This window comes from Hyperoodon ampullatus (assembly GCF_949752795.1).
Source record: "Hyperoodon ampullatus genome assembly, chromosome: X".
NCBI classification, from domain to species: domain Eukaryota; kingdom Metazoa; phylum Chordata; class Mammalia; order Artiodactyla; family Ziphiidae; genus Hyperoodon; species Hyperoodon ampullatus.
Window position 1 is genome coordinate 51,909,963 of NC_136913.1, and position 144,179 is coordinate 52,054,141.

General features: G+C 38.9%; 1 protein-coding gene and 3 pseudogenes across 4 annotated transcripts; 2 read left to right on the plus strand and 2 right to left on the minus strand.

The window, feature by feature from the left end:
* Nucleotides 1-205: 205 nt before the first annotated feature.
* Nucleotides 206-1,259, minus strand: LOC307069655 (Y-box-binding protein 3-like; annotated as a pseudogene). The gene has a single exon. The product of its transcript is annotated as a Y-box-binding protein 3-like (transcript).
* A 57,331-nt stretch (nt 1,260-58,590) lies between these two features.
* LOC307069656 (germ cell-less protein-like 1) lies at nt 58,591-60,076 on the minus strand (annotated as a pseudogene). The gene has a single exon. The product of its transcript is annotated as a germ cell-less protein-like 1 (transcript).
* A 1,337-nt stretch (nt 60,077-61,413) lies between these two features.
* On the plus strand, nt 61,414-62,595 carry LOC307069657 (germ cell-less protein-like 1; the record flags this gene model as incomplete). Its single annotated transcript, XM_079728011.1, is given in 2 exon segments — nt 61,414-61,428; nt 61,432-62,595. Coding segments are annotated over 2 exon segments (1,179 nt in total).
* Nucleotides 62,596-73,774: 11,179 nt separating this feature from the next.
* On the plus strand, nt 73,775-108,400 carry LOC307069658 (Y-box-binding protein 3-like; annotated as a pseudogene). Its single transcript has 3 exons — nt 73,775-73,804; nt 74,345-74,530; nt 107,326-108,400. The product of its transcript is annotated as a Y-box-binding protein 3-like (transcript).
* The last annotated feature ends 35,779 nt before the right edge of the window (nt 108,401-144,179 follow it).

Here is a 144,179-nt window from a genome sequence, read left to right on the forward strand (position 1 = left end):
CAAACCCTGGGAAAGGGGCATGTATTTTTCTCAGGGCACAAACCTACCAGTCAGTGTGGATGTTTGGACTGCGTTGCAACAAAGGGCATTATCTCCTCAAGGGGACATCACCTGCAGCCCAGGCCAGGGAGTCCCGGGGGAGGGAGCTGAGCTATTACTCACCCCATGTGGCAGAGGGGGCATCCATGACCAGGGAGTTCTCCTCCTAAGGGGTGCTGCTCTTCTTGTACACAGCAACAAAGGCAGGTGTTTCAGTAGGGCTCTTCTTGATCTTGCCCTCTCTTCTCTCTAGATCCTGGCCCTGGACGCCAGGCACCTGCTGTGGGCGGCAGTGAGGGTTATTGGGGTGGCGGGATCCAGAGCTTGGAGGAGGCCTCTGTTGCAGATCGCCACCGGTGTTGCGCCTGCTCTCCCTGTGTTCTGCCTCCAGCTCTGCAGAGATGCCTGGTGAGGTTCTTGGACAAAGAGTGGTTCCTAGGCCCCTAGAGCGGCTGAGCAGATAGCTGGGGCCCCGACACCACCGTCGCACGCCCTCGGGCCTTGTGGTCTGCGTGGACCCTGGCAGGAGGTTGGGCCGTTGGTCACTGGTGGTAGCCAGAATCGATGGGCAGCGGGTCAAGGCTGGGGCCCTGCAGCAGGGCGGGAAGCGCCGAGGACTTTGGTCTTGGAGGTGGCCAGGCAGACGGCGCCTCAAGCCCTGGACCGCGGTGAAGCCTTCAACACTGCCCTCACCTTCATCAACGTCATGCTCAGCACCCTTGGGACCGCGTGGTGGCGGCACTCGGCCGTGGATAAAGAATCCACGGAGGAAGCGGAGGCTGTTGGCAGCATAGTGGCTTCCCTCCACTGAGGCGCCCACTCACGTTAGCAGCCTTGGTGCCCCGCTCGCCCTGCACCATGTGGAACTCGACAGTCTTGCTGTCACCCACATCGTGTTTGAACTTGCGAGGGTTCTTCTGGGGCATGGCCATCTGGTGAATGAACACACATTCCTGGGTATCATGCCTGCTGATGAAATCTTACCCATTCTTCACGTTCAACCACTTGACGGAGGCTCGCACCCTCTTAGCGATGACTTTCTTGGGCAACTTTCCCATGGCGCCCGCCACGATGGCCTTGGGGATCGCATCCATGCTGAGGCTGGTGGAACCTAGGGCTTGGGGCAGATCTCTGCCTCCCTAGGATCCCAGGTGTTGCTGCGAGGCTTGAGCGGAGACAGAAGCGGCCACCTCTGTGAGGGGGGCCTCTCCCTCACTCATGAGCCCCGCCTTGCTCTCCTTTCTCAGAAAATCTGAGGGAAATTTGGCCCTCTGACACTGGAAGGTGGGGAAGGGGGCTGGAGGCAGGAGCCTCTCCAAGAGGGTTGTGGGTCAGGGCCTAGGGCTCTCTGGCTTCACTCTGAGACTCTTGGAGAAGCCTGTGGTGTCTCCTGGGACAAGGGGACGCAGACCAAACAATGGCTACAGCAGTGATGTCTCACTGTTGAGGAGGCGGGGCATTCCTAGAGGGGGCTCGTGCTGGGGGCCGGGGCAAATGCACTCCTCCCCATGCTCCTGCCATCACGTCACAGTACCTTGTGGTTTCTGGTGGAGAGAAGGCACACTTGAAGCTCTAGGGAGTGGTCTTGAACACCCTCTTGCTTGAGTGAATGTGAGGAAAGGACCCACCTTCCATCCCTCTTCCTTGGTTGGGGAGATTCACAGCCTCCTCAGGACACTCTCTCAATATTCTGTCACAAAACCGTGGTCCTATTCCAACCCCTGGTGTGCCCTCTATATGGGTCAGGCATTTTGTGTAACTTGAGGCAAAATGACAACCGCATGATGTTAAGACACAGGCAAAGAAGACTGCTGTGGTGTTTGTTTGTTTGTTTTGGTTTTGTTTTCTGGCAAGGGAGCAAACGAAGGCTGCCAGGGCTAGAATGCTAGTACTGAGAGGACACTAAATTCGTGCAGGTTTATCCAGACTAGTGTTAAGATTGCGTTGACCTAAAACCAATATACTGTCAGGTATTGCCCCCACAAAAATGGGTTTATTCCGGATCAACAAAGAATTGCAATTCAGGGTCTGCAACCATGGTGAGCCACGTGAAAATCCCCCCAACAGGGAGAGAATAACTCTTTCAAAGAGAGGAAGAGGAAGGTAGGAAATCTATAGTAAACAAAGTGTCCATTGGAAGCTGAGAGTTGGAAGTGTGGTGGCTTTTCATTGGCTGAGTCCTGACAGTCTCTCATTGGCTGAGCTCTTGTCAGGCAAGAAGAGGAAGTCTTTCTTCTTCTTCTTGGGCTCTGTTGTCGTAAAACAGTGTGAGAGCTCACCCTTCTAGCCTCCCGACTGTATATTAATTGAAGTTTCTCTTTATTAATTTTTACACTCCTCCCCTTTGATCAAGATCTTTCTCTGAAAGTATCACTGATCAACAGTCCGATTTTCCTGTTTCAGCAGCTTTTTGTCCCTCAGTGCCAGGAAGTACCTTTCCTGGGTGTAGTATCCCATGTTAGAGTGAAAGTGCACAGTTTGGAAAACAATTGAAGTCACATTAGAGAAACAAGGAGGGGCAAGAGTGAGAATTGTCAGGCACTTTTTATCTAAAGTTCATGTTATCAAGATAATAGACATAGGAGATCATCTGAAGCATTATGCCACCATCAGGGTTTGGCAGACAAACTTCCAACTGGCCTAATCTGGATATCTTGGGAAAGCTGTCTTATCAGATATTGTCTGCTTCAATTTCAGAAAACCTCTACTTTCAGATCACCAGATGATGTGCAGGTCCAGTCAGGATTGGTGCTTTCTTTAGGTGTGTCACGTGAGTTCAAGTGTCTATCCCCTGTAACTTGGTGGCACAAGGGTTTGTTAGCAGTACCTGATAGGTGCCTTTCCTAGTATGGTTGAAGAGTGTCCTTCTTGAAGTGTCTTTTCCAGTAGATTAAATCTCCAGGTTGCAAGGTGTGATGCTTAGTATCTTCCTCTCCTGAAAGCACACTGTGAAAAGGTTGCTCTATCAAAACATGGTTATTTATAATACAAGCAATTAGGCCTCTGAAATATCAGAGTATCTCTCCTTTTATCAGTTGTGTGTCAAAAGAGGCAGGAGCCAAGTGACTATCCTGTGACTATCTCTGAGGGTGAGAGTTTGTGAGTTCCAAAAGGGATGGATCTGAGATTCAGAAGGACCAATGGCAATGCTTTTGGCCAAGGTAATTGGAGGGCCTCTACAAATTTTGCCACCTGAGTCTTAATAATGCCATTGGTGCGTTTGACTTAACCAGAGGACTGGTAAGTGCAGTGAAAGTGCTGTAAAACTGGTCAAACAGTGTAGACTGGTTGAAGTACCTGACCAGTAAAATGGGTGCCTCAATCATTATGAAGTTTGAGAGGAGTTCCCCAGATAGGGATAATCTTTTCCAAAAGGACTTTAGCCACAAAAGAGGCAGTAGCCTGTCTGCAAGGGAAGGCTTCAGTCCAGTGTGAAAACATACAGACCATGACTAAAACATATTTCTATCCACAAGGTGGAGGAAGTTGTATGGAATCCTTTTTCCAGGGCCTGAATGGTCCATTAGGCAGTTTAAAATGTCCGGGTGCAGTACAGGTGGTCTTCTCTGGGTTGTATTTTGGACAAGTGGGACAAGTGTACATTCAAAGAAGATATACAGATAATAAATAAGTTAACACAAACATGATACACTTCATATGCCATTAGGGAATTACAAATGAAACAATAAGACAGGACTACATACCTATTAGAACTGCTAACCTCCTCCCCAAATGAAAACATCAAATCCTGGAGGATGGGAAACAACAGCAACTTTAGCTCATTGCTGAAGGAACGCATTTACGGCCTCTTAAGAAATAGTTTGGCAGTATTTTCCAAGGCTAAAGAAGTCTCATGCCTTGAGATCCATTGAGGTAGTGACTTTTTGCCCCCTTGTTAATATTTCCCCACCAATATTGATTCATAAATGTTATCATTTTTTCGGTAGGCCAATAGTTTAATGCATGTGCTGTGGTTAGCACTGGGAAATTTACTCTCCTGTAAAACCATGCTCCTATTTCATCTGACTCATAGCTTTCTCTTTTATCAAACCAACAGTTGTTGTATTTCTAATCTTGTTTCCCTTTTCTGATGCCAAATGTTGGGCTTCTCTAACCAGTTTTTCTAAATTATAATTTGGGGAATTATCCCTGTGAACCATCACAGAGGTATGGCTCTTGTCGAGTACTTTAAGGGCAGCATTCCTTGCGGAAATGTCAGCAAGGTGATGTCCCTTAGCTTCCAGGGCATCAAGTTGAGAATGGCTCAGGATCTTGATAATAGCTAAAATGGCAGGTAAAAGTATTGCATCCAATAATCCTTGAACAGAGAGACCACATTAAATTTTGTTTCCGCTGGAAGTAAGGAAGCCATGTTGCTTCTACAACATTCCAAACTCATGCGCTACCCTGAATGCATATCTACTACCAGTGTAAATATTGGCAGTTCTGCCCTTGGCTAATGAACAAGCCTTTGTAAGAGTGTATAATACAGCCTGGTGGGCTGAAGTAGCCATAGGTAAAAGTGTTGCCTCAACAATATCTAAAGGAGTGGCAATAGTATACCCAACACAATATTTTTACCACTGTCACCTTTAAATAAGAACCATGAGAAGTCAGTGTTACCCAAAGGAATTTCCTGCAGATCATCATGATTAGTCAGCATTAAGTAGTTGTGAGGGACTTTTGTCAGTGATGGAGGGGTAAAGATTTGCAGTGTTAAGCTCATTAGATTATAAAAGAGTTATGTGAGGAGCAGTTAACTAAAGGCCTTCATAGGAGGTGAGGCAGCTGACTAAAGAATGTTGAGTGTGATGAGAATTCAGGAGGGCTTCTACTTCATGAGGTACAAAAATGGTTAAAGGGGCTCCCCCAATGACTTTTCTCCGTGGCCTTAACCAAAAAGGCAGTGGTGGTAATGGCTCTAAGTCAAAGGAGGTATCTCCATGCCATAGGGTCCAGTTGCTAGCTATAACACCCTATGGGTTGATGATGGCTCCGGTGTCTTGTGGTGAGTACCCCTAAGGATGTTTCTTTCCTTTACATACACAGAAAGGTAAAAGAGAATCTGATCATTGGGAAGCCTAAGAGCAGGTGTGTTTGTGAAACTCTCTTTTAAGGCTACTTCGTCTGATTCTTCCCATAAAAGTGTATTGGTGGGCTTCCCTGGTGGCGCAGTGGTTTAGAGTCTGCCTCCCGCTGCAGGGGACGTGGGTTCGTGCCCCAGTCCGGGAAGATCCCACATGCCATGGAGTGGCTGGGTCCGTGAGCCATGGCTGCTGAGCCTGTGTGTCTGGAGCCTGTGCTCCGCAATGGGAGAGGCCACAACAGTGAGAGGCCTGTGTACAGCAAAAAAAAAAAAAAAAGTGTATTGGTGTTGGTGTTCTTTAGGTGAACTTGCAGAAGTTCAGCCATAAGAGAGATTTTTGAATCTAATTTCAGCTGTAACGAACTAGGCTGAGAAAAACGTTGCAGTTGGCACTTAGTTTTGGGTTTGGGGAAACTTAGGACACCATGAAGCCTCTCTGGATTTAGGGGTAGCCCTTGTTCTGATATCAGATGTCCTAATTATTGAACCTGGGTTTGGGAAAACTGCATTTTTTCCTTGGCAATTTTGCGTCCTTTTGAGGCTACAACCTTTAACAAAGGGATGTTGTCTTCTTCTGAGGAGGCTTGGAAAGGAGGGCAAAGAAGCAAATCATCTGCATTTTGCAACAATGTAGAACCCCTAGAAAATTTTATATCAGCCAGATCAGCTTTCAAAATTTGTGAGAAATAAGAACTCTCATTAAAAACCTGAGGCTTTACTGTCCAGGTGAATTGCTTTTCTTCCCAGGTGAAGGCAATAAGGTGTTGGCTAGCTTCGTCAATTGGAATACTAAAGAATGCAATGCATAAATCAATTATGATAAGGAACTTTCTTCTGTTGGAAATGGATGTTAGTAGCTTATGTGGGTTAGGAACAACAGGGTGTTGAGGGATAACAATGTTGTTTATTGCTCATAGGATCTCTCACTGGCCAAATAGGAGTATTACCGGGACTAGTACAAGGGGCAATGAGACCTTGAGCCTTGTAGTCTTCTATTATGGGCTTTATACCTTGAAGGGCTTCTTTATTTATAGGGTATTGACTAATTCTGGGGAAATGTTTTCAGGGATCTATATGAATCTTAATGGAATTTTGCCAATATCAGTTTGAGATTTTGCCTATACAAAGGGTGGCAGTGGATGCAATAAGGACAAATGATCAATGTTTCCCAAATCAGCTCTAGTGCCATCAGAGACCCAGCAAATTAAAGATGTCAGAGTCACTTAATTGACCTGGTGGCCTGCTTTGATAACTACTTTCAAATTCTAAGGCATAATGCTTTCCTAAAAAGCCCCAGCCTAATAAATGGATAGGAGCTGGGGAACTAAGGAGAAAAGGGTGTGTATTTCTCAAAGGGCATAAACAAAATTATGAAGGTTCAGAGACAGAAAACTTTTGAGGTTCATTCACGATCCCACTATTTGATCTGTTTTAGTGCTCCAAGGCAGGGGCTGCTTATTAGTAGTTGGGGTTGAGCATTGAGAGTGTGGTTCCAGTGTCAATGAGTACTGGAAGACAGTCATCCCCAATCTGGAGCCATGTTTCCCCAAGCTGATTAAGAGGGAGAATTGGGAAGTGCCCCTGTAGTTCCTCAGAGCCCCTTCATTGAGAATTGCGAGGATGTTGGACAGGCTGGTTGGAAAAATGAAGGCGCCTGAAGCACTTGAATTTGTGACAATCTCTTCACCAATTCTCTGGCTCTTTACAATAATAGCAGAAAAGAGGAGGGTTTTGATTTTCTTTAGGGTCCTTTATTTGCTGGAGTTGAAGATTAAGAATTTTAGTTGTCTTCCTTTTAGGTGACCCCTCTAGAATGTGAGAGAGCTGGTTTGTCAGATTAACTAAATTCTTAGAAAAGTACCAACTTCCTAGACTGAACCAGGAAGAAATAGAAAATATGAACAGACCAATTGCAAGTAATGAGACTGAAACTGTGATTAAAAATCTTCCAACAAACAAAAGTCTGGGTCATGAGGAATTCAGCTTGAGACCTAGGGACACATACAGACTGAAAGTGAGGGGATAGAAAAAGGTATTCCATGCAAATGGAAATCAAAAGAAGGCTGGAGTAGAAATACTCATATCAGACAAGATACACCTTAAATAAAGACTATTACAAGAGACAAGAAAGGACACTACATAATGACCAAAGGATCAATGCAAGAAGAAGATATAACAATTGTATGTATCAATGAACCTAACATAGGAGCACCTCATTTCTATGAAAATTGAGGTTATCCTATCTAAAAATTTGATAGATAAACTCTATCAAAAATTTAGAGAAGTGCTAACATCTGTGTTTCTCAAACGCTTCCAAAAAATTGCTGAGGGTGGAAAACACCCAAACTCATTCTACGAGGCTGCCATCACCTTGATACCCAAACCAGACAAAGGTTTCAGAAAAAAAAGAAAATTACAGGCCAGTATCACTAATGCACATATACGGAAATATCCTCAACAAAATACTAGCAAACAGAATCTACCAACACATAAAAAGGATCATACACTATGACCACGTGAGATTTATTCCAGGGATGAAAGGATTCTTAAATATATGCAAATCAATCAATGCGATGCACCATATTAATAAATTAAATATTAAAAAACCTTATAATCCTCTCAATACATACACAAAAAGCTTTTGACAATATTCAACACCAATTTCTGATAAAAACTCTCCAGAAAGTCGGCATAGAGGGAACCTACCTCAACATAATAAAGGCCATATATGACCAAACCCACAGAAAACATTATTTTCAATGGTGAAAAAGTGAAAACATTTCCTCTAAGATGAAGAGCAAGGCAAGTATGTTCACTCTTGCCACTATTATTCAACACAGTTTTGGTAGCCCCAGCCATGACAATCAGAAAAAAAAAAAGACAGAAATAAAGGAATCCATTTTGGAAAATAAGAAGTGAAACTATCACAGTTTGAGGTTGGAGTCATACTATACATAGAATATCCTAAAGATGCCACCAGAACACTACTAGAGCTAATCAATTGATTTGCTTAAGTTGCAGGATACAAAATTAATTCTCAGAAATCTCTTGCATTCCTATACACTAACAATGAAAGGGCAGAAAGAGAAATTAAAGAAACAATCCCATTTACTATTACAACAAAAAGAATAAACTACCTAGAAATAAACCTCCCTAAGGAGGCAAAGGACATGTACTCAGAAAACTATAAAACACTGATGAAAGAAATGAAAGATGACCTAAAGAGATGGAGAGATATACCATGTTCTTGGATTGGAAGAATCAATATTGTGAAAATGACTTTACTCCCCAAAGCAATCTACAGATTCAGTGCAATCCCTAACAATTTACCAATGGCATTTTTCACAGACCTAGAACAAAAACTTTTACCATTTGTATGGAAACACAAAAGACCCCAAAGAGCCAAAGCAATATTAAGAAAAAGGGAGCTGGAGGAATCAGGCTCCCTGACTTCAGACTATACTACAAAGCTACAGTAATCAAGACAGTATGCTACTGGCACAAAACCAGAAATATACATCAGTGGAACAAGATAGAAAACCCAGAGATAAACCCACACACCTATAGTCACCTAATCTTTATTATGTTGAGGTAGGTTCCCTCTTTGCACACCTTCTGGAGAGTTTTTATCATAAATGTGTGTTGAATTTTATTGAAAGCTTTTTCTGCATCTATTGAGATGATCATATGGTTTTTATTCTTCAGTTTGTTAATGTGGTGTGTCACATTGATTGATTTGCGTATACGGAAGAATCCTTGCACCCCTGGGATAAGTCCTCCTTGATCATGCTGTACGATCCTTTTACTGTGCTTTTGGATTCTGTTTGGTAGTATTTTGTTGATGATTTTTGCATCTATGTTCATCAGTGACACTGGCCTGTAATTTTCTTTTTTTGCAGAATCTTTGTCTGGTTTTGGTATCAGGGTGATCGTGGCCTCATAGAATGGGCTTGGGAATGTTCCTCCCTCTGAAGATTTTTGGAAGAGTTTGATAAGGATGGATGTTATCTCTTCTCTAAATGTTTTATAGAATTCACCTGTGTATGCAGCAAAAGCAGTCCTAAGACGGAAGTTTATAGCAGTTCAATCCTACCTCAAGAAACAAGCAAAATCTCGAATTAACAACCTCTCTTTACACCTAAAGTGACCAAAGAAAGAAGAACAAACAAAACCCAAGCTTTGTGAAAGGAAAGAAATCAGAAATATCAGAGCAGAAATAAATGAAATAGAAACCAAGGAAACAATAGCAACAATCAATGAAACTAAAAGGTGTCTCTTGGAGAAGATAAACAAAATTGACACACCTTCAGGCAGACTCATCAAGAGAAAAAGGGAGAGGATTCAAATCCATAAAATTAGAAATGAAAGAGGAGAAATTACAACTGACACTGCAGAAATACAAAGGATCATAAGAAACTACTGCAAGCAGCTATATGCCAATAAAATGGACAACCTGGAAGAAATGGATAAATTCTTAGAAAAGTACAACCTTCCAAAACTGTACCAGGAAGAAATAGAAAATATGAACAGACCAATCACAAATAATGAAATTGAAACTGCAATTAAAAATCTTCCAAAAAACAGAAGACCAGGACCAGATGGCTTCAAAAGATGTGACTCTTGAACTCAGTTCTATTAAGCAGTCAAATGCTATTCTAATTCTTATTCTTTCATACATGACCTGATTTTTCTTTCACGGAGTCTTTTGTTTTATTTTCTGTTTTTTTAGTATATTATGAATGAACAATGATGGGCCCTTGCGTGCATGGGGACTGTTTTCTTAATTGGATTTTCAGAGAGTTCCTATAGAAACCAACTGATTTTTGTATGCTGATTTTGTATCCTGGTACTTTACTGAATTGTGTATTAGTTCTAACCGTGTTTTTCAATTCTTTAGCGTTTCCTATATAAAAGATCATACCACCTGCAAACAGATAGTTTTACTTTGGTCTTTCTGAATTAGATGCCTTTCCTTTCTGTTTTCTGGCCTAAATTCTGTTACTCATACTTTCTAGTACTATGTTGAACAGAAATGGTGAGAGTGGACATCCTGGTCTTGTTCCTCAACTTAAGCTAAAAAAAATTTTTTTAAACATTAAGTAAAATACGGGCTGTGGGCTTACCATGTATGGCCTTTATTATGTTTGAGGTACAGTGCTTCTGTATCTAATTTTTACCATGTTAGGGTTTTAAATTTTGAAAAATGCTTTTCCTGTATCTACTGACATAATCACGTGATTTTCATCCTTCATACTGCTAATGTGATGCATCCTTTCATTCCAGGAATAAATCTCGCTTAGTCATTATTTATGATCCTCTTAACGTGCTGTTGAATTTGATTGGCTGATATTTGGTTGAGGATTTTCGCATCTATATTCATCAGGGATAATGACCTGTAGTTTTCTTTTCTTGTAGTTTATTTTTCTGTCTTTTGTATCAGACTAATGTTGGACTCAAAAAATGTTTTTTGAAGTAGTCCCCTTATCTCTACTTTCTGGAAGAGGTTAAGAAAAATAGTTTCTTTTTTTTCTTTAGATGTTTGGTGGCATTCATTAGTAAGGCTACCTTGTTCTATGCTTTCTTTTTGGGGAGTGGCTGTTTCCCCACCATTTTTGGGGTTTAATTAGCAAGTAAAAATTGTATATATTTAAGGCGTAAAACGTGATGGGTTGCTATGTGTACACATTGTGAAGGGATTACCATCGTCAAGCTAATTAACATGTCCTTCACCTCACATAATTACCTTTTTTTTCAGTATGGTGAGAAAACATAGTCTAGTCTCTTAGTAAATTTCAAGCAAATTATGATAGAATGTTATTACCTCTGGTTCACTATGTTGTACATTATATTTCTAGAACTTATTCATCACATAAGTGAAATTTTGTACCCTTTGACCAACTTCTGCCTTTTTTCCCCACCATCTCCCTGCCCCGGGAAACTGTTTTACTACTCTCTGGTTTCAACTTTCAATGAGTACTGCTTTTGTGTGATTGCACATATAAATGAGATCATGTAGTATTTGTCTTTCTCTGGTTAATTTCATGTAGCATAATGTCCTCCAGGTTACAACTGTTGTAGCAAATTGATGGACTGACAACTTTATCAGTATATAGTGACCTTCTATGTCCCTTGTGACCGATTTTGAGTGAAAGAAAGTCTATTTTATCTATTGCAAGTACAGCCACTCCTGCTCTATTTTGGTTACCATTTGCATGGAATATCTTTTGCTGCTGCTCACTTTCATACTATTTGTGTCCTTAAAGCTAAAGTGAGCTCCTTTACATAGCATATTCTTTAAACATTTTTTTAATGCATTCATCCACACTAGACCTTTTTTTTTTTTTGTGGTATGTGGACCTCTCACTGTTGTGGCCTCTCGCATTGTGGAGCACAGGCTCCGGATGCACAGGCTCAACGGCCATGGCTCATGGGCCCAGCCACTCCACAGCATGTGGGATCATCCTGGACTGGGGCACGAACCCGTGTCCTCTGCATCGGCAGGCAGACTCTCAATCACTGCGCCACCGGGGAAGACCACACTAGAACTTTTGATTGGAGAATTTAATTGATTTGCTTTTATAGAAACTATTAAACGGTAAGGAGTTGCTATTGCCATTGTGTTCATTTTTATCTGTTTTGACATTCCTCTGTTCCTTTGTACCTCTCTTGCTGTCTTTCTTTTTGATTTTTCTAGTGGTACACTTTAATTCCATTCTCTTTACCTTTGTATATCTAACAGATATTTTTCCTTTGTGGTTAGCATGAGGCCTACATTAAATGTATTATAGATATAACAGTCTGTTTGGTATTAATTTTCATTGGAGTAGAGTTGCTTTACAATGCTGTGTTAGTTTCTTTCTGTTCAGTCATATGTATACATACATCCACTCTTTTTTAGATTCCCTTCCCATTTAGGTCACCACAGAGCACTGAGTAGAGTTCCCTGTGCTACACAGTAGGTTCTCATTAGTTATCTATTTTATACATAGTAGTGTATATCTGTCAGTCCTAATCTCCCAATTCATCCCATCTCCCCTTTCCCCCCTTGGTAACATGTTTGTTCTTTACATCTGTGACTCTATTTCTGCTTTGCAAATAAGTTCATCTCTAGTATTTTTCTAGATTCCATATATAAGTGATATATGATATTTCCTTTTATCTTTCTGACTTCACTCTGTATGACAATCTCTAGGTCCATCCACGTCTCTGCAAATGGCACTATTTTGTTCATTTTCATGACTAATATTCCTATATCTATCTATCTATCTATCTATCTATATATATATATATATATATATATATATACCACATCTTCTTTATCCATTCCTTTGTCGATGGACATTAAGTTGCTTCTATCTCCTGGCTATTGTAAATAGTGCTGCAATGAACACCTGGGTGCATGTATCCTTTCAAATTTTGGTTTTCTCCAGATATATGCCTAGGAGGGGAATTCTGGGTCATATGGTAGCTCTAGTTTTACACTTTTAAGGAACCTCCATACTGTTCTCCATAGTGGCTGTACCAATTTATATTCCCACCAACAGTGTAGAAAGGTTCCGTTTTCTCCACACCTTCTCCAGTATTTATTGTTTGTAGATTTTTTGGTGATGGCCATTCTGACTGGTGTGAGGTGATACTGCATTGTAGTTTTGATTTGCATTTATCCCTATTCTCTCCCTCTCTCTCTCTGTCTCTGTCTCTCTCTCTCTCTCTCTCTCTCGCTCTCACTCTCACTCTTGATCTCACTCAGGAAATTTCCATGGAATATCTTTTTGTATCCTTACGTCTTCAGCCTATGTGTGTTCTTAAATCTAAACTGAGTCTCTTGTAGACAGTATATCCTTGGGTCTTGTGGAAATTTTCTCTGTTTTCTCTATTTGTTTTATTCATTCCCTAACTCTATGTGTTTTGTATGGGGAGTTTAATAATTTAGGTTTAAAGTAATTATTGATAGGTACGTACTTACTATTGCAACTTTGTTGCTTATCTTCTGTCAATCTTGTTATTTTGTCTTCTCCTCTCTTGCTGTAATCCTTTGTGATCTGTTGATCCTTTGCAGTGACTTACTTTGATTCATCTCTCTTTACCTTTCATGTACATTCTATACTTATTTTCTTTGAGATTACCATGAGGCTTAAATAATATATCTTATAGTTATAACAGTCTATTTTAAGTTGATAACAGCTTAACTTCAAATGCATAAAGACACTGTACACTTTTACCTCCCTAAACTTTATGTAACAGATGTCACAATTTACATATTTTTATTGTTTATCTTTTAATTAATTTTTGTAATTATTATTAATAATACTTCCATATTTTGCTTTTTTATTTAAATGACATGTAAATAACAAACCATTATTAAACTATTACATTTTTCTGAATATGTCTATATATTTACCTTTTCTGAATATGTCTATATATTTACCTTTACCAATGAGTTTTACATTTCAAATATTTTCATGTTGCTGTTTAATATCCTTTCAATTTAAACTTCATTGACATTTCTTGTAAGGCAGATGTAGTGGCAGCTAACTCCTTCTGCTTCTGTTTGTCTGGGAAAGTCTATATCTGTCCTTTACTTCAGAAGGAGAGTTCTGCCAAGTTCTTGGTCAACAGCTTACGTTTTTTATTTTTTCCCAGGTCTTTGAATATATCATACTACTCTTTCTGGCCTGCAAGGTTTCTGCCAAGAAATCCCCCAAATGTCTTATGGGGGCTTCTTTGTACATGACACATCACTTTTTCTCTTGATATTTTCAAAATCCGCTTTGTCTCTCACTTTGGACAATTGAATTACAATTGTGTAGCCTCCTTTAAGCTCATTCTATTTGAGGTCTTTTGGGTTTCATGAGTCTGAGTGTCCATTTTCCTCCTCTGATCTGGGAACTTTCTAGTTATTATTTCTTTGTAGACGTTTTCTCCCTCTCTCCTCTCCTTCTGAGACCTCTGTCAAGTGTATATTGATTCTCTGGATGGTATTCCATAAGTCCCATAGACTTTGTTCACTCCTTTAGATTCTTGCTTCTTTCAGCTCCTCTGACTGGATAATTTCAAATATTCTGTCTTCAGTTTGCTGATTTTTTCTTCTGATTCAATGCCAGCTATTGAAGCTTTCTCATAAATTTTTCGGTTCATTTTATTTTTATTCTTCACTTCCAAAATTTGTTTTGTTTTCTTAGTTGATATTCTTGTTTTTTTTATGTATCATTTACCTGATTTCATTTAATTGTCTCTCAGTGTTCTCTTATAACTTACTGAGCTTCTTTAACCAAATATGTTAAAAATTTTTGTGAGATGGACCTAAATTTATTTAAGGTCATTTACTGGGGGTTTATTTTTTTTCTTTTGATTGCATCATGTTTCACTGTTCTTTGTATTCATTGAAGCTTAACACTGAGGTCTGCAGATCTGAAGAAATGTCACAGTCTTTATGGACTTGATTTGACATGGAGAAACCTTCATTTATTAGTTCAGCTTGATATTTTGAAAGCCTCTTCAATATTTTCTATGGATGTTTCTGTTCACATTTGTGTGTGTGGATTCCTAATTATTGGGATGTACTGGTTTCTTTCTTTTTCTTCAGAAACCCATACTCTCTATACACTACCAAATGTAAAATAGATAGCTAGTGGGAGGCAGCCGCATAGCACAGGGAGATCAGCTCGGTGCTTTGTGTCCACCTAGAGGAGTGGGATAGGGAGAGTGAGAGGGTGACGCAAGAGGGAGGAGATATAGGTATGTATGTATATGTATAGCTGATTCACTTGGTTATACAGCAGAAACTACCACACCACTGTAAAGCAATTATACTCCAATACAGATGTTAAAGAAAAAAAAAAAAGAAAAGAAACCAATACTCTCTTGCTGTCTTCGGTGTCTGCCTGCTGTAGTGGGGCCTAGAATATTGGAGGCACACTCTACTCCTCTCCCACTTTCCCAGTGAAGAAGGCTTGGGTTCTGAGCCTTCTCCGATCTCATAGAGCTGTGTTAGGCATAGCACATAACCCCAGACTTTTGCTTTGTACTTAGCTGCCTCTGCCAATCTATGCCTGTTTTGTCAACTCTCCAAGTGAGGTATGATAGAAGCTGAACCCTCTGACTGCAACATGAAATTTCACGATGCTTGAGCCATGCTCCATTCCCCACCAAATTTCTTTGGGGACTAGCCACCGGTTCTGAGCCTTGTCAATCTCACAAAAAGCATGCCAACTGCAGCTAACTATCTGCTTATTTTCCTTAATTCTTCCTGGCCCACAGGTATAGGAACTGATCAAGTTCCATCAGCACTCCATTTGTGGTGAGATAGGAAACAGCCCCTCAGGCAGCACACTGAAAGTACACTTCACTCTTTCTCTCCTCATGAGGGGGAAGTCACAGGTCCAGACAATCACTTGGTGCTAAGCAGTGACTGTTTCAGTGTGGGACTGATGAAATTAAAGTGAAATTTCTCTTCTTACCCATTCCAGTGATATGTTTCTGTTTTGCACTCATCTGGAATACTGAAAATTCCTTGTTTCCCCATTTAAAAAACGTCCTGCAGTTTTAATGGGATACAATTTACATAGATCACTGTATAATCTTACGGTGTACAGCAAAACGGTTTCAACATACATATTTTGTGCAATGATTACCACAGTTCATTTAGTTAGCATGCATCTTCTCATACAGAGACAATAAAAATGAAAAGAAAGAAAAGGAAAATGTTTACATTTGATTAGAAATTTTAGGATTTACTCTCTTAACAACTTTCATATATAGTAACATCCAGCAGTGTTAAGTGAAGCCATCATGTGGTATATTTAATCTTTGGTATTTATTTATTTATTTATTTATTTATAACATCTTTATTGGAGTATAATTGCTTTACATTGTTGTGTTTGTGGCTGCTGTATAACGAAGTGAATCAGATATATGTAGACATATATCCCCATATCCCCTCCTTCTTGTGACTACCTCCCGCCCTCCATATCCGACCCCTCCAGGTAGTCACAAAGCACCGAGCTGACCTCCGTGAGCTATGTGGTGCTTCCCACTAGATATATATTTTACTTTTGATACTATATATATGTCAATGCCACTCTCTCACTTCATTGCAGCTTACCCTTCCCCCTCCCCATGTCCTCAAGTCCATTCTCTACGTTTTCATCTTTATTCCTGTCCTGGCCCTAGTTCCTTCTGAACTTTTTTTTGTTTTTTTCTTCTTAGATTCCATATATATGTGTTAACATATGGTATTTGTTTTCTCTTTCTCACAAACTTCACTGTGTATGACAGACTATAGTTCCATCCACCTCACTATACATAATTCAATTTCGTTTCTTTTTATGGCTGAGTAATATTCTATTGTATATATGTGTGATGTATCCTTTATCCATTCATCTGTCGATGGACACTTAGCTTGTTTTGATGTCCTGGCTATTGTAAATAGAGGTGCAATGAACACTGTGGTACATGACTCTTTTTGAATTATGGTTTTCTCATGGCATATGCCCAGCAGTGGGATTGCTGGGCCGTATTGTAGATCTATTTTTAGTTTTTTAAGGACCCTCCATACTGTTCTCCATAGTGGCTGTATCAGTTTACATTCCCACCAACAGTGCAAGAGGGTTCGCTTTCCTCCACACCCTCTCCAGCATTTATTTTTTGTAGATTTTTTAATGATGGCCATTCTGACTGGTGTGAGGTGATATGATATTGCAGTTTTCATTTGCATTTCTCTAATGATTAGTGATGTTGAGCATCCTTTCATGTGTTTGTTTGAAATCTCTATATCCTCTTTGGAGAAATGTCTATTTAGGTCTTCTGCCCATTTTGTGGTTGTTTGTTTGTTTGTTTGTTTTGATATTGAGTTGAATGTGCTGCTTGTATATTTTGGAGATTGAAGCTTTACCAGTTCCTTCATTTGCATATATTTTCTCCTATTCTGAGGTTTGTTTTTTTCACCTTGTTTATGGTTTCCTTTGCTGTGCAAAAACTTTGAAGTTTCATTAGGTCACATCATTTTATTTTGTTTTTATTTCCATTTCTCAAGGTGGTGGGTCACAAAGAATCTTGCTGTGATTTATGTTATAGAGTGTTCTGCCTATGTTGTCCTCTAAGATTTTTACAGTGTCTGGACTTACGTGTAGGTGTTTAATATATTTTATGTTTATTTTTGTGTATGGTGCTAGGGAGTGCTCTAATTTCATTTTGTTACATGTAGCTGTCCAGTTTTCCCAGCACCATTTATTGAAGAGACTGTGCTTTTTACATTGAATATTCTTGCCTCCTTTATCAAAGATAAGATGACATATGTGCATGGGTTTATCTCTGGGCTTTCTATCCTTTTCCATTGATCTTTATTTCTGCTTTTCTGCCAGTACCATACTTTCTTGATTACTGTAGCTTTGTAATATACTCTGAAGTCCAGAAGCCTGATTCCTCCAGCTCCGTTTTTCTTTCTCAAGATTGCTTTTGCTATTCGGGGTCATTGTGTTTCCATACACATTGTGAAATTTTTTCCTAGTTCTGTGAAAAATGTCATTGGTAGTTTGATAGGGATTGCATTGAATATGTAGATTGCTTTGGGTAGTATAGTCCTTTTCACAATGTTGATACTTCCAATCCACGAGCATGGTATATCTCTCCATCTGTTTGTATCATCTTTAATTTCTTTCATCAGTGTCTTATAGTTTTCTGCAAACAAGTCTTTTGTCTCCTTAGGGAGGTTTATTCCTAGGTATTTTATTCTTTCTGATGCAATGGTAAATGGGAGTGTTTTCTTAATTTCTCTTTAATATTTTTCATCATTACTGTGTTGGAATGCAAGAGATTTCTATGCATTTATTTTTTATGCTGTTATTTTACCAGATTCATTGAATAGCTGTAGTAGTTTTGTGTTGGCATCTTTAGGATTCTCTATGTATAGTATCACATCATCTGCAAACAGTGACAGTCTAACTTCTTTCGTGATTTTGATTATTTTTTAATTTATTTTTTGTTGGGTTGCTATGTCTAAAACTTCCAAAACTATGTTGAATAATTTTGGTGAGAGTAGGTAACTTTGTGTTGTTCCTGCTCTTAGTTTAAATTGTTTGTTTTTCACCATTGAGAATGATGTTGGCTGTCTGTTTGTTATATATGGCCTTTATTATATTGAGGTAAGTTCCCTCTATGCCTACTTTCTGGAGAGCTTTTATCATAAATGTGTGTTGATATTTGTCAAAAGATTTTTCTTCATCTCTTGAGATGACCATATTTTTTTCTTTTGATTTTTTAATATGGTGTATCACTTTAATTGATCTGCATATATTGAAGAATCCTTGCAATCCTGTGATAAACCCCACTTGATCATGTTGTATGATCCTTTTAATGTAATGCTGGATTCTGTTTGTTAGTATTTTGTTGAGGATTTTCCCATCTATGTTCATCTGCGATATTGGCCTGTAGTTGTCTTTTATTGTAGCATCTTTGTCTGGCTTTAGTATAAGGGTAATTGTGGCCTCGTACAATGAGTTTGGGAGTGCTCCTCACTCAGCTATGTTTTGGAAAATTTTGAGAAGGATAGGTTTTAGCTCTTCTCAAAATGCTTGATAGAATATGCCTGGGAAGATATCTGGTCCTGGCCTTTAGTTTTTTGGAAGATTTTAAATCACAATTTCAATTTCAGTGCTTGTGATTGGTCTGTTCATATTTTCTATTTCTTCCTGGTTCAGTCTCGGAAGGTTGTGCTTTTCTAAGAAATTGTCCATTTCTTCCAGGGTGTCCTTTGTATTGGCATATACTTGCTTGTAGTAATCTCTCATGATCCTTTGTATTTCTGCAGTGTCAGTCGTTACTTCTTTTTCATTTCGAATTCTGTTGATTTGAGTCTTCTCCCTTTGATTCTTGATGACTCTGGCCAATGGTTTATCAATTATGTTTATCTTCTCAACATACCTGCTTCTAGGTTTATAGATCTTTTCTCTCGTTTCCTTCATTTCTTTTTAATTTATTACTGATCTGATCTTTATGATTTCTTTCCTTGTGCTAACTTTGGGGTTTTATTGTTCTTCTTTCTCTAATTGCTTTTGGTGTAAGTTTAGTTTTTTTTATTTGAGATTTTTCTTGTTTCTTGAGGTAGAATGTACTGCTATAAACTTCCCTCTTTGAACAGCTTTTTCAGAATCCCATAGGTATTGGGACATCATGTTTTCATTTTCATTTGTTTCTTGGTATTTTTTGACTTCCTCTTTGATTTCTTCAGTGATCTCTTGGTTATTTTCTAGGATATTGATTAGCGTCCACGTATTTGTATTTTTTCCATATTTTTTCCTGAAATTGTTATATAGTCTCATAGTGTTGTAGTCATGAAAGATACTTGATACGGTTTTAATTTTCTTAAATTTACCAACTTAAGATTTGTGACCGAAGGTATGTTCTATCCTGGAGAATGTTCCATGAGCACTTGAGAAGAAAGTGTTTTCTGCTGTTTTGGGGTGGAATGTACTATAAATACCAATTAAGTCTCTCTTGTTTAATGTATCATCTAAAGCTTGTGTTACATTTTTTAAGTTCATTTTGGATGATCTGTCCCTTGGTGAAAGTGGGGTCTTACAGTCCCATACAATTGTGTTACTGTCCATTTCCCCTTTTATGGCTGTTAACATTTGCCTTATGTATTGAGGTGCTCCTATGTTGGGTGCATAAATACTCACAATTGTTATATCTTCTTGGATGGATCCCTTGATCATTATGTAGTGTCCATCTTTGTGTCCTGTAATAGTCTTTCTTATAAAGTCTATTTTGCCTGATATGAGAATTGCTACTCCAACTTTCTTTGGATTTCCATTTGCATGGAATGTCTTTTTCCATCCCCTCACTTTCAGTCTGTATGTGTCCCTAGGTCTGAAGTGGGTCTCTTGTAGACAGCATATATACGGGTCTTGTTTTTGTATCCATTCTGCCAGTGTTTGTCTTTTGGTTAGAGCATTTAGTCCTTTTACATTTAACGTAGTAATCAGTATGTACGTTCCTATTACCATTTTGTTAATTATTTGGGGTTTTTTATTGTAGCTCTTTTCCTTCTCTTGTGTTTCTGCCTGGAGAAGTTCCTTTAACATTTGTTGTACAGCTTGTTTGGTGGTGCTGCATTCTCTTAACTTTTGCTTGTCTGTAAAGCTTTTAATTTCTCATTGAATCTGAATAAGATCCTTGCTGTGTAGAGTAATCTCGGTTGTAGTTTCTTTTCCTTTCATCACGTTAAATATGTCCTGCCACTCCCTTCCAGCTTGCAGAGGTTCTGCTGACAGATCAGTTGTTAACCTTATGGGGATTCACTTGTATATTAGTTGCTGCTTTTAATATTTTGTATTTGTATTTTTTTTAATTAATCAATTTAATTATTTATTTATTTATTTTTGGCTACATTGTGTGTTCGTTGCTCCATGCAACGTTGCTCCATGCAGGCTTTTTCTAGTTGTGGCAAGCGTGAGCTACTCTTCATTGTGGAGCATGGGCTTCTCATTGTGGTGGCTTCTCTTGTTGTGGAGCATGGGCTTTAGGTGCATGGGCTTCAGTAGTTGTGTCTCATGGGCTCTAGAGCCAGGCTAGTTGTAGTGCAGTGTCTTAGCTGCTCTCTGGCATGTGGGGTCCTCCTGGACCAGGGCTCAAAGCCATGACCCCTGCATTGGTAGGTGGATTCTTAACCATTGTGCCTCCAGGGAAGCCCTGTATTTAATTTTTGAAAGTTTGATCAATATGTGTTTTGGCATATTTCCCCTTGGATTTATCCTGTATGGGACTCTGTGCTTTCTGGATTGATTGACAATTTCCTTTCCCATATTAGAGAATTTTTCTACTGTAATCTCTTCAAATATTTTCTCAGTCCCTTTCTTTTTCTTTTCTTCTTCTGGAACCCCTATAATTCGAATATTTTTGCATTTAATGTTTTCCCAGAAGTCTGAGACTGTCCTCAATTCTTTTTATTCTTTTTTCTTTATTCTGCTCTGCAGTAGTTATTTCCACTATTTTATCTTCCAGGTCACTTACCTGTCCTTCTGCCTCTGTTATTCTGCTATTGATTCCTTCTAGAGAATTTTTAATTTCACTTATTGTGTTGTTCATCATTGTTTGATTTCTCTTTAGTTCTTCTAGTTCTGTTTTTAAACGTTTCTTTTATTTTCTCCATTCTATTTCAAAGATTTTGTATCATATTTATTATCATTACACTGAATTCTTTTTCAGGTAGACTGTGGATTTCCTCTTCATTTGTTTGGTCTGGTGGGTTTTTACCTTGCTCCTTCATCTGTTGTATATTTTTCTGTCTTCTCATTTTGTTTAGCTTACTGCGTTTGGGGTCTCCTTTTAGCAGGCTGCAAGTTTGTGGTTCCCATTGTTTTTGATGTCTGCCCCCAGTGGTTAAACTTGGTTCAGTGTGTTGTGTAGACTTCTGTGTAGAGGCGATTGGTTCCTGTGTTCTGGTGGATGAGGCTGTATCTTGTCTCTCTGGTGGGTAGGACTGCATCTGGTTGTGTGTTTTGGGGTGTCTGTGAACGTAATATGATATTTGGAAGTCTCTCTGTTAATGGGTCGTTTGTGTTCCTGTCCTGCTAGTTGTTTGGCTTGTGGTGTGCAGCACTAGAACTTGCTGGTCATTGAGTGGAGCTGGGTCTTAGTGTTGAGATGGAGATCTCTGGGAGAGCCCCGCCTATTGATATTCTGTGGGTCCAGGAGGTCTCTTGTGGTCCAATGTCCTGACCTCGGCTCTCCCACCTCAGAGGTTCAGGCCTGATATCGGCTGGAGCACGAAGACACTGTCAGCCACATGGCAAATGCCCAGGGAGCTGGCTTAGATTGCAGTGCACTCTTGGGATGCTCACAAGAATGCAGTCACACACCTACTTACCACTCAGGGATCCTTTCCTTTGCTGTGTTCCTTTGGCAAGTGAAAAGACCTGTAATGGCAATTTCAAAGGTGGATTGTGACACTTTGCAGCTGGGACAGTCGTTGTTCTGACTGGTGGGAAAACGGACCTCAGCCAAGTGTTATCGCTGGTGCCGAAGACCACGGAGCCAGTACTTATTTATTTTATGGCTGAAAACTAGTAGATTTTGACCATCTTCCTCTAAATTCCCCACACTCCACCACCTGCCTCTGAAATCACAAATATGATCTCTATTTCTATGAGTATATAAATGTGATCATAGAGCGTTTGACATTTTCTGTGTTATTTATTTCATTTGGTATAGTGCCTTCAGTATCCATCCGTGTTATGTGTGTGTCTGTGTGTGTACATGTATATGTGTGTGTGTGTATATATATATATATATATATATATATATATAAACTTCATTTTTTAATATCTTTATTGGAGTATAATTGCTTTACATTGTTGTGTTAGTTTCTGCTGTATAACAAAGTGAATCAGCTATGCGTATACATATATCCCCATATCCCCTCCTTCTTGTATCTCCCTGCCAGCCTTCCTATCCCACCCCTCTAGGTGATAACAAAGCACCGAGCAGATCTCCCTGTGCTATGTGGCTGCTTTCCACTAGCTATCTATTTTACATTTGTTTGTGTATATATGTCAATGCCACTCTCTCATTTCTTCCCAGCATACCCTTCCCCCTCCATGTGTCCTCAAGTCCATTCTCTATGTCTGCATCTTTATTCCTGTCCTGTCACTAGGTTCTTCAGAACCTGTTTTTTGTTTCTAGATTATATATATATATATATATATATATATGTATAATCTAGAATATATATATATATATATATATATATGTACCATAAGTTCTTTATCCATTTATCCACTGATGGCAACTTAGTTTGTTACCATGTCTTTGCTTTTGTCAATAATGCTTCTCTGAAAGTTGTGGTGCAGATATCTTTTCCAGTTATTTTTTCCATTACTTTCAGATACATTTCCAGAAGTGAAACTCCTGAATCACATGGTAGTTCTATTTTTAATATTTTGGGGATCCTCTATACTGTTATTCATAGGGGCTGTACCAGTTAAGAATCATACCAACAGTGCAGAAGTCTTCCCTCCAAATCTTGTCCAGACTTTGTTATCACTTGTCTTTTGATGATGGCCATACTAACAGGTGTGAAGTGATACCTCATTGTGATTATGATTTCCACTTTCCTAATGACTAGTAATGTTGAACATCTTTTCATGTACCTGCTGGCTGTTCATATATCTACTTGAAAAAATATCTATTCAAGGTTTCTGCCAATTTTTAAATTAGATTATGGTTCCTTTTGCTATTGATTTGTGTGTGGTTTTTATATATTTTGGATACTAACCACTAGTCAGGTATATGGTTTGCAAAATATTTCTCCCATTCTCTAGGTTGTTTTTTCTCATTTTTGAGGTGTTACTTTTGCTGTGCAGAAGCATTTATGTTTGAGCTAGTTCTGCTTGCTTATTTTAATTTTGTTGTTTGTGCTTAAGCATCATACCCAGAAAAGTCATTGCCAAGACATATCAAGGAGATTTTTTTTGTTAACTATGTTTGATTCCAGGAGTTTTAATGTTTCAGGTCTTATACTTAAGTGTTTAATCCATTTCAAGTTAATTTTTCGGTATGCTGTAAGATGGGGATCTAGTTTCATTCTTTTACATGTGAATATCCAATTTTCCTAACATGTATTGAAGAGACTGTCTTTTCTTCATTGAGAATTGTTGTCTCCCTTGTAAGAGTATTAGACGACCACATATGCTTGTCTTCATTCCTGGGCTCTGGATTCTGTTCCACTGATTTATTTGTATTTTTTTCTATGCCAGGACCATACTGTTTTAATCACTATAGCTTTGTAGTATAGCTTAAAATCAGGAAGTGTTGTACATCCTGCTTTGTGCTTCATTTTCAGAACTTCTTTTGCCACTTGGGGTCTTTTCTGGCTCCATATAAATTTTAGGAGTGTTTTTTCTTCTTCTGTAATGAATGCCATTAGAGTTGTGAGAGGGGTTGCATTGGCTTTTGGTAGTATTGGAATGTTAGCAATGTTAATTCTTCCAATCCATGAACACAGGATATCTTTCCATTTTTTTGGTGTCTTCTTTCATATCTTTCATCAATGTCTTATAATTTTCAGTGTAGAGGTCTTTCATCTCCTTGGTGAAGTTTATTCCTAAGTATTTGTTGTTTTGATATTATTGTAAATAGATCATTTTCTTAATTTCTTTTTCAGATGACTTGTTGTTAGTATATAGGAATGTTGCTGATTTTTTTTGTATGTTAATTTTTTGTTCTGCAACTTTACGGAATTTGTTGATAAGATCTAACAGAGTTTTTGTGTAGTCCTTGGGATGTTCTGTATATAAAACCATGTCATCAGCAAACAGAGGCGATTTTACTTCTTCCTTTCCCTTCTGATGACTTTTATTTCTTTTTCTTGCCTTGTCCTCTCAAGGATTTCCAGTACTGTTGTCTATGAGTGGTGAGAGTGAGCACACTTGTCTTGATTCCTGACCTTACAGGAAAAGCTTTCAGTCTTTCACCATTGAGTTTAATGTTAGCTGTGGGTTATCATAAATGGCCTTTATTATGTAAGGTACATTCCTTTTTACCTAAATTGTTGAGTTTTTAGTCATGAACAAGTGATACATTTCGTCAAATGTTTTTTCAGTGTCTATTGAGATATCATATGATTTTTACTCTCATTCTCTTAGGGTGATATATCACATTGATTGATTTGCAAAAGTTGAATCATCCTGGCATCTCAGGTATAAATTCCACCTGATCATGGTGATTGATCCTTTGAATGTGCTGCTGAATTTAGTTTGCTACTGCTTCACTGATAATTTTTGCATCTATACTGATCAGGAATTTTGCTCTGCAGTTTTGTGATGGTGTCTTTTTCTGGCTTTGGTCACAGGGTAATGCTGTTCTTGTAAAATGAGTTTGGGCGAGTTCCCTCCTCTTCAATTTTTTTTTGGAATATTTTGAGAGGGGTTGCTTTAATTCTTCTTTAAGTGTTTAGTAAAATTCACTAGTGATGCCATATGGTCCTGGGCTTTACATCACTGGTAGATTTTTTTTTTAACTGAATCAATCTCCTTACCAGTAATTGGTCTATTCAGACATGTTGTTTCTTCCTGACCCAGTCTTGGTGGAGTTTATGTTTCCAAGAATTTTTTTTTCCCATTTCCTCTAGGTTGCCATGTTTTCTTGGTATGCAGATGTTCATGGTAGCCTCTTATCATCCTTGGTATTTCTGTGGTGTCAGTTTTACTGTCTACTTTTTCACCTGTAATTTTTTTTGATTCGGGTCTCCTCTCTTTTTTCTTGGTGAATCTGGCAAAAGGTTTGTCAATTTTCTGTATCTTTTCAAGGAACCAATTCTTAGTTTGGTAAATCTTTTCTATTGGTTTCCTTTGTTTCTATTTTTTTTTAATTTCTACTCTGATCTTAATTATTTTATTTCTTCTGTTAACATTAGACCCACTTTGTTCATTTTGTTTGTGTGCTTTTGTTTTAAGTTGTAGAGTTAAACTGTTTATTTGGGGTTTCTCTTGCTTCTTAACGTAGGCATTTATTGCTATAAACTTCCCCTCAGAACTGCTATTGCTGTATCCCATAACTTTTGTTATGTTCTGTTTCCATTTTTGTTTGTCTCAAGATACTATTTTATTTTCATTTTAATTTCTTCTTTGTTACATTGGTTGCTTGGGAGAGCGTAGTTTAAATTTCATGTGTGTGAATTTTCCAGTTCTCTTTTTTCTATTGATTTTAAGTTTATTGGCATCATGGGCAGAGGATATACTTGGTATGATAGTAAAATCTTGAATTTGGTAAAACTTGTTTTATGACCTAAGTTTTGGTCTATTCTAGACAATGTTCCATGTGCCCTTGAGAAGTATGTGCAGAGTGCTGTGTCAGAGAGAAGTTTTTGTATAGGTTTGTTAGGTCTATTTAGTCTATTTAGTTTTTCAAATCTGCTGTTTCCTAAATTGTTTTGTCTGGATGTTTTGTCCATTGTTGAGAGTGGGGTATTAAAGTCCCTAACTAATATTGTATTGTTGTTTATTTCTCCTTTTAGCTCTGTTAATTTTTGCTTGATGTATTTAGGTGCTCCAAAATAAGGGCATTAACAGTTAAAATTCTTATATCTTCCAGATGTACAGACGCCTTTATAATTATGTAATGACCTTCTTTGTCTGTATTTTCTTTTATTCATTTAAAATCCTTTTTTTTCTGATATAAGTATAGCTTCTCTCACTTTTACATTGTTGAACGTTTGATTGAATTATCTTTCTCCATCCCTTCACTCTCAATCTATGTGTGTCACTAAGACTAAAGTGAGTCTATTGTAGGTAGCATGTCATTGACTCTTGATTTCTTTAATCTATTAACCCATTCTATGTCTTTTCATTGTAGAATCCAATCCGATTTCATCAAACATAATTATTGATATGTACAGACTTACTATTGGCATTTCAGTCTTTCTTTCTTCTCTCTCTCTTTCTTTCTCTCTCTCTCTCTTTCTTTCTTTCTTTCCTTCTTTCTTCTTTCATTGTTTTGTGGGTCCATTTTCTCTTGATCCTTATCCTGCTATCTTTTTGTGTGCATTGATATCTTGTGGCATCTGTATGCTATTTTACCTGAAATTGGGTGTCCAGCTGCTTGCCACTCAAAGGCCATTAAGGAGGCACAGTTGGTAGAAAGGAAAGTTTGCTTTCTTTCAGATGCTGGCAACTGGGGCAGGGACAGGGTGGACTCTTGTCCAAAGGCAGATTCCACCCCTCCACAACTGGTGGGCAAGAGCTTTTATAGGCTGAGGGAGTGGGGTACATGTAAAAACAGAACATTCATCTATGACAGTCACCTTGAAATTGGTCATGTGGTGCTCTAATCTGCATCATCTTGATTGTTTTAAGTACAATCTTCAGTTCCAGGGTCGGTTTGATCCCATTTCCTTGTGGACAATTCTCAGAATGGTGGCAGCTTATGTCATCGCTATAGTCTGGTCATCATGTATTTAACTTCTTCTACCTGAAAGGGGTTTCTGTAAGATAGCTCACAGGATATGGCTCAGAATATTATCTATAGCCCTTGAAGAGGAACTAAAGCTCCTTGACTATGCCTAGTGACTAAACTATTATTATTTAGTCTTGTTGGACTCTTTTCCTTTGTTTCTGCATTTTCTCACTTCTCTGATTAAACTTATTCTTTGGCTAAAGTTTCTCCACAGACGAAAGGAAGGTGGAGGACATGGGAGGTGTGGTGGGGAAGGGCCATTGGCTCCTGCTCCATTTCACTATCTTGTCTGTCATGTTCTTTTGTGTAATTATTGCAGATTTTCTTTCCATGTGGTTACCATGAAGCTTACATCAAATGTCTTATAAGTATACAACACTATTTTAAACTAGTAACTATTTAACGTTAATAGAAATCCTATGTATTATCCTATTATTTCTACTCCTCATCACATTTGAGGTTATTAATGTAACAATTTACGTAATTGTTATAGTATGTAGCTAATAACCGATTACTGTAGTTATGGTTATTTTTTTAAATTTTTAAATTAGAGTTTTGTGTGAAATATGCACCTCCAATACAATATCACAGAATCTAACTTTGACTATGTATTTGCAATTGTCAGTAAATTTTTCACTGCCAACTTATGTTTTTATGATGTTATTTGGTGTACATTTATTTCCACTCAAAGAACTCCCTTTAGCACTTCTTGTAAGGGAAACCTGTCCATGATGAAATTTCACAGATTTTGCTTGTTTGTGGATATCTTTATCGTTCCTTTATTTCGGGAGGACAACTTCACTGGGTATAGTATTCTTGGCAGATGGTGTTTTTCTTTCAGTATTTTGAATGTCATCCCAATTCTCTTCTGGCATGAAAAGTTTCTTTTGAGGAATTTAATTAAGTTCTATGGGGTTTCTCTTTTATGTAACTCCTCTCTTTTCTCTTCCTGTTTTTAAAATTCATGCTTTGCCTTTGATGTTTGACAAATTAATTATAATGTGTCTTTGTGTAGCTCAGTTTGGGTTCAACCATTTTGGCATCCTTTGGTACTCTTGGATCTGGATGTCTATTTCTCACCCTAGGTTTGGGAAATTTTCAGCTATTATTGCTTTAAATATATTTAATTTCCCTTTCTTTTTCTCCTCTCCTGGAATTCCCATAATGCAAATATTTTTTTAAATTTTGCCTCATATATTTCATAGACTTTGTTTACTCTTTTACATTCTTTTTACTTTTTGCTCCTCTGACTGAATGACTTTAAATGTCTTATCTTCCATGTCATTGATTCTATCTCTACATGGTTTAGCCTGCCCTTGAAGACCTCTATTGAATTGTTCAGTTCATTTGTAGAAATTTTCTGCTCTAGAATTTTTCTTTTCTAAGCTGAGTTTTGTTTCTTTGTTGAACTCCCTGTTTTGTTCATGAATTGTTTTCCTTATTTTGTTTAGTTATCTGTGTGTTCTTGTCATTTACTAAACTTCTTTAAGAGAATTATTCTGATTCTTTGTCTGACAGTTCATAGATCTCCATTTCTTTAGGAACCATATTTAGGGCTTTATTTGTTTCCTTATGTGGTATCATGTTTACCTGTTTGTTTGTTTTCCTTTTTCTATCTTATGTTGATATCTGCACATTTGAGTGAATGGTCTCCTCTTCCAGACATTGCAGGTTTGCTTTGACTGAGATAGTTCTTTCCAGTCAGCTCAGTTCGGATTTCTGCATGTGTCTTTTGTTAATGTCCTTGGGCAGGTGGATCCTGCTATTAGGTTCTGTTTTGGGGTGAGCCAACTGTTTGAGTTCTAAGGATGGGGGAGAGGATATGGGCCACTGGCTGAAAAGAGCTGGATAAGACTGCTGGCCTGAAACCCTGTTGAAATGAGGCTCTAAGATGGGTGCTGCCTTTGCCTGACCTCTCTGGTCAGGACTGGGTACTATACTCAGGAGTAGGAGGGAATATGAATTAGCTTCCCTGCACTGGTGGGGCGCAGGACAGAACCCATGGTCTGCATGACTCATTGTTTGGATCCTAACTCAGGCAAAAGTGTGCACTGAATATCCTGGTCAGACGAGGCCACCAGTTTTTCTCTGCTGACAGGGAAAGCCATGAGCTTTGTTTGTTCAAATGCTACTGTAAGCAGGACTGTTGGATGGGCTATGCAACTTCCCATGTGTTCTGACAAGTTTCCCTGACTGGGATAGCTGAAGGCTGGAGCTACGAATTAGTTTCCCTGCCCAGGCATAGCAGAAGAACCTCCAAGGCAACTAAGGGCCTTTGTTTTTTTTTTTCTTGCCGCAAACCAACTTAAGACCCAAGTTTCATGGCTGAACACGTCTAATGGCTTTGCTCTGGGGGCAATAAGCTTTGCCTGCCTACCTCTCAGCTTGAGCATTGCTGGGTTATTCAGCTTCCAGGTGTTCTCTCTAGTCCTTCCTGTCAGATGGGGTTGAGGTCCACACTCTGCAGCAGTTGGAGCTATGACTCGTCTCTATTGCCTGGGTCAAAAGTCCACTTCAGGCAACACCCAAATTTTCCCCAAATAGGTTTTCTGGTCAGGAAGAGTCAGGAGCCACACTCTGAAGCAGGTATGGCTATGAATCAGCTCTTCCTCCAGGGCATGGGCAGATCAGGGCTCCAGGGCTGTTTAAACTCCTCGTTTGAGGACTCAAATCAGGCAGGACAGCACCCCACTGAGATCCCTGGTCAGACTGCACCACTGACTTGGTTCTGCAGAAGAGCAAAGCCACCGGTTAGGGCTACTAATTGGCTTCTGCTGGTAGGAACTTGGTCTGCCAAGATCTGAGTGCAGGTTTTTTGAAGCTCTGCCCCCTTTCTGTGTCACAATCAGATTCCCAGTGTTTGAGTCCTGTAGAGTCCCCTGCTATCTCTGTGGGGCAAAACCAATGTAGGGACTTCCACAAAGTGACCCACATTGCTGTATGTGAATAGATGTCACTCCTGGACTCTCTTTTCCCACTGGAGGAACTGTAGACTCAGGGGAGACCTCTCAGCTTGGTGCTGTTCCAGCCTGGAATGTGAGCAATGTGGTAAGCATGTAGCCCTTTCTGTTACCTTTCTAATGGAGTCAGTCTTGATCTCTATGTTCCAGGGAGCATGCTTCAGACTCATTCCCATTTTCTAGGATTCTCTCAGTGGTTTCTTGTTCATAAATAGGTAGTAGTTGTTTGTGTGAAGGGGAAAATATCCATAACAACCTATGTCACCATGTTGTTGATGTCACTCATGCAAATTCTTAATTGAATGGTAGATTTCTCTTGGGGGAACAAGGGCTCAGACTTCCTATTTCTCCATCTTTCAGGTGTCACATTTTGTTGTCCATCAATGGATATCTCAGTGGTTTCCACATTTTGTCTCTTGTGAATAATGCTGCTGTGCACATGGCTGTGTAAATATCTGTTTGGGTGCCTGCTTTCCATTTTTGGGTATATACCTAGAAGTGTAGTTGCCAGATCACATGGTAATTCTGTTTATTTTTTTGAGTAATCACCATATTGTTTCTCACAGCCGCTGTATTTGTTTACAGTTCCACCAGCAATGCACAAGGGTACCATTTTCTCCACATTCATACCAACAGGATTTTTTCAGCTTTAAAAATTTTGGCTTCCGAATTGTTGTGAAGTGGTATTTTACTATGCTTTTTATTTGCCGTTCCTTAACTTATAATACAGTTGATCACCTTTTCATTGGATTATTTGACCTTATATTTTATTGTTAAAAAATGGCTGCTCATGTCCTTTGATCACTTTAGAATTGAGATGTTTGTTTTTTGTAGTTGCTGAGTTTTAAAATTTCTTTAAAATAGCAGTAATGTCAAAAACACTAAGGAGGAAAAATGTGTTTTTCAAACTGACCACAGTATGTGATTGAATCATTAAGAAAAAACCCAAATCATTCATACATAGTATCAGAAAAGTATGCCCCATCCGCAAGATAAAAAACAATAAGTTGAAACTGTTTACTAAGAAGTCTAGATGCTGGATCTACTAGACAAAGATTTTATGTTATTGTAAAATTTCTCTTGTTTTGTTTTCCATGTTTTATTAAGATATAATTGGCATACAGCACTGCTTAAGTTGTACAGCACAATGACTGGACTTACATATGTTTTGAAATGATTGCCATGATAAGTTTAGCTAACATCCACTGTCTCATATAGATAACCTCCCTAAAAGAAAGGTTTTTTTTCCCATTGTGATGAGAACTTTTAAGATTTACTCACTTAGCCACTTTAAAATATACCATACAGCTCTGTTAACTTTAGTCATCATGTTGTACACAATATCCCCAGTACTTATTTATCTTATTACAAGAAGTGTCTACCTTTTGAGCAACTTCATCCATTTTCCCCATCCCTCACCTGTGGTAAGCACAAATCTGATTTCCTTTTCTATGAATTTTGTTTTTATTGTTCCTGTCGTTGTTGTTGTGTTTAGATTCCACATGTAAATGAGATTATACAGTATTTGTCTTTCTTTGTCTTACTTATTTCACTTAGCATATTGCCTTCAAAGCCTATCCATGTTGTCACAAATGGCCTGATTTCTTTCTTTTTAATGGCTGAATAATATATAATAAAATATATTATATATTACAATATATAATAATATATTATAAGATATACCTAATTATATATATATATATATTTATTTATAATAGTATCTAAATATATAGATATATATTTTCATTCATCCATCAAAAGCTACTTAGGTTGTTTCCATGTCTTGGTTGGTTATAGTAAATGCAGCTATGGGCATGGGAGTGCAGATATTTCTTCAACATCATGTTTTCATTTCTTTGACTATATACCCAGAAGTGGAATTGTTGAATCAGTATATAGTTCTTCTTTTACTTCTTTAAGGAAGCTCCATACAATTTTCCATAGTGGCTGTACCATTTTACAATCCCACCAACAGTGCACAAGTGTTTTCTTTTCTCCACCTTCTCTCCAGTGTTTGTTATTTCTTGGCTTTTTGGTGATGGCCATTCTAAGATGTGTAAGGTGATATCTCATTTTGTTTCTTTTTTTACTAAAATTTTATTGAAGTGTAATTGACATATAATATTATATCAGTTTTAGGAATACAACAATATGATTCAATATTTGTATATATTTCTAAATGATTACCACATTAAGTCTACTAAATATCCATCACCCTGTATAGTTACATTTTTTCTGTGTGACGAGTTTTTAAAAAATTATTATTGAACAAATTTTACATATAACATTGTGTAACTTTAATGTGTACAATGTGTTGCTTTGATATGTTTATATATTGTAATATAATTGCTGCTGTAGCAATATTTATCACATAACATAATTATAGTACAATATTGTTGTATTCATTATTCTGTGCATTAGATTGCTGTCACTTATTTACTACATGTTGGTAGCTTGTATCCATAAACAACATCAATCTCATCCCTCATCCTCCATTTTCTGGTAACCACCATTTGACCCTTATTTTAATGGTTTGACATTTTTAGAGTCCACATATAAGGGATATCAAACATTGTCTTGCTCTGTCTGACTTGTCTCACTTAGCATAATGCGCTCAGTGTTCATCCATGTTGTTGAAAATGGCATGACCATCTCTTCTTATGGATGAATAATATTTAATTTTGCCCATATACCACATATTTTTACCCATTAATCCATTAATTGGCATTTATGTTGTTTCCATATTGTGGCTATTGTGAATAATGTTGCAATACACATGGGAGGGCAGATGTCTTGTGAAGATATTATTTCCATCTCCTTTGGACATATATCCAGAAGTGGGGTGGCCAGATCCTATGGTAGACCTATTTTTAATTTTTTGAGGAGCTTCCATATTACTTTCCATAGTGGTTAGACAAATTTGCATTTCCACCTACAGTGTATAGGGCTCCCTTTTCATCACATCCTCACCAGCCCCTGTTGTCTCTTGTCTTCTTGATGATAGCCATTCTAACATGTGTGAGGTGATAGTTAATGTGGACTTGAATTGCATTTCCTTGATGATTAGTGATGATGAGCCTCCTTTCATGTGCCCGTTAGCCATTTTGATGTCCTCTTTGGCTAAATGTCTATTTAGTTTTTCTGCCCATCTTTTTCTTTTTTAAAAAAATTGATCTTTATTGGACTATAATTGCTTCACAATACTGTGTTAGTTTCTGTTGTACACCGAAGTGAATCAGCTACACATATTTTCAGATTGTTTCTTCTATTTCTATGAAAAATGCCTTTGGTGTTTGATGGGGATTGCATTGAACCTGTAGATGGCTTTGGTTAGTATGGAAGTTTTTACAATATTAATTTTTCTGATCCACTAGCCTACAATGTCTTTCATTTGTTTGTGTCTTCTTTGATTTCTTTCAGGAAAGTCTTGTAGATTTTGTTGTACAGATCTTCAACTTGCTTGGTTAAATTTACTCCTAAGTATTTTATTGCTTTTGATGCTATTGTTAATGGGACAGATGTTTTTCTTACTTTCTCAGATATTTCATCATTAGTGCAAAGGAATGCAATTTTTCTGTATGTTGATTTTGTATCCTGCAACTTTACTGAACTCGTTGATTAGTTCTGATCAAATAGTTTTTGATTGACTCTTTGGGATTTTCTGTACATAAGATTATACCATCATCAAATAGTGACAATTTTATTTATTTATTTATTCATTCATTCATTTATTCATTTATTTATTTAATCAAAACTTTAATACTTTATTTTTTTAACATCTTTATTGGAGTATAATTGCTTCACAATTGTGTGTTAGTTTCTACTTTATAACAAAGTCAATCAGCTATACATGCACATGTATCCCCATATTTCATCCCTCTTGCATCTCCTTCCCACTCTCCCTATCCCATCTCTCTAGGTGTTCACAAAGCACCAAGCTGATCTCCCTGTGCTATGTGGTTGCTTCTCACTAGCTATCTATTTTATATTTGGTAGTGTATATATGTCAGTGCCAATAGTTACAATTCTACTACTTCCTTTGAAATTTGGATGCCTTTCATTTCTCTATCTTGCCTCATCCTTCTAGCGAGGACTTCCAGCATCACAATGAACAGGAGTAGTGAGAGTGAGCCTCCTTGTCTTGTTCCTGACTTTAGAAAAAAAATACCTTTCATTTTCTCTCCATTGAGTATAATTTTGGCTCTGGGTTTGTCACATATGGCCTTTATTATCCTGAGGTTGTTCCTTCTATATCTAACCTGTTAAATATTTTTTGTCCTAAAAGGGTGTTGTATTTGTCAATTGCTTATTTTTGTATCTATAGAGATAATCGTGATTTTTATCTCTTATTTTGTTAATCTGATATATTACATTTATTGATTTTTGTGTGTTGAGTCATCCTTGCATCCCATGAATTAAACCCCACTTGGTCATGATATATAATCCTTTTAATGTGTTCTTGAATTTGCTTTGCTAAATGTTTTGCTGAGAATTTTTGGATTTATATTTATTGGGAACATTATTCTATATTTATCTTGTTTCATGAAATTCTTAGCAGGTTTTGATATGAAGGTAATTCTGACTTTGTAAAATGAGTTTGGAAGCGTTCCCTTCTCCTTTATTTTTTGGAAGAGTTTGAGGAGGCTTGGTGTTAATTCTCCTTAAGTGTTTGGTAGAATGCAGAAGTGAAACCAACTGGTTCTGGAGTTTTCTGTGTTGGAAGTTTTTTCATTACTGATTCAATCTCTTTACACGTTAGTTGTCTGTTCACGTTTTCTATTTCTTCCTGATTCAGTGTTGGTAGGTTGTGGGTTTCTATAAATGTATCTATTTCTTCTGTGGTATGTAATTTTTTTGTCATATAATTGTTCATAGCAGTCTCATATGACCCTGTGTATTCCTGTAGTATCAGTTTTAAATGTCTCCTCTTTCATTTCTATTTTTATTTGAGTCTTCTCTTTTTTCCCTCAGTTAGTCCAGCTATATAATTTCCTCATATTATTTATCATTTTGAAGATGATAGATTTTGAAGATGATAGTTTTGCTGATTCTTTCTACTGTATTCTGGGCCTCAATTTTATTAATTTCTGCTCTGGTCTTTATTATTTCCTTCCTTCCACTAACTTTGGGCTTTATTTGTTCTTATTATTACAGTTCTTTGAGGTGTAAGTTTAGATTGTTTGAGATCTTTATATATCTTAATATGTGTTCTTATTGCTATAAACCTTCCTGTCAGAACTGTTTTTATCACATCCCACAAGATTTAAAGTGTCATATTTCCATTTTCATTTCTTTCAAGATATATTCTCATTTCCCTTTTGATTTCTTCTTTGACCTATTCATTGTTTAGCAGTGTGTTGTTTAATTTCCACATATTTTTAGATCTCACTTTCTTCTTCTTGTTGATTTCTAACCCCATACCTCTATGGTCAAAAAAGATAGTTGGTATGGTTTCTATGTCCACAAATTTGCTAAGATTTGTTTTGTGTCCTATCACTTGATCTATTCTGAATCATGTTCCATGGGCATTTGAGAAGAATGTTTATTCTGCTGCTGTTGGTTGGAATATTCTGTGTATGTCTGTTAAGCCATTTGTTCAAAAGTATGGTTAAACTCCAATGTTTCTTTTTTGAGTTTCTGTCTGTACAATCTAACCATTGCTGATAGTGTTGTGTTGAATTTCCCTACTATTATTTTATTGTTGTCGATTTCTCCCTTAAGATCTGTTAGTATTTCCTTAACACACTTCAGTGCTCAAGGGTTGGGAGTGTATTTACAATTGTTATATCTTCTTGGTGTATTGATCCTTTTATCATTATATAATGAACTTCTTTGTCTCTTATTACTATTTTTGGCTTGAAGTCTACTTTGTCTTATGTATGTATGGTACACTTATGCTCATTTGGTTTCTCCTTGATTGGAATATCACCTTCCATGCATTTTCTATGAGCCCATGGGTGTCTTTAGAGCTGAAATGAGTCTTCTGTATGCAGCACATCAGTCATGTTTTTCTATCCATCTAGCAACTCTGCACCTTTTGATTGGTGAGATCAATCCATTTACATTTAGGGTAATTATTGATATGTAAGGACTTACTATTGCCATGTTTTCTTTACCCATCTAATTATTTTGTCTCTCTACTTTTCCTTTTTCCTTCTGTTTCTGTGTACCTCTTTAAGTTGCTGTTTTTTCCTGGTGAATTGCTCAGTCTCCCCCTTTTTTTCTGTTTTGTGACTCTACTGTAGATTTTTGCTTTCTGTACGGTTACAGTTTTCAATTCTGACTGCCTTTTTATCACCTTAATCAGAGTTGTGTGTACTTTTCACTTCAGCTTGAAGAGCTCCTTTTAATATTTCTTGTAAGGCAGGTGTAGTGGTCATGAATTACCTCAGATTTTGTTTGACTAGGAAGGACTTTATTTTTCATTCATATCTGAGGATAACTTTGCTGGGAAGAGTATTCCTGGTTGGCAATTTTTATCTTTCAATACTCTGAATACAGACATACCTTGGAGATGTTTCAGGCAGGTCAATTTTATGACCATTGTCATAAAAAGTATATTTCAATAAAGCAAGTCATCCATTTTTTTCCAGCAGACATAAAAGTTACATTAACACTATAGTCTACTGTGCACAATAACATTATGTCTAAAAACCACAATGTTCATTCCTTAATTTAAAAATACTTTAATGCTAAAAAATGTGAACCATTATCTGATCCTTCAGCAAGTCATAATCTTTTTGCTGTTGTAGAGTCTTGCCCTGATGTTGCTGGCTGATGACTAATCATGGAGGTGGTTACTGAAGGTTGGTGTGGATGTGGAAATTAAGTAAAAGTAAGGCTGCCCCTACAGACGCTTCCTTTCATGAATGATTTCTCTGTAGCATGTAATGCTGTTTGATAGCCTTTTACACACAGTAGAACTTACAAGTTGGATTTGTCGACTTAAAAAATGCACAACGTGAGAGTTTTGAGTCAAGTTTTATTTGGGGCAAAATGAGGACTACAGCCTGGGAGACAGCATTTCAGGTAATTCTGAGAAACTGCTCCAAAGAGGTAGGGGGAAAGGTCAGTATATATGTGATTTTGGTGAAGGGGGAATACATACAATCAAGCACATATTTTTTTACAGAAGGTTTCTGCTAGTCACGAGGAGCAGTCATCACCATGAAGGATTTTAGTGCTTTTCTAGATATGAGGACATACAAGAATTGGGCTCATAAAATTGACTCTTGAAAATATCAACTATCTGAAAACATGTTCTGCCAGTTTTCCCAGAGATCAGTGTGCCTTATATCATCTCTCCACCCTGAACTCCTTTCAGGGGGTGTTGAAAATCAGCAGCTGCAGCAACACATGATTTCATCTTTGTAGAGGTAATTGGCAAGTGCCAATGGCAAGTGCCAATTTGTTGTTGACACAGTCAATCCTCTCAAACCCTGCCACTGCTTTATCAACTAAGTTTTATGTAATATTATAAATCCTTCATCGACATTTCAAAAATATTCACAGCATCTTCACCAGGAGTAGATTCCACCTCCAGAAACCACTTTCTTTGCTTATCAAAAAGAAGCAACTTCTCATCCGTTAAAGTTTTCTCATGAGAGTGCAGCAATTCAGTCACAACTTCAAGCTCCACTTCTAATTCTAGTTCTCTTGTCATGTCAAGTCTTGAACCCTCCAATGTCATACATGAGGGTGGAAATCAACTACTTTCAAACTCTTGTTAATGTGGAGATTTTAATCTCTTACCATGAATTGCAAACATATTTAATGGCATCTGGAATCTTTTCCAGATGGTTTTCAATTTGCTTTGACCAGATCCTTCAGAGGAATCACTATCTACAGCAGTTATAGCCTTATGAAACATAATTCTTAAAGAATAAGACTTGAAAGTCAAACACACTCTTTGTTCGGTTGGCTGCAGAGTGAATGTTGTGTTAGTAGGCATGAAAACATCATTAATCTCATTGTATATCTCCATCAGAGCTCTGGGGCGACCAGATACGTTGTCAATGAGCTGTGATATTTTGAAAGGAATCTCTTCTTCTGAGCAGTGAGCTCCAATATGCAGCAAAGTTAGCTGTAATCAGATGTGCTGTTATGCAGATATTGTTGTTCCATTCATAAAGCACAAACTGTGGATTTAACATAATTCTTAAGTGTGCTAGGATTCTTGCTATGGTAAATGAACATTGGCTTCAACTAAAGTCAACAGCTGAATTAGCCCATAAAAAGAGAGTCAGCCTGTCCTTTGAAACTCTGAAGCTAATCACTGATTTCTCTTCTCTAGCTATGAAAGTCCTAGACAGCATCTACTTGCAATATAAGGCTGTTATGTCTACATTGAAATTCTGTTGTTTAGTGTAGCCACCTTTATTAATATCTTAGCTAGATCTTCTGGATATCTTGCTGCAGCTTCTACATCAGCACTTTCTTCTTCACCTTGCACTTTGATGTTATGGATGTGACTTCTTTCCCTAAACCTCATGAACCAACCTCTGCTAGTTTCAGACTTTTCTTTTGCAGCTTCTTCACCTCTCTCAGCCTTCATAGATTGGAAGAGAGTTAGGGCCTTTCTCTACATTAGGCTTTGGCTTAAGGAAATGTTGTGGCTGGTTTGATCATCTATTCAGACCATTCACACTTTCTCTATATCAGCAACAAATCTGTTTCACTCTATTATCATTTGTGTGTTTACTGTAGTAGTACTTTTAATGTCCTTCAAGAAATTTTCCTTTGCTTTCACAACTTGGCTAACTGTTTGGCCTAAGAGGCCTAGCTTTCAGCGCACCTACTAAGCTTGGTCATTTCTAGCTTTTGATTTAACGTAGGATATGGGTGACACTTTATTTTACTTGAACACTTAAAGGTAATTGTGAGGGTCTTCAAGTGACCTAATTTCAATAATGTTGTGCCTCAGGGAATAGGAAGACCTAAGAGTGGTGAGAAAGGCAGTGGAACAGCTGATCACTGGAACAGTCAGAACGCACATAACATTTACTGACTAAGTTTGCCATCTTATGTGCATGTGGTTTGTGGCACCCCACCAAAAAATATACAAGAGTAACATCAAAGACCACTGATCACAGCTCACCATAACAAATGTAATAATAATTGAAAAGTTTGAGATTTGTGAGAATTACCAAAATGCAACATAGAGACACAAAGTGAGCAAATGCTGTTTTGAAAAATTGTGCCAATAGACTTGATCAACACAAGGTCAACACAAATCTTCAATTTGTAAGAGACAAAATATCTGTGAAGTGCAATAAAGCAAAGTGAAATAAAATGAGGTATGCCTCTAAGTCATTCCGTTCTCTCCTGCCCTTGAGTTTCTGCTGAGAAATCTACAGATAGTCTAATAGTTTACTTTCATTTTTCCCTGACTGCCTTTAAAATTATTTCTTTGTCATCAACGTTTGACAGGTTCAGTGTGATATGTCTTGGTGGAAATATTTTTGCTTTGAAATAATAAAGTGTTCTATTAGATTCATGGACTTGTATGTCATCTTTCTTCCCCCAGTTTGTGCAGTTCTCAGCTACTATTTCTTTAAATAAACTCTCTGAACTTTTCTTCTCTTTAAAACCGAGCAGGGCACTGCAGAGCCTGCCCAAGGACAGACCTCCCCCCCCAACCTGATTTCCCCCTAACCCTGGCTTGTAGAAAAGCTTTAGCTCCTCGGGGCCTCCCAGAGTTCCAAAGAGCCTATTTAAACAGAGAAGTGAGAAAACATAGAAACAAAGGAAAGCCGTCCAGCAAGGCAATACAATAATAGTTTAGCATAAAACAAAGTCAAGGATTTTAGTTGCTCCTCAAGTGCTACATATAATATCCTGAGCCATATCCTCGTGTCATTTGGTGGATACTAACATCCCCACCAGGTGGAAGAAGTTAACTGCATGCTGACCACCGGCATGTAGACCCCAGACCAGTTGGAGCCGGAAGGTTGATAATTGAAATTCCTGAAATACCACCTTGTTACCTCACCATCAACCAGTCAGAAAATTATGCACAAGCTGATCATGCACCCCATGACCCTCTCCTTCACACTGTCTTAGAAAAACACTTCCCAGAAAGCCACTGGGGGGTTCGGGTCTTTTGAGCATGCTCTCAACAGGAGCCCACTCTCCTTGCTTGGTGCCTTGCAATAAATACTGTACATTCCTTCACCACAACCTAGGTGTCATTAGACTGGCTTTGCTACATGCTTAGCGAGTAGACCCAAGTTTCATTCGGTAAAATTTTGTTGACCCACATGGGACTTTCATCCCCAATGGGAATCTCACCCAAGGCACATTTTCCCCAGCCTGTGGTGGAGCTCAGATCCTGTCCAGCAGTTGCCTGAATGCCTTTGTCTTAGGGACGGCCTTGAGCAAACTTGCCACTGAGTGAGTAACGCAGGCCCATGGCAATTTCAGTTCCATGGTGAATGAAGCAAGGCTCTGGTCCTGGCTTGGTCTGTGAGATGTCTCTGGTAAGTGGCAGTACCTTATGTATGACAACACCAGGGCATACTTCCCTGCTGTGTTGCCTTTGTTGGAATTTTCCTTTTTCGGACAAAAGGCATAGGATTTGGTCATATGGTTTTGAGTGGAATGCTGATTTAATTGCATTTTCCCTTCTGGGTTGAGGAGTCCTGCATCCATGTCACACCACCTGAGTGGCAATTGGGAAACACCCCTAAAGTCTCGTCTACACCCCTGTCTGGAACAGCTGGTAGGAAACTTTCAATTCCTGTGCTAGGGAACTGTAACCCACAGAGGCTGCCAGATACTGATCTACCTGGTTCTGGTATATCTGTTTCAAGTAACACCAACCATGTAAAAGAAAATTTGGAGATCAGAACTCTATTCCCCTATCATGTATTTTTAAAAGTGGAATTTTTTTTTTTCTCTATGCGGGCCTCTGACTGTTGTGGCCTCTCCCATTGTGGAGCACAGGCTCCGGACGCGCAGGCTCAGTGGCCATGGCTCACGGGCCCAGCCGCTCCGCAGCATGTGGGATCTTCCCGGACTGGGGCAAGAACCCATGTTCCCTGCATCGGCAGGCGGACTCTCAACCACTGCGCCACCAGGGAAGCCCCAAAAAGTGGAAAATTTTAAGCCATGCTACTAATGCTTTTCTAACTGCACGTGGCCACAATATTTTTAAGACTGTAGAAAATAATATGGCCAAGATAAAACTCTTTTAATATTCCCAAACTGGTGATTTATTTTTGCATATGCAGTTAGAGAAAGCTGGTTTGATAATTTTACTTTTCAACATTCTGACTTTGAGAGAACAAAATTATTCCTAAGAGAAATCTTGAAGTTAATAACTCTTATCAGGTCCTTGAAATGCAAACACAGCCCACATTGACTGAGACTACAGTCTTGGCTTAATTACTGCAATCTGAAACTAAAGGAAAAGAGGGGAAAAGAGAGGCCTTTTTAAACTCAAGCAAGTAAGCTTAATTTATTTCAAAGGTTATTTATAAACCAATAACTTTTATATTATAATATCTAATTCATGACTACATTTTAAAATGAAGCTATGAAATCTGTTTCTGTGTGTCTTTATGTAAAAACTAATTTGTAAATGAGCTCTATTTAAATGGATTAGAGGAAATTAAGTGCTTATATAAATTCTCAGAAGTATAAAAGGAACTAACTTGAATGAATTGCAGCTTCATGTTGTCTGGGGAATATTCAGTATTTAATGAATGTATGGTATTAAAGTGAGTTTAAGGTTGTTGGTTTAATTAATACAGGCATGTCTTTAGAGTTATCAACATTAAGTACAGTATTTTTATTTTATCTAGGTTTACTGAAAGTCAAATAATTTCATAGTATATCTGTTGCAAAATTTGTCAACAAAAAAGATTAAGTTGGCACGATGATATTGTCATAAGTAATGAAATAGACATGAATGGAATAGAATCTTTTAAGTGAACTCTTTAAGAATAATTATGTTTTAGGTTTCCAGATTTTTGGTATCTTGAAACTTTGGTGTTTTGCTTAATTAATTTAAATGATAGGAATTCATTGAATATCCAGATCATTTCAAATAAGAGAAAATACTGGAACTTTACTTGCTAAATCAGTCTAAGTTTACCTACTTTTGTTCTACTACAGAAAAACTAAGGATGTTTGGGTTTATTAGTCACATATTAGGCCATTTGCCACATTGAAGAAATAAATTATGCTCTGAACAAAATGTATGTTTTGGAGAACATAATTAGGGAATACGTTAATAAGTTTTCCAATCAAAAAATGCTGGTATGAAAAACAATTCACAACTGCATGCTTCTTGGTTTTCACTAGATATTAAGGCTTTTAAGAGTTAAAAAATTGCAATATACATATAATTAAAGCTACTAGAAATAATAAGGGAGACATTTCAGTATATAAAGAAAGTAGGATATATGTTGTCTGTAAGAGATGTTATGAAGAATGGAGAAATATTTGTTAAGGGAAAAGAAAGTAATATTGTCCTGAAGCTGGCTACTTCTAAATGGTAAAGAAAATAAGGGACACACTAAGATGGATACAGCGTTGTGGAAGGTTTGTGGAAAATGAACCTTGAGAAAAGAGTTTTGTGCATGCTCAGGACTGGTTAAGATTACATACAATTTAATTAATAAATAAGTTTTATTATTAAAAGTAAGCTGGTGCAGGACTGGAGTTTAATTTTCTCTCTCTGCTAAGTGAACAAAGTTTTCTTGAAATATTGAGAACTTTCTCTATTGCTTTTGAAATCTTTTATTGTCACTTTGGTCAAGCAAATAAGTATGATTTCACAGTAACCTATGATCTTATTTGACCAGGTGTTTTAAAATTTTTTATGTTTTTAACAAACTTCCCCAGGATCAAATTATAATCAAAGTTCTATTGACATCTAGTTAAATTTGTGATGCTTCAGAGGACTCCTGAGGCATCCCAGATAGAAATATTAAGATTATTTGTTATGTTAAATTACATGGGAAACATTGTCATATGAGCGGTGGGTGATAAATAATCTAAGGTTATACTCTAAGGGTAAATGTCAGTGATAAAAATGTTCTAGAATTTATTTTAAAATTTCAAAAATTGGATGTGTCCTGGTATAATACTATGAGTCATAAATCTAGTTATTATCTTAAAATGTTGTATGTCACAGCAACTTGATTACGTTTCTTTGTGAATCACACTGCAATCAGATCTTTAACCATGCCTTTTGTCATTCATAGAGAGTTATGTGTTTCACTCTCAGACATTTGCAAAAATGGTTCAACTTCAAGAAGTTTCATAGAAAAGACCTTTTGACAAGTACAGGTTTCTGATAAATATTAGGTTATACTGCTGAACTGGGTAAAAAATTTTAAAATTCTAATGGAAACCCTGATGGTTTCATAAAACTGCTAACAAAAGATTAAGATCAAGGATCAGTTATATAGGACTGAGTGAACTGATGGATACGATTATAATTTTCAGGTTTATGTCTGAAATATTACTGGCTTTTATCTATTTTTCCAGATATAAGGAAACCTTTCCCCTTAAGCTAATTATGACTTACAGCAACTTGGTAAATTTCACCTTTGTAAAAATAATTGAAAGAGTTTTCTTTTATCTCTACCTGATGCCTCCAGAAATGGTAAATTCTTAGGTTCCCAGAAGGCTTTTCAGATGAATAATATCCTGACAAGTGCAAAAATATCAAGATGTTTTGGGGATCTCGAGAAAAAATTATTTTACTCAAAATCATAGATATCACAGGCAGAATCTGTGGCACGTCCTTGGCATAACATCCTTCGCCTTGAGAAGTTCTTGAAACGTTTCATCTGAGATTCTTTATAAAATCTTCCAGCATAGTAAATTTAAAAAACAAACAAACAAACCTATGTCATCAATTAGCCAGTCTTATTTTTCAAACAAATTAATCTTAATGTGGCTATATTAGGTATAACTGACAGTAAATACTGAGCAAAAAAGATAATGTTTCTGTGGATATTAAATTCTAGGTTTGTAAATTGAGGTCTGCATTACTGCCCAAGATTCACTTCCCGGATAGCACCATGATGCTATATTAAATTATTTTAAAATTTACTTCAATTATTAAAAGGACACTCTCAGCTTGTCTCTTAGGCTTATCACGGCAATCTGTCTTTGGATGAAGAACACTTGCTACAAGACCTGCAAACAGGGGATTATGCATATTGGAAAAATACATCATTTAAAGGACTGTATCCAATCTAGATAAATAATTTTTGTCAGGTACTCTTAAGTAGCTCATGCACAGTGAAATTTAAAGGTATTGACACTTGAACTCATCTTTCCTTCTAAAGAAGAACCACCAAACTGCAATTGTCTATAAAAGGACCGCTGAACACAAACAACACTAACAAAGGATGAAAAGATGACAAGAGGGTTAGACAGCTGACCCAAGAATCCAGGCCAAGACTATAACACCATTCCTACAAATTGATCTGAACTGTTTACCAAATGATTGTCTCCCTATCAAAATAGAAAGATTGTGTTACTTCTAAACCTACTCTTAACCACACTATCAGGATAAAAAGAGAACTGTCTGGTGAAGTTGGCAAAGAGCAGAATTACTCATTGTATGTATCAGTGCTTCATTTAATCCTATTGCTAAAAGCACATGTAAAATATTCATGTGACATTTCCAACAAATGATAAAATATATAGCCTATACAATATTTCCTCATAAACATACCTATGATATGGTTTGTTATGATGTATTAAGTTTTCACACAAAGTAGATAAAGAGGAAAGGATGTGGAACAAGGAATGAATACCTTGCTCTGAAGGACAAATAAAGGAAAATTATTTGAAGAAACTAGGCAAGGAGATGTTGACACACCTGGGCAAAGTGGGGGACATTTAATCACTAGGAAGACAACTTTCTGGAACACAAATTTCTTTCACACAATTGACATTGGAGCCTAGTGGCAGACGCAAAACATGTGTCATGTCAGAGCATTCAAAACTGAGCACTTTGAGAGAGTCTTTCTTTCGAAGTTCAACACAAGCAGAGTCATCAGGCCCAGTGGCAGCCAGTGCCTTCTCCACCTACATACTATGAAGACAGACCAAAGGAACAGGATGCCTTTGATCAGAGCTCTTGGCATTAAGTTTTCTGAGAGTGCTCCTTCAGTGACCAGAAGATATCCCTTCTGTGGGACACAGGGAGTGATTACTGTTGTACCTTGCAAATCCAGACACTCTAACACTTAGGTCTTTGGAGCTGGAGTGAAGCTAACAAAGTGGACTCAAGTCCCATGGGCGAAAAGAAGCTCATACCTCTCAACAGAGGGCATGTTGAAACGTGTTGCTCCTAGAAGGAGTGCAGAAGTCCGTTAAGAGCTATAGGAAAGAATCGTGATGCAGGGTGATACAAATCCCTGGATTGGTCTCCTATTGAAAGTGTCATGTGCATGGTGGTGTCTTCTACATACCCGAATCCCGCATATCGGTAACCAACCAGTGCCCCGGCGCCTGGCTGGGTATGTGAAGCCACGTGTTTGGCAAAACCTTACTGATGGCCTGGCAAATGTGTCCCCCTTAAGGAAAATGGGTATGGGCCCTTCAAGCTAGGTGAAAGGAATATTACCCATTTGGCCTTTTCTGGATTTGGAGCTTAGCTACAGAGATCCATGCAGGGAACCAATTATTTGGGAGACCTGGAAATAGCACTTTCACAGAGGTGCGTTCGTGCTGCCCCGAGCTCTGTGTTCCATATGCGAAATGGAGTAAAATAACCCTTGTGCAGAAAGCACAGCCAGGCTCGTTCCCCAGATGGGATGCACACGTGCAAGTGATGAGCTGGATGAAAGCAATGTGATATCCACGATTCTTTCAGGATTGGCTAGTTCTTATCCAGCTTTTTCAAAGCAGGTTCTGGAAGGTTTGCACCCCTTTTCCCAACACGCCAACCACCAGTTCGTTCAAACAGTGCTACGCTCCATGTTTCTCAAGGTGATATGGAATGACAGCCTTTCAGACCGCATAGGAAGGTAGCTTCTCACAGTGTAAATACGATGTGTACCTGACAGGCTCGATGAAGAAAATTTCATATTCAGATTTCATTCAGTGTATAGGGAACTGGAACCAAGTCAGGAGAGCATATGGTGTCATTTGTTACAGACATCCTCTGGCACTGTGTTGCACCGGCTCCCTTAAAATGCTTTGCTCATATAGAGGCATCTAAAGAGAACAGCAGGAAACAGCAGGTTGACGCACGTCACAAATAAGCCTGGCCGATTTCCAATATGAAGCCCTGTGGAGACAGATGGTTCTGCAACCGTTTCCCCCAGAAAGGGTTCCTTCAACAATAGAAGGTCACACCAAGTGCAGTGACACCGGCGGTGATGAGTGGTGTGAATTAAAAACCTATAGTTTGTACATGTTTCTTTGAGGTGGAGCTTAGCGAAAGGGGCTCCAGGGGACGGGACGAGAAACCCTTCCAAAAGCAAGTTTGAAGATGCTGCTTCTACAAGAAAGGCAGGGGTTGGTTCATTGCTGCGTGCGGGAAAGAAATCCTGGGTTCCTGTTTGTTCCCTGAGTGCGGGAAGTCCTTATTGGCTGAAGCTTGAGTTGACTTCTGTTCACACACAGTGGTTACAACCACAGGAGGGAATATAGAAAACTCTTCTTGGCACTGTGTCCTCAAGTCCATTGCAAAGGAGGCCTTTCCTATGGCATGAGAAAACAGTTTCTCCCTGTTCAAAAATGCATAAGACTGAGGTGGGCCGGATGGAAGCAATGGTATACCATGTTGCTTTCCGTGCAGGAAACACATAGGTTAAGGGTCTAGAATGTAGTGAAACCTATTGGAGAACTGTGCTACCCGGTTTCCACAAGGGCTCCCATAAGCCGCGCTGAGTGCTCGGTTCTGAAGCCCACAGGGAGCAAAAGTTCTTTTAAGGCACGTGGCCACATGCTGCTTGCCCACCTCGGCAAAGAATGTTACTTTCTCTGTGTCGGTGGACGTCCAGTGTGGAACACAATTTCGTTCACTCTTTGAGCCCTGAGCCTAGTGGCAGAGACAAAACCTGGGTCATTTCAAAGGATTCTCCACCGAGCTTTTGGAGAGGTGCCTGCTTTTGAATTGGAGCTCCACACAAGCAGGAACCTCAGGCCCATGGGCAGCTTGTGCTTTCTCCACCCGCATATCCTGAAGACTGTCATAAAGGAACGGGATCCATTTGATGTCAGCTCTTGGCACCAAGTTTTCCTGACAATGCTCCTTCAGTGATCCCAAACTATCCCTCGTGTAGGACGCATGGACTGATTGGTTTCCAAACTTGCAAACCCAGACATTGTAACTCTTAGGTCTTTGGAAGCTGAGCGAAGGTAACAATGTGGGCTCCAGTCCAATGGGCAAACAGAGGCTCATGCCGCTCAACAGAGGGCATGTTGAAATGTGTTGCTCCTAGAAGTATTGCAGAAGTCCATTAAGAGCCATAGGAGTGAAACGTGATGCAGGCTGATAGAAATCCCTGTAGTGGTCCCATATTGAAAGTGTCATGCACGGGGTGGGTTCATCTACATACCCGAAGCCCACGTATCCCTAACCGACATATGATCCTGCTCAGGGCTAGGCATGGTGAAGCCACGTGTTTGGGAAAACCTTACAGACAGCCTGGCAAATATGTCCCCAAAATGCGAATGCTTATGTGTCCTTCAAGTTTGCTGAAAGGAATCGATGGAAGATGAATTATCTGCAGTTGTGTGGCAGTGGCAGTTTTGAGGAAAAAAGAAGTTGAGTTGTCAGGCAAATAGAAGGTCATTTTGCTATGGTAACACGTCCCAAGGCCTCATAAGTTTACCTGTTCTATGTGAGAGGCCTCATGTGGCTATGGTCTGTGTATCTACCTCTGAATACCATGTGGAATATAGGGGGCCCCTGATGTTTACAGTCAAAGGGACCTAGATTCACACCTGAAATGAATGGCTATGTGATAAGGGAAGGGCTAACCTCTCTGATTCTCAATTTTCCCATTTCAAATAAGGATATAGAAATGCATACCTGGTGTGGTGTTTGTGAGTGTCAAATGAGAAAAATGCATATAAAGTGCTTGGAATATTAAAGCTGTTCAGTAAATATTAGCTCCCTGCTCTACTACAAACCTTCCACCCCCAAATCTAAAGAGCTGGGTTTAAATGTTTGTCATGATGTCCATTAGACTGTGTTAATGTCTTAAATTTTTCCCTAAGGAACACTGGGTTAGGGTAAAGCTGTCTATGAACAAGTATTTACTCACAGCAGCACACCTGACTCGGAGACACTGGAGAGCATGTTAAAATGTCACTGGTGAACTTGACAAGTAGAAATAGGTTATATTACTTCCAAACAACTAGAGGGAATAAAGTACTAACGAACATTCAGTCCATCCAACAGAGACTCAGTCAGTGCAATACAAAACAGAAAAAGAGAATAATAAATGAGAAGTGTAGGGGAAAAATCACAATAAATAGGAAGCAGAAATATGACAGAAACAACTGCAAATGAGAGATTACTAGGAAAAATTCAAAATGGAGCCATATGACCTTTAAAAGTGGACTATCTAAATCATAAGGGCATGCCAGCATCAAAATTAAACAGTTGTGAACATCTTTTAAATGATTATTTCAGTTCTTAAATGATTAAAAAGAGGAATTCAGGGATAATTAGTGTGATGATAATTCCGAAGGCTCAAAATATACATATGCCAAAAATTCACTGAAATAGACAAATTCACAGAGTGGGAACTTTTAGTGTCTCGCTCAGTAAATGATCGATTAAGAAAACAATAACTATTAGAAATGATAAGGAAGACTTGAGGAACTTATTAAAATCTGGATCTAATGGGCATGTACACAATACTAGGTCCAAAGATTAGAGAATATATATTCTTTGGAAGCACAATTGGAACATTTAGGAAAGCTGATCATACACTAGGCAAGAAATATATGTCAGCAATATTCAAAAAAGTGTTGTGAAGGTGGAAACCACGCTCTCTGAACACAATGAAATTAAATTAAAAAACAATAACCCAAGGAAAACAGAAACAAAACTCTTAGGGTGGGAACGTTTAAAAATACAACTTGAATCAAGTGATAAATATGACCAACAAGCGATAAATTGTAATTATTAATCATAATAGAAATTAGGAAATATTGCAAACAAACGGTAATGAAAATAGCCCCTATCAAATCTTGTGGAATACACCAAAATGGTAGTTTGAGGAACATTTACAACACCAAATGCTTATATTAGAAAAGCAGATATACCACATATTAGTGAGCTAAGCAACCAAAATATGAAATTAGAATGAGAATAACAGAATAAATGCAAGAAAGTGGAAAGAAGGAATATTTATCAAAATTCAAGATACAGAAAAGAAAAAAATCCATAAAGAAGTCCAAGCAAAGCAAATGCTTGTTCTTAGGAAATGCAGAAGAAATGGAGAAATGTACAGCAATGGTTATTGAGAGAGAGAGAGAGAGAGAGAGAGAGACAATTAAATGATACTAGGAATGAGAAAAGAACTAATCATTCGAATACAGTAGATATTTATGTAAGTAGCATACCACTTAATTTGAATTAATTTGAATTACTTAATTTTAAAACAGATGAAATAAATAATTTTCTCCACCTACCAAAATTAAATCAAATAGAAACAGATTGATCATTTCTATAATACAACTGTAATCCATCATAAATATGAAATGCTAAAACTAAAAGTGGTAAAGCCCCTCAGAACTTTTCCATGGCCTCAAATATTACCATTAACTTTCATGTCTGTAAGATCAACCCCATCTGGGACTCACAGTTTATCTACTTATTAATTCATACCAGACCCGTCCATACACTTGGGAACCTCATCTCCAATTTTGGATTCTACTGTTTCTACAAGCTAATAGGGTTAATTACTTGAAAGCCCTCATGTGATACTTCCAGCTTTATCTCACGGATATGAGCAAATCTCCAAAACACTCACCTAAAAAGCCTGTACATGATCTGCAACCTGGAGGCTTGGTCTTCTGAAATAAGCATCAGAAAAATCTGCCCTTGAGCCTAGGTTAAAAAAAAAAAAAAAAAAAGTCTTACCAGGTACTGTTAACAACTACCAGTAAAGCTCCAGAGTGTTGATCCTTGAGTTGTTTCTCATTACATCCCCCTATCTACTGGATATCCACTCCATCTGAAGACCTTAAACTGAGGATTCCTAGCAGTCTTCCAGGTGACACTGACTTCAGGAGTGGACAGATTCCTCCCAAGATGACAGAATAAGATTAATTTTCTGATTCTCTAAGACCTTTTTCTCCTCCTTTACTCTACTATTAATATTGCCTATCATTACATTGTGATGTCTTTCTGACACATTACTGTGACCTTCCCTTATCATTATTGTATTATTTTTTAACTCCTGTGGTCTCCTTCTACCACTGAAGGAAAAATATCTGACATTCCCAATCAGACCCTGCTGATAAAAGAAACAAATGCTGCTCCTTTAAACACACTTAAAGGAAGATTTCTTTTTGAAGGCACTTCTGATTTGTCAGTTTCCCTTTCAGCATTAATCCCAACCTCCAGACTCTGAAAATTGGACACTGACCTGCTGCTGAGGTCATTATAATCCTATCAGCAAGTCCTACTCAATCAGGAGTAGTCTCCAATATTGGGGCCATCCTGCCCCTGATAGTCAAATTTGCTCATGGTGTTCAGTTTGTTCATGATAGTCAGCCTGCTTTGTGAAACTGGTTAACTCTGCTAAATACATTGTTTACCTTGAGGAACACAAACTTGATTTCTCTTGTTGGGATAAGTGATACTTATAATCCGGATACAGTCTGTGCCACACTGGGGTACTATTTCTTACATAACATCTTACATAACACCCATATGGCATACGCTAACATATCTTGTGTGTTCAGGATAATTGTTAGAGACGTTCAGATATGTAAAACTGAACATTCCAGCAGATCTTGTTCCCCTGGGGTGGCTGGGTGGGGGTGTGGGATTATCCAGTAACAGTCAAACCAATTTCTTTTAAAAAACTCCCAGGAAGAGTAACTGACTCCCTATTCATATATGCTTTGTGACCTGCTATCCTCACATTAGGGAAAATAATAACTAGCAAGGATGGCTCCAAACTTGGCTTTGATTCTGATAAAAGTCATGAGGCTCTCAGAAGTGAACGCAGCTAGATTCATTGCCCTATTTTTTATAATCTAGGCCCTTGACTTCAAGACTTGTTTCAAGGACTAATAATCGTTGTGTTTTGTATGATTACTTTTTTTTGCAGTTGGCCAGTGCATCCTGTCCAGAGTCTTAAATGCTATTGCGCAGGCAATGTCACATCAGAGCATTCAATGATGCATTCTACAATGAAAGGAGTGAGAGAGATCAACCCATGTCCAGCTAAAGACTACATTCTCTAAATAAATTCCTCACCAGCAAAATCAGAGCAATGGCAGAAGACTACATAACATGGATTAAGATCTTGTGGCCAAAGGTGGGTAATAAAAATATCTCTTAACATCCAGGCTACGACATGTGATTCTCTCACTAGACATTAAAAAATCTCACAGAATGCCAACTTCAGATGAGATCATGAGACCTCTTCACTCTGAGATCATGATAAAGTGAGACACAACAAAGGCTGCTTCATCATTTATTTTCTAAGCACAGACAAAAGCAAGATCACTCTACAAATCATCATATGTCCCTCTCCTAGTTAATATGAGTGACAGTTAGTTGGGGGTTTTTGTTTTTGTTTTCATGTTTTGTTTGTTTGTTTGTTTTCACCAATTGCAGCTTTAACCTCACGCTAATCTATTCTCTCTATACAGGAGTTTTATGAAGATACTCAGTCATAGGAATACCCTGTTTTCCTGACAGTATCCAATTCAGATGAAAACTCTGCTTCCTTCAAACATCACCCAAATCACCTAAAATAAGTCCGAATGTTTTAATATCCCTTTTCTATCACCCTCTTACTTATATGGCCCACAGTTTCTCATTGTGTGTGTTCTCCTTTACTGCTAGGAAAAGTAAACCCAGCTTGTTCAACTACAAATGCATTCCTGGTGGTCGTTAGCTGGGAGGCATTTACATATTTTGTCATGTTAAACTTGATGACAAAGCAAAACGAAAAATCAGATGTGTTTACTACAATAACACCACATGTTAATATTTCTAACATAATTTTCAGTTCACAAAGGCATTTATTTTGCATCCTTTCAACTGGCCATTACAAGGCCTTGAGACTGAGAAGAAGGCTGGCATACTGGTAGATATATTAACAAGATGAACAGTAAAAAAAATCAAACATAAAATATATTGAAAATAGATTTTCATGGTATTGGAATGGGAGAAGGAAGGAAAAGGTTGAGTTTTGGACAATGAGTTTGAGATGATGGTCTGACTACCAGGTCACATGCTCTATGGGCCACAGTAGATAAGACCCAAATTCTTCAAATTCCAGAGCACAGGGCTTCAGAACAAACCATCCCTTTGGCTGGCTACCAACCTTCCTCAAGCCCAGGCCCCAGCCTCCATAACATCTCAACAAGCACAGTGAGACAGACAAGATCCTGATGAGACCCTGCAAATCCAAACGTGAGCACTTTGTATTTCCATTTTTCTAACCCCTCCCTACCCCCACAAATATCATCAAACCACTTCTAGGTTATCCAGGCCACCTATGTATTCAGAAGGAGAAAGAAATGTAAAATTTACTTGGGGCAACTGATTATAGAACAGCACTATCTAACAGAACTCTCTGCACTGATAGAAATGTTCCATATCTGTGCTGCACACAGTGCAGTAGCCACAGTTTACACGCAGCCATTGAGCACTTCAAATGTCGCTAGAGAGACTGAGAAACTGAGTTTTCAATTGTAGTTAATTGTAATCAATTTAAATTGTCACATATGACTAGGGGCTACCATTTTGGAGAATGTACCTCTTACAGGAAGTCTCCTCACCTGCTGGTGGACCATACTCAGCCACTTGCCTTCATTCAAAACATGTTCTTCGTGACTGCTTGGAAATTTTTAATTCACTTAGAGTCACCGTTCTTCACAAAATTCCATGTGCTTCAAACATGCTAATCAAAACAGTCAGTTGCTTGTAGATTCCTATTTTTACCATCACTTTGTATTATTTTTATTATTTTTAAAAATACTTAACAGGGGCTTCCCTGGTGGTGCAGTGGTTGAGAGTCCACCTGCCGATGCAGGGGACACGGGTTCATGCCCCAATCCAAGAAGATCCCACATGCCGTGGAGCGGCTAGGTCCGTGAGCCATGGCCGCTGAGCCTGCGCGTCCAGAGCCTGTGCTCCACAACGGGGGAGGACACAAGAGAGAGAGGCCCATGTACCGCAAAAAAAAAAAAAAAAAAAAAGTTCTTGACAGCCATCACCAATGCAATGCATTGTATTTATGTGATGAATACTTTGCAGAGACTTAAGAATCTTTTGGGTATTCAAATCTTAGCATGAATTTGCACACGTTTTCATATCACCCTGCTAGTCTTTAAACGAAATTTGATAGTTGAATTTTGCTACAATATGGAGTGAAATTATTCTTTGTTGTCTAATCTCAGAATCTAATCGTAATAATCGACGTTGAAAATGTGTTCACAGACTAAACCAAACTTTCCCCTGCACCATTAGAACAAATCTTCCCCAAAGACTGTTCATATATCAAATGGCTATTGGTTGTCTAAATAAATGAGGTAAATTTCAGTTCTCTGGCTTACTAGAGAAAACGCCACCTATCTTTAGAACATCATGAAGAGACAAATTTGATTCCTGAAACAGACACTTGAAGAAGGATAACTTTCAGTCAACGTCTTGGTTATTATTTTCTTACCACCATCAATGTCTTTTTATTAATTCAAATGAGGAAGGAAACTAAAGTTAGATTAAAATTGGTTGCCTGAACCATAAGTTCGATTTTGTTCCTTTGAAGATTGCAGCACCTTTGAGATTTCCACGTTGTGGGGCAGACCGTTGCCTATCGGTCTGGATTCAAAGAAGAGGTCTGTGCATGGGCTATGAATTTGAGAGTCCATGACATTTAGATGGTAACGGGAGTCAAGCAAGTAAACCTTGGAACATGAGGCAGGTGATATACCCCTTCAAGGGATTTATCCTGAATAAAGGGAAGGGCAACAAGGCCCAGGTAGCTGATTGGACAAGGAAAGGGTGGAACCTTATGTGGGCTCATAAAATATGAATGTCTTAGGAGTCATGTTACTAGCTAACAGGTGCTGACATTTGAAACTTGGATCTTCTTACAATCCACTTATTTCAATGTGTTTTTTACTGACCCCAATTCAAAATTTATGCTTAATCCCATGGTTTGTGTTGTGTACCTATATAAAATAGGTGCATTTTACTATTTTAACTCTCATCAGGCATCTTCATGCCCAAATTCTTTGGTTTAGACTTGGCAAGCACCTTCCTGTAGACCCTGTAGCTAGACACTCCCTCTTGTTTTTCTTTTCCTCTTAAAAGGATGGTTTTCTTTTTCTACAACATGATGGATCTTTCACTAAAATTCCAAAGTCATCTTTGTGCTGTTTCTATATAGACCCTTTCCACAGTAGCATACTTTACACTTGTGTGCTGTCTGTGTCCATCCCACCTACATCCCTGGGACACCGCTTTCTCCTTCATAGGCCATTGTTTATTTAGGTCTCTTATGTCTTTGAACATGAATGCTAACCTTCATCTTCCTACAGCATCTGTCTCTGGGACGCCACTGGAAGGGAACATAAGAGAAGAGGATTTGTGTACTGAATTGTAATGACGTTTCATCTCTGTCTCCTTAAGACAGGCAGAGACAGAGACAGACTATCAAAAGATGTAACAGAGCCAGAGGCAGAAACAGTCAGAGACAGGACAGCCTGACAGAAAAACAGACAGCTGGTTAGCAGGCTGAGAAAGTCCAACCAATGGACAGAGCCAGATATTACACCTCCTCCCAAAAAAGAGACAGATAGAAAGGGATACACAGAAAGAGGCAGACACAGACAGATAGAAATAGATACAGACAGAGACAGGGAGAGAGAGAAAGACAGACCCAGACAGGGAGAGAGAGACACATGTAAAAACTAAGACAGAGAGTGACAGTTACCGACAGAGACAGGGAGACAGGCAGAGGCTGATAGACACAGATGGGAAGCCAGAGACAGACAGACTGAGAGACGGATGCAGGGACAGAGAAAGACAAACAGAGAAAGAGAGAGACACATTAAAACAGAGATGTAGAGATAGTGATGGAGGAAGAAAAAACAGAGACAGAGAGAGAGGGAGGGAGGGAGGGAGCGAGGGAGAGAGAGATGAGAGGGACAGAGAGAGAGAGTCAGAGATAGAGGCAGAGACAGGTTGAGACAGAGAGAGACAGAGACAGAAAGGGAAAGACAGAAACAGACAGATGGAGAATGAGACACATAGACACAGAAAGATACAGACACAGACGGATATAGAAACACCAGAGAGATACAGAGACAGAGACAGAAAGATAGAGAAGCAGACAGACACAGTCAGACAGGCACATATTGTGAGAGACAGAGAAACAGAAAGATAGTGATGGTAAGACAGAGACAGAGAGTAACAAAGATAGACAGACTGAGACAGAGACAGAGGTAGACAAAGACAGATATAGATAGAGATAGACAGGTATGCAGACAGAGACAACAGAGATGGAGATAGGGAATGGCAGGGAGACAGAGACATACATACAGAGAGGGAAAGACAGAGACAGGGATAAATCCTCATCATTTTCAAGGTCTGCACTGTATCCCATAGGGGTACACCCCCTTTGGTGTGGTGTTTAGTTTGCTGTTATTTAGTGTGATTGTTTCCTGTAGCATTACCATGACTATACATCTGGTTCTGCCTCCCCATCTCTCAATGCCTTGATGAAGAGGCTACAAAACAAAGTGAGGGGCAAGTTGGGAGTAGCTTTCCTCCTCATCCTTAGCAGTCGAAAAGAAAAGAAAAAAAATTGAAGTCAAAAAATAGGGACTGATATAGGATAAACTGCTCAAACTGGCAAATGGCAACAGTCACTGATTGTGAGAGTTTAAATGTTTATTAAATGAGTGTATTTCAGCTGTCACTGTGTGTACATTATTGAACATCCTTCTGCTGTAAACAGCAAAAAGCAATTTAAGAATTTAAAATTAGTTGGGGAGGAAAACAAAAGCAGATCTCTCAGTCAATGTGCATTTCCAGATAAGCAGTCTCTGAATTTCCCAAGTGAGGATACCTCTCTTTAGATGAAATGGCATCCTGGCATTCAGCTCAAGAAAAAGTAATTGGAAATTGCTTAGAGATTTTATATAAAAGCAATGAAATCGTTACATAAAAAATAAATAACAATTTTTACCTTTCTACTGAATCAATGACTTACACTTTCCCCCAGTTTAGTTATTTAAAACAATGTAATGAAGTTTATTGTCTGTAATTGGTCAGATATACAGAGTATAAGGGAACACTGGGAAGGGGGGCAGAATGAGAAATTAAGGGCAAACATCAAAGGATGCAACAGCAGCTTCCTGATTGAACTATATCTTATAACTAACTGTTATGTAAATATTACTCTAATACTAGTATGTGGGTTTGGCATAATGAAGCCTTTAAAACCTCCTTAAAGGGTAAAAATGAATAAATGAATGAACGAATGAAGAAAGAAAAAAAAAAGAAAACAAAAGTAATTTGTTCACTGGATGTCAAAGGATAAAATCTCATTTGGAAAATAAATATAAGCAAACTGTAAAGAAAATTCTGGTTTCAAATAAGTAAAACATTAAATCTGGTGATTATTCTTTTTAATTTATTTGTTCATCTTGTATGAACATTTCACACTCCTTCCAAGTATGTGTTTATTATTTGTATGGATTCTTAAACAGAGCTTTCCATTCTTTGACCTTCTTCAACCACAAAAATCACTCAGTGAAATGCAAACAATTAGGACATTTAAAAGGGAATGGGATGGGGTCAGTTTGCAAGTTAGCAATAATCAGAAACCAACATATTCAAATCATAACCAAAGTGTTTCTCACTTTTTGACAAAAACACATCATTTTGATTACTGGCTTGGACTGCTTTATTTTGATCCCATTTCCAGATGCCAAGTATTTCCCACTATAATTCAAAGGCATTCCGTTCCAGAAATTACCAGTCCTGTTCTAAAGTGGTAAACAGACTTTCCTAATACAATTTGAAAATCAAAGGTGTCTGACGAGGAAAGGCCATCAACTTGCTTAAAGAGTACTTTCTCTGTTGCATAAATAATTCATGACTGTATGCCACAGAAAAACTATATTTAGTACAGGAATAATCTCACAGAATTCATCAGCTTCCTTCCACTCCACCCCCAATATAGAGTGTTATACGATTTGAAATGTTTATCTGGGGTGAAAATTCTAGGGAAGTTTAAGTCTAACTAAAATCAAGGTATGCTTACGTTCATAAAAAGAAATGAAATTGGGTTATTTGTAGTAAGGTCTATGGACCTAGAGTCTGTCATATAGAGTGAATTAAGTCAGAAAGAGAAAAACAAATGCCATATGCTAACACATATATATGGAATCTAAAAAAAAAAAAACAAACAAAAAAGGTTCTGATGAACCTAGGGGCAGCACAGGAATAAAGACTGATGTAGAGAATGGACTTGAGGACACGGGGAAGGGGAAGAGTAAGCTGGGATGAAGTGAGACAGTAGCACTGATATATATATATATATATATATACACTACCAAATGTAAAACAGAGAGCTAGTGGGAAGCAGCCACATAGCACAGGGAGATCAGCTTGGTGCTTTATGACCACCTAGAGGGGTGGGATAGGGAGGGTGGGAGGGAGACACAAGAGGGAGGGGATATGGGAATATAGGTATACATATAGCTGATTCACTTTGTTATACATCAGAAACCAACACAACATTGTAAAGCAATTATGCTCCAATAAATATGTTAAAAAAAAGTTATGATTAGATTGAAGAGCAACCAATAAAAAGAAGATCATCACTGTGGTCTGGGGGGTGTGCTCACATAGTGAGAGACCATGGAAACCAAGTAGCAGCTCTAAACACACCAACTGAAAGAGAAATGAAACTGTTACTTTAACATTCATTTAATCAAACTAAAGGAAACATATATTAAGAGAGTTTCACTAAGAGTAGTAGAGTAGGTAGGCTCACAGTTTCTCTCTAAAGTCAAGAGCTCTTTGTCTTCACAGAAATAATGGGCGGGGTGGGGGGTGGTGTCGATGGATCCTAAACCAGGAGGACAGGTTGCCACATTAACAGCCCAAATGAGTTCTCGAGGTGTTTGGGGGGCTTCAAAATTTGTTCTCTTCATATGCTCATGTAAACAATCTCAAGTATTATGAGCTACAGTTCAACAAAACCTCTGACAGAATTGGTTATGAGAGATGGGCAAGCCTGGTTTGTCCCACAGAAGGAGCTGGCATCCGGAGGAAGCTGGTCGTCCCTGACCCCAGGAAAGAGCTGCTCAGTTCTCTGAGCTTTTTTTCAGGGGTCCTCACTGTGGGCAACGCCTCTCTCAGTGGAGGTACAGGAAGTTACAGGCCACATATATGAGGAAAACCACATCTTGCTTTTCCAGGTTCATTACCTCTAGCTCTTGACTCTTTCTCAGGGAAAGCATCTGGTATTCTGTGCGCTTCCTGAAAACGGCTCTCCCATCCCTGTCCAAGGAGGACAGGCGCAGGCGGAACGCGACCTTTCTCTGCCAGAGTAAGGTGACCCCGAGGCTGCGGGACTTGTTCCGTGTGCTGCACCGGAAAATGATGTGCTGGTTGGCGTAGCACACCACCAGGTCCCACCTGAAGTCGAAGCCTTCCCACCGCCAGCTGCACTGCTTGTCCCTGTGGAGCTGGCCCCCGCAACGCATGCTGTTCCCCTGGGGGTCGGACACGTAGACGTCCACGGGCCAGAGCTTTCTGGTCTGCTCAGTCCGGAGGGGGCCAAGCCAATGCTCTTTGTACACTGGACACAACCAAGCAGCAGGGATCATCCCATCCTGATGGATGACGTGTGCTGACATCAGGTCCCAGATTATGTAGGCAAGCCGCAGCTGCTGGAACACTGGCAGGAAGGCTCTACCCTGCTCGGTCTCCAGGAAAGGGGTGCCCTCCGAATCCCTCCTGGACCTGGCAAACCATGAGTCGGTGTCAGGCAATAGGGCACTGCGCAGGCCCCTCCATGTCGGCTGCAGCTGCAAGAACATCCACTTTTTCAGCATGGTGTACACGTCCATCTCCACCCCCATCACCAAGAGCTCTGAAGAGGCAATGACCTCTTTCATGAGATCCAGGCTGACTTCTCACAATAGCCCCTCACTACACGGGGTCATCATGTTGTCCAGCAGCCACTGAAGACACATGGTCCTGATGTTCTGGAGTCCGTAGCTTTCAGCAGAGTAGTAGTAGCTGCACACGGTCTGGGCACTGACAGTCTCCTTCATGACCTCCACGCACTGCTGAATCAGCTCGTCCAGCTACAGCATGCTGGCTGTGGCCAACATGGCGATGACTCGACTGGGTGGGATGAGCATGGAGCCTCGGTACAGGGAACATGAAGCCTCGTGCAGTGCCTCGCGATCAATGTTCTCGTCAGGCATTTGCAACTCTATAGTATCCATGTTTGTCTCCTGCCAAGCACCACTGAACATGCTAGCAAAGTACCCTGACTGGCACAAGTAGACCCTATGCAAGTTCCACTCCTCCCCCAGTGTGCGGATCCGCACATCACTCTCTTCTCGCCTCAGGAAGAGTCCTTCATAAACGGACCCTGAACAATCTTTAGCATGTTTCCGGTGGTGCTCTTTTGTGAGCAGACCCCCTGGGCCTGTCTCCCACTTGTGGCTCCCCTGACTGGTGGCAGGTCTGCCCTCTTCACTCTCCTTCCCTTCCTCTCTCTCTGCCACTACTGCCTCCTCAGCCTCCTCCTCCTCCCCACTGGCACCTGGCTCGTCTGGGGCACGACCCCCCCCACTGCCATGGCATCCGACTGCTTCGTGCTCCCATGGCCGATACCTCAGTGGTGCAGTGGACAAGCTTCCCCTCCAGGCGCCATTGCCACGGGCACTAGCTCAGCCCAGAGTGCTGCTGGGTACAGATGACGTTTGCTCTAATGGCCTCTTGGACGGACGCCACTCTAAGCCACACCCACTAGGCCCCACCCCACCAGATAAGGGCACTCCATACCAGGGATTCCACTCTGTTTATCTTTCCCTCCTGGGATGATTGCTGTCAGGCTCCCTTCATAGGATGATGGTGAAACAGAGACCTTTGTGTGCGAATTTTCCCCATTAATTCCAAGAACACAATTCGCTCTTCCCCATCTAAAACAGTTAGTGATTATTCCTTTATGGAGAATTACATCTTGGTCCCAGCTCTGTCATCTAGGCACCTCAATTTCCATAATTAACTTCTTAGGCTATCTCATCACTTGACCTGTGAAACCATGTTTTTGTGATAAAAGTGGCAATTTTGCCCCAGTTTTTGCTTTGGTCTTTAACTTTTGTTTTAAAATAGCATTGCCACTTATAGAATCATTTGGAACTCTGTGTGTGTGTGCATGCCCATGTGCACGTGCATGCACATGTGCATCCAATCAGCTTCTCAGAGTGCATGCCTCCATTTTCCATAGGCACACATACCTTTAGTTTGTGGGAAGATCTTATGTTCCCAAAATAATTTTAGCTTTTTTTAATGTTTTTATTTTTGTTCCCACTCCACCTGTGTGAACATCTTGAGCTCTCTGTTGGCACTTTCCTTGTTTCTTGCAAACAACTACTCATTCCTCGTGGTTTGAGCTCTGGATCAAAGACCACCGTTTCTCACACCTCCAAGGCAGTTATATATATCTTTCTTCAACTGTACTCCCATCAGGCCTTGATCAAACATTTCTCCCCATATGGCTGCAGTTATTTCATTGTATGATTTTTCACCACTAGAGTTTTGAATGTTTGAGGCAAGGACTTTGGATTACCAGCACCAGACACAAGGCTTAGCAAGTAACAAACTTACAGTGAAAGAAAATGAGGAATGAATGGGATGTTTTCCATTTTTGAGGAAGTGAATAATATTAAATACTGCACTGACAAGTGTAATATGCTAAACAAATGATGTGTTGCAGAGAGGGTCTGGATCTTTCAATGACAAGGGAAGTACAGTATAAAAGAAAATACAAACAAACAAAATCCTCTTGAAAATGGCAAGCCTCTAAGGTCATTTGACCCTGCCTAAGGAGAATGTTTACATAATTTGAATAGTGCAGTATAACCATATGTTACCTTTTAAGTATTCTCTGTTATATAGCTTTACAGAGGTGCTGATAAGAGGGTCTACAAAAAAGCTGCATGTTCAGTGGTGCTTGACAGGAGACAAACATGGATACTATAGAGTTGCAGATGCCTGACGAGAACATTGATCGCAAGGCACTGCACGAGGCTTTAGGTTCCCTGTACCGAGACTCCATGCTCATCGCATCCGGTCAAGTCATCACCATCCTGGCCACAGCCAGCATGCTGCAGCTGGATGAGCTGATTCAGCAGTGCGTGGAGGTCATGAAGGAGACTGTCAGTGCCCAGACCGTGTGCAGCTACTACTACTCTGCTGAAAGCTACGGACTCCAGAACATCAGGATCATGTGTCTTCAGTGGCTGCTGGACAACATGATGACCCAGTGTAGTGAGGAGCTATTGCGAGAAGTCAGCCTGGATCTCATGAAAGAGGTCATTGCCTCTTCAGAGCTCTTGGTGATGGGGGTGGAGATGGGCGTACACACCATGCTGAAAAAGTGGATGTTCTTGCAGCTGCAGCCGACATGGAGGGGCCTGCGCAGGGCCTTATTGCCTGACACCGACTTGTGGTTTCCCAGGTCCAGGAGGGATTCGGAGGGCACCCCTTTCCTGGAGACCGAGCAGGGCAGAGCCTTCCTGCCAGTGTTCCAGCAGCTGCGGCTTGCCTACATAATCTGGGACCTGATGTCAGCATGCGTCATCCACCAGGATGCGCTGATCCCTGCTGCTTGGTTGTGTCCAGTGTACAAAGAGCATTGGCTTGGCCCCCTCCGGACTGAGCAGACCAGAAAGCTCTGGCCCGTGGACGTCTACGTGTCTGACCTCCAGGGGAACAGCATGCGGTGCGGAGGCCAGCTCCACAGGGACAAGCAGTGCAGCTGGCGGTGGGAAGGCTTCAATTTCAGCTGGGACCTGGTGGTGTGCTATGCCAACCAGCACATCATTTTCCGGTGCAGCGCACGGAACAAGTCCTGCAGCTTCGGAGTCAGCCTACTCGGGCAGAGAAAGGTTGCGTTCTGCCTGCGCCTGTCCTCCTTGGACAGGGATGGGAGAGCCATTTTCAGGAAGGACACAGAATACTGGATGCTTTCCCTGAGAGAAGATCAAGAGCTAGAGGTAATGAACCTGGAAAAGCAAGACATGGTTTTCCCCATATATGTGGCCTGTAACTTCCAGTACCGCCACCGAGAGGGGCGTTTCCCAGGGCGTTTGCCTCTGCAAAAATGCTCAGAGAACTGAGCAGCTCTTTCCTGGGGTCAGAATCGACCAGCTTGGTCCAGATGCCAGCTCCTTCTGTGGGACCAACCAGGCTTGCCCATCTCTCGTAACCAATTCTGTCAGAGGCTTTGTTGAACTGTAGCTCATAATACTTGAGATTGTTTACATGAGCATATGAAGAGAACAAATTTTGAAGCCCCCCAAACACCTCGAGAACTCATTTGGGCTGTTAATGTGGCAACCTGTCCTCCTGGTTTAGGATCCATCGACACCACCCCCCACCCCGCCCATTATTTCTGTGAAGACAAAGAGCTCTTGACTTTAGAGAGAAACTGTGAGCCTACCTACTCTACTACTCTTAGTGAAACTCTCTTAATATATGTTTCCTTTAGTTTGATTAAATGAATGTTAAAGTAACAGTTTCATTTCTCTTTCAGTTGGTGTGTTTAGAGCTGCTACTTGGTTTCCATGGTCTCTCACTATGTGAGCACACCCCCCAGACCACAGTGATGATCTTCTTTTTATTGGTTGCTCTTCAATCTAATCATAACTTTTTTTTAACATATTTATTGGAGCATAATTGCTTTACAATGTTGTGTTGGTTTCTGATGTATAACAAAGTGAATCAGCTCTATGTATACATATATCCCCACATACCTTACCACCTGTGTCTCCCTCCCACCCTCCCTATCCCACCCCTCTAGGCACCAAGCTGATCTCCCTGTTCTATGCGGCTGCTTCCCACTAGCTCTCTGCTTTACATTTGGTAGTGTATATATATATCAGTGCTACTGTCTCACTTAATCCCAGCTTACTCTTCCCCTTCCCCGTGTCCTCAAGTCCATTCTGTACATCAGCGTCTTTATTCCTGTGCTACCCCTAGGTTCATCAGAACCTTTTTTGTTTTGTTTTGTTTTTTTAGATTCCATATATATGTGTTAGCATAAGGCATTTTTTTTCTCTTTCTGACTTAATTCACTCTGTATGACAGACTCTAGGTCCATCCACCTCACTACAAATAACCGAATTTCATTTCTTTTTATGAACCTAAGCATATCTTGATGTTAATTAGACTTAAACTTCCCTAGAATTTTAACCCCAGAGAAACATTTCAAATCTTATAACACCCTATATTGGGGGTGGAGTGGAAGGAAGCTGATGAATTCTATGAGATTATTCCTGTACTACATATAGTTTTTCTGTGGCATACAGTCACGAATTATTTATGCACCAGAGAAAGTACTCTTTAAGCAAGTTGATGGCTTTTGCTCTTCAGAAAGCTTTGATGTTCAAATTGTATTAAGAATGACTCTTTCCTACTTAAGAATAGGAGTGGTAACCTCTGGAATGGAATGCCTTTGAATTAGGGTGGGAATTACTGGGCATCTGGAAATGAGATCAAAAGAAAAGCAGTCCAAGCCAGTAATCAGAAGGATGAGGTAGAGACAGTTTTGTCACAAAAGGAGAAACACACTAGTCATGATTTGAATATGTTGGTTTCTGATTACTGCTAACTTGCAAACTGGCCCCATCCCATTCCCTTTTAAATGCCCTACTTGTTTGCATTTCACTGAGTGATTTTTGTGGTTAAAGGGGGTCAAAGAATGGAAAGCTCTGTTTAAGAATCCATACAAATAAAAAATACAGGCTTGGGAAGATTGTGAAAAGTTCATACAAGATGAACAAATAAATTAAAAAGAATAATCTCCATATTTAATGTTTTATTTAGTTGAACCAGAATTTTCCTTACAGTTTGCTTATATTTCTCTTCCCAATGAAATTTTGTCCTTTGTCATCCTGTGAACAAATTACTTTTGACTTTCTTATTTTTCTTTGTTCATTCATTCATTCATTTATTCACTTTTACTATTTAAGGCGGTTTTATAGGTTCATTATCCCATACCCACATACTAGTATTAGAGTAATATTTACATAAGAGTTAGTTATAAGAAATAGTTCAATCAGGAAGCTGCTGTTGCATCCTTTGATGTTTGCCCTTAATTTCTCATTCTGCCCCCCTTCCCAGTGTTCCCTTATACTCTGTATATCTGACCAATTACAAACAATAAACTTCATTACCTTTTTTTAAATAACTAAACTGGGGGAAAGTGTAAGTCATTGATTCAGTAGAAAGGTAAAAATTATTATTTATTTTTTATGTAACGATTTCACTGCTTTTATATAAAATCTCTAAGCAATTTCCAATTGCTTTTTCTTGAGCTGAATGCCAGGATGCCATTTCATCTAAAGAGAGGTATCCTCACTTGGGAAATTCAGAGACTGCTTATCTGGAAATGCACATTGACTGAGAGATCTGCTTTTATTTTCCTCCCCAACTAACTTTAAATTCTTAAATTGCTTTTTGCTGTTTACAATAGAAAGATGTTCAATAATGTACCCACAGTGACAGCTGAAATACACTCATTTAATAAACATTTAAACTCTCACAATCAGTGACTGTTGCCATTTGCCAGTTTGGGCAATTTATCCAATTTCAGTCCCAATTTTTTTTTTTTTTTTTTTTTTTTTTTTTTTTTCCGAACGCGGACCTCTCACTGTTGTGGCCTCTCCCGTTGTGGAGCACAGGCTCCAGACGCACAGGCTCAGCGGCCATGGCTCACGGGCCCAGCCACTCCGCGGCATGTGGGACCTTCCCGGACTGGGGCATGAACCCGTGTTCCCTGCATTGGCAGGTGGACTCTCAACCACTGCACCACCAGGGAAGCCCCCATCAGTCCCTATTTTTTGACTTCAATTTTTTTTTCTTTCTTTTTGACTGCTAATGATGAGGAAGAAAACTTCTCCCACATTGACCCTCACTTATTTTTGTAGCCTCTTAGTCAAGGCGTGAGGAGATGGGGAGGCAGAACCAGATGTATAGTCATGGTAACGCTACAGGAAACAATCAATCACACTAAATAACAGCAAACTAAACACCACACCAAAGGTGGTGTACCCCTATGGGATACAGTGTAGTCTTTGACAATGATGAGGATTTATCCCTGTCTCTGTCTTTCCCTCTCTGTATGTATGTCTCTGTCTCCCTGTCATTCCCTATCTCTATCTCTGTTGTCTCTGTCTGTATTTCTTTCTATCTCTATCTACGTGTGTCTTTGTCTACCTCTGTCTCTGTCTCAGTCTGTCTATCTTTGTCACTCTCTGTCTCTGTCTTACCGTCCTTATCTTTCTGTTTCCCTCTGTTTCTGAGAACCTGTGAATGTCTGACTGTGTCTGTCTTGGTCTCTATCTTGCTGTCTCTGTCTCTGTATCTCTCTGGTGTTTCTATATCTATTTGTTTCTGTATCTGTCTGTGTCCATGTGTCTCTTTCTCCATCTGTCTGTCTCTGTCTTTCCCTTTCTCTCTCGGTCGGTCTCTGTCACAATCTGTCTCTGCCTCTGTCTCTGTCTCTCTCTCTCTCTGTCCCTCTCCTCTCTCTCTCTCCCTCCCTCCCTCCCTCCCTCCCTCTCTCTCTGTCTCTCTCCATCACTATCTCTACATTTCCGTTTCAATGTGTCTCTCTCTTTCTCTTTGTCTTTCTCTGTCTCTGCATTTGTCTCTCAGTCTGTCTGTCTCTGTCTTCCAATCTGTGTCTATCAGCATCTGCCTATCTCCCTCTCTCTGTCTGTAACCATCCCTCTGTCTCTTAGTTTGTACATGTGTCTGTCTGTCCCTGTCTGGGTCTGTCTCTTTCTGTCTCCCTCTTTCTGTATCTATCTATTTCTAGCTGTATGTGTCTGCCCCTTTTTGTGTATCCCTTTCTAACTGTCTCTTTTTGGGGAGGAGGTGTAATATCTGGCTCTGTCCATCTGTTGGACATTCACAGCCTGCCCAACCAGCTGTCTCTGTTTTTCTGTCAGGCTGTCCTGTTTCTGGTTGTTTCTGCCTCTGGCTCTGTTACATCTTTTGATAGTCTGTCTCTGTCTCTGCCTCTCTTAAGGAGACAGTGATGAAAGGTTATTACAATTCAGTACACAAACCCTCTTCTCTTATGTTTCCTTCTAGTGGCGTCCCAGAGACAGATGTTGTAAGAAGATGAAGGTTAGCATTCATGTTCAAAGACATAAGAGACCTAAATAAACAATGGCCTATGAAGGAGAAAGCGGTGTCCCAGGGATGTAGGTGGGATGGACACAGACAGCACACAAGTGTAAAGTATGCTACTGTGGAAAGGGTCTATATAGAAACAGCACAAAGATGGCATTGGAATTTTAATGAAAGATCCATCATGTGCTAGAAAAAGAAAACCATCTTTTTTAAGAGGAAAAGAAAAACAAGAGGGAGTGTCTAGCTACAGGGTCTACAGGAAAGTGCTTGCCAAGTCTAAACCAAAATATTTGGACAATGAAGTTGCCTGATGAGAGTTAAAATAGCAAAATGCACCTATTTTATATAAGTACAGAGCACAAACCATGGGATTAAACATAAAATTTTGAATTCGGGTGAGTAAAAAGCACATTGAAATCAGTAGATTGAAACAAGATCCAAGTTTTCAATGTCATCACCTGTTTAGCTAGTAACATGACTCCTAAGACATTCATATTTTATGAGCCCACATAAGTTTCCACCCTTCCTTGTCCACTCAGCTACCTGGGCCTTGATGCCCTTCCCTTTATTCAGGATAAGTCTCTTGAAAGGGGTGTATCACCTGCCTCAAGTTCCAAGGTTTACTTGCTTGACTCCCGTTACCATCTAAATGTCATAGACTCTCAAATTCATAGCCCATGCTCAGACCTCTTCTTTGAATCCAGACCTATAGGCAACGGTTTGCCCCACAACATGGAAATCTCAAAGGTGCTGCAATCTACAAAGGAACAAACCAAACTTATGGTCCAGACAACCAATTCTAATCTAACTGTAGCTTCCTTTCTCATTTGAATAAATAAATAGAAAGACATTAATGGTGGTAAGGAGATAATAACCAAGACGTTGGCTGAAATTTATCCTTACTCAAGTGTTTGAGTTTCAGGAATCAAATTTGTCTCTTCATGATGTTCTAAAGATAGGTGGCGTTTTCTGTAGTAGTCCAGAGAACTGAAATTTACCTCATTTATTCAGACAACAAATAGCCAATAGATATATGAACAGTCTTTGGGAAAGATTTGTTCTAATGGTGCAAGGGAAAGTTTGATTAAGTATATGAACACATTTTCCACATTGACTGTTATGATTCTGAGATTAGACAACAAAGAATAGTTTCACTCCTCATTGTAGCAAAATTCAACTATCAAACTTGCTTTAAAGACTAGCAGGGTAATATGATGCAGTGGGATAAAAACAACCTGTGCAGGGCTTCCCTGGTGGCGTGGTGGTTGAGAGTCTGCCTGCCAGTGCAGGGGACACGGGTTCGAGCCCTGGTCTGGGAAGATCCCACATGCCGCGGAGCGACTGGACCCGTGAGCCACAACTACTGAGCCTGCACGTCTGGAGCTTGTGCTCCATAGCTGGGGAGGCCGCGATAGTGAGAGGCTCGTGCACCACGATGAAGAGTGGTCCCCGCTTGCCACAACTGGGGGAAGCCCTCACACAGAAACGAAGACCCAACACAGCAAAAACAAAAACAAACAAAAAAAAAACCTGTGCAAATTCATGCTAATATTTGAATACCCAAAAGATCCTTAAGTCTCTGAAAAGTATTCATCACATAAACACAATTCATTGCATTGGTGATACCTGTCAAGTATTTTTTTAAAAAATAAAAATAATACAAAATGATGGTAAAAATAGGAATCTACAAGCAACTGTTTTGATTAGCATGTTTGAAGCACATGGAATTTTGTGAAGAACGGTGACTCTAAGTGAATTAAAAATTTCCAAGCAGTCACGAAGAGCATGTTTTGAATGAAGGCAAGTGGCTGAGTATGGTCCACCAGCAGGTGAGGAGACTTCCTGTAAGAGGTACATTCTCCAAAATGGTAGCCCCTAGTCATATGTAACAATTTAAATTGATTACAATTAACTACAATTGAAAACTCAGTTTCTCAGTCTCTCTAGCGACATTTGAAGTGCTCAATGGCTGCGTGTAAACTGTGGCTACTGCACTGTGTGCAGCAAAGATATGGAACATTTCTATCAGTGCAGAGAGTTCTGTTAGATAGTGCTGTTCTATAATCAGTTGCCCCAAGTAAATTTTACATTTCTTTCTCCTTCTGAATACATAGGTGGCCTGGATAACCTAGAAGTGGTTTGATGATATTTGTGGGGGTAGGGAGGGGTTAGAAAAATGGAAATACAAAATGGTCACATTTGGATTTGCAGGGTCTCATCAGGATCTTGTCTGTCTCACTGTGCTTGTTGAGATGTTATGGAGGCTGGGGCCTGGGCTTGAGGAAGGTTGGTAGCCAGCCAAAGGGATGGTTTGTTCTGAAGCCCTGTGCTCTGGAATTTGAAGAATTTGGGTCTTATCTACTGTGGCCCATAGAGCATGTGACCTGGTAGTCAGACCATCATCTCAAACTCATTGTCCAAAACTCAACCTTTTCCTTCCTTCTCCCATTCCACTATCATGAAAATCTATTTTCAATATATTTTATGTTTGATTTTTTTTTTACTGTTCATCTTGTTAATATCTCCACCAGTATGCCAGCCCACTTCTCAGTCTCAAGGCCTTGTAATTGCCAGTTGAAAGGTTACAAAATAAATGTCTTTGTGAACTGAAAATTATGTTAGAAATATTAGCATGTGGGGTTATTGTAGTAAACACATCTGATTCTTCGTTTTGCTTTGTCATCAAGTTTAACATGACAAAATATGTAAATGCCTCCCAGCTAACGACCACCAGGAATGCATTTGTAGTTGAACAAGCTGGGTTTACTTTTCCTAGCAGTGAAGGAGAACACACACAATGAGAAACTGTGGGCCATATAAGTAAGAGGGTGATGGAAAAGGGATATTAAAACATTCGGACTTGTTTTAGGTGATTTCGGTGAGGTTTGAAGGAAGCAGAGTTTTGATCTGGATTGAATAAATTCAGGAAGACAGGTATTCCTGTGACTGAGTATCTTCATAAATCTGTTGTATAGAGAGAATAGATTAGAGTGAGGTTAAAGCTGCAATTGGTGAAAACAAAAAAACAAACAAAGCAGAAAAAAAACCCCAAAAACCCCCAACTAGCTGTCACTCATATTAGCTAGGAGAGGGACATATGGTGATTTGTACAGTGATCTTGCTTTTGTCTGTGCTTAGAAAAAAAATGATGAAGCGGCCTTTTTTGTCTCACTTTATCATGATCTCAGAGTGAAGAGATCTCATGATCTCTTCTGAAGTTGGCATTCTGTGAGATTTTTTAATTCCTAATGGGAGAATCACATGTCCCAGCCTGCATGTTAAGAGATACTTTTATTACCCGCCTTTGGCCACAAGACCTTAATCCATGTTATCCAGTCTTCCACGATTGCTCTGATTTTGCTGGTGAGGAATTTATTTAGAGAATGTAGTCTTTAGTTGGAGATGGGTTGATCTCTCCTGCTCCTTTCGTTGTAGAATGCATCGTTGAATGCTCTGATAAGACATTGCCTGCGCAATAGCATTTAAGACTCTGGGCAGGATGCACTGGCTAACTGAAAAAAAAGTAGTCATACAAAACACAATGATTATTAGTCCTTGAAGCTAGTCTTGAAGTCAAGGGCCTAGATTATAAAAAACAGGCAACGAATCTAGCTGCGTTCACTTCTGAGAGCCACATGACTTTTTTCAGAATCAATGACAAGTTTGGGGCCATCCTTTCTAGTTATTATTTTCCCTAATGTGAGGATAGCAGGTCACAAAGCATATATGAATAGGGAGTCAGTTACTCTTCCTGGGAGTTTTTTAAAAGAAATTGGTTTGACTGTTACTGGATAATCCCACACCCCCACCCAGCCACCCCAGGGGAACAAGATCTGCTGGAATGTTCAGTTTTACATATCTGAACAACTCTAACAAGATAAGTTAGCGTATGCCATATGGGTGTTATGTAATATGTTATGTAAGAAATAGTACCCCAGTGTGGCACAGACTGTATCCAGAGTATAAGTATCACTTATCCCAACAAGAGAAACCAAGTTTGTGTTCCTCAAGGTAAACAATGTATTTAGCAGAGTTAACCAGTTTCACAAAGCAGACTGACTATCATGAACAAACTGAACACCATGAGCAAATTTGACTATCAGGGGCAGGATGGCCCCAATATTGGAGACTACTCCTGATTGAGTAGGACTTGCTGATAGGATTGTAATGACCTCAGCAGGAGCTCAGTGTCCAAATTTCAAAGTCCGGTAGTTGAGATTAATGCTGAAAGGGAAACTGACAAATCAGAAGTGCCTTCAAAAAGAAATCTTCCTTTAAGTGTGTTTAAAGGAGCAGCATTTGTTTCTTTTATCAGCAGGGTCTGATTGGGAATGTCAGATGTTTTTCCTTCAGTGGTAGGAGACCACAGGAGTTAAAAAATAATACAATAATGATAAGGGAAGGTCACAGTAATGTGTCAGAAAGACATCACAATGTAATGATAGGCAATATTAACAGTAGAGTAAAGGAGGAGAAAAAGGTCTTAGAGAATCAGAAAATTAATCTTATTCTGTCATCTTGGGAGGAATCTGTCCACTCCTGAAGTCAGTGTCACCTGGAAGACTGCGAGGAATCCTCAGTTTAAGGTCTTCAGATGGAGTGGATATCCAGTAGACAGGGGGATGTAATGAGGAACAACTCAAGGATCAACACTCTGGAGCTTTACTGGTAGTTGTTAACAGTACCTGCTAAGACTTTTTTTTTTTTAAACCTGGGCTCAAGGGCAGATTTTTCTGATGCTTATTTCAGAAGACCAAGTCTCCAGGTTGCAGATCATGTACAGGCTGTTTAGGTGAGTGTTTTGGAGATTTGCTCATATCCGTGAGATAAAGCTGGAAGTATCACATGAGGGCTTTCAAGTAATTAACCCTATCAGTTTGTAGAAACAGTAGAATCCAAAATTGGGGATGAGGTTCCCAAGTGTATGGACGGGCCTGATATGAATTAATAAGTAGATAAACTGTGAGTCCCAGATGGGGTTGATCTTACAGACATGAAAGTTAATGGTAATATTTGAGGCCATGGAAAAGTTTTGAGGGGCTTTACCAATTTTAGTTTTAACATTCCATATTTATGATGGATTACAGTTGTATTATAGAAATGATCAATCTGTTTCTATTTGATTTAATTTTGGTAGGTGGAGAAAATTATTTATTTCATCTGTTTTAAAATTAATTCAAATTAATTCAAATTAAGTGGTATGCTACTTACATAAATATCTACTGTATCTGAATGATTACTTCTTTTCTCATTCCTAGTATCATTTAGTTGTCTCTCTTTCTCTCTCTCTCTCTCTCTCTCTCAATAACCATTGCTATACATTTCTCCATTTCTTCTGCATTTCCTAAGAACAAGCGTTTGGTTTGCTTGAACTTCTTTATGGAGTTTTTTTTTTCTTTTCTCTTTATTTAATTTTGATAAATGTTCCTTCCTTTCACTTTCTTGTATTTATTCTGTTATTCTCATTCTAATTTCATATTTTTGTTGCTTAGCTCATTAATCTGCTTTTCTAATATAAGCATTTGGTGTTATAAATGTTCCTCAAACTACCATTTTGGTGTATTCCACAAGATTTGATAGGGGCTATTTTCATTTGTTTGCAATATTTCTTAATTTCTATTATGATTAATAATTACAATTTATCCCTTCTTGGTCATACATATCACTTGATTCAGGTCGCATTTTTAAACGTTCCCACCCTAAGTTGTTTGTTTCTATTTTTCTTGGGTTATTATCTTTTAACATAATTACATTGCATTCAGAGAGCATGGTTTCCACCTTCACAACACTTTTTTGAAAATTGCTGACATATTTTTGTACCCTAGTGTATTATCAGTTTTTCTAAATGTTCCAATTGGGCTTCCAAATAATATATATTCTCTAATCTTTAGACCTAGTATTGTGTACATGCCCATTAGATCAAGATTTTAATAGGGTTCTTCAAATCTTCCTTACCATTGGTAATAGTTATTGTTTTCTTAATTGATCAGTTACTGAGCAAGACACTAAAAGTTCCCAATCTGTGAATTTGTCAATTTCTGTGCATTTTTGGCAAATGTATATTTTGAGCTTTCGGAATTATCATCACACTAATTAGCCCCTAATCCCTCCTTTTAATCATTTAAAAACTGAGATAATCATTTAAAAAATGTTCACAACTGTATACTTTTGATGCTGGAATGCCCTTATGATTTAGATAGTCCTCTTTTAACGGTCATATGGCTCCATTTTGAATTTTTCCTAGTAATCTGTAATTTGCAGTTGTTCCTGTCATCTTATTTCTGCTTCCTATTTATTGTGATTTTTTCCCTACACTTTTCATGTATTATTCACTTTTTCTGTTTTGTATTGCACTGACTGAGTCTCTGTAGGATGGACTCAGCGTTCTTTAATACTTTATTCCCTCTAGTGGTTTGGAAGTAATATATCCTATTTCTATTTGTCACATTAACCCATGACATTTTACCAGTGTTGCCGAGTCAGGTGTGCTGCTATGAGTAAATACTTGTTGATAGACAGCTTTACCCTAACCCAGTGTTCCTTAGGGAAAAATTTAAGACATCAACAGAATCTAATGGACATCATGACAAAGATTTAAACCCAGTTGTTCACATTTAGGGATGGAGAGTTTGTAGTAGAGCAAGGAGCTAATATTTACTGAACAACTTTAATATTCCAAGCAATTTATATGCATTTTTCTCATTTGACACTCACAAAAACCATACCAGGTATGCATTCTTATATCCTCATTTGAAATGGGAAAAGTGAGAATCAGAGAATTTAGCCTTTCCCTTATCACATAGCCAGTCATTTCAGGAATGAATCTAGGTCTCTTTGACTGTAAACATCAGGGGCTCCCTATATTCCACATTGTCTTCAGAGGTAGATACATACACCATAGCCACATGAGGACTCTCACATTGAACAGGTAAATTTATGAGGCCTTGAGACGTGTTCAGCCATAGCAAAGTGACCTTCTATTTGCCGCACAACTCAACTTCTTTTTTTCCTCAAAACTGCCATTGCCACACAACTGCAGATAATTCATCTTCTATCGATTCCTTTCAGCAAACTTGAAGGACACATAAGCATTCACGTTTCGGGGACATATTCATCAGGCTGTCTGTAAGGTTTTGCCAAACACGTGTGTTCACCATGTCTAGCCTGCAGCAGGGTCATATGTCGGTTAGGGATACGTGGGCTTCGGGTATGTAGATGAACCCACCCCGTGCATGACACTTTCAATATGGGACCGCTACAGGGATTTCTATCAGCCTGCATCACGTTTCACTCCTATGGCTCTTAATGGATTTCTGCAATACTTCTAGGAGCAACACATTTCAACATGCCCTCTGTTGAGAGGCATGAGCCTCTGTTTGCCCATGCGACTTGAGCCCACATTGTTAGCTTCGCTCAGCTTCCAAAGACCTAAGAGTTACAATGTCTGCGTTTGCAAGGTTTGAAAGCAATCAGTCCACGCGTCCTACACGAGGGATAGTTTGGGATCACTGAAGGAGCATTGTCAGGAAAACGGTGCGAAGAGCTGACATCAAATGGATCCCGTTCCTTTATGACAGTCTTCAGGATATGCGGGTGGAGAAAGCACAAGCTGCCCGTGGGCCTGAGGTTCCTGCTTGTGTGGAGCTCCAATTCAAAAGCAGGCACCTCTCCAAAAGCTCGGTGGAAAATCCTCTGAAATGACCCAGGTTTTGTCTCTGCCACTAGGCTCAGGGCTCAAGGAGTGAACGAAATTGTGTTCCACACTGGACGTCCACCGACACAGAGAAAGTAACATTCTTTGCCGAGGTGGGCAAGCAGCATGTGGCCACGTGCCTTAAAAGAACTTTTGCTCCCTGTGGGCTTCAGAACCGAGCACTCAGCGCGGCTTATGGGAGCCCTTGTGGAAACCGGGTAGCACAGTTCTCCAATAGGTTTCACTACATTCTAGACCCTTAACCTATGTGTTTCCTGCACGGAAAGCAACATGGTATACCATTGCTTCCATCCGGCCCACCTCAGTCTTATGCATTTTTGAACAGGGAGAAACTGTTTTCTCATGCCATAGGAAAGGCCTCCTTTGCAATGGACTTGAGGACACAGTGCCAAGAAGACTTTTCTATGTTCCCTCCTGTGATTGTAACCACTGTGTGTGAACACAAGTCAACTCAAGCTTCAGCCAATAAGGACTTCCTGCACTCAAGGAACAAACACGAACCCAGGATTTCTTTCCTGCATGCAGCAATGAACCAACCCCTGCCTTCCTTGTAGGAGTAGCATCTTCAAACTTGCTTTTGGAAGGCTTTCTCCTCCCGTCCCCTGGTGCACCCTTCGCTAAGCTTCACCTCCAAGAAGCATATATAAATTATAGTTTTTTAATTCACACCACTCATCACCGCCGGTGTCACTGCACTTGGTGTGACCTTCTATTTTTGAAGGAACCCTTTCTGGGGAAACGGTTGCAGAACCATCTGTCTCCACAGGGCTTCATATTGGAAATCGGCCAGGCTTATTTGTGACGTGCGTCAACCTGCTGTTTCCTCCTATTCTCTTTAGATGCCTCTATGTGAGCAAGGGGTTTTAAGGGAGCCAGTGCAACACAGTGCCAGAGGATGTCTGTAACAAATGATACCATGTGCTCGCCCGACTTAGTCCCAGTTCCCTATATACTGAATGAAATCTGCATATGAAATTTTCTTCATCTAGCCTGTCAGGTACACATCGTATTTACACTTTGAGAAACTACCTTCCTATGTGGTTTGAAAGGCTGTCATTCCTTAAGAAACACGGAGCATAGCAGTGTTTGAATGAATTGGTGGTTGGCGTGTTGGGAAAAGGGGTGCAAACCTTCCAGAACCTGCTTTGAAAAAGCTGGATAAGAACTAGCCAATCCTGAAAGAATCGTGGATATCACATTGCTTTCATCCAGCTCATCACTTGCACGTGCGCATCCCATCTGGGGAACGAGCCTGGCTGTGCTTTCTGCACAAGGGTTATTTTACTCCATTTCGCATATGGAACACAGAGCTCGGGGCAGCATGAAGGCATCTCTGTGAAAGTGCTATTTCCAGGTCTCCCTTATAATTGGCTCCCTGTATGGAACTCTGTAGCTAAGCTCCAAATCCAGAAAAGGCCAGAAGCCTAACATTGCTTTCACCTACCTTGAAGGGCCCATACCCATTTCCCTTAAGGGGGACACATTTGCCAGGCCATCAGTAAGGTTTTGCCAAACACGTGGCTTCACACACCCAGCCAGGTGCAGGGGCACTGGGCGGTTACCGACATGGGGGATTCAGGTATGTAGAAGAAACCACACAGTGCATGACACTTTCAGTAGGGGACCAATCCAGGGATTTGTATCACCCTGCATCACGTTTCTTTCCTATAGCTCATAACGGACCTCTGCACTCCTTCTAGGAGCAACACGTTTCAACATGCCCTCTGTTGAGAGGCATGAGCTTCTTTTTGCCCATGGGACTTGAGCCCACTTTATTAGCTTCACTCCAGCTCCAAAGACCTAAGTGTTAGAGTGTCTGGATTTTGCAAGTTTTAGAGGTAATCGCTCCATGCGTCCCACACGAGGGATAGCTTCTGGTCACTGAAGGAGCCCTCTCAGAAAACTTGGTGACGAAAGCTCTGAATAAAGGTATCTTGTTCCTTAGGACTGTCTTCATGGTATATAGGTGGAGAAGGCACTGGCTGCCACTGGGTCTGATGACTCTGCTTGTGTTGAATTTTGAAAGAAAGACTCTCTCAAAGCACTCAGTTTTGAAGCCTCTGAGATGACACATGTTTTGTGTCTGCCACTAGGCTCCAGTTTCAATTGTGTGAAAAAATTTGTGTTCCAGAAGGCTCTATTCTTAGTGATTAAATGTCCCCTACTTTGCCCAGGTGTGCCAACATCTCCTTGCCTAGTTTCTTCAAGTGCTTTTCCTTTATTTGTCCTTCAGAGCAAGATCATCATTCCTTGTTCCACATCCTTTCCTCTTATCTACTTTGTGTGAATAATTAATACATCATAACAAACTATATCATAGGTATGTTTATGAGGAAATATTGTATAGGCTATATATTTTATCATTTTTTGGAAATGTCACACGAATATTTTACATGTGCTTTTAGCAATAGGATTAAAGGGAGCACTGATACATACAATGAGTAGTTCTGATCTGTGCCAACTTCACCAGACAGTTCTCTTTTTATCCTGATAATGTGGTTAAGTGTAGTTTTAGAAGTAACACAATCTTTCTATTTTGATAGGGAGACAATCATTTGGTAAACAGTTCAGATCAGTTTGTAGGAATGGTGTTACCATCTTGGCCTGGATTCTTGAGTCAGTTGTCTACCCCTGTTGTCATATTTTCATCCTTTGTGAGTATTGTTTGTGTTCAGCAGTCCTTTTATAGACCATTCCAGTTTGATGGTTCTTCCTTAGTAGGAAAGATGAGTTCACGTGTCAATTCCATTAGTTTCACTGTGCATGAGCTACTTAAGAGTACCTGACAAAAATTATTTTATCTAGATTGGAGACAGACCTTTAAATGTTGTCTCTTTCCAGTATGCATAATCCCTTCTTTGCAGGTCTTGGAGCAAGTGTTTTCATACAAAGACAGATTGCCGTGATAAACTTAAGAGGCAAACTGAGAGTGTCCTTTTAATAATTCAAGTAAATTTTAAAATAATTTAATATAGCAACATGGTGCTATCCGGGAAGTGAGTCTTAGGCAGTAATGCAGACCTCAATTTACAAACCTAGAATTTAATATCCACAGAAGCATTATCATTTTCACTCTATAATTACCCTCAGTTATATCTAATATTGCCACGTTAAGACTAACTTGTTTGCAAAATAAGTCTGGTTAATTGATCTCATAGGTTTGTTTGTTTGTTTGTTTAATTGACTATGCTGAATGTTCTATAAAGAATATCAGATGAAACTTTTCAAGAGCTTCTCAAGGCTAAGGATGTTATGCCAAGGACGTGCCACAGATTCTGCCTGTGATATCTTTGGGTTTGAGTGAAATAATTTTTTCTCGAGATCCCCAAAACACCTTGATATTTTTGCAACTGTCAGGATATTATTCATCTGAAAAGGCTTCTGGGAACCTAAGAGTTTCCCATTTCTGGGAGCATTAGTTAGAGGTAAAAGATAATTGTTTCAATTCTATTTACAAAGGTGCAATTTACAAAGTTGCTGGAAGTCATAATTAGCTTAAGGGGAAAGGTTTCCTTATATCTGGAAAAATAGATAAAGGCCAGTAATATTTCAGACAAAAACCTTAAACTTATAATCTTATCCATCAGTTCATTCTTTCCTATATAACTAATCGTTGATCTTCATCTTTGGTTAGCAGTTTTATGAAACCATCAGGGTTTCCATTAGAATTTTAAAATTTCTTACCCAGTTCAGCAGTATGACCTAATATTTATCAGAAACCTGTACTTGTCAAAAGGTCTTTTCTATGAATCTTCTTGAAGATGAAACATTTTTGCAAAAGTCTGAGAGTGAAACACATAACTCTCTATGAATGACAAAAGGCATGGTTAAAGATCTGATTGCAACGTGTTTGAAAAAGAAACGTAATCAAGTTGCTGTGACATACAACATTTTATGATAATAACTAGATTTATGACTGATAGCATTTAACCAGGACACATCCGATTTTTGAAATTTTAAAATAAATTCTAGAACATTTTTATCACTGACATTTACCCTTAGAGTATAACCTTAGATTATTTATCACCCACCGCTCATATGACAATGTTTCCCATGTAATTTAACATAACAAATAATCTTAATTTGTTTAATATTTCTCTCTGAGATGCCTCAGGAGTCCTCTGAAGCATCACAAATTTAACTAGATGTCAATGGAACTTTGATTATAATTTAATCCTGAGGAAGTTTGTTAAAAACATCAAAAAATTTTTAAAACACCTGGTCAAATAAGATCATAGGTTACTGTGAAATCATACTTATTTGCTTGACCAAAGTGACAATAAAAGATTTCAAAAGCAATAGAGAAAGTTCTCAATATTTCAAGAAAACTTTGTTCACTTAGCAGAGAGAGAAAATTAAACTCCAGTCCTGCACCAGCTTACTTTTAATAATAAAACTTATTTATTAATTAAATTGTATGTAATCTTAACCAGTCCTGAGCATGCACAAAACTCTTTTCTCAAGGTTCATTTTCCACAAACCTTCCACAATGCTGTATCCATCTTAGTGTGTCCCTTATTTTCTTTACCATTTAGAAGTAGCCAGCTTCAGGACAATATTACTTTCTTTTCCCTTAACAAATATTTCTCCATTCTTCATAACATCTCTTACTGACAACATATATCCTACTTTCTTTACATACTGAAATGTCTCCCTTATTATTTCTAGTAGCTTTAATTTCATGTATATTGCAATTTTTTAACTCTTAAAAGCCTTAATATCTAGTGAAAACCAAGAAACAAGCAATTGTGAACTGTTTGTCTTACCAGGATTTTTTGATTGGAAAACTTATGAACATATTCCTTAATTAAGTTCTCCAAAAACATACATTTTGTTCAGAGCATAATTTATTTCTCCAATGTGGCAAAAGGCCTAGTGTGTGCCTAATAAACCCAAACATCCTTAGTTTTTCTCTAGTAGGACAAAAGTAGGTAAACTTAGACTGATTTAGCAAGTAAAGTTCCAGTATTTTCTCTTATTTGAAATGATCTGGATATTCAAAGAATTCCCATCATTTAAATATAATTAAGCAAAACTCCAAAGTTTCAAGATACCAAAAATCTGGAAACCTAAAACATAGTTATTCTTAAAGAGTTCACCTAAAAGATTCTATCCCATTGATATCTATTTCATTACTTATGACAATATCATCATGCCAACATAATTTTTCTTGTTGACAAATTTTGCAACAGATATACTATGAAATTATTTGACTTTCAGTAAACCTAGATACAATAAAAATACTCTACTTAATGTTGATAACTCTAAAGGCATGCCTGTATTAATTAAACCAACAAACTTAAACTCACTTTAATACCAGACATTCATTAAATACTGAATATTCCCCAGACCACATGAAGCTGCAATTCATTCAGGTTAGTTACTTTTTTACTTCTGAGAATTTATATAAGCACTTAATTTCCTCTAATCCAATTAAATAGAGATCATTTACAAATTAGTTTTCACATAAAGACACACAGAAACAGAGATTTCATAGCTTTATTTTAAAATGTAGTCATGAATTAGATATTATAATATAAAAGTTATTGGTTTATAAATAAACTTTGAAATAAATTAAGCTTACTCGCTTGAGTTTAAAAAGGCCTCTCTTTTCCCCTCTTTTCCTTTAGTTTCAGATTGCAGTAATTAAACCAAGGCTGTAACCTCAGTCAATGTGGACTGTGTTTTCATTTCAAGGACCTGATAAGAGTAATTAACTTCAAGATTTCTCTTAGGAATAATTTTCTTCTCTCAAAGTCAGAATATTGAAAAGAAAAGTTATGAAGCCAGCTTTCACTAACTGCATATGCAAAAATAAATCACCAGTTTGGGAATATTAAAAGAGTTTTATCTTGGCCGTATTATTTTCTACAGACTTAAAAATATTGTGACCACATGCAGTTAGAAAAATATTAGCAGCATGGCTTAAAATTTTCCACCTTTTAAAAATACATGATAGGGGAATAGAGCTCTTATTTCCTATTTTTATTTTACATGGTTGGTGTTACTGGAAACAGACAGACCAGAACCAGGTAGATCAGTATCTGGAAGCCTCCCTGGGTTGCAGTTCCCTAGCACAGGAATTGAAAGTTTCCTACCAGCTGTTCCAGACTGGGGTGTAGACGACACTTTAGGGGTGTTTCCCAATTCCCACTCAGGTGGTGTGGCATGGATGCAGGACTCCTCAACCCAGAAGGGAATACGCAATTAAATCAGCATTCCACTCAAAACCAGATGACCAAATCCTATGCCTTTTGCCCAAGAAAGGAAAATTCTGACAAAGGCAATGCAGTAGGGAAGAATGTCCTTGTGTTGTCAAACACAAGGTACTGCCACTTACCAGAGACACCTCACAGACCAGGCCAGGACAAGAGCCTTGCTTCATTCACCATGGAACTGAAATTGCCATGGGCCTGCGATACCCACTCAGTGGCAAGCATGCTCAAGGCTCTCCCTAAGACAAAGGCATTCAGGCAACTGCTGGACAGGATCTGAGTTCCACCACAGGCTGGGGAAAATGTGCCTTTGGTGAGATTCCCACTGGGGATGAAAGTCCCATGTGGGTCAACAAAATTTTACCGAACGAAACTTGGGTCTACTCGCTAAGTGTGTAGCAAAGCCAGTCTAATGACACCTGGGTTGTGGTGAAGGAATGTACAGTATTTATTGCAAGGCACCAAGCAAGGAGAGTGGGCTCCTGTTGAGAGCATGCTCAAAAGACCCATACCCCCTGTGGCTTTCTGGGAAGTGTTTTTCTAAGACAGTGTGAAGGAGAGGGTCATGGGGTGCATGATAAGCTTGTGCATAATTTTCTGACTGGTTCATAGTGAGATAACAGGGTTGTATTTCAGGAATCTCAATTTTCAACCTTCTGGCTCCATCTGGTGTGAGGTCTACATGCCGGTGGTCCTCATGCACTTAACTTCTTCCACCTGGTGGGGATTTTAGTATCCACCAAATGACACGAGGATATGGCTCAGGATGTTATGTGTAGCCCTTGAGGAGCAACTAAAAGTCTTTGACTTTGTTTTATCCATCATTCATATAGATACAAAATTAAAGAAATAGGGCTTCCCTGGTGGCGCAGTGGTTGAGAGTCTGCCTGCCGTTGAAGGGGATACGGGTTCATGCCCCGGTCCAGGAAGATCCCACATGCCATGGAGTGGCTAGGCCCATGAGCCATGGACACTGAGCCTGCCTGTCCGGAGCCTGTTGCTCTGCAACAGGAGGGGCCACAACAGTGAGAGGCCTGCATACCGCAAAAAAAAAAAAAAAAGGTAGAAGCTATACATATATCAGAAAAACAAAGGATTTTAATTGAATAAAAGGAAATATAGACAAAGAAGGTCATTACATAATTATGAAGGCGTCTATACATATAGAAGTTATAAGAGTTTTAAGTGTTAATGCCCTTATTTTGGAGCGCCTAAATACATCAAGCAAAAATTAACAGAGCTAAAAGGAGAAATAAACAACAATACAATATTAGTTAGGGACTTTAATACCCCACTCTCAACAATGGACAAAACATCCAGACAAAACAATTTAGGAAACAGCAGATTTGAAAAACTAAATAGACTATATAGCCCTAACAAACATACACAGAACATTCTCTCTGACACAGTACTCTGCACATACTTCTCAAGGGCACATGGAACATTTTCTAGAATAGACCATAACTTAGGTCATAAAACAAGTCTTACCAAATTCAAGATTTTACTATCATACCAAGTATATTCTCAGTCCATGATGCCAATAAATTTGAAACCAATAGAAAAAGGAGAACTGGAAAATTCACACACATGGAACTTTAAACTACACTCTCCCAAACAACCAGTGGCATAAAGAAGAAATTAAAATGGAAATAAAAAAGAATCTTGAGACAAACAAAAAGGGAAACAGAACATAACAAAAGTTATGGGATACAGCAATAGCAGTTCTGAGGGGAAGTTTATAGCAATAAATGCCTACATTAAGAAGCAAGAGAAACCCCAAATAAACAATTTAACTGTACAACTTAAGTAAAACAAACAAGCAAACAAAATGAACAAAGTAGGCCTAATATTAACAGAAGAAATAAAATAATTAAGATCAGAGGAGAAATTAAATAAAATAAAAAAAGGAAACCAATAGAAAAGAGTAACCAAACTAAGAATTGGTTCTTTGAAAAGATACAGAAAATTGACAAAACTTTTGCCAGATTCTCCAAGAAAAAAGAGAGGAGACCTAATCAAAAAAATTACAAATGAAAAAGTACACAGTAAAACTGACACCACAGAAATACCAAGGATGATTAAAGGTTACCATGAACAACTGCATACCAAAAAAACTGGGCAACCTAGAGGAAATGGAAAAAAAAAGTTGGAAACATACACTCCACCAAGACTGGGTCAGGAAGAAACAGCATGTCTGAATAGACCAATTACTGGTAAGGAGATTGAAACAGTAAAAAAAAAAAAAAAAAAAAAAAATCTAACAGTGATGAGAAGCACAGGACCATGTGGCATCACGGGTGAATTTTACTAAACACTTAAATAATAATTAAAGCAACCTCTCTCAAATTCTTCCAAAAAAATTGAAGAGGAGGGAACTCGCCCAAACTCAATTTATAGGGACAACATTACCCTGTGACCAAAGACAGAAAAAGACACCACCAGAAAACAGCAGAGCAAAATTCCTGATCAGTATAGATGCAAAAATTTTCAATGAAATAGTAGCAAACTAAATTCAGCAACACATTCAAAGGATCAATCACCATGATCAGGTGCAATTTATACCTGAGATGCAAGGATGATTCAACTTTTGCAAATCAATCAATGTGATACATCACCCTAAGAGAATGAGAGTAAAAAATCATATGATATCTCAATAGACACTGAAAAAAACATTTGACGAAATTTATCACTTGTTCATGACTAAAATCTCAAAACTTTAGGTATAAAAGGAATGTACCTTACATAATAAAGGCCATATATGATAACCCACAGCTAACATTAAACTATATAGAGAAAGACTGAAAGCTTTTCCTGTAAGATCCGAAATCAAGACAAGGGTGCTCACTCTCACCACTCCTAGACAACAGTACTGGAAGTCCTTGTGAGGGCCAGAAGGCAAGAAAAAGAAATAAAAGTCATCAGAAGGGAAAGGAAGAAGTAAATTTGCCTCTGTTTGCTGATGATATGGCTTTATATACAGAGCATCCCAAGGACTACACAAAAACTCTGTTAGATCTTATCAACAAGTTCCATAAAGTTGCAGAGCACAAAATTAACATACAAAAAAATCAGCAACATTTCTATATACTAACAACAAGTCATCTGAAAAAGAAATTAAGAAAACGATCTATTTACAATAATATCAAAACAACAAATACTTAGGAATAAACTTCACCAAGGAGATGAAAGACCTCTGCACTGAAAATTATAAGACATTGATGAAAGATATGAAAGAAGACACAAATAAATGGAAAGGTATCCTGTGTTCATGGATTGGAAGAATTAACATTGCTAACATGTCAATACTACCAAAAGCCAATGCAACCCTTCTCACAACTCTAATGGCATTCTTTACAGAAGAAGAAAAAACACTCCTAAAATTTATATGGAGCCAGAAAAGACCCCAAGTGGCAAAAGCAGCCCAGAAAATGAAGGACAAATAAGGAGGCACAACACTTCCTGATTTCAAGCTAAATTATAAAGCTATAGTGATCAAAACAGTATCATACTGGTATAAAAAAAAAGACCAATAAATCAGTGGAACAGAATCCAGAGCCCAGGAATGAAGACAAGCATATGTGGTCGACTAATACTCTTACAAGGGAGACAAGAATTCTCAATGGAGAAAAGACAGTCTCTTCAATACATGTTAGGAAAACTAGATCTTAACATGTAAAAGAATGAAACTAGATCCCTATCTTACAGCATACACAAAAATTAACTTGAAATGGATTAAACACTTAAGTATAAGACCTGAAACATTAAAACTCCTGGAAGAAAACATAGTAAAAAAAAAAATTCCTTGGCATGTCTTGGCAATGACGTTTTTGGGTATGATGCCTAAGCACAAGCAACAAAATTAAAAGTAAACAAGCAGAGCTACCTAAAACTAAAATGTTTCTGCACAGCAAAAGTAACAACTCAAAAATGAGAAAAGGCAAACTAGGGAATTTGAGAAACATTTTGCAAACCATATATCTGACTAGTGGTTAGTATCCAGAATATATAAAGAACACACACAAGTCAATAGCAAAAGGAAACATAATCTAATTTACAAATTGGCTAAAACCCTGAATAGATATTTTTCCCAAGATGATATATGAATAGCCAACAGGTACATGAAAAGATGCTCAACATTAGGAAAGTGGAACTCATAATCACAATGAGGTATCACTTCCCACCTGTTAGTATGGCTATCAACAAAACACAAGTGATAAGAAATTCTGGCTAAGATTTGGAGGGAAGACTTCTGCACTGTTGGTAGGATTCTTAACTGGTACAGCCCCTATGAATAACAGTATAGAGGATCCCAAAAATATTAAAAATAGAACTACCATGTGATTTGCAGTTTCACTACTGGTAATGTAAATGAAGGTAATGGAAAAAATAAATGGAAAAGATAGCTGCACCACAACTTTCAGAGCAGCATTATTGAAAAAAGCAAAGACATGGAAAAAACCTGAGTTGCCATCAGTGGATAAATGCATAAAGAAGTTATGGTGTGTGTATGTATGTGTATATATATATATATATATATATATATATATATATATATATATATATAATATTATATAGATATATAGTATAATACATTTATAAATATAATATATATTATATAATATATATTATATATTATATTATATATATTATATTAATATATATATCACACAAGCAGGAGGGGAACTGAGGATATATGTATATGCATAGCTGATTCACTTTGTTATACAGCAGAAACTAACAGAACAATGTAAAGCAATTATACTCCGATAAAGATGATAAAAAAAAAGTTATGATATATATATATATATAAATATACACACACATATATACATGTACACACACAGAAGCACACATAATACTGATGGATACTGAAGGCACTATACCAAATGAAATAAATCACACAGGAAAAGACAAACACTCTATGATCACATTTATATACTCATAGAAATAGAGATCATATTTGTGATTCCAGAGGAAAGTGGTGGAGTGTGTGGAATTTAGAGGAAGGTGGTCAAAATCTACTAGTTTTCAGCCATAAAATAAATAAATACTGTCTCTGTCGTCTTTGGCACCAGCAACAACACTTGGCTGAGGACCGTTTTCCCACTATTTGGAAGAACGACTGTCCCAGGTGCAAAGTGTCACCATCCACCTTTGAAATTGCCATTACAGGTCTTTTTACTTGCCAAAGGAAGACAGCAAATGAAAGGATCCCTGAGTGGAAAGTAGGTGTGTGACTGCATCCTTGTGAGCATCCCAAGAGTGCCCTGCAATCTAAGCCAGCTCCCTGGGCACTTGCCATGTGGCTGACACAGTCTTCGTGTTCCAGCTGGTATCAGGCCTGAACCTCTGAGGTGGGAGAGCCAAGGTCAGGACATTGGACCACCAGAGACCTTTGGACCCACAGAATATCAATTGGCGTGAGCTCTCCCAGAGATCTCCATCTCAACACTAAGACCCGGCTCCACTCAATGACCAGCAAGTTCCTGTGTTGCACAGCACAAGCCAAACAACTAACAGGACAGGAACACAAACCCACCCATTAGCAGACAGCCTGCCTAAAATCATACTAAGTTCACAGACACCCCAAAACACACAACCAGACGCAGTCCTGCCCACCAGAGGGACAAGATCCAGCCTCATCCACCAGAACACAGGAACCAATCCCCTCTATGAAGAAGCTTATGCCACACACTGAGCCAACATTAACCACTGGGGGCAGACACCAAAAGCAACGGGGACCACAAACCTGCAGCCTGAGAAAAGGAGACCCCAAACTCAGTAAGTTAAGCAAATGAGAAGACAGAAAAATATACAGCAGATGAAGGAGCAAGGTAAAAACCCACCAGACCAAACAAATGAAGAGGAAATCCAGTCTACCTGAAAAAGAATTCAGAGTAATGATAGTAAAGATGATCCAAAATCTTCAAAATAGAATGGAGAAAATAAAAGAAATGTTTAAACACAGACCTAGAAGAGCTAAAGAGAAAACAAACAATGATGAACAGCACAATAAATGAAATTAAAAATTCTCTAGAAGGCATCAATAGCAGAATAACACAGGCAGAAAAATGGGTAAGTGAACTGGAATATAAAATAGTGGAAACAATTACTGCAGAGCACAATACAGAAAAAAGAATGAAAAGAGCTGAGGACAGTCTCAGACTTCTGGGACAACATTAAACACACCAATATTCGAATTATAGGGGTTCCAAAAGACGAAGAGAAAAAAAAGGGACTGAGAAAATATTTGAAGAGATTATAGTAGAAAACTTCCCTAATATGGGAAAGGAAATAGTCAATCAATCCAGGAAGCACAGAGTCCCATACAGGATAAATCCAAGGGAAAACATGCCAAGACACATATTAATAAAACTTTCAAAAATTAAATACAGGGCTTCCCTGGAGGCACAATGTTTATGAATCCACCTACCAACGCAGGGGCCACGGGTTTGAGCCCTGGTCTGGGAGGATCCCACATGCCACAGAGCAGCTAAGACACTGCACTACAACTACTGACCCTGGCTCTGGAGCCCGTGAGACACAACTACTAAAGCCCGTGCACCTAAATGCCATGCTCCACAACAAGAGAAGCCACCGCAATGAGAAGCCCATGCTCCACAATGAAGAGCAGCCCCTGCTTACCACAACTAGTGAAAGCCTGCACACAGCAACAAATACCCAATACAGCCAAAAATAAATAAATAGATTAATTTAAGAAAAGTAAAATACAAAGAAAAAATATTAAAAGCAGCAAATAATATACAATAGAATCCACGTAAGGTTAACAGCTGATCTTTCAGCAGAACCTCTGCAAGCTGGAAGGTAGTGGCAGGACATATTTAACGTGATGAAAGGAAAAAAAACTACAATAAAGATTACTCTACCCAGCAAGGACCTCATTCAGATTCGATTAGAAATTAAAAGCTTTATGGACAAGCAAAAGTTAAGAGAATTCAGCACCACCAAACAAGCTTTACAACAAATATTAAAGGAACTCCGCCAGGCAGAAACACAAGAAAAGGAAAAGATTTACAATATAAAACCCCAAATAATTAAGAAAATGGTAATAGGGACGTACATACCGATTATGCCATTAAATGTAAAAGAAATAAATGCTCCAACCAAAAGACAAACACTGGCAAAATGGATGCAAAAACAAGAACCATGTATATGCTGTCAACAAGAGACCCACTTCAGACCTAGGGACACATACAGACTGAATGTGAGGAGATGGAAAAAGATATTCCATGCAAATGGGAATTCAAAGAAATCTGGAGTAGCAATTCTTATATCAGACAAAATAGACTTTAAAATAAAGACTATTACAGGACACAAAGAAGGACAATACAAAGTGATCAAGGGATCCATCCAAGAAGAAGATATAACAATTGTAAGTATTTATGCACCCAATATAGGAGCACCTCAATACATAAGGCAAATGCTAACAGCCATAAAATGTTAAATCAACAGTAACACAATAGTATGGGACTGTAAGACCTCACTTTCGCCAATGGACAGATCATCCAAAATGAACTTAAATAAGGAAACACAAGCTTTAAATAATACATTAAACAAGAGAGACTTATTTGGTATTTATAGTACATTCCACACCAGAAGAGCAGAAAACACTTTCTTCTCAAGTGCTCATGGAACATTCTTCAGGATAGGTCATACTTTGTGTCACAAATCTTAAATTGGTAAATTTAAGAAAATTAAAACCTTATCAAGTATCTTTCATGACCACAACTCTATGAGACTAGATAACAATTACAGGGAAAAACGTGGAAAAAATACAAACACATGGAGACTAAACAATACACTACTTAATAACGAAGTGACCACTGAATAAATCAAAGAGGAAATAAAAAAAATACCTAGAAACATATGAAAATGGAGACACGATAACCCAAATCCTATGATATATAGCAAAATCAGTTTTAAGAGGGAAGTTTATAGCAAAACAATCCCACATTTAAAAACAGGAAACATCTCGAATAAACAACCTAACCTTGTACCTAAAGCAATTAGAGAAAGAAGAACAAAAACATCCCAACGTTAGCAGAAGGAAAGAAATCATAAAAATCAGATCAGAAATAAATGAAAAAGAAAAGAAGGAAATGATAGCAAAGATCAATAAAACTAAAAGCTGGTTCTTTGAGAAGATAAACAAGATTGATAAACCATTAGCCAGACTCATCAAGAAAAAAAGGGAGAAGACTCAAATCAATAGAATTAGAAATGAAAAAGGAGAAGTAACAAGTGACACTGCAGAAATACAAAAGATCATGAGAGATTACTACAAGCAACTCTATGCCAATAAAATGGACAACCTGGAAGAAATGGACAAATTCTTAGAAATGCACAACCTGCCAAGACTGAATCAGGAAGAAATAGAAAATATGAACAGACTAATCACAAACACTGAAATTGAAACTGTGATAAAAAATCTTCCAACAAACAAAAGCCCAGGACCAGATGGCTTCACAGGCGAATTCTATCAAACATTTAGAGAAGAGCTAACACCTATCCTTCTCAAACTCTTCCAAAATATAGCAGAGGGAGGAGCACTCCCAACCTCATTCTACAAGGCCACCATCACCTTGATACCAAAACCAGACAAGAATGTCACAACGAAAGAAAACTACAGGCCAATATCACTGATGAACATAGATGCAAAAATGCTCAACAAAATACTAGCAAACAGAATCCAACAACACATTAAAAGGATCATACACCATGATCAAGTGGGGTTTATTCCAGGAATGAAAGGATTCTTCAATATATGCAAATCAATCAACATGATAAACCATATTAACTAATTGAAGGAGAAAAACCATATGATCATCTCAATAGATTCAGAGAAACTTTCGAAAAAATTCAACATGCATTTATGATAGAAATCCTGCATAAAGTAGGCATAGAGGGAAGTTTCCTCAACATAATAAAGGCCATATATGACAAACCCACAGCTGACATCGTCCTTAATGGTGAAAAACTAAAACCATTTCCACTATGATCAGGAAAAAGACAAGGTTGCCCACTCTCACCACTCTTATTTAACATAGTTTTGGAAGTTTTAGCCACAGCCATCAGAGAAGAAAAGGAAATAAAAGAATCAAAATCGGAAAAGAAGAAATAAAGCTGTCACTGTTTGAAGATGACATGATATTATACATAGAGAATCCTAAAGATGCTACCAGAAAACTACTAGAGCTAATCAATGAATTTGGTAAAGTATCAGGATACAAAATTAATTCACAGAAATCTCTGGCATTCCTGTACACTAATGATGAAAAATCTGAAAATGAAACCAATAAAACGCTCCCATTTACCCTTGCAACAAAAAGAATAAAATATATAGGAAAAAACCTACCTTAGGACACAAAATCCTGTATGCAGAAACTTATAAGACACTGACGAAAGAAATTAAAGATGATACAAAAAGATGCAGAAATATACCATGTTCTGGATTGGAAGAATCAACATTGTGAAAATGACTCTACTAATCAAAGGAAGCTACAGATTCACAGCAATCCCTATCAAACAACCACTGCCATTTTTCACAGAATTAGAACAAAAAAATTCACAATTTGTTTGGAAACACAAAAGACCCAAATAGCCAAAGCAACATTGAGGACAAAACACGGATCTAGAGGAATCAGGCTCCCGGACTTCAAACTATACTACAAAGCTACTGTAAACAAGACAGTATGGTTCTGGCACAAAAACAGAAAGATAGATCAATGGAACAGGATAGGAAGCCCAGAGATAAACCCACACGCATATGGTCACCTTATCTTTGATAAAGGAGGCAGGAGTATACAGTGGAGAAAGGACAGCCTCTTCAATAAGTGGTGCTGGGTAAACTGGACAGGGACATGTAAAAGTATGAGATTAGATCACTCCCTAACACCATACACAAAAATAAGCTCAAAATGGATTAAAGACCTAAATGTAAGGCCAGAAACTATCAAACTCTTAGAGGAAAACATAGGCAGAACACTCTATGACATAAATCACAGCAAGATCCATTTGAACCACTTCCTAGAGAAATGGAAATAAAAACATAAATAAACAAATGGGACCTAATGAAACTTTAAAGCTTTTGCACAGGTAAGGAAACCGTAATCAAGACCAAAAGACAACCCTCAGAATGGGAGAAAATATTTGCAAATGAAGCAACTGACAAAGGATTAATCTCCAAAATTTATAAGCAGCTCATGCAGCTCAATAGCAAAGAAACAAAAACCCAATCCAAAACCAGGCAGAAGACCTAAATAGACATTTCTCCAAAGAAGATATACAGACTGCCAACAAACACATGAAAGAATGTTCAACATCATTAATCATTAGAGAAATGCAAATGAAATCTACAATGAGATATCATCTCACACCAGTCAGAATGGCCATCATCAAAAAATCTAGAATCAATAAATGCTGGAGAGGGTGTGGAGAAATGGGAAAATTCTTGCACTGCTGGTGGGAATGTGAATTGGTACAGCCTACTATAGTGAACAGTATGGAGGTTCCTTAAAAAACTACAAATAGAATTTCCATATGACCCAGCAATCCCACTACTGGGCATATACCCTGAGAAAACCATAATTCAAAAATAGTCATGTACCAAAATGTTCATTGCAGCTCTATTTACAATAGCCCAGAGATGGAAACAACCTAAGTGTCCATCATCAGATGAATGGATAAAGAAGATGTGGCACATATACACAATGGAATATTACTCAGCCATAAAAGGAAATGAAATTGAGCTATTTGTAATGAGGTGGATAGACCTAGAGTCTGTCATACCGAGTGAAGTAAGTCAGAAAGAGAAAGACAAATACCGTATGCTAACACATATATATGGAATTTAAGAAAAAAAAATGTCATGAAGAACCTAGGGGTAAAACAGGAATAAAGACACAGACCTACTTGAGAATGGACTTGAGGAAATGGGGCGGGGTAAGAATAAGATGTGACAAAGTGAGAGAGAGGCATGGACATATATACACTACCAAACGTAAGGCAGATAGCTAGTGGGAAGTAGCCACATAGCACAGGGAGATCAGCTCAGTGCCTTGTGACCGACTGGAGGACTGGGATAGGGAAGGTGGGAGGGAGGGAGACACAAGAGGGAAGGGATATGGGAACAGATGTATATGTATGACTGATTCACTTTGTTGTAGTGCAGAAGCTAATACACCATTGTGAAGCAATTATACTCCAATAAAGTTGTAAAAAAAAAAAGATCAAGCACAACAAATGTGAACAATAAAGCTTAGTTAAATAAAAAAAAATCTACAAACAATAAATGCTGGAGAGGGTGTGGAGAAAAGGGAACCCTCTTGCACAGCTAGTGGGAATGTAAATTTATACAGCCAATATGGAGAACAGTATGGAGCTTCCTTAAAAAACTAAAAATAGAACTACCATACGGCCCAGCAATCTGACTGATAGTCACATACTATGAGAAAACCATAATTCAAAAAGAATCATGTAGCACAATGTTCATTGCACCTCTATTTACAGTAGCAAGGACATCGAAGCAAGCTATGTGTCCATCAACAGATGAATGGATAAAGAAGACGTGGCACATATATACAATAGAATATTACTCAGACTTGAAAAGAAACGAAATTGAATTATTTGTAGTTAGGTGGATGGACTTAGAGTCTGTCATACACAGTGAAGTAAGTGAGAAAGAGAAAAACAAATACCGTATGTTAACACATATATATGGAATCTAAGAAGAAACAAACAAAAAAAGGTACTGAAGAAACTAGAGCCAGGACAGGAATAAAGATGCAGACGTAGAGAATGGACTTGAGGACATGGGGAGGGAGAAGGGTAAGCTGCAACGAAGTGAGAGAGTGGCATTGACATATGTATAGTAGCAAAAGTAAAATAGATATCTGGTGGGAAGGAGACGCATAGCTCATGGTGATCAGCTATTGCTTTGTGACTACCTGGAGTGGTCGGATAAGGAGGGTGAGAGGGAGTCGCAAGAGGGAGGGTATATGGGGATATATGTCTACATACAGCTGATTCATTTCATTATACAGCAGCCACTAACACAACAATGTAAAGCAATTATACTCCAATAAAGACGTTAAAAATAAATAAGTAAGTAAGTAAATAAATAAATAATTAAATAGATAACTACCAAATATTTAATATACGACATGATGACTACACTTAACACTGCTGGATGTTACTATATATGAAAGTTGTTAAGAGAGTAAATCCTAAAATTTCTAATCAAATGTAAACATTTTCCTTTTCTTTCTTTTCATTTTTATTGTCTCTATATGAGATGATGCATGCTAACTAAATGAACTGTGGTAATCATTGCACAAAATCGGTATGTTCAAACCGTTTTGCTGTACACCTTAATATTATACAGTGATCTATGTAAATTTTATCCCATTAAAACTGGAGGACTGTTTTTACATGAGGAAAAAAGGAATTTGCAGTATTCCAGATGAGTGCAAAACAGAAACATATCACTGGAATGGGTAAGAAGAGAAATTTCACTTTAATTTCATCAGTCCCACACTGAAGCAGGCACTGCTTAGCACCAAGTGATTGTCTGGACCTGTGACTTCCCCCTCATGAGGAGAGAAAGAGTGAAGTGTACCTTCAGTGTGCTGCCTGAGGGGCTGTTTCCTATCTCAGAACAAATGGAGTGCTGATGGTACTTGATCAGTTCCTATACCTGTGGGCCAGGAAGAATTAAGGAAAAGAAGCAGATAGTTTGCTGCAGTTGGCATGGTTTTTGTGAGATTGAGAAGTCTCAGAACCAGTGGCTAGTCCCCAAAGAAAGTTGGTGGGGAATGGAGCATGGCTCGAGCATCGTGAAATTTCACGGTGCAGTCTGAGGGTTGAGGTTCTGTCATACTTCACTTGGAGAGTTGACAAAACAGGCATAGATTGGCAGAGGCATCTAAGTACAAAGCAAAAGTCTGTGGTTATGTGCTATGCCTAACAGAGCTGAATGAGATGGGGAGAAGGCACAGAACTCAAGCCTTCACCACCAGGAAAGAGGAAGAGGAGTAGAGTGTGCCTCCAATATTCTGGGCCCCACTACAGTGGGCAGACACTGAAGACAGCAAAAGAGTGTGTGTTTCTTTTCTTTTCTTTTCTTTTTCTTTTTTCTTTAACACCTTTATTGGAGTATAATTGCTTTACAATGGTGTGGTAGTTTCTGCTGTATAAGAAAGTGAATTAGCTATACATATACATACATCCCCATATCTCCTCCCTCTTGTGTCACCCTCTCACTCTCCCTATCCCACTCCTCTAGGTGGACACAAAGCACCGAGCTGATCTCCCTGTGCTATGCGGCTGCCTCCCACTACCTATCTATTTTACATTGGGTTGTGTATAGAGAGTATGGGTTTCTGAAGGAAAAGAAAGAAACCTGTACATTCCAATAATTAGGAATCCACACACACAATTGTGAACAGAAACATCCATAGAAAATGTTGAAGAGGCTCTCAAAATATCAAGCTGAACTAAAGAATGAAGGTCTCTCCATGTCAAAGCAAGTCCATAAAGACTATGACATTTGCTCAAATGTGCAGACCTCAGTGTTAAGCATCAACGAATACAAAGAACAGTGAAACATGATGCAATCAAAAGAACAAAATAAACCCCCAGTAACTGACCTTAAATAAATTTAGGTACATCTGGCAAACATTTTTAACATATTTTTGTTAAAGAAGCTCAGCAAGTCATAAGAGAACAGTGAGAGACAATTAAATGAAATCAGGTAAATGATACATGAAAAAAAGAAGAATATCAACTAAGAGAACAAAACAAATTTTGAAACTGAAGAATAAAAATAAAATGAACCAAAAAAATTATGAGAAAACTTCAGTAGCTGGCATTGAATCAGAAGAAAAAATTAGCAACCTGAAGACAGAACATTTGAAATTATCCAGTCAGAGGTGCTGAAAGAAGCAAGAATCTAAAAGAGTGAACAAAGTCTACGGGACTTATGGAATACCATCGAAAGGATCAATATACACTTGACAGAGGTCTCAGAAGGAGAGGAGAGAGGGAGAAAACTTCCATGAAGAAATAATAACTAGAAAGTTCCCAGATCAGAGGAGGAAAATGGACACTCAGACTCATGAAGCCCAAAAGACCTCAAATAGAATGAGCTTAAAGGAGGCTACACAATTGTAATTCAACTGTCCAAAGTCAGTGACAAAGCGGATTTTGAAAATATCAAGAGAAAAATTGATGTGTCATGTACAAAGAAGACCCCTTAAGACATTTGGGGGATTTCTTGGCAGAAACCTTGCAGTCCAGAAGGAGTACAATGATATATCCAAAGACCTGAGAAAAAAATAAAAAAACATAAGCTGTCAACCAAGAACGTGGCAGAACTCTCCTTCTGAAATGAAGGAGAGATAAAGACTTTCCCAGACAAACAGAAGCAGAAGGTGTTAGCAGCCACTACGTCTGCCTTACAAGAAATGTCAGTGGAGTTTAAATTGAAAGGATGCTAAACAGCAACATGAAAATATTTGAAAATGTAAAACTCATTGGTAAAGGTAAATATATAGACATATTCAGAAAAGGTAAATATATAGACATATTCAGAAAATGTAATAGTTTAATAATGGTTTGTTAGTTACATGTCATTTAAATAAAAAAGGAAAAGTACAGAAGTATTATTAATAACAACTACAAAAATTTATTAAAAGATAAACAATAAAAATATGTAAATTGTGACATCTGTTACATAAAGTTTAGGGGGGTAAAAGTGTACAGTGTTAAGCTGTTATCAACTTAAAATAGACTGTTATAACTATCAGATATATTATTTAAACCTCATGGTAATCTCAAAGAAAGTAAGTACAGAATGTACATGAAAATTAAAGAGATAAGAATCAAAGTAAGTCACTGCAAAGGATCAACAGATCACAAAGGATTACAGCAAGAGAGGAAAAGACAAAATAAGATTGACAGAAGAAAAGTAACAAAGTTGCAATAATAAGTACTTACCTATCAATAATTACTTTAAACCTAAATTATTAAACTCCCCAAAGAAAACATATAGAGTCATGGAATGAATAAAACAAATAGAGCAAACAGAGAAAACTTCCACAAGACCCAACGATACACTGTCTGCAAGAGACTCAGTTTAGATTTAAGGACACACATAGGCTGAAAACGTAAGAATACAAAAAGCTATTCCATGGAAATGGCCAGAGTAAGAGCGAGAGAGAGAGAGAGAGAGAGAGAGAATAGGGATAAGTGCAAATCAAAACTACAATGAGGTATCACCTCACACCAGTCAGAATGGCCATCACCAAAATATCTACAAACAGTAAATACTGGAGAAGGTGTGGAGAAAAGGGAACCTTTCTACACTGTTGGTCGGAATATAAATTGGTACAGCCACTATGGAGAACAGTATGAAGGTTTCTTAAAAATCTACAACTAGAGCTACCATATGACCAAGAATTCCCCTCCGAGGCATATATCTGGAGAAAACCAAAATTTGAAAGGATACATGCACCCAGGTGTTCATTGCAGCACTATTTACAATAGCCAGGACATAGAAGCAACCTAAATGACCATCAACAAAGGAATGGATAAAGAAGTTGTGGCATATATATACACTGGAATATTAGTCATAAAAATGAATGAAATAGTGCCATTTGCAGAGACGTGGATGGACCTAGAGATTGTCATACAGAGTGAAGTAAGTCAGAAAGATAAAAGGAAATATCATACATCACTTATATATGGAATCTAGAAAAATATTAGAGATGAACTTATTTTCAAAGGAGAAATAGAGTCACAGATGTAAAGAACAAACATGTTACCAAGGGGGGAAAGGGGAGATGGGATGAATGGGGAGATTGGGACTGACATATATACACTACTATGTATAAAATAGATAACTAATGAGAACCTACTGTGTAGCACAGCGAACTCTATTCAATGCTCTGTGGTGACCTAAATGCGAAGGGAATCTAAAAAAGAGTGAATATATGTATACATATAACTGAACATAAAGAAACTAACACAGCATTGTAAAGCAACTCTACTCCAATGAAAATTACTACAAAAACAGACTGTTATATCAATAATATGTTTAATGTAGTCCTTATGCTAACCACAAAGGAAAAACATCTATTAGATATACAAAGGTAAAGTGAATGGACTTAAAGTGTAGCACTACAAAAACCAAAAAGAAAGACAGCAAGAGAAGTAGAAAGGAACAGAGGAATGTCAAAACAGATAAAAATAAACACAATGGCAATAGCAACTCCTTACCTATTAATAATTTATATAAAAGCACATCAATTAAATTCTCCAATCAAAACTCCTAGCGTGGATGAATGCATTAAAAAAAAGTTTCAAGAATATGATGTGTAAAGGAGCCTCACTTTAGCCTTAAGGACACAAATAGTCTGAAAGTGAGCAGCAGCAAAAGATATTCCATGCAAATGGTAACCAAAGTAGAGCAGGAGTGGCTGTACTTGCAATAGATAAAATAGACTTTCTTTCACTCAAAATCGGTCACAAGGGACATAGAAGGTCACTATATACTGATAAAGTTGTCAGTCCATCAATTTGCTACAACAGTTGTAACCTGGAGGACATTATGCTACATGAAATTAAACAGAGAAAGACAAATACTACATGATCTCATTTAAATGTGCAATCACACAAAAACAGTACTCATTGAAAGTTGAAACCAGAGAGTAGAAAAACAGTTACCCGGAGCAGGGAGTTGTTTGGGAAAAAAAGCAGAAGTTAGTCAAAGGGTACAAAATTTCAATTATGTGATGAATAAGTTCTAGGAATATAATGTACAGCATAGTGAAACAGAGTTAATAGCATTCTATCATAATTTGCTTGAAATTTACTAAGAGAGTAGACTATGTGTTCTCACCATACTGAAAAAACAGTAATTATGTGAGGTGATGGACGTGTTAATTAGCTTGACGATGGTAATCCCTTCACAATGTGTACACATAGCAAGCCACCACGTTTTTCACCTTAAATATATACAATTTTTACTTGTTAACTAAACCCCCAACAATGGTGGGGAAAAACCCCTCCCCAAAATGAAAGCATACAACAAGGTATCTTTACTAATGAATGCCACCAAACATCTAAAAAAAAATAAACTATTTTTCTTAACCTCTTCCAGAAAGTAGAGATAAGGGGACCATTTAAAAACACATTTTTTGAGTCCAACATTACTCTGATACAAAAGACAGAAAAATACACTACAAGAAAAGGAAACTACAGGTCATTATCCCTGATGAACCTAGATGCGAATATCCTCAACCAAATACCAGCAAAGCAAATTCAACGGCACATTAAGAGGATCATAAAGAATGACCAAGTGAGATTTATTCCTGGAATGCAAGGATGCATCACATTAGCAGTATGAAGGATGAAAATCATGTGATTATGTCAGTAGATACAGGAAAAGCATTTTTCAAAATTTAAAACCCTAACATGGTAAAAATTAGATACAGAAGCATTGTACCTCAAACATAATAAAGGCCATACATGATAAGCCCACAGCCCATATTCTACTTAAGGGTTAAACATTTTTTTTCCTCTAAGTTGAGGAACAAGACCAGGGTGTCCACTCTCACCATTTCTGTTCAACATAGTACTAGAAATATGAGTAAGAGAATTTAGGCCAGAAAACAGAAAGGAAATGCATATAATTCAGAAAGACCAAAGTAAAAATATCTGTTTGCAGATGGTATGATCTTATATATAGGAAACCCTAAAGAACTGAAAAACATTGTTAGAACTAATACACAAATTCAGTAGAGTACCAAGATACAAAATCAACATACAAAAATCAGTTGGTTTCGATAGGAACTTTCTGAAAATTCAATTAAGAAAACACTCCCCACGCATGCAAGGGCCCATCATTGTTCCTTCATAATATACTAAGAAAACAGAAAATGAAACAAAAGACTCCATTAAAGAAAACCAGGTCATGTATGAAAGAACAAGAATTAGAATAGCATTGGACTTCTTAATAGAACTGAGTTCAAGAGTAACATCTTTTGTAGCCATCTGTTCCTGGTCTCCTGTTTGTTGGAAGATTTTTAATTGCAGTTTCAATTTCATTATTTGTGATTGGTCTGTTCATAGTTTCTATTTCTTCCTGGTACAGTCTTGGAAGGTTGTACTTTTCTAAGCATTTGTCCATTTCTTCCAGGTTGTCCATTTTATTGGCATAGAGTTGCTTGCAGTAGTCTCTTATGATGCTTTTTATTTCTGCAGCATCAGTTGTAATTTCTCCTCTTTCATTTCTAATTTTATGGATTTGAATCCTCTCCCCTTTTTTTTGATGAGTCTGCTTAAAGGTGTGTCAATTTTGTTTATCTTCTCCAAGAGCCAGCTTTTAGTTTCATTGATTGTTGCTATTGTTTCATTGGTTTCTATTTCATTTATTTCTGCTCTGTTATTTCTGATTTCTTTCCTTTCACAAAGCTTGGGTTTTGTTTGTTCTTCTTTCTTTGGTCACTTTAGGTGTAAAGAGTGGTTGTTAATTCGAGATTTTGCTTGTTTCTTGAGGTAGGATTGAACTGCTATAAACTTCCGTCTTAGGACTGCTTTTGCTGCATACACAGGTGAATTCTATATAACATTTAGAGAAGAGATAACATCCATCCTTATCAAACTCTTTCAAGACCTTCAGAGAAAGGAATATTCCCAAGCCCATTCTATGAGGCCACGATCACCCTGATACCAAAGCCATATAAAGATTTCACAAAAAAGAAAACTACAGGCCAATGTCACTGATGAGCATAGATGCAAAAATCATCAACAGAATACTACCAAACAGAATCCAAAAGCACAGTAAAAGGATCATACAACCTGATCAAGGAGGATTTATCCCAGGGATGCAAGGATTCTTCAGTATATGCAAATCAATCAATGTGACACACCACATTAACAAACTGAAAAATAAAAACCATATGGTCATCTCAATAGATACAGAAAAAGCTTTCAGTAAAATTCAACACACATTTGTGATAAAAACTCTCCAGAAAGTGTGCAAAGAACGAATCTACCTCAACATAATAATGATTAGGTGACCATAGGTATCTGGGTTTATCTCTGGGGATTCTATCTTGTTCCACTGATGTAAATTTCTGTTTTTGTGCCAGTATCATACTGTCTTGATTACTGTAGCTTTGTAGTATGGTCTGAAGTCAGGGAGCCTGATTCCTCCAGCTCCCTTTTTCTTTCTTCATATTGCTTTGGCTCTTTGGGGTCTTTTGTGTTTCCATACAAATGGTAAAATTTTTTGTTCTAGGTCTGTGAAAAATGTCATTGGTAACTTGTTAGGGATTGCACTGAATTTGTAGGTTGCGTTGAGGAGTAAAGTCATTTTCACAATATTGATTCTTCCAATCCAAGAACATGGTATATCTCTCCATCCCTTTAGGTCATCTTTGATTTCTTTCAGCCGTGTTTTGTTGTTTTCTGAGTACATGTCCTTGGCCACCTTAGGGAGGTTTATTTCTAGGTATTTTATTCTTTTTGTTGCAATGGTAAATGGGATTGTTTCTCTTTCTGCCCTTTCATTGTTAGTGTACAGGAATGCAAGAGATTTCTGAGAATTAATTTTGTATCCTGCAACTTAAGAAAATTAATTGAATAGCTCTAGTAGTGTTCTGGTGACATCTTTAGGGTATTCTATGTATAGTATCACTTCAACCTCAAACTGTGATAGTTTCACTTCTTATTTTCCAAATTGGATTCCTTTATTTCATTTTTCCTTTTTTTTTTTTTTTTCTGATTGTCATCGTTCGGGCTACCAAAACTTTGTTGAATAATAGTGGCAAGTGTGGCCATACTTGCCTTGTTCTTGATCTTCCAGGAAATGTTTTCACTTTTTGACCATTGAGAATATTGTTTGCTGTGGGCTTGGTCATATATGGCCTTTATTATCTGGAGGTAGATACCCTCTATGCCCACTTTCTGGAGAGTTTTTATCAAAAATTGGTGTTGAATTTTGTCAAATTTTTTGTGTATGTATTGAGATGATAATAAGCTTTTTTAAGTTTTAATTTATTAATATGGTGCATCACATTGATTGATTTGCATGTATTTAAGAATCCTTTCATCCCTGGAATAAATCTCACGTGGTCATAGTGTATGATCCTTTTTATGTGTTGGTAGATTCTGTTTGCTAGTATTTTGTTGAGGATATTTCCGTATATGTTCATCAGTGATACTGGCCTGTAATTTTCATTTTTTCTGATATCTGTCTCACTTGGGTATCAGGGTGATGGTAGCCTAGTAGAATGAGCTTGGGTGTTTTCCACCCTCAGCAATTTTTTGGAAGTGTTTCAGAAAGAGAGATGGTAGCTCTTCTCTAAATGTTTGATAGAGTTTACCTATTAAATTTTTAGAAAGGATAACCTCAATTTTGATAAAATTGAGGTGCTCCTTTGTTAGGTGCATAGATACTTACAATTGTTATATCTTCTTCTTGGATTCAACCTTTGGTCATTATGTAGTGTCCTTTCTTGTCTCTTGTAATAGTCTTTATTTAAAGTGTATATTGTCTGATATGAGTATGGCTACTCAAGCTTTCTTTTGATTTCCATTTGCATGGAAAACCTTTTTCTATCCACTCACTTTCAGTCTCTATGTGCCCCTAGGTCTCGAGCTGAAGCGCTCATGACACAGACTTTTGTTTGTTGGAAGATTTTTAATCACAGTTTCAGTCTCATTACTTGTGATTTGTCTGTTCATATTTTCTATTTCTTCTTGGTTCAGTCTAGGATGTTGGTACTTTTCTAAGAATTTAGTTAATCTGGCAAACCAGATTTCTCACATTCTAGAGGCGTCACCTAAAAGGAAGACAACTAAAATTCTTAATCTTCAACTCCAGCAAATAAAGGCCCCTAAATAAAATCAAAACCCTCCTATTTTCTGCAATTATTGTAAAGAGGCAGGACATTGGTGAAAAGATTGTGACAATTTCAAGTGCTTCAGGTGCCGTCAGTTCTCCAACCAGCCTGTACAACATCCTCCCAGTTTTCAATGAAGGGGCTCCGAGGAACTACAGGAGCACCTCCAAATTCTCCCTCTTAATCAGCTTGGGGAAACATGGCTCCAGATTGGGGATGACTGTCTTCCAGTACTCATTGACACTGGAACCACACTCTCAATGCTCAACCCCAACTACTATAAAGCAGCCCCTGCCTTGGAGCACTAAAACAGATCAACTAGTGGGATCACGAATGAACCTCAAAAGGTTTCTGTCTCTGAACCTACTTACTTTTGTTTAGGTCCTTTGAGAAAGACACACCCTTTTCTCCTTAGTTCCCCAGCTCCTATTCATTTATTAGGCTGAGGCTTTTTAGGAAAGCATTATGCCTTAGAATTTGAAAGTAGTTATCAAAGCAGCCAACCAGGTGAATTAAATGACCCTTTGACATCTTTAATTTCCTGTGTCTCTGATGGCACTAGAGCTGATTCTGGAAACATTGATCATTTGTCCTTATTTCATCCGCTACCACCCTTTGTATAGGCAAAATTTCAAACTGATATTGGCAAAATTTCATTGAGATTCAAATAGATCCCTCAAAACCTCTCCCCAGAATTAATCAATACCCTATAAATAAAGAAGCCCTTCAAGGTATAAAGCCCATAATAGAAGACTACAAGGCTCAAGGTCTCATTGTCCCTTGTTCTAGTCCTGGTAGTACTCCTCTTTTGCCAGTGCGAGATCCTCCTAGCAATAAACAGCATTGTTATCCCTCAACACCCTGTTGTTCCTAACCCTCATATGCTACTAACATCCATTTCCACCAGAAGCCAGTTCCTTACCATAATTGATTTTTGCAGTGTAATCTTTAGTATTCCAGTTGATGAAGCTAGCCAACACCTATTTGCCTTCACCTGGGAAGAAAAACAATTCACCTGGACAGTAATGCCTCAGGGTTTTGTTTGTTTGGTTGTTTTTGGTTTTTTGTTTGTTTTTTTGTTTTTTTGTTCAGATTTCTTTTGTTTTACTTGTACTCATTTGTATGTGTATTTTAAGTTCTATAATACCTGAAATTTACATACATAATATTGTACATCAGCTGTGTTTCTATTTTAAAAAAGTTCTATACAATTTTATCACGGGGGTAGTGTCATGTATCCACCACCACAGTCAAGATTCAGAAGAGTCTATCAACATCAGGATTACTCCTGGTGCCCTTTTATAACTACACCCACTTCCCTGCTACGTGCCCATCTAGTCCCCTACTTCCTCCCAAACCTATAGTAACCACAAATCTGTTCCCCATTTGTATAACTTTGTCATTTTAAGAATGTTATATAAATGGAGTTATGCTGTGAAAACTTTTGCCTCAGGGTTTTAATGAGAGTTCTTCTTATTTCTAACAAATCCTGAAGGCTGATCTGACTGATATAAAGTTTTCTAGGGGTTCCATGTTGTTGCAATATGTGGATGATTTGCTACTTTGCCCTCCTTTCCAAGCCTGCTCACAAGAAGACAGCACCCCTTTGTTAAAGGTTGTAGCCTCAAAGGACGCAAAAGTGCCAAGGAAACAATGCAGTTTTCCCAAACCCAGGTTCAATAATTAGGACACCTGATATCAGAACAAGGGCTACACCTAAATTCCGAGAGGCTTCATGTTGTCCTAAGTTTCCCAAAACCCAAATTTAAGTGCCAACTACAAAGTTTTGCTCAGTGTAGTTCGTTACTGCTGAAATTAGATTCAAAAATCTCTCTTGTGGCCGAACTTCTGCCAGTTTTCCTAAAGAACAACACCACCGATCCAGTTTTATGGGAAGAATCAGACTACGTAACCTTAAAAGAGAGTTTGACAAACACACCTGCTCTTGGGCTTCCCAATGATCAGATTCCTTTTTACCTTTCTGTGTATGTAAAGGAAAGAAACATCTTTGGGGTTACTCACCACAAGACACAGGAGCCATCATCAACCCAAAGGTGTTATAGCCAGCAACTTGACCCTGTGGCATGGAGATACCTCCCTTGACTTAGAGCCATTACCTCCACTGCCCTTTTTGGTTAAGGCCACTGAGAAAAATCATTGGGAGAGCTGATTGAACCATTTTTGTACCTCATGAAGTAGAAGCCCTCCTGAATTCTCATCACACTCAACATTCCTTAGTCAGCTGCCTCACTTCCTATGAAGGTCATTTGTTAACTGCTCCTCACATAATTCTTTTACACTCTAATGAGCTTAACCCTGATACTCTTCTCCCTTCCATCACTGACAAGAGTCCCTCACAACTACTTAAAGCTGACTGATCATGATGATCTGCAGGAAATTCCTTTGGGAAACACTGACTTCTCTTGGTTCTTATTTAAAAGCTGACAGTGGCAGAACTATTGTGTTGGGTATGCTATCACCACTCCTTTTGTTATTGTTGAGGCAGCACCTTTAACTATGGCTACTTCAGCCCACCAGGCTGTATTATACACTCTTACAAAGGCTTGTACTTTAGCCAAGGGCAGAACTACAAATATTTATACTGGTAGTAGATATGCTTTCAGGGTAGCTCATGAGTTTGGAATGTTGTAGAAGCAACATGGCTTCCTTACTCCCAGCGGAAATAAAATTTAAAGTGGCCTCTCAGTTCAGGGATTATTGGATGCACTACTTTTACCTGCCATTTTAGCTATTATCAAGATCCAGAGGCATTCTCAACTTGATGCTCTGGAAGCTAAGGGAAATCTCCTTGTTGACATTTCTGCAAGCAATGCTGCCCTTAAAGTAATTGACAAGAGCCAAACCTCTGTGATGGTTCACAGGGATATTTCCCCAAATTATAACTTAGAAAATCTGGCTAGAGAAGCCCAACATTTGGCCTCAGAAAAGGGAAACAAGATTGGAAATTCAACAATTGTGGGTTTGATAAAAAGAGAAAGCTCCGAGTCAGACGAAATAGCAGCACGGTTTTACAGGAGACTAAATTTCCCAATGCTAACCACTGTACTTGCATTAAACTATTGGCCTACCGACAAAATGATAACATTTATGAATCAATATTGGTGGGGAAACATTAACAAGGGGGCAAAAAGTGCCTAACTCAATGGATCTCGAAGCATGAGACTTGTTTAACCTTGGAAAATACTGCCAAACTATTTCTTAAGAGGCCATAATTGCGTTCCTTCAACAATGAGTTAAAGTTGCTGTTGTTTCCCATCCACCAGTATTTGATGTTTTCATTTGGGGAGGAGGTTAGCAGTTCTGATAGGTATGTACTCCTGTCTTATTGTTTTCATTTGTAATTCCCTAATGGCATATGAAGTGTATCACGTTTGTGTTAACTTACTTATTATCTGTATACCTTCTTTGAATGTACACTTGTCCCACTTGTCCAAAATACAACCCAGAGAAGACCATCTGTACTGCTCCCGGACATTTTAAACTGCCTAATGGACCATTCAGGCTCTGGAAAAATGATTCCATACAACTTCCTCCACCTTGTGGATAGAAATATGTTTTAGTCATGGTCTGTATATTATCACACTCGACTGAAACCTTCCCTTGCAGACAGGCTACTGCCTCTTCTGTGGCTAAAGTCCTTTTGGAAAAGATTATCCCTATCTGGGGAACTCCTCTCAAACTTCATAGTGATCGAGGCACCCATTTTACTGGTCAGGTACTTCAACCAGTCTACACTGTTTGACCAGTTTTACAGCACTTTCACTGCACTTACCAGTCCTCTGGTTTAGTCAATCGCACTAACGGTATTAGTAAGACTCAGTTGGCAAAATTTGTAGAGGCCCTCCAATTACCATGGCCAAAAGCATTGCCATTGGTCCTTCTGAATCTCAGATCCATCCCTTTTGGAACTCACAAACTCTCACCCTCAGAGATAGTCACAGGATAGTCACTTGGCTCCTGCCTCTTTTGACACACAACTGATAAAAGGAGAGATACTCTGATATTTCAAAGGCCTAATTGCTTCCATTATAAATAACCATGTTTTGATAGAGCAATCTTTTCACAGTGTGCTTTCAGGAGAGGAAGATACTAAGCATCACACCTTGCAACCTGGAGATTTCATCTATTGGAAAAGACACTTCCAGACGGACTCTCTTCAACCTTACTAGGAAAGGCCCCTTTCAGGTACTGCTAACAAACCCTTGTGCCACCAAGCTCCAGGGGATAGACCCTTGAACTCACGTGACACACCTAAAGAAAGCACCAATCCTGACTGGACCTGCACATCATCTGGTGACCTGAAATAAGAGGTTTTCTGAAATTGAAGCAGACAATATCTGATAAGACAGCTTTCCCAAGATATCCAGATTAGGCCAGTTGGAAGTTTGTCTGCCAAACCCTGATGGTGGCATAATGCTTCAGATGATCTCCTATGTCTATTATCTTGATAACATGAACTTTAGATAAAATGTGCCTGAGAATTCTCACTCTTGCCCCTCCTTGTTTCTCTAATGTGACTTCAATTGGTTTCCAAACTGTGCACTTTCACTCTAACATGGGATACTACACCCAGGAAAGGTACTTCCTGGCACTGAGGGACAAAAAGCTGCTGAAACAGGAAAATCGGACTGTTGATCAGGGATGCTTTCAGAGAAAGATCTTGATCAAAGGGGAGGAGTGTAAAAATTAATAAAGAGAAACTTCAATTAATATAGAATCGGGAGGCTAGAAGGGTGAACTCTCACACCCTATGACGACAACAGAGCCCAAGAGGAAGAAGAAAGACTTCCTCTTCTTGCCTGGCAAGAGCTCAGCCAATGAGAGACTGTCAGGACTCAGCCAATGAAAAGCCACCACACTTCCAACTCTCAGCCTCCAATGGACACTTTGTTTACTATAGACTTCCTACCTTCCTCTTCCTCTCTTTGAAAAAGTTATCCTCTCCCTGTTGGGGGGATTTGCACTTGGCTCACCATGGTTGCAGACCCTGAATTGCAATTCTTTGTTGTTCTGGAATAAACCCATTTTTGTTGGGGCCATACCCAACAGTCTATTTGTTTTAGGTAAACGCAATCTTAACACTAGTCTGGATAAACCTGCAGGACTTTAGTGTCCTCTAAGTACTAGCATTCTAGTCCTGGCAGCCTTCTTTTGCTCACCTGCCATAACATAAAAGCAAAACAAACAAACAAACACCACAGCAGCCTTTTTTGTCTGGGTCTTAACATCATGCGGTTGTCATTTTGCCTCAAGTTACACAAAATGCCTGACCCATATAGAGGGCACACCAGGGGTTTGAATAGGACCACGGTTTTCTGAGAGAATATTGAAAGAGTTTCCTTATGAGGCTGTGAATCTCCCCAACCAAGGAAGAGGGATGGAAGGTGGGTCCTCTCCTCACATCCACTCAAGAAAGGAAAATAGTGTTCAAAACCACTCCCTAGAGCTTCAAGTGTGCCTCCTCTCCACCAGAAGTCACGAGGTTCTGTGACGTGCTGGCAGGAGCATGGGGAGGAGTGCATTTGCCCCGCCCCCCAGCTCAAGACCCCTCTACGAATGCCCCACTTCCCCCACAGTGAGACATCACTGCGGTAGCCATTGTTTGTTCTGCGTCCCCTTGCCCCAGGAGACCCCACAGGCCTCTCCAAGTGTCTCAGAGTGAAGCCAGAGAGCCCTTGGCCCTGACCCACAACCCTCTTGGAGAGGCTCCTGCCTCCAGCCCCCTCCCCCACCTTCCAGCGTCAGAGGGCCAAATTTCCCTCAGATTCTCTGAGAAAGGAGAGCAAGGAGGGCCTCATGAGTGAGGCTTGAGAGGCCTCCCTTACGGAGGTGGCGGCTTCCGTCTCCCCTCAAGCCTCGCAGAAACACCTGGCATCCTTGGGAGGTGGAGATCCGCCCCAAGCCCTAAGTGCTGGCAACCTCAGCGGGGATGCGATCCCCAAGGCTATCGTGGCGCGCGCCATGGGAAAGCTGCCCAAGAAAGTCATCGCTAAGAAGGTGTGAGGCTCCGCCAAGTGGTTGAACGTGAAGAATGGATACGGTTTCATCAGCAGGCCTGACACCATGGAAGGTGTGTTTGTTCACCACACGGCCATCCCCCGGAACAACCCTCGCAAGTTCGAACGCGGCATGGGCGACGGCGAGACTGTCGAGTTTCACGTGGTGCAGGGCGAGCGGAGCACCGAGGCCGCTAACGTGAGCGGGCGCCCCAGTGGAAGGAAGCCGCTATGCTGCAAACAGCCCCCGCTTCCGCCAGGGATTCTCTATCCACGGCCGAGCGCTGCCACCACGCGGTCCCAAGGGCACTGAGCACGACGTTGAGAAAGGCGAGGGCAGCGGCGAAGGCTTAACCATGTCCCAGGGCCTGAGGCGCCTTCTGCCTGGCCACCCCCAAGACCAAAGTCCTCGGCGCTTCCCGCCCTGCCGCAGGGCCCCAGCCGTGACACCCTGCCCATCGATCCTGGCTACCACCAGCGGCCCACGGCCTGACCACCTGCCAGGGTACACGCAGACCACAAGGGCCGAGGTCGAGCCGTGGCGGCGTCTGGGCCCCAGCTACCTGCTGATCCGCCTTAGGGGCGGAGGCACCACTCTTGGTCCAAGACCCTCACCAGGCATCTTTGCGGAGCTGGAGGCGGAGCACAGGGAGAGCGAGCACGACGCCGGCGGCGATCTGCAACAGAGGCCTCCTCCAAACTATGGATCCCGCTGCCCCAATAACCCGCGCCGCCGCCCACAGCAGGCGCCTGGCATCCAGGGCCAGGATCTGGAGAGAAGAGAGGGCAAGATCAAGAAGAGCCCTACTGAAACACCTGCCTTTGCTGCTGTGGACAGGAAGAGCAGCGCCCCTGAGGAGGAGAATCCCCTAGTCATGGATGCACCCTCTGGCGCCTGGGCCGAGTAATAGCTCGGCTCCCTCCCCTGGGACTCCCTGGCCTGGGCTGCAGGTGATGTCCCCTTGAGGAGATAATGCCCTTTGTTGCAATGCAGTCCAAACATCCACACTGACTGGTAGATTTGTGCCCTGAGAAAAATACATGCCCCTTTCCCAGGGTTTGAGGAAGGATAAATTACAAGACCTATGCATTTCTAAATTCCCTCATACCATCTGCCTTGGTAGTTTCTGTACACACACACACACACACACACACACACACACACACTCACACCTCTGAATCTATTCTTTTTAAAATCTGACCAGGACCACAGCTATTATTCTGCATCCCCAGGTGAATGAGTTGAAGTAATTTTAAAAATTATTTTTTATTTTTAACACAAAAACGAAGATTATCTAATATTGAAGATGTTCTGACATTGCTGTTGTGATATTATTCACCTGAGTGGTGATTTTCTCAGTAAAACATTTCATGTTGCTTTTATCTGTTATCACTGTTGTCTGAAACATTTTAAACCCTACTAGCCCATAATTGTGTTGAGACCATCCTTTCAATCAGTTTTAGAATGAGTTTTAGCAAAGATCCTACATATTGTTCTCTTTACAAGCCATGGATATAAGACTAATTCTGGACTCACAGGCTGAACGTCTTGGGGTATTCTAAAGGATAAGAATACATGAATAAAAAAGTACACCCATCTCTTTCATTTCCATCCTCTTCCCCTGCCCTGGAATTTGAGCAATAAATCGGGAGGGTGGGCCCAACTACCCACACTTACTGCATAGGTAGTACTCTATGAGGCAAAACACAGAAAACTGAGCACATCACCATGACACTTAAGAAATGTGGCTCTCTGGAAACAGAATTTACCTCTCTGTTTTTTTTTTAATGGATTCAATCTAATAACATTTAAGTATATAAAAGAAAATGGGCATGAGGGGCTGGTGGGGTGTTGGAAATGAAAGATGCTGGTCAAGGTGTACAAACTTTCAGTTGTAAGTGGAGTAAGTTCCAGGGAACTAATGCACAGCATGAAGACTGTAGTTAACAATACTGTATTGTATACTTGAAAGTTGCTATGAGAGTAGAACATTAATGTTCTCACCATGACAAAAACAAAAAAATGCTAATTATGTGAGGTGAAAGATGTGTTAATTAACCTTTTTGTGGGTAACACTTTACAATATATACCTGTATAAAATGATCACATTGTACATCTTAAACTTACACTACATTATATGTCAGTTATCTCTCAATAAATCTGGGGGAAAATCTGAAGGAAAAAAAGAATAAATAAATTAATTAATTAAAAAAAGAAAAGAAAGTGAACGTGGAAGCAGGTATAATTTTTGTTGTGCATACCTCTGGATCTGAAGAGAAACACCTAGTCTATGTTTTCATCTGTGTTTCCTGGTTGAGTTCATCCACGGTGCCTGTGGAGGACTCCTGGAAAGCTTAGCAGGTGCGGTTCAGCCCACCTCAGGCCTTTCCCATTAAACAGAGTAGCTCTGACTGGGAATGTCATTCCCATCCTGGTCTTCATTTGAACATATGTTGGGGTTGATGGATGGGAGGCAGGAGTTGGTTTTGGGGGTGGGGGTGGGGAAAACGGGCAATCAATAAATTTGAAACCAACAGGGGTCTTTAAAACCTCATTTTAGGGCTTCCCTGGTGGCGCAGTGGTTGAGAGTCCGCCTGCCGATGCAGGGGACACGGGTTCATGCCCCGGTCTGGGAAGATCCCACATGCCGCAGGGCGGCTGGGCCCGTGAGCCATGGCCGCTGAGCCTGTGCGTCCGGAGCCTGTGCTCCGCAATGGGAGAGGCCACAACAGTGAGAGGCCCGCGTACCACAAAAAAAAAAAAAAAAAAAAAAAAAAAAAAAAAAAAAACCTCATTTTACAGATTTAGGAAATTGGAATATAAGTAGCAGGATCAAAATAATTTTCCCATTTAATGTTGAGGCATTTTACACCACATTATAGCCTAACATAATGTATTTGGAGAGTCAGTATTCAATCATTCGTTATGGCTAAACATCCTCAATCAATTCAAGTAGAAACAGCAGAGATTCCTCATTCAGAGAATATTTGAGTGCCCACATGTGCACGACCCTGTCAGGCACTAGGAGTGGCATCATGATGAAGAAGATGGTCCTTTCTCTCAAGGAGCCCACGGCCTAGTGGAGAGTGAGACAAAACTGGCAATGGCTACACAATGGAATGAGTGCTCTGGTGGAGTTAGCACAGGATGTGAGAGGAAACAGAGGTGACCTAGATTGTGGCAGGGTTAGTTCCAGGCTAAAGGAACTACTACTTGGACACTTGAATTTAAAATTATATCTAGCAATCACCACAGAGCTCGGATTTGATAAAGTCATGTCGTCATACAGCTAGAAGTTGTTCCTCCAGACTCCTAGCCCAGTGCACTTCCCACTAGTCTTCAGAGACTAGCAGAGTGCACCAAATATCGCTAAGCATGAGAAATTATACTGATTCACAGCACCAAGAGAGAATGGGGGAAGACTTGAAGTGAGATTAAACCTGCTATTATTAGGAAATAATGCAGATCACTCCAGGGTGCCATTTTATGCCAAACTAACAGGCATGGATATGGTGAGGGGAAATGTCTTCTGTATATACAAGGTTGGATTCATAGGCTTCTCCCTGATGTGTGAGGTATATGCATCAGGAGACATTGGATTGCTCAGCCTGGCCACTGAGCCTTCACTTTGGGAGAATGGAGGCCATAAAGGACCCAACTAAGGGATTTTGAAACTTCCCTGCTCACAAGGTGCCTGACAGGATCCATTAGGTGGAGTTGACCTGGTGATTGCTGGCTGGGGGTGGAGTGGGGGAGAACTGAAGGATACAGAGGCTGGTCACAGAAGTACATTTCTGGGGGTGAGTATATTTAACTGACAGCAGGAAATTTCTGCTGTTTCCCAGCTGCTCCAGTATTTAGGCATACTTAAGGGCAACTCCAGCAGCCCAGCAGGAGCCAAAGGCTACCACTTAAGACACAACAGAGAGATGCCTGGGCTGTCTCCAGAAAACTTTGATTTAAAACAAAAAACAAAAACAAAAGCAAAAAGAAATATATCCTTTGTGTTAATCCTCTTTCCTCCCTTTCACTCCCACTTCATGTACCAGATATTACTTGGTTTTCTTGACTGAAAAATGTGAACTTAGCAGTTATCTTTGTTTGGGCCATTGAAAAGTGACATGCCCCATCCTAAAGCCTTCAATAATAGCAGGCTTCCTTAGATATCTTTGATTGGGAGACCAAGTTCCAGAGAATATGGGTAGGAATGCATGACAGCATTGTCCCAGAATCCCAAGTGTCCTATTTCAATTGAATGTGAAGCCAAGGTGATGCGATTCTTCAACTTCCTAAGAGTAAGGTGGGTCATGAATTTGAAGCAGAAACCCCAGCAACAATCCTCTTCCTTCCTGTGACTTGCAGTATCAAGACAATGGCACTTCTGAATCACTTTGTGGATCCCCTTGATGTGGGAGGGGCATGCAGTCACAGGTGCCAGTTTGGATTTCCTTTTTCTCTTCTGTATTTGGAGCTATCTGCTCCCATGCTATTCCTGACAGGTTGGCTAGGTTCTGCTATTGTTTTTAATTGAAATATAGTATTTACAGTATTATGTTCATTTCAGTTCTACATCATAATGATTCAGTATTTTTGCAGATTATACTTCATTATAGGTTATTAAAAGATAATGGCTATAATTTCCTTTGCTATACAGCATATCCGGTTGCTTATCTATTTTAGACATAGTAGTTTGTCTCTGGAAATCCTATACCCCTAATTTGTCCCTTTCCCCTTTCCCCTTGGGTCACTACAAGTTTGCTTTCTATATCTGTGTGTCAGTTTCAGTTTTGCACATACATCCGTTTGTACTATTTTTCTGATTGCCCATGTAAGTAATGTACAGTATCTGTCTTTCTCTGTCTGACATTTTACAAAGCATAATATACTCTAGGTCCATCTATACTGCTGCAAATTGCAGTATTTCATACTTATTTATGTCTGAGTAATATTCCGTTAGGTAAATTTAGATACATAGATAAGATGCATACCTCATTTTCCCCCTTTTTAATTTTTTGTTTGTTTTTTTAAAGGTCAATTTTCAAAAGTTTCATACACTGATTTCATGTAATCCCACAATAACTCTTTTTTCCCCTTTACCCCTACATTGCCCCTTCCATCTTCCCTCTCCCCACTGGTAACCACTAGTTGGTTCTCTATATCTGTAAGTTTGCTTCATTTTTGTTTTATTCACTAGTTTGCTGTAGTGTTTAGATTCCACATAGAACTGATATCATACAATATTTGTCTTTGTCTGACTTATTCCATTTAGCATAGTTCCCTCCAAGTCCGTCCATGTTGCTGCAAATGGCAAAATTTCATTCATTTTTATGGCTGAGTAGTATTCAATTGTGTGTGTGTGTGTGTGTGTGTGTAGGCATCATCTTCTTTATTAATCCATGTGTTGATGGACAGTTAGGTGGCTTGCATACCGTGGCAATTGTAAGTAATGCTGCTATGAGTATTGGGGTGCATGTATCTTTTTGAATTACTGTTTTTGTTTTGCTAAGATATATATATCCAGGAGTAGAATTGCTGTGTCATATGGTAGTTCTATTTTTAGTTTTTTGAGAAACCTCCATACTGTTTTCCACAGTGGCTGCACCAATTTACATTCCCACTAGCAGTGTACCAGGGGCCCCTTTCCTCTGCATCCTTGCCAACGTTTCTTATTGTGTTCTTTTTTTTTTTTTTTTTCTGTGTGGTAGGCGGGCCTCTCACTGTTGTAGCCTCTCCCGTTGTGGAGCACAGGCTCCAGATGCACCGGCTCAGCGGCCATTACTCATGGGCCCAGCTGCTCCACGGCATGTGGGATCTTCCTGGACCGGGGCACCAACCCGCGTCCCCTGCATCAGCAGGCAGGCTCTTAACCACTGCACCACCAGGGAAGCCCTATTGTGTTCTTTTTGATGATAGCCATTCAGACAGGTGTCAGGTGATATCTCATTGTGGTTTTGATTTGCACTACGCTGATGATTAGTGAGGCTGAGCTTCTTTTCATATGTCTGCTGGCCATCTACCTTCCCTCTTGGGAAAATTGTCTATTCAGTTCTTCTTCCTATTTCTAAAGCAGGGTGGGTTTTTTTTTTAATGTTAAGTTTTTTGAGCTGTGTATATATGTTGGATATTGACCCTTTATTGGTCATATATCATTTGCAAATATCTTCCTCCATTCAGTAGGCTGTCTTTTGGCTTTGTTGATGGTTTCCTTTGCTGTGCAAAAGCTCTTAAGTTTAATTAGGCATCATTTGTTTATTTTTGCTTTAGTTTCCTTTGCTTTAGGAGAGGGATCGAAAAAATTATGGCTGCAATTTATGTCAGAGAGTCTTCTGCCTATGTTTTCCTCTAGGACTCTTTTAGTATCTGGACTTACATTTAGGTTTTTAATCCATTTTGAGTTTATTTTTGGATACGGTGTTAAAAAATGTTGTGAAGTGATTCTTTTACATGTAGCTGTCCAGTTCTCCCATCACAACTCATTGAAAATGACTGTCTTTTCTTCACTGAATAATTTTTCCTCCTTCATTGTAGATTAATTGATCATAGGTGCCTGGGTTTATCATCTCTGGACTTTCTATGCTTTTCCATTCAGATATGTGTCTGTTTTTGTGCCAGTACCATACATTTTTTATTTTATTTATTTATTTATTTATTTATTTATTTGTGGTACACAGGCCTCTCACTGTAGTGGCCTCTCCCGTTGCGGAGCACAGGCTCCAGATGCGCAGGCTCAGTGGCCATGACTCACGGTCCCAGCCGCTCCGCTGCATGTGGGATCTTCCCGGACAGGGGCATGAACCCATATCCCCTGCATCGGCAGGCAAACTCTCAACCACTGCGCCACCAGGGAAGCCCCTACCATACGTTTTGATTACTGTTGCTTTGTTGTCTGAAATCAGGGAGCCTGATTCTTCCAGCCATGTTCTTCGTTCACAAGCTTGTTTTGACTATTAGGGGTCTTTTGTGTTTCCATACAAATGTAAGAAACTTTTTGTTCTACTTCTCTGAAAAATGCCATTGGTAATTTGATAAGGATTGCATTGAATCTATAGTTTGCTGTGTGTATTATGGTCACTTTAAATATGAATAACAATATTAATTCTTCCAATCCAAGGGCATGATATCTCTTTCCATCTGTTTGTGTCATCTTCAATTTCTTTCCTCAGCGTCTTATAGTTTTCAGAGTACAGGTCTTTTGCCTACTCAGGTCAGTTTATTCCTAGGTATTTTATTATTTCTGATGCAATGGTTAGCGGTATTGTTTCTTTAATTTTCCTTTCTGATAATTCCTTGTTAGTGTATAGAATTGCAACAGATTTCGTTATATTAATTGTGTATCCTGCATCTTTAGGATGTTCTGTGTATGGTATCATGACATATGAAAACAGGGACAGTGTTACTTCTTACTTTCCAATTTGGATTCCTCTTATTTCTTTTACTCCTCTGATTGCTGTGGCTGCACTCCCAAAACTGTGTTGAATTAAGTGGTGAGAATGGGCATCCTTGTCTTGTTCCTGATCTTAGAGGGAATGCTCTCAGATTTTCACTGAGGAGTCTGATGTTACACGTGTGTTTGTCACATCTGGCCTTTATTATGTTGAGGTATGATCCCTCTACACCCACTTTCAGGACAATTTTCTTTTTTTAATTGAAATATAGTTGATTCACAATGTTGTGTTACTATCTGCTGCACAACACAGTGAATCAGTTATACTTATTCATATATCCACTCTTTTTTAGATACATTTCACATATAGGTTATTACAGAGTATTGAGTAGAGTTGCCTGTGGTATAGAGTAGGTCCTTAAAATCATCTATTTTATATATATATATATATATATATATATACATATATACATATATACATATATACATATATATATATATATATATATATATATATATATATATATAATGTGGATATGTCAATCCCAATCTCCCAATTTATCTCTCTCCCCCTTTCCATCTGGTAAGTGTAAATGTGTTTTCTACATCTGTAACTCTATTTCTCTTTTTTCAACAATTTCATTTTTACCATTACTTTAGATGCCATATAGCGATATGACGATATTTGTCATTCTCTGTCTGACTTACTTCATTCAGTATAACAATCTCTACATGCATCCATGTTGCTGCAAATGCCATTATTTCATTCTTTTTTATGGCTGAGTAGCATTCATTTGTATATATGCACCACATCTTCTTTATCCATTCCTTTGTCGCTGGACATTTAAGTTGCTTCCAGGTTGTGGCTATTGTAAATATTGCTGCAATAAACATCTGGGTGCATGTATCCTTTTGAATTATGGTTTTCTCCAGATATATGCCCAGGAGTGGAATTGCTGATTCCATGGTAGCTCTCTTTTTAGTTTTTTAAGGAACCTGCATACTGTTTTCCATAGTGGCTGTACCAATTTATATTCCCACCAACAATGTAGAAGGGTTCCCTTTCCTCCACACCTTCTCCAGCATTTATTGTTTGTAGCTTTTTGATGAGGGCCAATCAGACTGGTGTGAGGTGATACCTCACTGTAGTTTGGATATACAATTGTCTAATAATTAATGTTGTTGAGTACCTTTTAATGTGCTTTTTGGCCATCTGTATGTCTTCTTTCAAGAAAGGACCTTTTACAACGTCCACCCAATTCTTGATTGGGTTTTCAGTTATTGTTGTTTTTGTGCTCTATGAGTTGTTTGCATATTTTGGAGATTAGTCGCTTGTCGGTTGCTTCATTGGCAAATATTTTCTTCATTTTTTGGGTTGTCTTTTCATTTTGTTTATGGTTTCCTTTGCTCTGCAAAGCTTTTAAGTTTCATCAGGTTCCAATTGCTTATTTTTATTTTCATTACTCTAGGAGGTGGGTCAAAAAAGATGTTACTGAAATTTATGTAAGAAAGGTTTCTGCCTATGTTTTCCACTAAGAGTTTTATAGTATCTGGTCTTATATTTAGGTCTTTAATCCATTTTGAGTATATTTTTGTGTATGGTGTTAAGGAGTGTTCTAACTTCATTCTCTTACATGTAGTTGCCCTGTTTTCCCAGCACCACTTATTGAGGAGACTATCTATTTTCCATTGTATATTCTTGCCTCTTTGTTATAGATTAGGTGACCATAATTAGTGGGTTTATCTCTGGACTTTCTATCTTTTTCCATTGGTCTGTACTTTTGTTTTTGTGCCAGTACCATACTGTTTTGATTACTGTATCTTTCTAATAGATTCTGATGTCTCCTTTCTTTCTCAAGATTGCTTTGGCTATTCAGGGCCTTTTATGTTTCCATACAAACTGTGAAATAGTTTGTTCTAATTATGTGAAAAATGCCATTGGTAATTTCATAGGGATTGCAGTGAATATGTAGACTGCTTTCGATTGTAGAGTCATTTTCACAATATTGATTCTTCCAATCCAAGAACATGGTAATTCTCTCCATCTGTTTGTATCGTCTTTGATTTCTTTCATCAGTATCCCATAGTATTCTGAGTACAGGTCTTTTGCCTCCTTAGGTAGAATTATTCCTAAGTATTTGATTCTTACTGTTGCATGGTTAATGGGATTGTTTTCTTAAATTCTTTTTCTGATTTTTCATTGTTAGTGTGTATGGAAGCAAGAGATTTCTGTGAATTAATTTTTTATCCAGCTACTTTACCGAATTCATTGATTAGCTCTAGTACTTTATGGCAGCAACTTTAGGATTTGCTATGTATAGTATCCTGTCATCTGCAAACAGTGACAGTCTTACTTCTTTTCCAATTTCAATTCTTTTAATTTCTTTTTCTTCTCTGATTGCTGTGGCTAAAACTTCCAAAACTATCTTGAATAATAGTAGTGAGGCCTTCCGTGGAAGATGGCAGAAGAGTAAGACGCGGAGATCACCTTCCTCCCCACAGATACACCAGAAATACAGCTACACGTGGAACAACTCCTACAGAACCCCTGCTGAACGCTGGCAGAAGACCTCAGACCGCCCAAAAGGCAAGAAACTCCCCACGTACCAGGGTAGGGCAAAGCGGAGAGATTCCCGCACAGAGGATCGGAGCCAAACGGCACTCACCAGCCCGAGAGGCTTGTCTGCTCACCTGCTGGGGCGGGCGGTGTTGGAAGCTGAGGCTCGGGCTTCGGACAGAGCGCAGGGAGAGGACTGGGGCTGGCGGCGAGAACTCAGCCTGAAGGGGGTTAATGCGCCACAGGTAGCCAGGAGGGAGTCTGGGAAAACTCTGCAGCAGCGAAAGAGGCAAGAGACTTTTTCTTCCCTCTTGGTTTCCTGGTGCGCGAGGAGAGGGGATTAAGAGCGCTGCTTAAAGGAGCTCCAGAGACAGGCGCGAGCCGGGCTAAAAGCGCGGACCCCAAATATGGGCATGGGACGCAGAGGCTGCTGCTGACACCGCCAAGAGGCCTGTGTGGGAGTGCAGGTTACTGCCCACGCTGCCCTTCCGGGAGCCTGTGCAGCCCATCATTGCCGGGGTCCCGGGATCCAGGGAAGTCTTCCGTGGGAGAACGCACGGCGTGCCTCGGGCTGGAGCAACATCACGCCAGCCTATGCCGCTGCAGGCTCGCCCCTCATTCCGTGCCCCTCCCTACCGCCAAGCCTGAGTGAGCCAGAGTCCCCGAAGCGGCTGCTCCTTTAACCCTGTCCTGTCTGAGCGAAGAACAGACACCCTCCAGCGACCTACATGCAGAGGCGGGGCCAAATCCAAAGGTGAAACCCGGGAGCTGTGAGAACAAAGAAGAGAAAGGGAAATTTCTCCCAGCAGCCGCAGAAGCAGTGGATAAAAGCTCCACAATCAACTTGATGTACCCTGCATCTGTGGAATACATGAATAGACAACAAATCATCCCAAATTGAGAAGCCAGGAGTCAGTGCTGTGCCTCTGAGGTGGGAGAGGCAACTTCAGGACACTGATCCACAAGAGACCTCCCAGCTCCACATAATATCAAATGGCAAAAATCTTCCAGAGATCTCCATCTCAACACCAACACCCAGCTTCACTCAACGACCAGCAAGCTACAGTGCTGGACACCCTATGCCAAACAACTAGCAAGACAGGAACACAACCCCACCCATTAGCAGAGAGGTTGCCTAAAATCATAAAAAGTCTGCAGACACCCCAAAACACACCACCAGACGTGGACCTGCCCACCAGAAAGACAAGATCCAGCCTCATCCACCAGAACACAGGCACTAGCCCCCTCCACCAGGAAGTCTACACAACCCACTAAACCAACCTTAGCCACTGGGGACAGACACCAAAAACAACGGGAACTACGAACCTGCAGCCTGCAAAAAGGAGACCCCAAACACAGTAACATAAGCAAAATGAGAAGACAGAAAAACACACAGCTGGAGAAGGAGCAAGATAAAAACCCACCAGACCTAACAAATGAAGAGGTACTAGGCAGTCTACACGAAAAAGAATTCAGAATAATGATAGTAAACATGATCCAAGATTCTATTTCCAAGATCCAAAATCCTGGAAATAGAATAGACAAAATGCAAGAAACAGTTAACAAGGACCTAGAAGAACTAAAGATGAATCAAGCATTGATTAAAAACACAATAAATGAAATGAAAAATACTCTAGATGGGATCAATAGCAGAATAACTGAGGCAGAAGAACGGATAAGTGAGGTGGAAGATAAAATATTGGAAATAACTGATGCAGAGCAAAATAAAGAAAAAAGAATGAAAAGAACAGAGAACAGTCTCAGAGACATCTGGGACAACATTAAACGCACCAACATTTGAATTATAGGGGTTCCAGAAGAAGAAGAGGAAAAGAAAGGGACTGAGAAAATATTTGAAGAGATTATAGTTGAAAACCTCCCTAATATAGGAAAGGAAATAGTTAATCAAGTCCAGGAGGCACAGAGAGTCCCATACAGAATAAATCCAAGGATAAATATGCCAAGACACATATTAATCAAACTGTCAAAAATTAAACACAAAGAAATGATATTAAAAGCAGCAAGGGAAAAACAACAAATAAGACAGAAGGGAATCCCTTTCAGGATAATAGCTGATCTCTCAGCAGAAACTCTACAAGCCAGAAGGGAGTGGCAGGACATAATTAAAGTATTGAAGGAGAAAAACCTGCAACCAAGACTACTCTACCCAGCAAGGATCTCATTCAGATTTGATGGAGAAATTAAAACGTTTACAGACAAGAAAAAGCTGAGAGAGTTCAGCACCACCAAATCAGCTTTACAACAAATGCTAAAGGAACTTATCTAGGCAAGAAACACAGCAGAAAGAAAAGACCTACAATAACGAACCCAAAACAATTAAGAAAATGGGAATAGGAACATACATATCAATAATTACCTTAAATGTAAATGGACTAAATGCTCCCACAAAAAGACACAGAGTGGCTGAATGGATACAAAAACAAGACCCATATATATGCTGTCTACAAGAGACCCACTTCAGACCTAGACACACATACAGACTGAAAGTAAGGGGATGGAAAAAGATATTCCATGCAGATGGAAACCAAAAGAAACTGGAGTAGCAATTCTCATATCAGACAAAATAGACTTTAAAATACAGACTACTAGAAGAGACAAAGAAAGACACTACATAATGATCAAGGGATCAATCCAAGAAGAAGATATAACAGTTGTAAATATTTTTGCACCCAACATAGGAGCACCTCAATACATAAGGCAAATACTAACAGCCATAAAAGGAGAAATCGACAGTAACACAATCATCATAGGGGACTTTAACACCCCACTTTCACCAATGGACAGATCATCCAAAATGAAAATAAATAAGGAAACACAAGCTTTAAATCATACATTAAACAAGAAGGACTTAATTGATATTTATAGGACATTCCATCCAAAAACAACAGAAAACACATTTTTCTCAAGTGCTCATGGAACATTCTCCAGGAGAGATCATATCTTGGGTCACAAATCAAGCCTCGGTAAATTTAAGAAAATTGAAATTGTATCAAGTATGTTTTCCAACCACAATGCTATGAGACTAGATATTAATTACAGGAAAAGATCTGTAAAAATTAAAAACACATGGAGGCTAAACAATACACTACTTTATAACGAAGTGATCACTGAAGAAACCAAAGAGGAAATTAAAAAATACCTAGAAACAAGTGACAATGGAGACACGATGACCCAAAAGCTATGGGATGCAGCAAAAGCAGTTCTAAGAGGGAAGTTTTTAGCAATACAATCCTACCTTAAGAAACACGAAACATCTCGAATAAACAACCTAACCTTGCACCTAAAGCAATTACAGAAAGCAGAACAAAAACATCCCAAAGTCAGCGGAAGGAAAGAAATCATAAAAATCAGATCAGAAATAAATGAAAAAGAAATGAAGGAAACGATAGCAAAGATCAATAAAACTAAAATCTGGTTCTTTGAGAAGATAAACAAAATTGATAAACCATTAGCCAGACTCATCAAGAAAAAAAGGGAGAAGACTCAAATCAATAGAATTAGAAATGAAAAAGGAGAAGTAACAAGTGACACTGCAGAAATACAAAAGATCATGAGAGATTACTACAAGCAACTCTATGCCAATAAAATGGACAACCTGGAAGAAATGGACAAATACTTAGAAATGCACAACCTGTCAAGACTGAATCAGGAAGAAATAGAAAACATGAACAGACCAATCACAAGCACTGAAATTGAAACTGTGATAAAAATCTTCCAACACACAAAAGCCCAGGACCAGATGGTTTCACAGGCGAATTCTGTCAAGCATTTAGAGAAGAGCTAACACCTATCCTTCTCAAACTCTTCCAAAATATAGCAAAGGGAGGAATACTCCCAAACTCATTCTACGAGGCCACCATCACCTTGATACCAAACCAGACAAGGATGTCACAAAGAAAGAAAACTACAGGCAAATATCACTGAAGAACATAGATGCAAAAATCCTCAACAAAATACTAGCAAACAGAATCCAACAGCACATTAAAAGGATTATACACCATGATCAAGTGGGGTTTATTCCAGGAATGCAAGGATTCTTCAATATATGCAAATCAATCAACGTGATACACCATATTAACAAATTGAAGGAGAAAAACCATATGATCATCTCAATAGATGCAGAGAAAGCTTTTGACAAAATTCAACACCCATTTATGATAAAAACCCTGCAGAAAGTAGGCATAGAGGGAACTTTCCTCAACATAATAAAGGCCATATATGACAAACCCACAGGCAGCATCGTCCTCAATGTTGAAAAACTGAAACCATTTCCACTAAGATCAGGAACAAGACAAGGTTGCCCACTCTAACCACTCTTATTCAACTTAGTTTTGGAAGTTTTAGCCACAGCAATCAGAGAAGAAAAGGAAATAAAAGGAATCCAAATCAGAAAAGAAGAAGTAAAGCTGTCACTGTTTGCAGATGACATGATACTATACATAGAGAATCCCAAAGATGCTACCAAAAAACTACTACAGCTAATCAATGAATTTGGTAAAGTAGCAGGATACAAAATTAATGCACAGAAATCTCTGGCATTCCTATATACTAATGATGAAAAATCTGAAAGTGAAATCAAGGAAACACTCCCATTTACTATTGCAACAAAAAGAATAAAATATCTAGGAATAAACCTACCTAAGGAGACAGAACACCTGTATGCAGAAAATTATAAGACACTGATGAAAGAAATTAAAGATGATACAAATAGATGGAGAGATGTACCATGTTATTGGATTGGAAGAATCAACATTGTGAAAATGACTCTATTATCCAAAGCAACCTACAGATTCAGTGCAATCCCAATCAAACTACCACTGGCATTTTTCACAGAACTAGAACAAAAAATTTCACAATTTGTATGGAAACACAAAAGACCTGGAATAGCCAAAGCAATCTTGAGAACGAAAATTGGAACTGGAGGAATAAGGCTCCCTGACTTCAGACTATACTACAAAGCTACAGTAATCAAGACATTATGGTACTGGCACAAAAACAGAAAGATAGATCAATGGAACAGGATAGAAAGCTCAGAGATAAACCCATGCACATATGGTCACCTTATCTTTGATAAAGGATGCAGGAATGTACAGTGGAGAAAGGACAGTCTCTTCAATAAGTGGTGCTGGGAAAACTGGACAGGGACATGTAAAAGTATGAGAGTAGATCATTCCCTAACACCATACACAAAAATAAGCTCAAAATTGATTAAAGACCTAAACGTAAGTCCAGAAAGTATCAAACTCTTAGAGGAAAACATAGGCAGAACTCTCTATGACATAAATCACAGCAAGATCCTTTTTGACCCACCTCCTAGAGAAATGGAAATAAAGACAAAAATAAGCACATGGGACCTAATGAAACTTAAAAGCTTTTACACAGCAAAGGATACCATGAACAAGACCAAAAGACAACCCTCAGAATGGGAGAATATATTTGCAAATTAAGCCAGTGACAAAGGATTAATCTCCAATAACAAGAAAACAAACAACCCAATCCAAAGATGGGAAGAAGACCTAATAGACATTTCTCCACAGAAGATATACAGACTGCCAACAAACACATGAAAGGATGCTCAACATCTTTACTCATTAGAGAAATGTAAATCAAAACTACAGTGAGATATCATCTCACACCAGTCAGAATGGCCATCATCAAGAAATCTAGAAACAATAAATGCTGGAGAGGGTGTGGAAAAAAGGGAACACTCTTGCACTGCTGGTGGGAATGTGAATTGGTACAGCCACTATGGAGAACGGTATGGAGGTTCCTTAAAAAACTAAAAATAGAACTACCATATGACCCAGCAATCCCACTACTGGGCATATACCCTGAGAAAACCATAATTCAAAAAGAGTCATGTACCACAATGTTCATAACAGGCGTATTTACAATAGCTCAGAGATGGAAACAACCTAAGTGTCCATCATCGGATGAATGGTAAAGAATATGTGGCACATATATACAATGGAATATTACTCAGCCATAAAAAGAAACGAAATTGAGCTCTTTGTAATGAGGTGGATGGACCTAGAGTCTGTCATACAGAGTGAAGTAAGTCAGAATGAGAAAGACAAATACTGTATGCTGACACATATATATGGAATTTAAGGGAAAAAAATGTCATGAAGAACATAGGGGTAAGACAGGAATAAAGACACAGACCTACTAGAGAATGGACTTGAGGATATGGGTAAGGGGAAGGGTAAGCTGTGACAAAGCAAAAGAGAGACATAGACATATATACAGTACCGAACGTAAGGTAGATAGCTAGTGGGAAGCAGCCGCATAGCACAGCGAGATCAGCTCGGTGCTTTGTGACCGCCTGGAGGGGTGGAATAGGGAGGGTGGGAGGGAGACACAAAAGGGAGGGGATATGGGAACATATGTATATGTATAACTGATTAAATTTGTTATAAAGCAAAAAAAAAAACAGGAAAATATATTGAGTGCTTATCATTTGCAAAGCAGTGTCCCTGATTGCTTAAGAGATAAAAAATAAAGTCAAGCCTGAAAGGAATGGTTAGAATTTAATTACACCTTTTTCTTGTTCTCCAAGTGTTTCATATGTCAATATTATGTCATATGCATGTCCTGTCACCTCAAAATTTTGGCAATTCAACTGTAGAGTACATCTTGAATGAATTGCCAAATATTTGCTTAAAAATATAGGAGAGATTGTTTTAATGAGTACTGCAGAGGATTTTTTCAAGGCATCCCAAATGAATAATGCAAATAAAATATTTCATTTTCACTTAATTGAATTTAAAAATAATATAAGTAATCATACATATGTTTTGAACACACTAACCACATGAAACGTGCAATGAAATGCTAACATCTCTCCTTCTTATTTGCAGTTCTAAGTTGATAAGTTTAATGTGTACCCATACAGTTTAGTGTGGCAAACTGCATATCATTGCAGTTTTAATTTGCATTTTCCTGACCACTAATAAGAATGAATTGTTAAAATGTTAATTGGTCACTTAAAGTATGTTAACAGTATCTCAATTCAAAGTCCTCATCTTCTAATTCTCCATTAAAAGCAGAAGCTAGAGATGTTAAAGTAATTGTATCATAAATAATTTTTAGGGCATAAAGAACTACTTTCAAATATATAGAGTTGAGATCCAAATTTAGTTATATAGACAGTTCTATTACTTAAGATTACTGTTTGCTATAGAACTAGTATTTTTAGCATCTCAAAATGAAGTACAGGTGTTAAATCATTTAAATGTGCTTTGTAGCGATTATATTAGCTTGATACCTAGAGTATCAGGTATAATAATAAAAATTATATTATAAAAAATTAAACATTAATGCAAATTGAAAAATAAAATTCAAGAAAAGGGTTTCTTAAGGTGTGATCCAATGATCACCTGAATCAAATCAACTGGAGTGTTTCTTTTTTTTTTTTAACATCTTTATTGGAGTATAATTGCTTTACAATGGTGTGTTAGTTTCTGCTTTATAAGAAAGTGAATCAGCTATAAATATAACTGGGGTGTTTCTTAAAGAAGCTGATTTCTGTTTCCCATCCCAGGCCCACTAATAATCACTTTCTGGGAGATACACTGGAATCTGCACTTTAACAACTGCTCTGCAAAACTTTTATGCAACTAAAGGTTTAAAAAACATTTGACTTGAGGGATTACAACAAAGTGATAGGTTTGTTTGTTTAAATCTAACCACTCTTGCATAAATGAGACGAAAAGGATCTAACACAAAAGCTGATCTTGGAAATAAATTCCAAAATACTTAGTAAATGAAAATACTTTTGGCCACAAATACCAGTTTACATTAGTAAATATTAAAGTGTTTGTAGGCATTCATGGATTTTCTTAGAGGATCAGACAAATAAATATAAAAGTGTTTTATAAACAGACATTTAATGTTATTATAACATTACTACACAAAATATTTTCTCAGCCTTCTAATTTTAAATAATTATCAAAATATGCATCATTCACTAGGAAAACATAGTAAAAATTAAAGGGCATTGTTTTAAATAACAAAGGATGAAGACTTAGATTTGGGTTTTGTGTTTAGCTATGTGAGCCATTAATCTTTTTAAGTATTTTAAAGTGTTTTATTTTTCATTTTTATCAAATTAATACATGTAGAATATTTTAATCAAGTAGTTCTTAAAAATATATAAACGACCCCATCTTCCTCTATCGCACCTCTGCCTTACTTACCAGAAACAGTCAATTTTCATTCTTTTTGCTATTTCTTTGGTAGTTCCTATGTTTCTCAATAATGTCTTAATTCTGCAATTTCCTACTATATAGCACAGGGAACTCTACTCAGTATTCTGTAATAACCTATGTGGGAAGAGAATCTGAAAAATAATAGATCTATGTATATGTATAACCAAACCACTTTGCTGTACACCTGTAACTAACACATCATTGTCACCCAACTATAGTCCAATATAAAAGAAAAAAATCCATTTTGAGCTTATTTTTGTGTATGGTGTTAGGGAATGATCTAGTCTCAAACTTTTACATGTCTCTGTCCAGTTTTCCCAGCACCACTTATTGAAGAGGCTGTCCTTTCTCCACTGTACATTACTGCCTCCTTTATCAAAGATAAGTTGGCCATATGTGCATGGGTTTATCTCTGGGCTTTCTATCCTGATCCACTGCTCTATCTTTCTGTTTTTATGCCAGTACCATACTGTCTTAATTACTGTAGCTTTGTAGTATAGTCTGAAGTCAGGGAGCCTGATTCCTCCAGCTCCGTTTTTCGTTCTCAAGATTGCTTTGGCTATTCGGGGTCTTTTGTTTTTCCAAACAAATTTTGAAATTTTTTGTTCTAGTTCTGTGAAAAATGCCAGTGGTAGTTTGATAGGGATTGCATTGAATCTGTAGATTGCTTTGGGTAGTAGAGTCATTTTCACAATATTGATTCTTCCAATCCAGGAGCATGGTATATCTCTCCATCAGAAACTATCAAACTCTTAGAGGAAAACATAGGTAGAACACTCTATGACATAAATCACAGCAAGATCCTTTTGGACCCACCTCCTAGAGAAATGGAACTAAAAACAAAGATAAACAAATGGGACTTAATGAAACTTCAAAGCTTTTGCACAGCAAAGGAAACCATAAACAAGACCAAAAGACAACCCTCAGAATGGGAGAAAATATTTGCAAATGAAGCAACTGACAAAGGATTAATCTCCAAAATTTATAAACAGCTCATGCAGCTCAATAGCAAAAAAACAAACAACCCAATCCAAAAATGGGCAGAAGACTTAAATAGGCATTTCTCCACAGAAGATATACAGACTGCCAACAAACACATGAAAGGATGCTCAACATCTTTACTCATTAGAGAAATGTAAATCAAAACTACAATGAGATATCATCTCACACCAGTCAGAATGGCCATCATCAAGAAATCTAGAAACAATAAATGCTGGAGAGGGCTTGGAGAAAAGGGAATACTCTTGCACTGCTGGTGGGAATGTGAATTGGTACAGCCACTATAGAGAACAGTATGGAGGTTCCTTAAAAAACTACAAATAGAACTACCATATGACCCAGCAATCCCACTACTAGGCATATACCCTGAGAAAACCATAATTCAAAAAGAGGCATGTACCAAAATGTTCATTGCAGCTCTATTCACAATAGCCCGGAGCTGGAAACAACTTAAGTGTCTATCATCGGATGAATGGATAAAGAAGATGTGGCACATATATACAATGGAATATTACTCAGCCATAAAAAGAAACGAAACTGAGCTATTTGTAATGAGGTGGATAGACCTAGAGTCTTTCATACAGAGTGAAGTAAGTCAGAAAGAGAAAGACAAATACCGTATGCTAACACATATATATGGAATTAAAAAAAAAAATGTCAGGAAGAACCTAGGGGTAAAACGGGAATAAAGACACAGACCTACTTGAGAATGGACTTGAGGATATGGGGAGGGGGAAGGGTAAGCTGTGACAAAGCGAAAGAGAGGCATGGACATATATACACTACGAAGCGTAAGGTAGATAGATAGTGGGAAGCAGCTGCAGAACACAGGGAGATCAGCTCGGTGCTTTGTGACCGCCTGGAGGGGTGGGATGGGGAGGGTTGGAGGGAGGGAGATGCATGAGGGAAGGGATGTGGGAACAGATATATATGTATGACTGATTCACTTTGTTATAAAGCAGAAACTAATTAAAAAAAAGAGAAAAAAATTTTTTAATTGTTTCTACTATATATAAAATAGATAACTAGTAAGACCTACGGTATAGCACAGGGAACTCTTCTCAATACTCTGTAATGACTCTTATGGGAAAAGAATCTTAAAATGTGTGGATATAAATTTAGGTATAACTGATACACTTTGCTGTACAGCAGAAAATAACACAATATTGTAAATCAACTGTACTAAAAATATAAAATTAAATTAAATTAATCCTGATATTTCTTGTTTTATACAGTGTAGGCCTTACGTATTGACTTGCTGACTAACCTCCCAATAAAAAGTTAACTCTGGTTTCAGTTAATTCATCTTTACTTTCTTAAAAACCTTCTGCCTCTCTGCCAACAGAGCAATTTCTAGTTTTTTTCCATCCGTTCTTTACTTTGATTTTATGTGCATATGTTTATAGTTTTGTGTTAAACCAAAGACTCGCTGATCCAATAATTTGTGCATTTTTCTTGGAGACCTCTGTTTCAAAATCTTCAATGCTTCAGTGAGGACTACACACTCTCCACTCTGGCTGCCCCACTGTCAACACAAGGATGTTTACTTTTGTTTCTCTCCTGGGTTGAAGCTGTTGTTCTTGGATCTCACTCTTTTTCTCGGTTTATTGCCATGTTTTGCTAAGGCAAATCCCTTATAAATTCAAAAGAAATGGTGTATGGGATGTAATTTCTGCATCTTTGTACTTGAAGATGTATGTTTTCTGCTCTTTATTTGATCATTTAGCTGAGAATCTATGCTGGTCTAGATTGTAAAACTCAAAAGATGTTACACAATTTTTTTAAATTGAGGTTATAGTTACATTGTTCTGTTAGTTTCTGCTGTACAATGAAGTGAATCATCTATATGTGTACATATATCCCCTCTCTCTCGACCTTCCTCCTACCGCCCACCGCATCCACACCCATATACTTCAACACAGAGCACCGAGCTGAGCTCCCTGCACTATAGAGAAGGTTTGCACCAGCTTTCTGTTTTACACATGGCAGTGCACACAGACGTCAATCCCAATTCATCCAACACCACTACCCCCTCGTGTCCACACGTCCATTCTCTACTTTTGTGTTTCTACTTCTGCTCTAAAAAGTAGGTTCATCTGTACCATTTTTTTTTAGATTCCACATATATGCATTAATATACGATATTTAGTTTTCTCTTTCTGACTTACTTCACTCTGTATGACAGACTCTAGGTCCATCCACGTCTCTGAAAATGACCCAATTTAATTCCTTTTAATGGCTACTATTCCACTGTATATATGTACCACATCTTCTTTATCCTTGCATCTCTCGATGGACATTTAAGTTGATTACATGTCCTGGCTATTGTAAATCGTTCTGCAGTGAACATTCGGGTGCATGTGTCCGTTTGAATTATGGTTTTCTCAGGGTATATTCTCAGTAGTGGGATTGCTGAGTCATATGGTAGTTTTATTTTTAGCTTTTTAAGGAAACTCCATGCTGTTCTCCATAGTGGCTGTACCAAATTACATTCCCACCAAAGGTGCAAGAGGGTTCCGTTTTCTCCACACCCTCGCCAGCATTTATTATTTGTAGGATTTTTTTTTTTTCCTGTACGCAGGCCTCGGGCCTCTCACTGTTGTGGCCTCTCCCGTTGCAGAGCACAGGCTCCGGACGCGCAGGCTCAGCAGCCATGGCTCACGAGCTCAGCCACTCCACGTCATGTGGATCTTCCCGGACCGGGACACGAACCCATGTCCCCTGCATCGGCAGGCGGACTCTCAACCACTGCACCACCAGGGAAGCCCTATTTGTAGGTTTTTTGATGATGACCATCCTGGCAAGTGTGAGGTGATACCTTTTTGTAGTTTTGATCTGCATTTCTCTAATAATTAGTGAAGTTGAGAATCTTTTCTGGGCCTCTTGGCCATCTGTATGTTTTCTGTGGAGAAATGTCTATTTAGATCTTCCACACATTTTTTGACTAGGTTGTTTCTTTCTTTTTTGGATATCGAACTCCAAGAGATTTTGTATATTTTGGAGATTAATCCCTTGTCAGTTGCTCTGATGGAAGTATTTTCTTTCATTCTGAGGGTTGTCTTTTTGTCTCGTTCATGGTTTTCTTTGCTCTGCAAATGGCTTTAAGTTTAATTAGGTCACATTTGCTCCTTTTTTTTTTCTCTCCTTGTGGTACATGGGCCTCTCAGGGTTGTGGCCTCTCCCATGGTGGAGCATAGGCTCTGGATGCACAGGCTGAGTGGCCATGGCTCAGAGGCCCAGCCACTCTGTGGCATGTGGGATCTTCCCAGACCGGGGTATGAACCCGTGTCCCCTGCATTGGCAGGTGGACTCTCAACCACTGCACCACCAGGGAACCCCTGAAGACGTTATAGTTGAAAACTTCCCTAATATGGGAAATGAAATCAATCAATCTATCAATCAATGTTCAGGAAGCACAGAGAATCCCATACAGGATAAATCCAAGGAGAAACATACCAAGAAACATATTAATCAAGATATCAAAAATTAAAAACAAAGAAAAATATTAAAAGCAGCAAGGGAAAACAACAAATAACATACATGGGAATCCCCATAAGGTTAACAGCTGAACTTTCAGCAGAAATTCTGCAAGCCAGAAAGGAGTGGCAAGACATATTTCAAGTGATGAAAGGGAAAAAAGTACAAACAAGATTACTCTATCCAGCAAGGATCTCATTCAGATTCTGGGGAGAAATTAAAATCTTTACAGACAAGCAAAAGCAAAGAGAATTCATCACCACCAAATCAGTTTTACAGCAATGCTAAAGTAACTTCTCTAGGCAGGAAACAAAAGAGAAAGAAAAGACCTACCATTAACAAAATGGTAATAGGAACATGCATATTGATAATTACCTTAAATATAAGTGGATTAAATGCTCCAACCAAAAGACATAGACTGGATGAATAGATACAAAAACAAGACTCAAATATAAGCTATCTACAAGAGACCAACTTCAGACCTGGGGACACAAACAGACTGAAAGTGAGGGTATGGAAAAGGATATTCCATGCAAATGGAAATCAAAAGAAAGGTGTAGTAGCAATTCTCATATCAGAAAAAAATAGACTTTAAAATAAACACTATTACAAGAAACAAAGAAGGACACTACATAATGATCAAGGGATTGATCCAAGAAGATATGACAATTGTAAATATTTATGCACCCAACATAGGAGCACCTCAATACATAAGGCTGACACTAACAGCCATAAAAGGGGAATTCAACAGTAACACAATCATAGTAGGGGATGTTAACACCCCACTTTTACCAATGGACAGATCTACCAAAATGAAAATAAATAAGGAAACACAAGATTTAATTGACACATTAAACGAGATGGACTTAATTGACATTTATTGGACATTCCATCCAAAAACAACAGAATACACTTTCTTCTCAAGTGCTCATGGGACATCTTCCATGATAGATCATACCTTGGGTCACAAATCAAGCCTTGGTAAATTTAAGAAAAGTGAAATTGTATCAAGTAGCTTTTCCGACCACAATGCTATGAGACTAGATATCAATTACAGGATAAATATGTAAAAAGTTCAAATACATGGAGGCTGAATGATACACTACTTAATATCCAAGAGATCACTGAAGAAATCAGAGAGGAAATCAAAGTATACCTAGAAGAAAATGACAAAGAAATCACTATGAGTAAAACCTATAGGATGCAGCAAAAGCAGTTCTAAGATGGAAGTTTATAGAAATACAATCCTACCTCAAGAAACAAGAAACATCTTAAATAAACAACCTAACCTTACACCTAAAACAATTAGAGAAAGAAGAACAAAAAACACCAAAGATAGCAGAAGGAAAGAAATCATAAAGATCAGATTGGAAATAAGTGAAAAGGAAATGAATGAAACAATAACAAAGATCAATAAAACTAAAAGCAGGTTTTTGAGAAGATAAAAAAAATTGATACACCATTAGCCAGACCCATCAGGAAAAAAAAGGGAGAAGACTCAAATCAATAGAATAAGAAATGAGAAAGGAGAAGTAACAACTGACACTGTAGAAATACAAAGGATCAAGAGAGAGAATTACAAGCAACTATACACCAATAAAATGGACAACTTGGAAGAAATGGACAAATTCTGAGAAAAGCACAACCTACCAAGACTGAAATAGGAGGAAATAGAAACTATAAACAGACATATCACAAGCACTGAAATTGAGACTGTGATTAAAAATCTTCCAACAAACAAAAGCCCAGGACCAGATGGCTTCACAGGCGAGTTCTATCAAACATTGAGAGAAGAGCTAACACCTATCCTTCTCAAATTCTTCTAAAATATAGCAAAGGGAGGAACAGTCGCAAACTCATTCTATGAGGCCACAATCTCCCTGATACTAAAACCAGAAAAAATGTCACAAAGAAAGAAAACTACAGGCCAAAATCACTGGTGAACATAGATGCAAATATCCTCAACAAAATACGAGCAAACAGAATCCAACAGCACATTAAAAAGATCATATACCATGATCAAGTGGGGTTTACCTCAGGAATGCAACTATTCTTCAATATATGCAAATCAGTCAATGTGTTATACCATATTAACAAATTGAAGGAGAAAAAACATATGATCCTCTCAATAAATGCAGTAAAAGCTTTTGACAAAATTCAACATCCATTTATGAAAAAAACCCTCCGGAATGTAGGCATAGAGCAAACTTACCTCAACCTAATAAAGGCCATATATGACAAACCCAAAGCCGACATCGTTCTCAATGGTGAAAAACTGAAACCATTTCCTCTAAGATCAGGGACAAGACAAGGCTGTCGACTCTCATCATTAGTATTCAACATAGTTTTGGAAGTTTCAGCCACAGAAATCGAGAGGAAAAAGAAATAAATGGAATCCAAATTGGAAAAGAAAAAGTAAAACTGTCACTGTTTGCAGATGACATGATACTATACATAGAGAATCCAAAAGATGCTACCAGAAAACTACTAGAGCTAATCAATGAATTTGGTAAAGTAGCAGGATACAAAATTAAGGCAGAAAAATCTCTTGCATTCCTATACTTATGAAAGTATATTCCTATACCTATAATTATGAAAAACCTGAGAGAGAAATTAAAGAAACACTCCCATTTACCATGGCAACAAAATAATAAAATACCTAGGAATAAACCTACCTAAGGAGACAAAAAACCTCTATGCAGAAAACTATCAGACACTGATGAAAGAAATTAAAGATGATACAAACAGATGGAGAGATATACCATGTTCTTGGATTGGAAGAATTAACATTGTGAAAATTACTATACTACCCAAACCAATCTACAGATTCATTGCAATCCCTATCAAACTACCAATGGCATATTTCACAGAACTAGAACAAAAATTTTCACAGTTTGTATGGAAACACAAAAGACCCCGAATAGCCAAAGCAATCTTGAGAAAGAAAAGCGGAGCTGGAAGAGTCAGGTTCACGGAGTTCAGACTATACTAGAAAGCTACAGTGATCAAAGCAGTATGTGACTGGCACAAAAACAAAAGTATAGATCAATGGAACAGGATAGAAAGCCCAGAAATAAACCCACATACATATGCTCAACTCATCTATGTCAAAGGAGGCAAGGATATACAATGGATAAAGGGCAGGCTCTTCAATAAGTGGTGGTGGGAAAACTGGACACCTACATGTAAAAGAATGAAATTAGAACACTCCCTAACAACATACAGATAAATAAACTCAAAATGGGCTAGACAAATAAATGTAACACTGTACACTATAAAATTCTTACAGGAAAACATAGGAAGAACAAATTTTGACATAAATCACAGCAAGATCTTTTATGAATCACCTCCTAGAGTAAAGGAAATAAAAACAAATATAAACAAACAGGACCTAATGAAACTTAAAAGCTTTTGCAAAGGAAAGGAAACTACAAACTAGACGAAAAGACAACCCTCAAAATGGGAGAAAATATTTGCTAATGAATCAATGGACAAAGGAATAATCTCCAAATTATATAAAGAGCTCAGGCAGCTCAGTATTAAATAAACAAACAAACCACTCAGTAAATGAGCAGAATACCTAAATAGACATTTCTCCAAAGAACACATATAGATAGTCAAGAAGTACATGAAAAGCTGCCGAATATCACTAATTATTAGAGAAATGCAAATGAAAGGTACAATGAGGTATCACCTACCACCTGTTAGAATGGGCATTATCAGAAAATCTACAAACAACAAACACGGCAGAGGGTGTGGAGAAAAGGGGACCCTCTTGCACTCTTTGTGGGGATATAAATTGATACAGCCACTATGGACAACAGAATGGAGGTTACTTATAAATCTAAAAATAGAATTACCATATGACCCAGCAATCCCACTACTGAGCATATACCCAGAGAAAATTATAATTCAAAAAGACACATGTATGCCAATGTTCATTGTAGCCCTATTTACAATAGCCAGGTCATGGAAGCAATGTAAATGCCCATAAACGGATGAATGGATAAAGAAGATGTGGAGGCCGGGGGAAGATGGAGGAAGAGTAAGATGCAGAGATCACCTTCCTCCCCGCAAATACATCAGAAATACATCTACATGTGGAACAACTCCTACAGAACACCTACTGAACGCTGGCAGAAGACCTCAGACCTCCCAAAAGGCAAGAAACTCCCTACGTACCTGGATAGGGCAAAAGAAAAAAATAATAAACAGAGACAAAATAATAGGGACGGGACCTGCACCAGTGGGAGGGAGCTGTGAAGGAGGAAACGCTTCCACACACTAGGTAGCCCCTTCGCAGGGGGGAGATTGTGGGTGGCGGAGGGGGGAAGATTTGGAGCTGTGGAGGAGAGCAGAGCAACAGGGTGCAGAGGGCAAAGCAGAGAGATTCCCGCACAGAGGATAGGTGCCGACCAGCACTCACTAGCCCGAGAGGCTTTCCTGCTCACCCGCTGGGGTGGGCAGGGCTGGGAGCTGAGGCTTGGGCTTCGGTAGGAGCGCAGGGAGACGACTGGCAGCAGGAACACAGCCTGAAGGGGTTAGTGCACCAGGGCTAGCCGGGAGGGAGTCAGGGGGAAAGTCTGGACCTGCTGAAGAGGCAAGAGACTTTTTCTTCCCTCTTTGTTTCCTGGTGCGCGAGGAGAGCGGATTAAGAGTGCTGCTTAAAGGAGCTCCAGAGACAGGTGCAAGCTGTGCCTAACAGCACAGACCCCAGAGACAGGCATGAGACGCTAAGGCTGATGCTGCTGCTACTAAAAACCCTGTGTGCAAGCACAGGTCACAATCCCCACTGCCCCACCCAGGAGCCTGTGCAGCCCACCACTGCCAGGGTTCCGGGATACAGGGACAACTTCCCCAGGAGAATGCACAGTGCGCCTCAGGCTGGAGTAACGTCACGCAGGCCTCTGCCGCCGCAGGCTCAACCTGCACTCCGTACCCCTCCCTTTCGCCGGCCTGAGTGAGCCAGAGCTGCCAAATCAGTGGCTCCTTTAACGGCATCCTGTCTGAGCGAAGAACAGACGCCCTCCGGCGACCTACACGCAGAGATGGGGCCAAATCCTATGCAGGGCCTTGGTAGCTGTGTGAACAAAGAAGAGAAAGGGAAATCTCTCCCAGCAGCCTAAGGAGCAGTGGATTAAATCTCCACAATCAACTTGATGTACCCTGCATCTGTGGAATACATGAATAGACAACGAATAATCCCAAATTGAGGAAGTGGAATTTGTGAGCAAGATTTATTATTTTTCCCCTTTTCCTCTTTTTGTGAGTGTGTATGTGTATGCTTCTGAGTGAGATTTTGTCTGTATAGCTTTGCTTTCACCATTTGTCCTAGGGTTCTATCAGTCTTTTTTTTTTTTTACATTTTTAAAAAACCTTTTTTTTCTAAATAATTATTTTTTATTTTAATAACTTTATTTTATTTTATCTTACTTTATTTTATTTTCTTTTGTCCCCTTTATTTCTTTTTCTCTTTCTACATTTTCTCCCTTTTATTCAGAGTCGTGTCAGTCCTGTGCCTCTGAGGTGGGAGAGCCAACTTCAGGACACTTGTCCACAAGAGACCTCCTAGCTCCAAGTAATATCAAATGGTGAAAATCTCCCAGAGATCTCCATCTCAACACCAACACCCAACATCACTTAACGACCAGCAAGCTACATTGCTGGACACCCTATGCCAAACAACTAGCAATAGAGAAACACAACACCACCCATTAGCAGAGAGGCTGCCTAAAATGATAATAAGTCCACAGACACCCCAAAACACACCACAAGACGTGGACTTGCACACCAGAAAGACAGGATCCAGTCTTATCCACCAGAACACAGTCTCTAGTCCCCTCCACGAGGAAGCCTATACAACACACTGAACCAACATTAACCACTGGGGACAGACACCAAAAACAACGGGAACTAAGAACCTGCAACCTGAAAAACAGAGATCCCAAACACAGTAAGATGAGCAAACTGAGAAGACAGAAAAACACACAGCAAATGAAGGAACAACATAAAAACCCACCAGAACTAACTAATGAAGAGGAAATAGGCAGTCTACCTGAAAAAGAATTCAGAATAATGATAGTAAAGAGGACCCAAAATCTTGGAAATACAATAGAAAAAAACAAAAAAAAAACATTTAACAAGGACCTAGAAGAACTAAAGATGAAACAAACAACTTTGAACAACACAATAAATGAAATTAAAAATACTCTAGAAGGGATCAATAGCAGAATAACTGAGGCAGAAGAACAGATAAGTGACCTGGAAAACAAAATAGTGGAAATAACTACTGCAGAGCAGAATAAAGAAAAAAGAATGAAAAGAACTGAGGACAGTCTCAGAGACATCTGGGACAACATTAAACACAGCAACATTCGAATTATAGGGGTTCCAGAAGAAAAAGAGAAAAAGAAAGGGACTGAGAAAATATTTGAAGAGATTATAGTTGAAAACTTCCTTAATATGGGAAAGGAAATAGTTAATAAAATTCAGGAAGCACAGAGTGTCCCATACAGGATAAATCCAAGGACAAACATGTCAAGACACATATTAATCAAACTGTCAAAAATTAAACACAAAGAAAACATATTAAAAGCAGCAAGGGAAAAGTAACAAATAACACACAACAGAATCACCATAAGGTTAACAGCTGACCTTGCAGCAGAAACTCTGCAAGCCAGAATGGGCTGGAAGGATATATTTAAAGTGACGAAGGAGAAAATCCTACAGCCAAGATTACTCTAAAAAGTAAGGATCTCATTCAGATTTGATGGGGAAATTAAAAGCTTTACAGACAAGCAAAAGCTGAGAGAGTTCAGGACCATGAAACCAGCTTTACAACAAATGCTAAAGGATCTTCTCTAGGCAAGAAACACAAGAGAAGGAAAAGACCTACAAGAACAAACCTAAAACAATGAAGAAAATGGGAATAGAAGTATACATTTTGATAATTACCTTAAATGTAAATGGATTAAATGCTCCCACCAAAAGACACATATTGGCTGAATAGATACAGAAACATGACCCATATATATATGCCATCTACAAGAGACCCATTTCAGACCTAGAGACACATACAGACTAAAAGTGAGGGAATGGAAAAAGATATTCCATGGAAATGGGAACCAAAAGAAAGCTGGAGTAGCAATTCTCATATCCGACAAAATAGACTTTAAAATAAAGACTATTAGAAAAGACAAACAAGGACACTACATAATGACAAAGAGACCAAACCAAGAAGAAGGTATAACAATTGTAAATATTTATGCACCCAACATAGGAGCACCTCAATACATAAGGCAAATACTAACAGCCATAAAAGGGGAAATCTAAAGTAAAACATTCATAGTAGGGGACTTTAATACCCCACTTTCACCAATGGACAAATCATCCATAATGAAAATAAATAAGAAACACAAGCTTTAAATTATATATTAAATAAGATGGACTTAATTGATATTTATAGGACATTCTATCCAAAAACAACAGAATACACATTTTTCTCAAGTGCTCATGGAACATTCTCCAGGATAGATTATATATTGGATCACAAATCAGGATTTGGTAAATTTAAGATATTTGAAATTGTATCAAGTATCTTTTCTGACCACAACGCTATAAGACTAGATATCAGTTATAGGAAAAGGTCTGTAAAAAATACAAACACATGGAGGCTAAACTATACACTACTTAATAACAAAGTGATCACTGAACAAATCAAAGAGGAAATAAAAAATACCTAGAAAAAAATGGCAATGGAGACACGACGACCCAAAAATTATGGGTTGCGGCAAAAGTAGTTCTAAGAGGGAACTTTAAAGAAATACAATCCTACCTTACAAAACAGGAAACATCTCGAATAAACAACCAAACCTTGCACCTAATGCAAGTAGAGAAAGAAGAACAAAAAGACCCCAAAGTTTGCAGAAGGAAAGAAATCATAAAGATCAGATCAGAAATAAATGAAAAGGTAATGAAGGAAACAATAGCAAAGATCCATAAAACTAAAAGCTGTTTCTTTGAGAAGATAAACAAAATTCATAAACCATTAACGAGATTCACCAAGAAAAAAAGGGAGAAGACTCAAATCAATAGAATTAGAAATGAAAAAGGAGAAGTAACAACTGACACTGCAGAAATACAAAAGATCATGAGAGATTACTACAAACAACTCTATGCCAATAAAATGGACAACCTGGAAGAAATGGACAAATACTTAAAAATGCACAAACTGCCAAGACTGAAACAGGAAGAAATAGAAAATATGAACAGACCAATCACAAGCACTGATATTGAAACTGTGGTTAAAAACCTTCTAACAAACAAAAGCCCAGGACCAAATGGCTTTACAGGCGAATTCTGTCAAACATTTAGTGAAGAGCTAACACCTATCCTTCTCAAACTCTTCCAGAATACAGCAGAGGGAGGAACACTCCCAAACACATTCTACAAGGCCATGATCACCCTGATACCCAATTCAGACAAGGATGTCAGAAAGAAAGAAAACTACAGGCCAATATCTCTGATAAACTTAGATGCAAAAATTCTCAACAAAATCCTAGCAAACAGAATCCAACAGTACATTAAGAGGGTCATACACCATGATCATGTGGGGTTTATTCCAGGAATGCAAGGATTCTTCAATATATGCAAATCAATCAATGTGATACACCATATTAACAAATTGAAGGAAAAAAACCATATGGTCATCTCAAGAGATGCAGAGAAACATTTCGACAGAATTCAATACAGATTTATTATAAAAACCCTCCAGAAAGTAGGCATACAGGGAACTTTTCTGAACATAATAAAGGCATATATGACAAACCCACAGCCAACATCATACTCAATGGTGAAAAACTGCAAGCATTTCCACAAAGATCAGGAACAAAACAAGGTTGCCCACACTCACCCCTCTTATTCAACACAGTTTTGAAAGTTATAGCCACAGCAATCAGAGAAGAAAAGGAAATAAAAGGAATCCAAATGGGAAAAGAAGATGTAAAGCTGTCACTGTTTGCAGATGACATGATACTATACATAGAGAATCCTAAAGATGCTACTAGAAAACTACTAGAGCTAATCAATGAATTTGGTAAAGTAGCAGGATACAAAATGAATGCACAGTCATCTCTGGCATTCCTATACACTAATGATGAAAAATCTGAAAATGAAATCATGAAAACACCCCCATTTACCACTGCAAAAAGAGAAAAAATAACTAGGAATAAACCTACCTAAGGAGACAAAAGACCTGTATGCAGAAAATTATAAGACACTGGTGAAAGGACTTAAAGTTTATACAAATAGATGGAGAGATATACCATGTTCTTGGATTGGGGGAATCAATATTGTGAAAATGATTCTACTACCCAAAGCAATCTACAGATTTAATGCAATCCCTATCAAACTATCACTGGCATTTTTCACAGAAATAGAACAAAATATTCACAATTTGTATGGAAATACAAAAGACCCCGAATAGCCAAAGCAATCTTGAGAATGAAAAACGGAGCTGGATGAATCAGTCTCCCTGACTTCTGACTATTCTACAAAGCTACAGTAATCAAGACAATATGGTACTGGCAGAAAAATAGAAATATCGATCAATGGAAAAGGATAGAAACCCCACAGATAAACCCATGTACATATGGTCTCCTTATCTTTGATAAAGGAGGAAGGAATGTACAGTGGAGAAAGGACAGCCTCTTCAGTAAATGGTGCTGGGAAAACTGGACAGGTACATGTAAAAGTATAAGATTATAACACTCCCTAAAACCATACACAAAAATAAGCTCAAAATGGATTAAAGACCTAAATGTAAAGCCAGAAAATATCAAATTCTTAGAGGAAAACATAGGCAGAACACTCTATGATATAAATCACAGCAAGGTCCTTTTGGACCCACCTCCTAGAGAAATGGAAATAAAAACAAAAATAAGAAATGGGACCTAATGAAACTTCAAAGCTTTTGCACAGCTAAGGAAACCATAAACAAGACCAAAAGACAACCCTCAGAATGGGAGAAAATATTTGCAATTGAAGCAACTGACAAGGGATTAATCTCCAAAATTTACAAGCAACTCATGCAGCTCAATAACAAAAAAACAAACATCTCAATCCAAAAATGGGCAGAAGACCTACATAGCCATTTCTCCAAAGAAGATATACCAAGCACCAATAGACACTTGAAAGAATGCTCAACATCATTAATCATCAGAGAAAGGCAAATCAAAACTAAAATGAGATATCACCTCACAGCATTCAGAATGGCCATCATCAAAAAATCTAGTAACAATGAATGCTGGAGAGGGTGTGGAGAAAAGGGAACACTCTTGCACTGCTGGTGGGAATGTGAATTGGTACAGCCACTATGGAGAACTGTATAGAGGTTTCTTAAAAAACTACAAATAGAACTACCATATGACCCAGCAATCCCACTACTGGGCATATACCCTGAGAAAACCATAATTCAAAAAATTCATGTACCAAAATGTTCATTGCAGCTCTATTTACAATAGCCAGGAGATGGAAATAACCTAAGTGTCCATCATCGGATGAATGGATAAAGAAGATGTGGCACATATATACAATGGGATATTACTCAGCCATAAAATGAAACGAAATTGAATTTTTTGTATTGAGGTGGACGGACCTAGAATCTGTCGTACAGAGTGAAGTAAGTCAGAAAGAGAAAGACAAATACCGTATGCTCACACATCTATATGGAATCTAAGGAAAAGAATAATATCATGAAGAAACTAGGTGTAAGACAGGAATAAAGACACAGACCTACTAGAGAATGGACTTGATGATATGGGGAAGGGAAAGGGTGAGCTGTTACAAAGTGAGAGAGTGGCATGGACATATATTCACTACCAAACCTATAATAGATAGCTAGTGGGAAGCAGCTGCATAGCACAGGGAGATCAACTCAGTGCTTTGTGACCACCTAGAGAGGTGGGATAGAGGGGTCCGAGGGAGGGAGATGCAAGAGGGAAGAGATATGGGAACATATGTATATGTACAACTGTTTCACTTTGTTATGAAGCAGAAACTAACACACCATTGTAAAGCAATTATACTCCAATAAAGATGTAGAAAACAAAATTCCCTGTAAAAAATAAAATAAAGAAGATGTAGTACATATATACAATGGAATATTAGTCATAAAAGGGAATGAAATTGGGTCATTTTTAGGGAGGTGGTTGCATCTAAAGAGTTCATGCAGAGTGAAGTAAGTCAGAAAGAGAAAAATAAATATAGTATATTAACACATATATGTGGAACCTAGAAAAATAGTACAGATGAACTGGTTTTCAGTGCAGAAGTAGAGACACAGATTTTGAGAACAAACATATGCACACCAAGCAGGGAAAGTGGCGTAGGGGGTGATAGGGTGTGTTGGGATATTGGGATTGGCATATATACACTAATATGTATAAAATAGATAACTAATAAGAACCTGCTGTATAAAAAATAAATAAAATGAAATTCAAAAATTCCCAAAACAACAAATATCTTATAGAGAGACCTTTAAGATGGTGGAGGAATAAGACATGGAGATCAGCTTCCTCCCCACAAATACATCAGAAATACATCTACTTGTGGGAGAACTCTTACAGAACACCTACTAAATGCTGGCAGAAGCCCTCAGACTTCCCAAAATGTAAGAAGCTCCGCATGTAGCTGCGTAGGGAAAAAAGAAAAAGAAAAAAACAGAGACAAAAGAAAGGAATGGACTTCCACCTTAGGGAGGGAACTCTGAAGGAGGAAAAGTTTTCACACACTATGAAGCCCCTTCTCTGGCAGAGACAGGCAGTGCCCGGGGGTGGGAGTGAAGCTTCAGATCCACGGAGGAGAGCGCAGCAACAGCATTGCAGAGGCCAATGCAGAGAGAATCCCACAAAGGGGATTGGTTCTGACAGAACTTACCAGCTTGAGAGGCTTGTCTGCTCACCCGTCAGGGCAGGTGGGGGCTGGGACCTGAAGTTCGGACTTCGGAGTTCAGATCCCAGGGACAGGACTTGGGTTGGCTGTGTGAACACAGCCAGAAGGGGGCTCGTGCACCACAGCTAACCAGGAGGGAGTCCAGGAAAATGTCTGGATTTGCCTAAGAGTCAAGAGAACATTGTTGCGGGGTGTGCGAGAAGAGGAGATTCAGAGCACATCCTAAACGAACTTCAGAGTTGGGTGAGAGCCAGAGCTATTAGCGGGGAAACAAGAGACACGTATGAAACGCTAAGGCTACTGCTGCCATCACCATGAATCCTGTGTGCAAGCACAGGTCACTATCCACACCTCCTCTCCCAGGAGCCTGTGCAGCCTGCCACTGCGAGGGTCCCGCAATTCAGGGACAATTTCCCCTGGAGAATACATGGCACGCCTCAGGCTGTTGCAACATCACGCTGGCCTCTGCTGCCACAGGCTCGCCCCACACTCCATACCCCTACCACCCCTGGCCTGAGTGATCCATAGCTTCCTAATCAGACGCTCCTTTAACCCCTTCCTCTCTGGGTGAAGAACAGACGCCAGAGGGTGACCTAATTCAGACGTGGAGCTAAATACAAAGCAGAATCCCAGGAGCTGTGCGAACAAAGAAAAGAAAGGTAAATTTCTCTGTGCAGCCTCAGGAGCAGCAGATTAAATCTCCACAATCAACTTGATGTACCCTGCATCTTTGGAATACCTTAATAGACAATGAATCATCCCGAAATTTAGTCAGTGGACTTTGGGAGCAACTATAGAATTGAAGTTTGCTCTATGAGACTGACCAGTTTCTAATTTTTATGTTTATCTTATTTTACATTTTAGTGCTTGATATCATTGGTGGATTTGGTTATTGTTTTGGTTGGTCTCTTTTTCCTTTATTACTTTTTTATTTTAATAATGTTTTTAAAATTTTTTATTTTAATAACATTATTTTATTTTTCTTTCTTTTTTTTTCTCCCTTTTCTTCTGAGCTGTGTGGCTGACTGAGAGATTCTTGGTGTTCTGTGCGGGTGTCAGGCCTGAGCTTCTTAGGTGAGAGAACTGAGTTCAGGACACTGGACCACCAGAGACCTCCCAGCCTCACATAATATCAACTGGCAAGAGCTCTCCCAGAAATCTGCATCTCAACGCTAAGACACAGCTCCACTGAACAACCAGCAAACTCCAGTGCTGGACACCCCATGCCAAACAATTAGCAGGACAGGAATAAAACCCCACCCATTAGCAGAGAGGCTGCCTAATATCATAATAATTTCAAAGACACCCTGAAACAACCACCGGATGCAGTCATGCCCACCAGAAAGACAAGATCCAGACTCATCCACTAGAACACACGCACCAGTCCCCTCCACCAGGAAACCTACACACCCCACTGAACCCACCTTACCCACAGGGGGCAGACACCAAAAATATGGGAACTACGGACCTGCAGCCTGTGAAAAGGAGACCTCAAACACTGTAAGTTAAGCTAAATGAGAAGGGAGAGAAATCCGCAGCAGATGAACAAGCAAGGTAAAAACCCACCAGGCCAAACAAAGGAAAAGGATATAGGCAGTCTACCTGAAAAAGAATTCAGAGTAATGATTGTAAAGATGATCCAAATCTTGGAAATAGAATGGAGAAAATACAAGAAACATTTAAGAAGGACCAGAAGAACTAAAGAGCAAACTAACAAGGATGCACAACACAATAAATGAAATTAAAAATTCTCTGGAAAGAATCAATAGCAGTGTAACTGAAGCAGAATAACGGTTAAGTGACCTGGAAGATAAAATAGTGGAAGTAACTACCACAGTGCAGAATAAACAAAAAAGAATGAAAAGAATTGAGGACAGTCTCAGAGACCTCTAGGACAACATTAAATGCACCAACATTTGAAATATAGGGGCCCCAAAAGAAGAAAAGAAAATGACTGAGAAAATATTTGAAGAGATTATAGTTGAAAACGTCCTTAATATGGGAAAGGAAATGTCAGTCAAGTCCAGGAAGCTCATAGAGTCCAGCAGTGGATAAATTCAAGGAGAAACATGCAAAATAAATATTAATC